Raw genomic sequence first — 126,699 nt, forward strand, 5'->3', positions numbered from 1 at the left:
ATATGGACACATGCCTTTATTTCTCTTGCATAAATAACTTGGAGTGGAATGGCTGGATCAAATAGTAGGTGAATTTTAAATTATTAAGAAACAAACCAGGAAAGTGGATGTGGCTCAACTGATAGAGCATCTGCCTACCATATGGGAGGTCCAGTGTTGGAACTCAGGGCCTCCTGGCCCATGTGGTGAGCTGGCCTATGCGCAGCGTTGCCACGTCCAAGGAGTGCAGTGCCACACAGGGGTATATCCCACATAGGGGACCCATGTGCCAGGAATGCACCCTGCATTGGGCCGCCCCATGTGAAAAAAGCGCAGCCAACCCAGGAGTGGCGCCACACAAAAAGAGAGCAGACGCAGCAAGACACACAGAAAGAGACAGATTCCCAGTGTCTCCAAACATGCAAAGCAGACACAGAAGAACACACAACGAATGGACACAGAGAGCAGACAACGGGGTGGGAGGGAAGGGAAGAGAAATAAATAAATCTTAAAAAAAAAAAAACATGTTCTAAAATAATTGCATCATTTTAGTCCCATATGAGCCTTGTATGAGAGTTCCAGTTGTTCCACATCCTCACCAACACTTGATAAGTTCAGTGCTTTTAATTTTAGACATCCTAGTAGGTGTGGAGTGGTATCTCTTTGGGGTTTGGACATTCACTTCCCCTGTTCATGTCTGACTGAGGTGGGTTAGTATAGGGAAGATGTCCTGTCAACAGGAGCAAACACGTCCGTTAGACAACATGGCCGTGAGACCTAACCAGGAAACCTCCTGAGGGGAAAGCTGGCAGAAAGATCCCGCGAGACCTGGGTTGTGAGGTCTCATTTCGGAACTCTTTCCGGGGTCAAAGAAAAGCCCCAGACCATGCGCAGTGCTGATGCGCGCAAGGAGTGCCGTGCCACGCAAGGGTGTCCCCCGCATGGGGGAGCCCCACGCGCAAGGAGTGCGCCCATGAGGAGAGCCGCCCAGTGTGAAAAGAAAGTGCAGCCTGCCCAGGAATGGCGCCGCCCACACTTCCCGTGCCGCTGACGACAACAGAAGCGGACAAAGAAACAAGACGCAGCAAATAGACACCAAGAACAGACAATCAGGGGAGGGGAGGGAATTAAATAAATAAATAAATCTTAAAAAAAAAAAAAAAAAAAAGAAAAGGCCCAGATAATCCCAAACAGGCCTCCTCATTGGGCCTCTGAGCTCTAACAGGTGGGGATCATAAGGTAACGAATCAAAACAGCAAACAGTTGGGGCCCCTCCCCAACATTATGAAGGGGAGGAGTGAAGGTTTTCTTTTTTTTTTTTCAGAGATCTAAAACGTATCTTTTTAAAGGAGCTGGAACCAGTAATGAAATTTAACATTCACTTTATTGAATGCTGAATTTCAGTCTGATGCATCTACCAGCCTTCTCTGATTCTGTCTCTCTGAGACTTTTCTACAGTAGACATCATCTGGGCCCTGGAGAACGTGTTCCACCGAGGTTGTGGGAAGGGCTACGGCGGAACCACGCTGGACCTGGAGCTGCTTCCTGCCCCTGGGCCTGAGCGCCTGGATGTGGTCAAGATCGCCTGGCCAGGCCCGCTGCGCTTGAGGCCCACGGGCTGCGCCCCCTAGAGGTTTTAAAAAGGCTTAACCTAGGGCCATGTTAGGTTGGCCCCAGCGCATGACTCATCCTATAGCACGCTCACAGTCCATGTCCATGGGGTGTCTTCTGATGAATCGGGACTGCCTACCGATGGTTTAAAAAGGAAAAGGCTAATCTTTTCCTGCCACACCATGTGGCCACAGTACGCCAGGAGTGGACTCTGTATGAGAGTCTAATTCTAGTTAAACCTGTGTAAGATAGAGGACAGACAAATCTGAGGGCAAGAGACCCTGTGGTCATGTCTCCTTAAAGAGATGAGGAAATGTATTACCAAACTGGTGAATTATAAGCTCAGGGAAATTACTGAGGTAGAAGCTAGAAACTCAGCCTTATTTAAAGGAAAGCTGGTAGAGGCCAGTCTGCCTCAGATAAAGACTTTCCCTGGGTCCCCAAACTTCCACTGACTCCCTTTTAGAAACAGCCTTCTCAGTTTTCAACAATCAAGACCACGCTGCCAAGATGGAGAAGATAAGGATCCGCAGGCACAGGGACACCTTTTAACTGCCACCGTTAAAGGCACCATCACCTCAGGGTTACCCAAATCCAAGCTCTATGTCAGCAGAAACCCAGCCCCAAGCTGCTTTACCATCCCAACAGAAAGGGCTTTGCCCCAGGGGAAGACAAGGGGCCTGAAGCCACTCACGAACCATCAACCATGAAGAGCCTTGGGTGACCCTTAACATAGCAGGTAAGATTCTTAATTTCTTATTAATTAACATGGGAGCCAATTACTTAGTCCTAGCCTGTACTCCTTGACCTCTCTAGCCTTGGTTGTGTCAATAATGGGAGTGAATGGGGACTCAAGATTTAGGTCATTTACTAAACCTCTCCCCAGTAGAAGAGGAAACCTCCTCATAAACCATCAATTTAGGATTAAAATGTTCCTGGAAAATGGCTTCTGTCAGGTCTTTCCCTATGCTAAGTGTGTTAAAGTCCCTCTTTTGTTCTAATCTGTTCTCAACTTTGTGTTTCACTTTTTTTAAAAATATTTTTTATTTATTTCTCCCCATTTTCTGCTCTCTGTGTCCATTCACTGTGTGTTCTTCTGCGTCTGCTTATATTCTCATTATGCGGCTCTGGGAACCAATCCTCCAGAGTGGGAGAGAGGCAATTACTCTCTTGTGCCTTCTCAGCAACCCTGTTTTGCTGTATCTTCTTATTTTTTCTCCTGTGTGTCTGTTGTTGCATCATCATGCTGCTCCAGCTCTCCACATCGGCCAGCCCACCTGTGTGGGCCAGCTTGCCATCACCAGAAGGCCCTGGGGATGGAACCCTGGACCACCTATATGGTAGACAGGAGCACAATTGGTTGAGCCACATCCGTTTCCCTGTTTTTCACTTTTTAAATCTGTGTTTACTATGACTTTTTCAGTCTGCTCGTGCTTAGGAATTCATAAATCAGATTTGTGGTTCACCTGTTACAAATTGGATAACAGTGAAAGGTAACCTAAAAATGAGTCTTTAAATGGTAATGAGGGGGAGCGGATTTGGCTCAACTGATAGAGCGTCTGCCTACCACATGGAAGGCCCAGGGTTCAAACCTAGGGCCTCCTGACCCATATGGTGAGCTGGCCTACATGCTCTGCCAATGCACGCAAGGAGTGCCCTGCCACGCAGGGGTGTCCCCTGAGTAGGGGAGCCCCACATGCAAGGAGTGTGCCCCCACAAGGAGAGCCACCCTGCACAATAAAAGCACAGCCTGCCCAGGAGTGGTGCCACACACACAGAGAGCTGACGCAGCAAGATGACACAACAAAAAGAGACACAGATTCTTGGTGCTGCTGACAAGAATGCAAGCGGACACAGAAGAACACACAGCAAACGGACTCAGAGAACAGACAACAGGGGAGGAGGAGGAATTTTAAAAAAGCTAAATCTTTAAAAAATAAAATTAAATAAATGGCAATGAAGGGGCAGTGGATGTGGATCAAGCAACTGGGCTCCTATCTACCATATGGGAGGTCCAATGATTAATTCCCAGGGCCTCCTAGTGAAGGCAAGCTGGCCTGCACGGTGAACTGGCCCAAGCAGAGAGCTGGCAAGCAGGCACAGCAAGATGACACAACAAAAAGAGACACAGAGGAGACATTATAAGAGATTCATCAGACCAGGGAGCTGAGGTGATACAAGAGATTAAGCACCTCTCTCCCACTCTGGAAGGTCCCAGGATCAGTTGGCCATGAGATCCTGCCCAGAAACCTCCTGAGAGGAAGACTGCCAGAAAGATCCCAGGAGACCCCAGCCATGAGAATTTCATTTGGAATGAGAATCTCATTTGGAATAAGAATCCCATTTGGAGTCAAGGAAAAGGCTCAGATACCCTCAAAAGGCCTCACCATTGGCCCCCAAGAACTGGCATCCAATCAGAACAGCAAAGAGCTGAGACCCCTCCCCTAACATCATGATGGGCGAAGGAGACGGACTTTAAAAAGGCCTGATCGGGGCACCACGCATGCCTCTCATTCTGCAGCATGCCTGCATCCATGCCTTAGACCTTGTACTTTTCTTGTTTCTTAAAGATACTCCCTTGCTTACCCTATGGCATGTCCTTAAATTGTTTTATGTGATGTAAGTCAAGAACCTAGAGGCCCAGAACCCAGAGCCATCTGGTAGCATTAATATTATCTTGCTATTGGTTTTGATGTATAATTCACAAGTAGAATTATTTCAACTGCTAGAAAAGTGGGAAAACTTAGCAATATTTAACGTTACTAATAAAATTGTTTTAGTTGCTTAATTAATAAACAAAAGTGCCCAAATTGTTTTTAAGTGGAAATTTGACCCGGACCTGCCCGCGGGCCAGGCCAATACGACAGGACGTCTCCCATCCGACCAAGCTCGGGGATCTAGAAACAAAGCAAACTACACAGAGACGGGGACAAGAGACACGAAGAATGGAGGCAAGACAGGATTCTGATCAAGCCTCGTTTATTGGGGGTAGAACATGGGAATATATACTGAGGGAAGGGAATGTGTCCACAGGTGATAGGCTAGTCTCGTAGGTGACAGGCGTCCAAGGAGGGGATTGGCTGAAAGTTCGCGCTGGGTCTGCAGAGTTTCGCGCCTTGCGCATGCGTGCTGCTGTGTTTACCAGAGTTGTGGCGGGAAGGGGAGAACAAAGGAGAAGAAGAAAATGGCGGGGCAGGGTTGTGAAATCCGCCATGTTGTTGGAGGCTGTAAACAGACCTCACAGCGGGTGGCTCCCCACAGAAATTTACTAGAAACTAGAAACTGTAAGTAAGACCATTATATAGATTATTTTATAACACAGCAAAAGAAAAAGCTGAAATTGCTGTAACTGGATGGATTTAACCTGGACCTACTATTATCATGGTAATATTAGACTATTTACCTTTATTTATAGTACTTCAGGTCTAATCTCACCCCTGTGAGTGCTTGCTGTAGTAATGGTAATTATAAACTGAACTTACCTTTACATATGGTTATTTTGTGACTAGTTTAATAGCTTCACCCTTAAACCTGAGCTACTGTGATAGTAATTCTTTCTTTTTTTTTTTTTTTTAAAGATTTATTTATTTATTTAATTTCCCCCCCTCCCCTGGTTGTCTGTTCTTGGTGTCTATTTGCTGCGTCTTGTTTCTTTGTCCGCTTCTGTTGTCGTCAGCGGCACGGGAAGTGTGGGCGGCGCCATTCCTGGGCAGGCTGCTCTTTCTTTTCACGCTGGGCGGCTTTCCTCATGGGCGCACTCCTTGCGCGTGGGGCTCCCCCACGCGGGGGACACCCTTGCGTGGCACGGCACTCCTTGAGCGCATCAGCACTGCGCATGGCCAGCTCCACACGGGTCAAGGAGGCCCGGGGTTTGAACCGCGGACCTCCCATGTGGTAGACAGACGCCCTAACCACTGGGCCAAAGTCCGTTTCCCTGTGATAGTAATTCTAAACTGAGTTTGCCTCTGTTTATGATTATTTCAGGCTGGCCTCACCTTCATAATGATAACTCTGTTCTTCCCTGTTAGTAGAATGGCAACTTCTGCCCTCTGTGGCTCAAGGGAAGGCAAATTTGAGACACCCCTGTCTCCTACCCTTCCACTGACATTGATAACCCTGCTTTCTCTCATGACAATCTGGTGAGGATTCCAATTTACCTACTCTGAGCAAAAAGCCCAGAGGGACCCCACAACCTTTGAGGAAGTAGCTGTATGGTGGGAATCCACGGCCCTCAGGGTTGAACATCCACTCTTCCAGTCCAGCAGCCACTGGAGTCCTGTTATCTCTGAGGATTGGGGGTTAGGGTAGGGATTGGGGGACCTCCCACCTTGAGCATCAAGAATTCTGAAAGCAGCAGTTCATGATTTCAATGACCTCAATCAGTGTATAATGGAACTGGTATTGCCCACTCAAGGTCTATCAAAGTCAAAATGGGAAATAAGCAAAGCTTTGCAGTAAAGGAAAATGTTATAGATTTTATTTTTTATTTTTATTTTTCTTTAATTTATTTTTCTCCCTTCCCCCCTGCCCCCCACTGTTGTCTGCTCTCTGTGTCCATTCACTCTGTGTTCTTCTATGTCCGCTTGCATTCTTCTCAGGGGGCACTGGGAATCTCTTTTTTGTTGCATCATCTTGCTGCATCAGCTCTCCATGTGTTCGGCACCACTCCTGAGCAGGCTGTGCTTTTGTCGCATGGCGTGGCTCTCCTTGTATGCGGCAGCCCTGCACATGAGCCAGCTCACCACATGGGCCAGGAGGCCCTGCGTATCAAACCCTGGACCTCCTATATGGTAGGCTGATGCTCTATCAGTGGAACCACATTGGCTTTCCTATAGATTGTATTTTAAAGCATTGGAGTGATTTGGTTATAAGTCAATGACTAAAAAGAATGAAATTCTTGTGCAAAACTGAATGGTCACAGTGCAGATTAGAATAATTAGAAATAGTCTTCAAAGAGATCTTTTAAATGTAATTTTACAGTTAAATTTATTTTGTGAGAGAATGAAAATTATAAGTAACTGTTAGAGAAAAACAGCTGTCACTGGGACAGAGACTGATGATTGCAGGCAGAAAGTTTATTGGGAAGCTCTCCCAATGGATGGGATCTGAAGAATAGACTTCAGCACCCCCCTGGTGGCATGGCAGGGGTCTGAAGAGAGACTTCAGCCTGCCCGGGAGGATGGTGGGTATGACTTTATACAGTACATGAATAGGGAAACCAAGTACAGCCTGGGGCCAAATGGCCAGGGGGAAGTGAGCTAGAAGGTCTTGGAATGCAGGCGGGGTTGGTGGTGCTGGACCTGGAGGGGTAAATGCTCTTATCTGCCCCACTTTGTTTATTCTTGGGAGAGGATGGGCTGTCTCCTAGCCTGTAGGCAAGGCTTGGTGGGTTATGACTGAAGGCTGCCTGTCTTCATGTTCTGTCACTGGGATGCTGGTTCACACTCTTATGACCTGTTTTTTTTTTTTTTTTTTAAAGATTTATTTATTTATTTAATTTCCCCCCCTCCCCTGGTTGTCTGTTCTTGGTGTCTATTTGCTGCGTCTTGTTTCTTTGTCCGCTTCTGTTGTCGTCAGCGGCATGGGAAGTGTGGGTGGCGCCATTCCTAGGCAGGCTGCTCTTTCTTTTCACGCTGGGCGGCTTTCCTCACGGGCGCACTCCTTGTGCGTGGGGCTCCCCCACGCGGGGGACACCCTTGCGTGGCACGGCACTCCTTGCGCGCATCAGCACTGCGCATGGCCAGCTCCACCCGGGTCAAGGAGGCCCGGGGCTTGAACCGCGGACCTCCCATGTGGTAGACGGACGCCCTAACCACTGGGCCAAAGTCCGTTTCCCTCTTATGACCTGTTAATCCTTGCAAACCTTGTGAGGGGGAACCTCTAGCATTCCTAACTCTTTGATTATATCTATACATGATGAAGGGCCTGAGTAATGGGAGTACTGGGCAGAACAGGAGGGTGGGGGGATTTGGGATGTCTACTCAGTCTGGCTACTTCCTGCTGTCAGGGGGCAGAGAGGGAGTCCCTTCCTTTCTGCCCAGTGGGTTTTGGCTTCTGGTCCCGCAGAGGTTGGTATTGTTGTTCTTGCAGCAAAAAGACGCCATTCATGTACTCCTGAATTGTTGACTGTACGATCTGATATATGAATTGGACAAGAAGCTGTAAGAGACAAGAACCAAAAAGAAGCAGCAATACTATCAGGAACGGTGTTATAATGGGTAAAAGGATTGATTTTAGGGGTGAGGAGAAGTAAGGAAGAAATGAGGATAGTGTCTGTAAGAGAATGATAAGGGTTTTTTTGAAAGGTTAGTACAAAGAGGAGTGGAGGGGTAAAATATAGGATGTCCATTGTAGAGAGACTTGACTCAGTAAAGGAAAGGAAGAGGGTGGTAAAGGAGAAGAGGATTTCTTCGGGGTAAAAATCAGAAAAATCTTCTTGTAACCACAGGTTCTGAATGACGTTAAGGTATTGCTCAAGCAAAAGGGCGCAAGGGACAACAAAGTTGGCTAAGTGTGAGGAGAGACTACTACAGAAAGTGTTGGCTCTGAATAGTACCATGTGTGCTGATGCTGCCAGGCTTAGGTGTACATTGTAGACAGGGCATGGAAGGAAAGGGTAAAGAATTAAGAGGAACATGAAGTGTTAAAAGGGGCAAGACCCCCTCTGTCTGGTGTGTTGTCACCTCTGTCCTTCGTGAGTTTCAATCGTAGGTATCTCAGAGGTTCACAGGTGTACTTACCTTGAGCCTCATGGTCTCATAGTTTGCTGTCTGCAGAAGGTGATAGAACCAGCTTCCATTGGAGAATAGGCAGCAAGGGGCAGAAGGGTCCAGTGTGGGAAGAGTAGAATCAGTTAGTTGATGCAGGAATGAACAAGTTTGTGTTAGGCCAACTATATTGCTTTTGAAATCTGATGGCTAGGCGCGTATATTGGAAAGTGTAAAAAGGGCGCCCATATGTGATTTCAAAGGCGCTTAGGAAGTGTGGGTTTTGAGGAAGGGTTTGAATTCTCATGAGAGCTAGGGGCAGAAGTTCAGTCCATGGTGTCTGAACCTACACTGTTTGGTTACATGTTGTTTTAGGATCCCATTCATATGCTCAACTTTTCCAGAGGACTGAAGTGTGTAAGGAATACTTAACTTCCAGGTAATTCCTAAGGCACTGCAAACCCCTTTTGTGACCCGTGAGGTGAAGGCTATCCCCTTACCTGACAGCAAAGAAGAGGGAAGACTAAATCTGGAAATTATTTCTGTTAACAGGATGTTAATTACAACATCAGCCCTCTCGGAGGTGACTGGAAATGCTTCAACCCATTCAGAAAAGGTGTTTACAAAGACATTAGGAACTAAAGGAATGATGGGTTGTGTGGTTTTATTAACAGTTTTAAGATCTTGTACAAGGTGATGGCTCCCATTTGGCTTTTGACTGCCAGTGGAGGTGTTAAAAGGTGAATTAGTTGGGCACAAAAGACCAGCAGCACAGAATTTGTCAACAGTGGGTTTAAGGCCTTGTCAAGCCCTGAGAGACAGGGGATACTGAGGAATATTTGTGAAGGAGGAGGGGTTTTTTAAGATTATTCTAACGGGGATGGTGAGTTGCGACCGAAGGAAAATTAGTGTTCCAGAGCTGGGGCTTACTTCTGCCTGCAGTATAGGAGGACTATCAGGGGAATCAAGGCAGGGGTAGGTGGGGTGGACAAGAGGAAAAGGAAGTTGGTTTGAGAAGATGAAAGAGTGGAGTTTGGGCAGTATGTCATGGCCTAAGAGAGGGGAGGGACAGGTAGGGATTACAAGAAATTGATGGGAGAATGTGTGATTTTCTATCAAACATATGATTGGTTTGGTAATTAAAGGAGAAGAAGGGATGCTATCAACCCCCACAATAGAGATTGAGGAAGTGGATAAAGGTCCTGAGTGTTCTAAGAGGACTGAATATGTGGCCTCTGTGCTAATTAAAAGGAGATAGGTTTACCTCCGAACTTGATGATAACCCTTGGTTTGGACTTAGTGATAGAGATGTGGGGCCATCTCGAACCAGGGACCCCTCAGTCGTCCTGCATTAATCTGAGGAGGTCTGGAGAGGAGGATCCTGGCTCCGGGTTTTTAGCGTGTGCTAGAGGATCTTTCCTGAAAACGGGGTGTTCAGGACAGTCTGACTTCCAATGACCCTTGCAAAGACACACGGGACAAGGTCCTGGTGGGGGCCTGGGATCTGGGCAGGAACGTAACCAATGCCTATCCTTTCCACACTTAAAAGAGGGTCCAGGAGGCCTCAGAGCAGAGTGATTAGGTTTTCCAGACTTGAACCTGAGGGCAGCAGCTGGGAGGGAGGCTTTAGCCCATCCCCTTTAAATTTGGCTTCCTCTTCTCTATTGTTAAAGACCTTGAATGCCACCTTAATCAGGTCTTTCTGAGGGGTTTGAGGACCTTGCTCTAACTTTTTTAACTTCTTTCCATTGTCTGGATAAGGTTGTGTGATAAAGTGGGTGTGTAGGTATAATTGACCAGAGTTTGACTAAGGATCTAAATTGGTGTATTAAAGAAGACACTTAGTTAATCTGTTCATGAAAGCATCTGGGTTTTTATCAGGTTTCTGTGAACTTTCTTTAATTTTATCATAATTAACTGCTTTGAGTGCTGGCGGTAAGACTTTTGTTACCAAGTCAGGACAGATGGTTGGATTATGTACACAGCCTAGGGAAGCACTGCAAAATACACCTTTGGCTTTTTCAAATGAAGGTGAATGGAGGCCGGCTCGATTTGCCTAAAGAGATACTAAAGAAAGCCTTAGCAAGTTTTTTTTTTTTAAGATTTATTTTTTATTTATTTCTCTCCCCTTCCCCTACCCCCTCCAGTTGTATGCTGTGTCCATACGCTGCTATGTCCACTTGTATTCTTGTCAGCGGCACCAGAAATCTGCGTCTCTTTTTGTTGTGTTATCTTGCTGCGTCAGCTCTCTGTGTGTGGCGCCACTCCTGGGCAGGCTTCACTTTTTTTGCGCGGGGCAGCTCTCCTTACAGGGTGCAACTCCTTGCGCGTGGGGCTCCCTACGGAGGGGACACCTCTGCATGGCAAGGCACTCCTTGCTCACATCAGCACTGCGCATGGGCCAGCTCACTGCAAGGGTCATGAGGCCCTGGGTTTGAACCTTGGACCTCCCATGTGGTAGGCGGATGCTCTATCCATTGAGCCAAATCCGCTTCCCTTAGCAAGTTTTAAAACTCAATGACAGTGACAGAACTGGATAGTAATTTTATTTTTTTATTAAATTATTGAAGTATATCACTCATACATAAACATACATAAACAATATAATAGTTGTGAACTTAACAAAACAAACATTAACATCATACAGGACTCTCATAACTCACCCTACCACCAACACCTTACATTGTTGTTAAACTTTTTAACTAATGATTAAAGAGCATTGTCAAAATATTACTACTAACCAAAGTATTTTTCCCACAACCAATCCTATTATCATGATCTTTATATCATTTATATATGAACATACATAAACAATTAAGTGTATAGTAAAAGTTGTGAACTTACAAAGCAAACATGCATAACATTATACAGGGGTCCCATACATCAACCCTCCACCAACACTTTGCATTGTCATGAGACATTTGTTACAAATTATGAAAGAATATTGCCAAAATCTTACTACTAATCATAGTCCTTATCTTACATTTGGTGTGTGTGGGAAAAAGAGTTTAGCCTTATTGTAAATGTTGCACCTGTTCTATTGTAGATGTTGCAGTTGTTCCCTATTATTGTAGATGATGCTGCAGTTCTGATAGCAAACAGCTGCTTGGTAGTTTCCAATAAATATGAGGTGGAAACTAGGGTCAAGGCTCTCAGTTCCAGAAGCTGTGAGTCCTCTGGTCCCATCTTTATCTTCTCTCTTGTGTCTCTTTCTCTGTTCTTTATTTTGTAAAGTTCTCGTTGCCTTCCCTTCAAGCCAATCTATTGCTGAGCTGATCTCAGCAACTGGCACCCAATGTGGGGCCCGAAGGAAAGAAGGCTCACAGCAGGTGTGTTTTTCCCCCAATCCACCTATTATTATTTTTTAGATATATTTTTTATGACAGAAGTTATAAACTTATAAAACAATCGTGCACATGTGCAGAATTCCCAAACAACACAGCTACATCAACACACCACACTGTGGTGGAACATTTGCTACAGATAATATCATCTGATTGTTACCATGTCCATAGTGTATATTTGGCCCACATTTTCCATATTGCCTCATTATCAACACAGTACCTTTTCGCATAGATGCAAAAATATTATATTATTACTAATAACCACAGTCCATAGGTCATCTCCAGATGTATGTTTCCCATGTTTCTTCACATTCCCAACACCCTGCAGCAGTGATGTACATTTGCTCTACCTCTCAAAGGATACTCTGGCATCTGTACCATCAACCACAATTCTCATCCACCTCTTGGTTTACCATGCTATTCAGTTCCTATATTATTCTCTAGCATTCAGGCAGTTGACATTTACATACCTAGACTACCATTTTCAGCCACATCCCCATTTATAAACTAGCTGTTACTATCTACTCTACACACTTCCATACTTTTACAGTAAAGCTAATTAAAACTTCTACATACATTAAACATCAGTAGTCCACTCAGTCCTCCTTTTATGTCCTTTAAGAAGCCACCACCACCTATACCAGGTCTTGAAGATATTTTCCTACAATTTCTTCTAGAAGTTTTATGGTTCTTGCTTTTATTTTTTAGGTTTTTGATCATTTTGTGTTAATTTTTGGATAAGGTGTGAGATAGGGGTCCTCTTTCCTTCTTTGGCTGTGAATATCCATTTCTTTCAGCACCATTTGTTGAATGGATTGTTCTGCCCGAGCTGGGTGAGTTTGACAGGCTAGTCAAAAATCACTTGACCATACATGTGAGGGTCTGTTTCTGAACCATAAATTTGGTTCCATTGTTTTATATGTCTGTCTTTAGGCCAGTACCATGCTGTTTTTACCACTATAGCTAGGTAATATGATTTAAAGTCTGGAGATGAGGATTCGCTTTTCCTTTTTATGACGTTTCTGCCTATTCAGGACCCCTTATCCTTCTAAATAAATTTGATGTTGTGTTTTCAGTTTTTTTTTAATGCTGGTGGAATTTTTATCAGGATTGCATTGAATCCATATATCAATTTGAGTAGAATTGACAGCATAATGATATTTAGTGTTCCAATCCATGAACATGGAATGTTCTTCAAGTTATTTAGGCCTTTTTTGATTTTTAAAAAAATTGAGTTACAGTTTTCTGAATACAAGTGCTTTACGTCATTGGTTAAGTTTATTTCTGACTATTTGAGTTTTATCTGTCATATTTTATTTTCACCACTCTTTTGACACTTTGTTACTTTTATTGATATAATCTTCATTTCTAGACTCCATTCCAGGCCTCTCTTTCCTGTCTTTTCTTTTCAGTCTTAGCATACCCTTTAGTATTTCCTGAAAATCTGGTCTCTTTCTTAGAAATTCTCTCAGTTTCTATTTATCTGTGAATATTCTAATCTTGCCCTCATTTTTGAAAGTCATTCTTGCTGAATATAAGATTCTTGGCTGGAAGTTTTTCTCTCGTAGTATCTTAAATTTATCAGACCACTGTCTTCTTGCCTTCATGGTTTCTGGTTAGAAATCAACACATAATCTTATTGGATATCCCTTATATGTTATACATTCTTTTCTCTTGCTCTTCTCAGAATTCTTTCTTTGTCTTTGGCATTTGAAACTCTGATGAGAATATGTCTCCAAGCTGGTCTATTCGGATTTTTTTAGATGGGAATACATTGTGCTTCTTGGACATGGCTATTTATGTCCTTCCATAGGGCTGGGAAATTTTCTACCATTATTTCTTCAAATATTCCTTCTGCCCCTTTTCCTTTCTCTTCTCCTTCTGGGACACCCATGACACATATGTTTGCATGCCTTTTGCTGTCATTTAGTTCCCTGAAACCTTGCTCAATTTTTTCCTTTCTTCATCTCTTCTTTTGTATGTTCACTTTCAGTGGCCATTTCTTCAAGCTCACCAATCCTTTCTTCTCCCTCAAATCTGCTATTATATGATGCCAGTGTTTTTAAAATTTCATTTATTGAACCTTTCATTCCCATAAGATCTGCTATTTTTCTATGTATGCTTTCAAATTCTTCTTTGTGTTCATCCAGTTTCTTCTTAATATCCTTAATATCTTTAGCCATCTCATTGAATTTATTAAGGAGATTTGTTTGAATATCTATGATTAGTTGTCTCAACTCCTTTATGTCATCTGGAGGCTTATCTTGTTCCTTTAACTGGGCCATAGCTTCCTGTTTCTTGGTGTGGATTGTAATTTTTGGTTGGTGTTTTGGAATCTGGCTTACTAGAGTATTTATTCTGGGTGCAGTTTTTCTCTTTAGTTTAGGGCTTCTTGCCCTTTCTCCCTTGCTGGTTATGTAGTAGGAGCCAAGCATTTAGTTGGTGCTATAAACTGTGGAGGTTCAAGTTGCCCTCACAAGCTTCTTCCAACTTTCTCCTTTGCCACAGTTAGGGACAGAGTCACAGCTGTGTGGAATAATCCAAGTGATGCAGGCCTAGGCTGTACTTGCCTAGAGAGACTGATGAAGCTTCATGCCCCTTTCTCCCCTTCCTGGGGCAGGGATGGAGCTGCAGGTGTGGGCAGCAATCTATGCAGTGCGGGTCCAAGATGACTGCAGTTGCCCCAGTAGACTTACAATTTTCAGTCTGTGCCAGTCAAACTCACCTGCCTTTACCTGGATAGACTGGTACAGGGTCCACCAGCCTCCTTCCTGTCAAAGGTAGGGCTGAAGCCTAGGCCAGGGCTGCAGGCCAATATGGGTGAAAGGGTGAAAGAAACCAGTTCCTACCATCACTGTGATTTTCAGTCAGCCCAGCTTCCCTTCAGGCTGGGGGCAAAGTCAAAATGGTGGCAACCAGCTTCTTTCCGACTTGGGTTGATTCACACCCTAGCTGTTCCTAGGGTTATATCTTCGACAGCTGAGTCTACCAATCATTAGCTGAAATCGGCAGCCAACCATCTCCTACTCCCCTGTTTTTGGGAAATGGAGCTTCCAATTCCAGCCACAGAATAGTTCCTAGGGCAGCTGTGCCACCAGAGTAGGATAATCCCCAGCCTCTGCAGCTTGGCCAGTAATTTCCCAGAGAGGGTGGCGCAGGTCCCCGCAGCTTCCTCTCTGCTGGAGGTGGGCTGGGGCCTAGACTGGAGCTGCAGTCTGACCTGGATGGAAAGAAGCTGGTCCCTACCAACACTGTGATTTTCAGTCCACTCCACTTCCCCTCGTGCCAGATGTGGAGTTAAGATGGCGGCTCTTGGTCTCTTTCTGACTTGGACAGGCTCAATCTTTAGCTGTTCTCAGGATTATACTTTAGTCTGCTGAATTTACTCATCAGTAGCTGAAATGGGTGCCCAACTGTCTCTTCCTCCCCTGTTTTTGGGAAGTGGAGCTTTCAATTCCAGTCACGGAAGTCCCGAGGCAGCTTGTGCCTCCAGTGGCGGATGGGCACCAGCCTCCGTGGCGTGGAGTGCTCTACTTACGAGTCTTCTTTGCCATGAACAATCATCTCCTTCCGTTCTTCAAGTATGTTACAGGATGCTCTTCTGGCCTCCTGAAGCCCCAAACAGGTGCTTCAGCTAGCCCCAGATAGCTCTGGGTGTTTGCTAACTGCCCTGTAGTAGGAGCCGACTCTAGGAGCTCCTTACTCCCCCACCATCATGCTGGTTCCCCTGGTGTTAGAAAGAACGCTACACCTGTAAGAAAACAAAAGCTCATCTGAATGTGGAGGAGAAAAGAATTCTATTAATGATCTTGCAAGATCGGTCACAGGACCTGGATCAAATGCCCAGAGCACCAAACAGCAAGAAACACTGATATTTATACCCTAAACCTAATATGCGGTCCCTTCCCTGTTCCCCATTCATTGGGCACTTCATGGGTTACAGCCTATCCAAATCGTGTAACTAAGTTCTGCGTTCCCCTCTCAGCCCCACTCCCGCGGTCCCTACATTCCAGCGGGCTGGACAGGCTCTGGCCACTTTCATTCCTGGGATGCTTTTCAAATTTGGCACTATTTTCACTATTAGCCCCTGACCCCACTTCTCACAATTGGTCCTTCTCGCTTTGACCCCGCCCCCAGTTCTCACCATTGGCCCCCCTCATTTTGGCACCACTTTTTAAGTTCCTCACCTGCCAAAGCTGCTAGAACCCCTTTCCCTCCTTCCTTGAACAGCAGAGCCAGCTCTGGCTTCCTCTTTGTGAAAATTAAACTTAATCCTGTCCTACACTGGATATTAATATTTGCAACAAACTCGCAATATTTGGGTCTGTTGCAGACAGCAGTGGTGTTACTTTAACCCATGATAATCTATTGTTATACATCACCCCTGAAAGCCCTCAATGGACACTCTTTTTCTGCAGCCATAGAGATGCTTCTTTAGTGAAGGTGGAGCAAATCAAATGAACAGGAGCTAAAGCATCTGCCTCTTGATTTCTAGGCAGAGAGGTTGTTTTTGTGACACTTAACCATTTTAAAAAATAATTAAAGTCATGATTAACAACACTATACTTTGTCTAATATTATGCCAAAACATTTTTAGATTTTCAGGAGTATTCATATGAACATTTTTTTAAGTTTTTTAAAATTTCTACCCACCCCCCATTCCCCACATTGTCTGCTCTCTGTGTCCATTCGCTGTGTGTGCTTCTGTGTCTGCTTGTATTATCATTAGATGGCTCCGAGAACTGATCCTGGGACCTTCTGGGGTGAGAGAGAGCCAATTATTCTCTTGCACCTCCTCAGCTCCCTATTACTGCTATGTCCTCTTATTTTCTCTCCTCTGTGTCTCTTATTGCATCATCTTGCTGTGCCAGCTCTCAGCATCAGCCAGCACTCCTAAGCGGGACAGCTTTCCCACGCTGGGTGGCATTCCCACACAGAGGGGCACTGCTGCGCGGGGCAGCATTCCAGCATGGGCTGGCACTCCATGTGGGCCAGCTCACTCTCACCAGGAGGCCCTGGGATTGAACCCTGGACCTCCTATATAGTAGATGGGAGCCTAATTGCTTGAGCTAAATCTGCTTCCCCCCAAGTAAAGGTTTTAAAAAGACCTTATCCAGGGTTCCACATGCATGGCTCATCCTGTAGCATGCTCGTAGTCCATGTCTAGGACTGTGTCCTCTTTTTTTTGTTTCTTAATAAACTCTTTACTCCCTTGCCTACCCTATGGCATGTCCTTAAATTCTTTTACATGACATAAGCCAAGAACCTAGAGGCCCAGAGCTTAGAGCCTTCTGCTAACATAAAAATGTTGAGCATCTTTTCACATTTGCCCATCCATATATCTTCTTCAGGGAAGTGTCTGTTCAAATCTTTTGCCCACTTTTTTATTGGATTGCTTGTTTTCTTATTTGAGTTTTGAGAATTCTTTATATGTTCTGGGTCCAGGTCCTTTAAGATATATGATTTGCAGATATTTTCTCCCAGTCTGTGTGGTTTGTCTTTTCATTCTCTTAACAGTGGTTTTCATTTCTTCATTTTGATAAAGTCCACAAATTCATATCTAAAAAATCTTTGCCTAGTCCAAGATCACAAAGATTTTCTCTCATGTTTTCTTCAAGATGTTTTAGAGTTTTAGGTTTTACCTTTAGATCTATGTTCCATTTTAAAATTTTTATGATGCATTTTGAGTTAGTTTTTGTACATGGTACAAGGCATAGATCCAAGTTCATTTATTTGTATATGAATATCCAATTGTTCTGGCACCATTTATTGAAAAGATTATCCTTTCTCCACTCAGTTGCCTTTGTACATTTGATAAAAAATATATTGATGATGTACATGTGGGTTTATTTTACTGGATTCTGTTATGCTTCAGTAATCTAATTTTCTATCTTTTTGCCCATATAAAATTGTCGTGATTTACTGTCACTTCATTGTAAGTCTTGAAATCAGATAATGTAAATCCATCAATTCTATTTTTTTTTCTCTTTTGGCTTTTCCAGGTCCTTTGCATTTGTGTATGAATTTTAGAATCACCTTCTCAATTTCTAGAAAAAAAATCATGCTGACATTCTGACTGGAACTGTGTTTATAGATCAATTTGTAAATAATTCTCTTTTTTAAAAAAAGATTTATTTATTTATTTTTAAATTTCTCTTCCCTCTCCCCCACTCCCCCAGTTGTCTGCTCTCTGTGTCTATTCACTGTGTGTTCTTCTGTGTCTGCTTGTGTTCTTGTCAGTGGCACTGGGAATCTGTGTTTCTTTTTGTTGTGTCATCTTGCTGCATTCAGCTCTCCATGTAAATAATTATCTTAAATTTTTAAAATAATCTGAACTGTGAACATGATATATCTCTTCATTTAGTTAAGTCTTCTTTAATTTCTCCCAGCAATGTTTTATAATTTTCAGTGTGTAGGTCTTCCATGTAATTTGTCAGATTTATGCCTAAGTATCTCATATTTTTATGCTATCCTAATATGTATTTTTAAATTTCAATGTCCAATTGTTCATTACCAGGATACAGAAATAAAATTGATTTTATTTATTGATCTTGTATTCTGAAAACTTGATAAACTCATGTATTAGTTCTAGAAACTGTATATATTCCATAGAATTTTCTATATAGAGGATTATGTCATCTGCAAATAAAGGTAGTTTTACTTCTTCCTTTCCTATCTGAATGGCTTTTATTTATTATTCTTGCCTTATTAAGTGTCTAGAACCTCTAGTACAATGATGACAGAAGTGTTGAGAGTGAGCATCCTTGCCTTGTTCATGTTTTTAAGGGGAAAGCATTCAATCTTTTACCACTTTGTGCAGATAGCTATAGGTTTTGAGTAAATGCCTTTGTCAGGTTGAAAAAGTTTCCTTCTAATTCTGGCTTGCACAGAGTTTTCAATAGTAATGGATGTTGAATTTTGTCAAATGATTTTTCTGCATCTATTGAGATGATGATATAGTTTACATTTCTCAGCCTAAGATGATGAATTCCATTGACTGATTGAGTCCATCGATTGTATTCCATTCCCAAGATACACTCTTCTTGGTTGTGAGGAATTTTCCTTTTGTATATTGTTGGATTAAATTTACTAAAATTTTCCTAAGAATTTCTGTACCTATATTTATTAGTCTGCAGTTTTATTTTCTCGTCATGTCTTTATTTGGTATCAGAGTAATGCTAGCCTTATAGAATGAGTTGAAAAGTGTTCCCTCACCTTCAATTTTCTGGAAGCATTGTCTGGAATTATTTATTCCTTAAGTGCTTGGTATAATTCACAGGTGAAGCCATTTGGTCCTGGAGTTTTCTCTGTGGGAAGTCTTCAACTAGGGCCAACAACTTATCCTGGTTTGTCCAGGACTTTTCCAAATTAGCACTAACAATACCACATTCTTTTTTTAAAAGATTTATTTATTTATTTATTCCCCACCCCCCACACTTGTCTGCTCTCTGTGTCCATTCACTGTGTGTTCTTTTGTGACCGCTTCTATCCTTATCAGCTGCACCGGGAATCTGTGTTTCTTTTTGTTGCATCATCTTGTTGTCTCAGTTCTCCGTGTGTGTGGCTCTCTTCTTGTGCAGGATGCAATTTCTTTCGCACTGGGCGGCTCTCCTTACGGGGTGCACTCCTTGCATGTGGGGCTCCCCTATGTGGGGGACACCCCTGCGTGGCATGGCACTTCTTGCATGCATCAGCACTGCACGTGGGCCAGCTCCACACAGGTCCAGGAGGCCTGGGGTTTGAACCGCGGATCTCCCATGTGGTAGGCAGACACCCTATCCTTTGGGCCAAGTCCACTTCCCAATACCACATTCTTGAAATCCCCCCAGACCTAGGAAAACTGGGACAGTTAATCACCCTAGTTTTAAGTTGCAAATTCAATTTCTATGATAGATATAGGAGTGTTCAGGTTATCTATTTATTTTTAAAAATATTTATTTTATTTATTAATATTTCTCTCCCCTCATTGTTTTGCACCTGCTATATCCTGGTCTTTTTTTTTAAGGAGGCACCAGGAACCAAATCTGGGATCTCAGATGTGGAAGAGAAGCACCCAGTTGCCTAAGCCATCTCTACTCCCTGCTTTGTTTTGTCTCTCATTGTGTTTTCCTCATGTTTCTTGATGTGTCATCTTGTTGCATCAGCTCGCCATCCTGCTTGTCCTCTTTTAGGAGCAATGGGAATCTCTGCTCCCTGCTTCATTGTGTCTCTCATTATATTTTTCTTTTTGTGCCTCTTGCTGTGTCTGCTTGCCGCACCTGCCTGTCATGCCAGCTCACTGTCTTCCCTAGGAGCCATCAGGAACCAAACCAGGGACCTCCCATGTGGTAGGCAGGAGTCCAATCCCTTGAGCCACACCTGCTTCTCGTCTGCTCCTTTTTTCTCAGGAGGCACCAGGAATGAACTCAGGATCTCCCATGTGGGAAGAAAGGACCCAATCACTTGAGCCACCTCTACTCCCTGCTTGTTGTGCCTCTCATTGTGTTTTCCTTGTTGAGTTGTCCCCTTGTTGCATCAGCTCACAGAGTCAACCCCTTGCTTCAGCTTGTTGTCTTGCTTGTCTTTTTTAGGAGGCACCAGGAACTAAACCTGGGACCTCCCATGTGGTAGTCGGGTACCCAAAGGCTTGAACTATATCTGCTTCCCTCTATTTCTTCTTTTTAAAGATTTTCTTATTTATTTATTTCTCTCCTCTCCTCCGCACCCCCCCCCCCCCCCAGTTGTCTGCTCTCTGTGTCTATTCACTGTGTGTTCTTCTGTGTCCACTAGCATTCTTGTCAGCGGCACCAGGAATCTGTGTCTCTTTTTGTTGCGTCATCTTGCTGCATCAGCTCTGTATGTGTGCAGTGCCACTCCTGGGCAGGTTGCGCTTTTTTTGCTCTGGGCGGCTCTCCTCACAGGGTGCACCCCTTGTGCGTGGGGCTCCCCCACCTGGGGGACACCCCTGTGTGGCATGGCACTCCTTGCATGCATCAGCACTGTGTGTGGGCCAGCTCATCACACGGGTCAGGAATCCCTGGGTTTGAACCCTGGGCCTCACATGTGTTAGGCGATCACTCTATCCGTTGAGCCAAATCCATTTCCCCCCTCTATTTCTTCTTTACTGGACTTTTGTAGTTTGTGGCTTTCAAAGAATTTGGTCCATTTCATCTCTATTGTCAAATTTATTTGGCATAAAGTAGTACGTAACATTCTCTTATCTCTTTAATAATGAAAGAATCTCTAGTAATGTCACTTCTCTTATTCTAGTAATCTATGTCTACTTTCATTTTTTCCTAATCACTCTAATAGAGGTTTATCAATTTTATTGATCTTTTCTAAGTACCAGCCTTTGGTTTCATTGATTAGCTCTGTTGCTTTTTTTTTTTTTTTTTTGCTATGATTTTTTTGTTTCATTTCTTCTGCTTACTTTGTGCTTCATTTTTTATTTATTTTTTAGATAAAAGTGTAAGCTGAGATCATTGTTTGACACTTTTATTCTTTTCTAATATAGGCGTTTAGTACTATAAATTTCCCTCTAACACTGTTTTAGATGACTCCCACAAATTTTGATATGTTGTGTTTTCATTTTCACTCAGCTAAAAATACTTTTACATTTCCATTTTTATTTCTTCTTTAACCTATGGTTTCTTAGAAGTGTGTTATTTAGCTTCCAAATACTTCAGGATTTTTCCAGATATGTTATTCAGTTCTGATTTAATGCCATTATGACCTGAGAACATACTTTATATGATTTTGAATCATTTCAGATTTATTGAGCCAAATTTTTGACCCAGAATATGGTAGATGTTGGTAAATGTTTCTTTTGCACTTGAAAGGAATGTGTATTCTATTGTTGAGTGGTGTGTTCTAATAAATATTAATTAGGTCAAATTGGTAGATAGAGTTGTTCAAGTCTTTTAAATCCTTACTGATTTTTTGAGTACCTATTCTATCAATTATTGAGAGAGGAGTGTTAAAAACACTAACTATAACTATAACTATAATTGTGGATTTGTCTATTTCTCCTTGTAGTTCTTTCCCCTTTTTTTTTTTTCTTTTTTAAAAATTTTATTTATTTATTTCCCCACCCCACCCCACCCCAGTTGTGTGTTCTCTGTGTCCATTTGCTGCGTGTGTTTCTTTGTCCACTTGTTGTCAGAGGCACAGGAATCTGTGTTTCTTTTTGTTGCGTCATCTTGTTGTGTCAGCTCTCCGTGTGTGCGGCGCCATTCCTGGACAGGCTGCACTTTCTTTCGCGCTGGGCGGCTCTCCTAACGGGGCACACTCCTTGCGCATGGGGCTCCCCTACGCAGGGGACATCCCTGAATGGCACGGCACTCCTTGCGCACATCAGCACTGCGCATGGGCCAGCTCCACACCTGTCAAGGAGGCCCAGGGTTTGAACCGCGGACCTCCCATGTGGTAGATGGATGCCCTAACCACTGGGCCAAGTCCGTTTCCCTGTAGTTCTTTCCTTTTATGTTTCATGTATTTTGAAGCTGTTATAAGGTATATAAATATCCTGGATTGTTATGTCTCTTGGCAATGATCCCTTTATGGTTTTGAAATGAAATTCTTTATTTCTGGTAATATTCTTTGCTCTGAAATTCACTTTCTCTGTTATTAATATAGCTACTGCAGCTTTCATTTGATTAGTGTTAGCATGGTATATCAGTCAGGGTCCAATCAGGAGAGAGAAACCACACAGTAATTTGAATGGGAGCAGGTTAATATGAAGATTTGTTAACAATAACAGGAAATTGGACCTTTCATATTTTTTAATGTAACTTATTTGTCATCTATGTATCTTCAAAAAAATACAATAAAACATAAATGCTCAAAAAAAAAAAATAGGGAAGCAGATTTGGCTCAACACATAGAGCATCCACTACCATATGGGATGTCCAGGGTTCAAACCCAGGGCCTCAGTCTCGAAGCCAAACTCAGCATGTAGATGCAGTGCATTCCCCGCAGCATGGGACATGACACCCGGGGATGAGCCTCCCTGGCACCGAGGGATCACTACCAAATACCAGCTGAAGATGGAACTAGAAAATGACCTTGAATTAAAGGTTCAATGCGGATCAGCAGAATATCCCTGTCTACATATAATAACATGACTTTAAAATGCTGTTTGGTTTTTTTCAGGAGGGGGAGGCAAGATGGCGGCTGAGTGAACTTCCCGGTTACTAGCTCCTGGGGGGAATCGGCTGGGAGGCGTCGGAGACTCTTTGGGACCGGCTGTTTCGGGATTTTTCCTGGTCCAGAGGTGTCTGGACATCGATTTGAAGGGAAGGTAACAGAGAGGATCCATCTGTGAAATATACACGGAGATCCCAGCTACGTGTGGAGGACTCCCTCCTTGGGTAGGCGGAGCTGAGGCAGCTAGCACCGTGGCGGGTGGCGGGCGGGAGAGCCGAGCCGCGCTATGCCGCGGCGGGCGGCGGGCGAAGGAGACAAGCCCAGCTGAGCCTAGCCGTGCCGCGGCGGGCGGCGGGCGGGAGAGCCAAGCCGCGCTGCGCCGCGGCGGGCGGGCGGTGGGCGGGGAAGCCGAGTCCGGCCGAGCCCGGCTGAGCCGCAGCGGGCGGGGGGGCCGAGCCCAGCCACGCCGTGCCGGGTGGCGGGCGGGAAAGCCGAGCTCAGCCGAGCCCAGCCAAGCCGCGGCGGGCGGCGGGCGGGGGACCGGAGCCCAGCTGAGCCCAGCCGAGCCTGGCGGCGGGGTTTCTGTTCTTTGGTTTTTTTAAATTTATTATTATTTTTTTTTTATTTTTTATTTTTTGTTGTTGTTGTTGTTGTTGTTCTTTTTTTTTTTTTTTTCAATCCTCTCTTTCTTGTCCCCAATATTCTTCTTATACTATTTTACCTTAACAATACAATAGGTCCTACAGGAAATACCTCACATTTGCTGGGTTTCCTCACCCTCCACTGCCTCATTTCTCTGTGAATAGATTTAGCCTATCTACACTATCCCCTTTCCCCTACAACTTGATATCCTCCACCATCTGCTATCTCTCCTATATTCCATCTCCCTTTCTTTGATCCACAAAGTGTCTAACTCTTAATTTCTAATACCTTTGTTTAGTTTTCCATCTGGTATTCGTCCCTGAAACTATTACCTTTCTTTTCTCTTTCCCTCTCTCACGAAAACAATAGCCTCTTAGTACGTACCACATTCCTCCCATATTCAGTCGTCTACCTCATTATAGGTACTTTCCTACTACTATAACTCTACACAATTTACATGATCTAACCTCCATCCTCCCAGAACTCATATTGTTGCTTTGTAAACATATATCACCAATACTACTTCACACTTTTTCCTTCCTTACACAATTGACTTTCCCCAGCACTAATACTTTCCTTTAAAGTGAGCTTAACTAGCAATAAGAAATTGGAATAAGAAGAACAAAGTGACAAAGAGAAGATATAACACTTACACAAAAACAACAGCTAATTAATCTCCAAGACTAGACAAAGAAGCTAAGGAACTAATTAAACCCGTCAAGAAAAAATGTTGACAAGACAGCAACAAAAATCTACAAACCAAACCAGTAATCAGGAAAACATGGCTGAATCCAATCAACAAACTGAAAATCAGGAAGGGGGGCAGGACTTCGCACAAGCAATGAAAGATCTCAGAACATTTATCACCGACAAATTTGATGAAGTAATGAAAGAGGTTAACAGCGTGAAGACAACACTTGGAGGGGAAATTGCAGACATGCGCAAAAAAATAACAGATATGATGGAAATGAACACCACAATTCAAGAAATCAAAAATACACTTGCAGCAAATATCAGCAGACTAGAAGAGGCAGAGCAGAGAATTAGTGATGTGGAAGACAGTGCATTGGAAATCAAACAGATAGTAGAAGTGGTCAATAAAAAGGTAGAAAAAATCCAGATAGGACTTAGGGACCTGAATGATAACGCAAAACGCTCAAACATACGTATTATAGGCATTCCAGAAGGAGAAGAGAAGGGAAAGGGGTCAGAAGGAGTGTTGCAGGAAATAATGAATGAAAACTTCCCAAATCTACTGAAAGAGACAGATGTACATATCCAAGAAGCACAGCGCACTCCACTGGTCATAAACCCCAACAGGCCCACCCCAAGACATATACTTGTCAAATTATCCAATGCTCAAGACAAAGAAAAAATTCTAAAAGCAGCAAGAGAAAAGAAAACCATCACATACAAGGGAAACTCCATAAGATTAAGTGCTGATTTCTCATCTGAAACGATGGAGGCAAGAAGGCAGTGGTATGATATAGTCAAGGTACTAAAGGAAAAAAATCTCCAACCAAGAATACTCTATCCAGCTAAACTAGCATTCAAAAATGATGGAGAGTTCAAAATATTCACAGATAAACAGAAACTGAAAGAGTATATCAACAAGAAACCTCCCCTTCAAGAAATTCTTAAGGGAATTCTGCAGGAAGAAAGGAAAAAACAGGACAGTCAGAGATGGAGAAGAGTGTAAAAGCAACAAGAAAGACAAAAATAGAAGGGGAAAATAAAATAATACAAACAAAATATAACAAACACAAATCCAACCAAAATATGGCTACCATAAATAACTCTCTAAACGTAATAACACTGAATGTCAACGGATTAAACTCACCTATCAAAAGATTCAGACTGGGACACTGGATAAGGAAATACGACCCATCTATATGCTGCCTACAAGAGACACATCTTAGACCCAGAGACTCATGGAGGTTGAAAGTGAATGGCTGGAAAACAATCATACAAGCAAACAACAACCAAAAAAAGGCAGGAGTAGCTATATTAATATCAGACAAAATAGACTTTAAATGCAAAACAATTGTGAGAGACAAAGAAGGATACTATATTTTAGTGAAAGGGACAATTTGTCAAGAAGATCAAACAATCATAAATATTTATGCTCCTAACAAGGGCGCCTCTAAATATGTGAGGCAAACGCTGGAAAAACTAAGTGAAAGAATAGATGCATCTACAATTATAGTGGGGGATTTTAATACACCACTATCAACTCTGGACAGAACATCTCAAAAGAGAATCACTAAAGAAACAAAACATTTGAACAGTATATTAGAAGAGCTGGATCTAATAGACATATATAGATCATTACACCCAAACACAGCAGGATATACATTTTTCTCAAGCGCACATGGAACATTCTCCAAGATTGACCATATGCTAGGCCACAAAGAAAGGCTTAATGAATTCAGAAAGATCGAAATCATACAAAACAATATCTCTGACCACAGTGGAGTCAAGCTGGAAATTTGCAAGGGACAGAGACCCAGACTTCACACGACAATTTGGAAATTAAACAGCACACTCTTAGAAAAACAGTGGGTCAAAGAGGAAATCTCAAAAGAAATCAATGACTACCTTGAAACAAATGATAATGATAACACAACATACCAAAATTTATGGGATGCAGCAAAAGCGGTACTGAGAGGGAAATTTATAGCCATAAATTCATATATCAAAAAAGAAGAAAGAGCAGAAATTGAAGAATTAACTGCACATTTGAATGAATTAGAAAAACAACAACAAAGTAACCCAACAGGAAGAAGAAGGAAGGAAATAACAAAGATAAGAGCAGAACTAAATGAAATAGAAAATAAGAAAGCACTTGAAAAAATAAACAAGACCAAGAGCTGGTTTTTTGAGAAGATCAACAAAATTGACAAACCTTTAGCGAGACTAACAAAGAAAAAAAGAGAAAAGATGCAAATACACAAAATAAGAAATGAGAAAGGTGATATCACCACTGACCCCACAGAAATAAAGACTATCATAAGAGGATACTTTGAAAAACTATATTCCAACAAAAATGACAATTTAGAGGAAATGGACAAATTCCTAGAAATACATAAGCAGCCCATACTGACGAAAGAAGAAATTGATGATCTTAACAAACCAATCACAAGCAAAGAGATAGAATCAGTCATTAAAAATCTCCCAACTAAGAAGAGCCCAGGGCCAGACGGCTTCGCAGGTGAATTCTACAAAACATTCTGGAAAGAACTAACACCAATCCTGTTGAAACTATTCCAAAAAATCGAAACAGAAGGAACACTGCCTAATTCCTTCTATGATGCCAACATTACCCTAGTACCAAAGCCAAACAAAGACACCACAAGAAAGGAAAATTACAGACCAATTTCTCTAATGAACCTAGACGCAAAAATACTTAACAAAATACTTGCTAATCGTATTCAACAACACATTAAACGAATTCTACACCATGACCAAGTGGGATTTATCCCAGGTATGCAAGGATGGTTCAACATAAGAAAATCAATCAATGTAATACACCATATAAACAGATTGAGAGAAAAAAACCACATGATTATATCTATAGATGCAGAAAAGGCATTTGACAAAATACAGCACCCCTTCCTGATAAAAACACTCCAAAAGATCGGAATACAAGGAAACTTTTTGAACATGATAAAGAGTATATATGAAAAACCTAAAGCCAACATTGTTTACAATGGCGAAGTCCTGAAATCCTTCCCTCTAAAATCAGGAACAAGACAAGGATGCCCATTGTCTCCGCTCCTATTTAACATTGTCTTGGAAGTACTGGCTCGAGCACTGAGACAAGAACCAGATATAAAAGGCATTCAAATTGGAAGGGAAGAAGTCAAAATTTCATTATTTGCAGATGACATGATCGTATATATAGAAAACCCTGAGAGATCTTCAACAAAGCTCCTAGAACTCATAAATGAGTTTAGCAAAGTCGCAGGTTATAAGATCAATGCGCAAAAATCAGTAGCATTTCTATACACCAATAATGAGCAAGATCAGGAGGAAATCAAGAAACAAATACCATTCACAATAGTAAATAAAAAAATCAAATACTTAGGAATAAATTTAACTAAAGAGGTAAAAAACTTATACATCGAGAACTATACAAGATTGTTCAAGGAAATCAAAGAAGACCTAAATAAATGGAAGAATATTCCCTGTTCATGGATAGGAAGACTGAATATTATTAAGATGTCTATCCTACCAAAACTGATCTACACATTCAATGCAATCCCAATAAAAATCAACACAGCCTTCTTTAAGGAACTAGAAAAACTAACTATGAAATTTATTTGGAATAAAAAGAGGCCCCGAATAGCCAAAGACATATTGAAAAAGAAAAACGAAATAGGAGGAATCACACTTCCTGACTTCAAAATATACTACAAAGCTACAGTAGTGAAAACAGCATGGTACTGGCATAAGGAGAGACACACAGACCAATGGAATTGAATTGAAAGTTCAGATATAGAACCTCATGTATATAGCCATATAATATTCGATAAAGCCACCAAACCCTCTCAACTGAGAAAGAATGGCCTATTCAACAAATGGTGCCTGGAGAACTGGATAGCCATATGTAGAAGAATGAAAGAGGATTACCATCTCACACCTTATACAAAGATCAACTCTAGATGGATCAAAGACCTAAATATAAGAGCCAAGACCATAAAGACCTTAGAAAGCAGTGTAGGGAAACATCTACAGGACCTTGTAATAGGAAATGGCTTCATGAATATCACACCAAAAGCACGAGCAGCAAAAGAACAAATAGATAAATGGGACTACCTCAAAATTAAAGCCTTCTGCACCTCAAAGGAGTTTGTCAAGAAAGTAAAAAGGGAACCCACACAATGGGAGAAAATATTTGGCAACCATATATCTGATAAGAGACTTATAACTTGCACATATAAAGAACTCATATATCTCGAAAACAAAAAGATAAACAACCCATTTAAAAAATGGGAAAAAGATTTAAACAGACACTTCTCCAAAGAAGAAATACAAATGGCTAAAAAGCACATGAAAAAATGCTCCAAATCCCTAGCTATCAGGGAAATGCAAATCAAAACTACAATGAGATACCATCTTACTCCCATAAGATTGGCAGCCATGAAAAAAACAGTAGAATACAAATGCTGGAGAGGATGTGAAGAAAGGGGAACACTCATCCATTGCTGGTGGGAATGCAGAAGGATCCAACCATTCTGGAGGACAGTTTGGCAGTTTCTCAAAAAATTATCCATAGATTTGCCATATGACCCAGCAATACCACTGCTGGGTATATACCCATCAGATCTGAAAACAAGGACACAAACCGATATATGTACACCAATGTTCATAGCAGCATTGTTCACCATCGCCAAAAGTTGGAATCAATCCAAAAGTCCATCAACAGATGAGTGGATCAATAAAATGTGGTATATACACACAATGGAATACTACTCAGCTGTAAGAACCAATACACTACAATCGCACGTGATAACATGGATGAACCTTGAGAATCTTATGTTAAGTGAAGCAACCCAGGCATTGAAGGACAAATACTATATGACCTCAATGATATGAAATAAGTTAACTGCCTCAGAGAGCTAGAGTCTGGAAAAGTGGCTTACAGGAAATCGGGGGGTGGAGGAAGGATGTGAGTTAATGTCTGTAGGGGTGGAATCTGTGATGAGCTGGGGGTAAGTATGAGCACAAAGAAGGGACAAAATGGGGGCAAGGGGTTACCTTCAGGTGGGGTTTTCTGGGTTTGAGGGGGGCTGGGGATGGGAAGAGGGGTAATATGGTCCAAGAAATAGGTGGGAGGGAGGGGCAATATACAAACATGGGAGAGTGCCAGAAGTTCGTTGAGAACTAAATGTTGAGTAAAACGTATCAAAGTATAAATAGGAGGGTCACCTGGTTAGGACGCTCAGGGGGTATGGTCTGATGCGGGACGGACTCCGGAGGGAATAGCTGAAGGCTCATTTTGCCAAGGTGGGTTCTACCATTGGGTGGGGTGGACCCATATCCTGGGGAAGACTAATGCCGTCGAATAGAGAGAACTGTATCTCTTGTGAGAAAGGACGGCTCCCAGGGCATTAGATTGGCAGGCGTTGTGGGCCCTAAGGGGAGGGGAAAATGGACGTGCAATGGATGGAACAAAGGTAAATAAGGGGGCAAAAGAGGAGTTATGTGAGAGTACACGAGGATGAATATAAAACAGCTAATATTACACCAAAAACATATAGAGGACGACAGACTAATAATGAAAACCATAAGACAAAACATAGGATAACTAAAAAATTTAGAAAACTGTACAACCTAAAGTATGGACCACATAGTAAGCACAAATGTTACCTTGTTTGAAAACTATAGTTTCGGAATCTGTACATCAGTTTCAGGAAATATGATATGAATAAGTTAAAAGATTATTGCTGTGGAAGGGAAAAGGTTTTATGGTGGATCTGGGGAAATACTGTATATTGTATATATGAATTTTGGTGATCTAAGACTCTTCTGAAGCTGACATTATGTTGGGATTCACTTTACAGGAAGTTTTGGATCACAGAGTGGTTCAACAATGGCAACGGAGGAATACTGATATGGGATGTTATTGACAGGATATATATGGTTGACAGGGAGTTATACAGGGCATATGCCCAGGGTATATGGTAATGTCTATATATACTCATAGTGGAAACAATTAAAAACAACAGCTGGGGGGGTACTGGGCTCCTGGCCGGGGGGTCACTGCTGCGGGCCCTGGGAGAGCAGCGGCAATCCTCCAGGTGCAACGGCAAGAACCAGGAAGGAAGGAGGGCCCAACAGTGGGCTCTTGATACTAATGGCTACACTTTTGAGCCTATGCACCTTCAATAAGAACAAGGCCTAGAGTAGCATTGTGCCTGGGGGTTTCCTCCTGACAGCCTTCATGTTACTCAAATGTGACCACTCTCACAGCCAAACTCAGCGTGTAGATGTGATGCATTCCCCCCAGCGTGGGACACGACACCCGGGGATGAGCCTCCCTGGCACCGAGGGATCACTAGCACATACCAGCTGAAGAAGCAACTAGAAAATGACCTTGAATTAAAGATTCAATACGGAACAGCAGAATATACCTGTCTACATATAATAACATGACTTCGGGAAGTGGTTTGACCTAATGTAAGGGGGAAATGGAAAGGAGAAATGAGATTATAAGGCTGTGAGTCTCTAAAAAAGAGTCTGGAGGTTGTCAGAAGGAATACCCCTATGTACAACTGAACAGAGTCTAAGAGACAGATAAGATAGATACAACCCCAGGTATTGGTTCTTTTGAGGGATAAAGAGACCCACGGGTTCTATGGTCATGGCAGAAGGGGTTCACTGCCATGACAGATGGCCCTTCTTTGGAGCTGGTGTTTCTGCGTGATGGAAATGGACTCAGAGGGGATCTCTTTTCACAAGACTTGCATGCTACTTTATTGGAATTGTAGTTGGTGCTGAGTTTAAGATATATGTAGGGGATTTGAATCTCTGGACTGATAATATGACACCCAGGCCCAGAGCCTCAACAGACTTCAGCTCCTACACTTTGACTTATTGGACTTACTCCACTCAGCTAACATGGAGTTGAAGAAGGTCAACCACCACAACATGGAGCCTAGAGTGTCTACAACTAGAAGCGGGAAGAGTGCATCCAGTACCCATGTGGAATCTAAGCCCTCACTTGACATAGGTGTGCAATGGACACAACCAATCCAATGTCCACAGAGGAAATGTGAAATGGGTGTGGGAATGGTAGCCATGGGGGCTGCTGCGTGTGGGGAATGGGAGGAAGAGATGAGATGTGGAGGCGTTTTCGGGACGTGGAGTTGTCCTGGATAGTGCTTCACGGACAATTACGGGACACTGTAGATCCCCCCAGGGCCCACTGGATGGAACGTGAGAGAGTCTGGGCTATGATGTGGACCATTGACTATGGGGTGCAGTGATGCTCAGAGATGAACTTACCAGGTGCAATGGATGTATCACGATGATGAGAGAGAGTGTTGCTGTGGGGGGAGTGGGGGGCGGGGGCGGTGGGGTTGAATGGGACCTCATATTTTTTTTTTAATGTAATTAAAAAATAATAATAATTAAAAAAAATGCTGTTTGACCTAATGTAAGGGGGAAATGGAAAGCAGAAATGAGTTTATATGGCTACGAGTCTCTAAAAAAGAGTCTGGAGGCTGTCAGAAGGATTGCCCCTGTGCACAGCTGAGCAGAGTCTGGGAGACAGATGGAGTGGATGCAATCCCCAGGTGTTGGTTCCTTTGAGGGCTAAAGAGACCCACGGGTTCTATGGTCATGGCAGACCGGGTTCACTGCCATGTCAGATAGCTCTTCTTTGGAGCTGGTGTTTCTGCGTGATGGAACTGGACTCAGATGGGATCTCTTTTCGTAAGACTTTCATCCTACTTTACTGGAATTGTAGTTGGTGTTGGGGTTCAAGATATATTTAGGGGATTTGAATCTCTGGACTGACAATAGGATAGCCAGGCCCTGAGCGTCAACAGACTCTAGCTCCTACAATCTGATTTATTGGACTCACCTCTCTCAGCTAAGATGGAGTTGAAGAAGGACAACCACCACACCATGGAACCTAGAATGCCTACAACTGAAAGCAGGAGGATTGCATCCAGTATCCATGTGGAATCTGAGCCTCCTGACATAGAGGTGCAACAGACACAACCAATCCAAGGCCCACAGAGAAAAGGTGGCATTGGAATGGGAAAAGTGGACATGGTGGCTCATGGATATGGGGAATGGCAAGAAGAGATGAGATGTGGAGGCGCCTTTGGGACTTGGAGTTGCCCTGGATGGTGCTTCAGGGGCAATCACCGGACATTGTTAATCCTCCCAGGGCCCACTGGATGGAATGTGGGAGAGTATGGGCCATGATGTGGACCATTGACCATGAGGTGCAGAGATGCCCAGAGATGTACTTACCAAATGCAACGGATGTGTCATGATGAAGGGAGTGAGTGTTGCTGGGGGGGGGAGTGGTGGGGTGGGGGTGGTGGGGTTGAATGGGACCTCATATAATTTTTTTTTTTAATGTAATACTTTTACAAAATCAATAAAAAAAAAACAAAAAACCCAGGGCCTCCTGACCCGTGTGGTGAGCTGGCCCATGCGCAGTGCTGGTGTGTGCAAGGAGTGCCATGCCATACAGGGGTGTCCCCAATGTGGGGGAGCCCCATATGTAAGGAGTGTGCCCCGCAAGGAGAGCCACCCCGCATGAAAAAAGTGCAGCCTGCCCAGGAGTGGCACCGCATACACACAGAGCTGACGCAGCAAGATGACACAACAAAAAGAGACACAGTTTCCCCGTGTCCCTGACAAGAATGCAAGTGGACACAGAAGAACACACAGCGAATGGACACAGAGAGCAGACAACTGGGGGGGGGGGAGAGAAATCAATAAAATAAATAAACCTTTAAAAAAACCCAGGAAATTGGAGTTACAAGAGATTGGCTGGTAAGAGAATGAATAGTAGATATAAGGAGCAGCTATTACTCCTAGGCTGAGCTACTACTGCATCTACAGAAAAGAATCTCTGCAAGGCTGAGATCCAGCTTTTGTGGAGAGGACATGGGCATATCTCATTGAATGGCAGAGAAATTTATATAGTACCAGCCTGATGAAACTTTCTGGAAATTCTACCTCTGGAACTTGCCAGGAAAAAATCAGCTGTGGTGCCATGCCACAGAACTTGCTGAAAATCAGCTTTCCAGAACTTGCCAAAAATCAGCCTTCCAAAGTGCCTGGGAAAACTATTCATTGGCAGGTGCGTCACCAGAGGCTTCCTCTAAAATATTGCCTGAGCAGAGTTCTGGCAGCAGCTTTTTACTGCTGGCACCGCAGGAGGCAGGCACTGTAGACCTAGGGTGCACATCAGGACCAGAAAGAAAAATTCACTCCTCCTGCAAGAAAAAAATACTTATTAAAGGGTCTGGATCCACTTTCTCAGAGTACGCAATGCAATTTGGAGCTGAAAGACTATAAATTGGTAAGTGGAGCTGAAAGACTATAAATTGATAAGTGGCACATAAGGTATATCTTTTTCCATCCTTTGACTTTTTTTTTTCAGGGGAAGGATGTTTTTCCTTAAAGTGCTGTAAAGTTTGTTTGTTTTTTACATTTCAGTGATTTTTAATATATTAACAAAATTGTGCAACATCAGCACAATTTTATCAGAGAACAGTTTCTTCACACCCAAAAGAAACTCCAGTCATCAGCTATTACCCTCTGCCCCCCACCAATTTTTCCATTCTCCCCTAGGCAGCCACTGATCCATTTTTATTTAGCATAATGTTTTGGGGTTTTTTGGGTTTGTTTGTGTTTTTTTGCCTGATAGTAACAGCTTGTAGCATTAACATACATTTGTTCAGTTTCAAAGAAAAACATTCTTATATATACAATATTACCCATATTCATATTTTACTTGAGTTTTACTATGCTATACAATCTCATGTTACATTTTATTTTTTAACAAATTATTTTATTGATACATATTAATAAAGCATCAATCCATCCATAGCATACAATCAATGGTATTCAGTATAATCACATAGTTGTACATTCATCACTTAAATCATTTTTAGAGCATTTTCATTATTTCAGTAATAATAATACTAAAAAACAAACACAAAACAAACAAAACGCATCACCTCTCAGTCTCTCTATGCTTCTCTTACTGTACATAGCTGTTATTCTGTTTCCATCTCTCTAGTTTGTTTATATTTATATTTGGTCAAAACAGCCATATATGTAATATCACCCTTATTTGTATTTTACATGAAGTTTCACTATGTTATACAGTCCTGTATTAGTCAGCCAAAGGGGTGCTGATGCAAAACACCAGAAATATGCTGGCTTTTATAAAGGGTATTTATTTGGGGTAGGAGCTTTCAGATACCAGGCCATAGAACATAAATTACTTCCCTCACCAAAGTCTATTTTCACATGTTGGAGCAAGATGGCTGCTGACGTCTGCAAGGGTTCAGGCTTCCTGGGTTCTTCTCTTCCCAGGTCTTGCCTCTCTCTAGGCTCAGGGTTCCTCTTTCCCCAGGCTTTTTTCTTTCTGGGCCCAGCGTTCCTCTCTTCCTTGGGCTTGCTTCTCTTTCTTTTGTTTGCTTACTTCCCAGGGCTTCAGCTTAAGGCTTCAGCATCAATCTCCAACATCGAAACTCCAATATCAAAAATCTGCAGCATCAAAAAAGCCTCCAGTGCTCACTTCGGCAGCACATATACTAAAATTGGAACGATATAGAGAAGATTAGCATGGCCACTGCGCAAGGATGACATGCAAATTCGTGAAATGTTCCATATTTTTTAATATTTTTTTTTCAAAGAAGGAAAAAAAAAAGGCCTCCAACTCTGTCGTTGGCCATGCCTTTTATCGGTGAGTCCCCACCCACCAAGGGGCAGGGACACAACACCCTACTGACATGGCCTAATCAAAGCCCCAATCATAATTTAGTCATGCCCAGGTACAGAACAGTTTACAAACATAATCCAATATCGATTTTTGGAATTCATAACTATATCAAACTGCTACAAGTCCCATGTTACATTTTTTAGCTTTCCTTTTAGTAATTTACATCACCTTAGACTCTCCCTTTCAACTACTGTCATACCCATATAATAGCACTGCTAGTTACAAACATTATGTTGTGCTTTCACCTTTCCTAGTCGTTTCCAAAGATTAAGACACATCCCTTTTAATTCTGCACTAGTTATCCTTCAGCTTTTCATTCTCTAACCTCATTCCGTTTTCTAGTGACCCATATTCAATTTATTAACTCCATCAGATTACACAACATAGTTGGTTCACAATAGGGCAATCATACCACCTTTATCCTTTTGTGTCTGGCTTGCTTCACTCAACATAATGTTGGGAAACGGACTTTGGCCCAGTGGTTAGGGCATCCGTCTACCACATGGGAGGCCTGCGGTTCAAGCCCCGGGCCTCCTTGACCCGTGTGGAGCTGGCCCATGCGCAGTGCTGATGCGCGCAAGGAATGCCGCCCTATGCAGGGTGTCCCCCGCGTAGGGGAGCCCCACGCGCAAGGAGTGCACCCGTAAGGAGAGCCGCCCAGCGCGAAGGAGGGAGCAGCCTGCCGAGGAATGGCGCCGCCCACACTTCCCGTGCCGCTGACGACAACAGAAGCGGACAAAGAAACAAGACGCAGCAAATAGACACAGAGAACAGACAACCAGGGGAGGGGGGGGAATTAAATAAATAAATAAATAAATAAATAAACATAATGTTGATTATGTGTAGAGAGTAAGATAGGGATCCTCTTTCATTATTTTGGTTATGGATACCCAAAATGGATTTGGTAGATTTGTTGAAAACCAGACAGCCATAGAACGAGGGTTTATTTCTGGACTCTCAGCTTCCACTCACAGTCTTTCAGTTGAGATTCTTTTCCTATGCACCTCTCCCTTCTGGGTAATGTCCAGCCTTCCCCTGGTGTCCTAGACCCTAGAACATATTTTTTCAGGACATTTATGTCTGTCCTCTAGCTATTTTTCTGGGAGAGGAGAGAGTCCCATGTCTTTCTAGTTCACCATCTTCCTGGAAGACTTTTTTTTTTAGGAGGTGCTGGGGGTTGAATCTAAGACCTTGTACATGTGAAGCAGGTGTTCAACCATTGAGCTACACCTGCTCCACTCCTTTGACTTCATATTTTTAAAGATATATTTTATTTATTTCTCCCCACCCCCTTATTGTTTGCACTTACTGTGCCTGTTGGTCTTCCTTGTTTTCTTTAGGAGTCACCAGGAACCAAACCTGGTCTCCCCTATGTGGGAGGGAGATGCCTAATTGCTTAAGCCACTACCGTTACCAGCTTTATTGTGTCGTTGTGTCTCTTCTTGTGTCTCTTTTTTTTCCCATTTTTTATTATCTTTTTTTTAAAGATACATAGGGCGGCGGACTTGGCCCAGTGGTTAGGGTGTCCGTCTACCACATGGGATGTCCACAGTTCAAACCCCGGCCTCCCTGACCCGTGTGCAGCTGGCCCATGCGCAGTGCTGATGTGCTCAAGGAGCGCCCTGTCACGCAGGGGTGTCCCCCGCATAGGGGAGCCCCACACGCAAGGAGTGCGCCCCATTAGGAGAGCCGCCCAGTGCGAAAGAAAGTGCAGCCTGCCCAGGAATGGCGCCACACACATGGAGAGCTGACACAACAAGATGACACAATGGAAAGAAACACAGATTCCCGTTCCGCTGACAACAACAGAAGCAGACAAAAAAGAAGACACAGCAAATAGACACAGAGAACAGACAACCGGGATGGGTGGGGAGTGGAGAGAAATAAATAAATCTTTTTTAAAAATAAATAAATAAAAAATAAAGATACATAGATCACATAAAATCTTCTTGTGTCTCTTGTTGAATCATCTTTTTTTCTTTTTAATATTAGTCTACAACATGTTTTTCTTTTTTCTTTTTTTTTAAGATTTATTTTTTATTTCTCTCCCCTACCCTGCCCACCCACCTCCCCCAGTTTTCTGTTCTCTACGTCCATTTGCTGGGTGTTCTCCTGTGTCCACTTGCATTCTTGTCAGGGGCACCAGGAATCTGTGTCTCTTTTTGTTGCGTCATCTTGCTGTGTCACCTCTCCATGTGTGCGAAGCCACTCCTGGGCAGGCTGCGCTTTTCTTGCACTGGGCAGCTCTCCTTAGGGGTGCACTCCTTGCACATGGGGCTTCCCTATGCAGGGGACACCCCTGCATGGCATGGCACTCCTTCCATGCATCAGCACTGTGCATGGGCCAGCTCATCACATGGGTCAGGAGGCCCTGGGTTTGAACCCTGAACCTCCCATGTGGTAGGTGGACGCTCTATCCACTGAGCCAAATCCACTTCCCTGTTGCATCATCTTGTTGTGTCAGTTTGCCACTTCTGCCCATCACACCAGCTCTCTGTCTTCTTTAGGAGGCACTAGGAACCGAACCTGGGTCCTCACGTGTAGTAAGCAGGAGACCAATCACTTGAGTCACATCCACTTCCCTCCTTTTACTTAAATAACCATCTGTGGTCTTTATATTTAAGTTGGGCTTCTTGTAGGCAGCATATTGTTAGACCTTTTTTCCCCTAATTTGACAATTTCTTCCTTTTGTTCAGAGTATTTCTATCTTTTACATCTAATGTGATTACTGTCATGGTTGAGTTTAAGTCTACCTGTTGCCATTTTTTTTCTATGTGTCCTATATATGTTCTCTTTTCCCTTTTCCTTCTTATTTTGCCATCTTTCAGATTGAGTACTTTATTTTTTTTTAAGATTTATTTTTATTTATTTAATTCCCCTCCCCTCCCCCGGTTGTCTGTTTTCTGTGTCTTTTTGCTGCGTCTTGTTTCTTTGTCCGCTTCTGTTGTCGTCAGCAGCACGGGAAGTGCGGGCAGCGCCATTCCTGGGCAGGCTGCACTTTCTTTCGTGCTGGGCGGCTCTCCTTACAGGTGCACTCCTTGCGCGTGGGGCTCCCCTACGCGGGGGACACCCCTGCGTGGCACGGCACTCCTTGTGCACATCAGCACTGCACATGGGCCAGCTCCACATGGGTCGAGGAGGCCCGGGGTTTGAACCGCAGACCTCCCATGTGGTAGACGGATGCCCTAACCACTGGGCCAAAGTCCGTTTCCCGAGTACTTTATTTTTATGATCCCATTTTATCTCCTTCATTGGCATATTAGTTATAACTCTTAGTTATATTATTTTTGTTGTTGCTTTACTGTCGATAGCATACACATTTAACTTGTTGCAGTCTACTTTTAAGTGATATTATACTACTTCATATATAGTATAAAAACCTTCCAATAATATACTTCTATTTCTCTCCTTCTGGTATGGTGACCAACCATCCTGGGTTCCCTGGGAATGAAGGGGTTCCCAGGATGCAGGACTTTTCATTTTAAAACTGGAATAGTTAGAGGTAAACTATCCTGGTGAATGTCCTTATTTACATGCTGTAATAGCATAATGATTTGTTTTGGTCAACCAAACTCCACCAGTAAGAAAACTGAGATTATTGGAGTAATATGTAACTGTACAAAAGAATGATGTAGATCAATACAATCTGACATAAAAAACAGTATAAAAGTATGTCAATATAATTTGTACAGTGTGATCCTACTTCTGTTTTTAAAATCTATCTTATATTATGGGTTTATACATGCACATACATGTGCATTTTAACAGCTTTGAGATAGAATTCATATACCATACAATTTACTCATTTAAAGAGCATAATACATTGGGCTTTAGTATATTCATAGAATATCACTCATCTAATTTTAGATCATTTCATCACCCTGAAAAGAAACCCTGTACCTATTGGCAGTCGCTCCCTATTCAACCCCCTCCAGACCTTGGCAACCACTTATCTACTTTGTGTCTCTAAAGATTTGCCTATCTGGACAGATAAATAAAATAATATAATAAATGGTCTTTTGTGACTGGTTTCTTTCACTTAACCTAATGTTTTCAAGTCTAATCTATGATGTAGCATGTGTCAGTACTTCATTCCTTTTTACTGCCAAATAATATTCCATTGTGTGAATATATCGTTCCAAACTATATTCATTTACCAGTTGGTGGACATTTGAGTTGTCTTCACTTTTTGGCCATTACGAATAATTGTGTTATTAACATTTGAGTGCAGGTTTTTGTATGTATATGTTTCCATTTCTCTTGGGTATATACTTAGGAGTGGAATTGTTATGTTATATGGTAACTCTACATTTAACTTTTTGAGGAACAAGCAATGTAGAGGGTTCCAGTCTTTCCACAATCTCATAAACACTTGTATTGTGTCTTTTTTTTTTAATTATTATATCCATGTTAGTAACTATGAAGTGGTATCTCATGGTTTTGAATTGAAATTTTCTAATGACTAATGATGTTGAGAATCTTTTCATGTGCTTGTTGGCCATTCATAAACTTTCTTTGGAAAAATGTATATTCAGATCCTTTGCTTATTTTTAATTGCATTATCCTTATTATTTGGTTATCTATTATTTTTATATTCTATGTACTAGTTCTTTATCAGATATAAGATTTGCAAATATTTTCTCCCATTCTGTGAGTTGTTGTTTCACTTTCTTGATGGTGTTCTTTGAAGCACAAAGGATTTTAATTTGATGAAATTCAATTTATCTATTTTTAAATTTTGTCCCTTGTGGTTTGGGTGTCGTATCTAAGAAACCATTGCCTAACCCAAGGTCACATAGACCTACTCCTATATTTTCTCCTAAGAATTTTATTTATTTATTTTTGTTTTGTTTTTATTTCTCTCCCCTCCTTCCCCCACCCCCCCGGTTGTCTGCTTTCTATGTCCATTCGCTGTGTGTTCTTCTGTGTCCCCTTGGATTCTTGTCAGTGGCACCCGGAATCTGTGTCTCTTTTAGTTGCGTCATCTTGCTGCATCAGCTCTCCGTGTGTGCGGTGCCATTCCTGGGCAGGTTGCACTTTTTTCGCACTGGGTGGCTCTCCTTACAGGGCACACTCCTTGCGGGTGGGGCTTCCCTATGCAGGGGACACCCCTGTGTGGCACAGCACTCCTTGGCCAGCTCATCACATGGGTCAGGAGGCCCTAGGTTTGAACCTTGGACTTTCCATGTGGTAGTTGGATGCCCTATCCGTTGGGCCAAATCCACTTCCCTCCTAAGAGTTTTATAGGATAGAACTCTTCTATATACATGCTTTGGGGGAAAAAAGGCTCTAAGGGTTCTCTCCAGTCTGTTAAGAGTGGTCTCATCTGCAGAAGGGAATGAGGTTGGGGTTGGGTGAGGATTTGAATGGGGACATTTTTTTTTAAGATTTATTTTTCTTTATTCCCCCCGCCCCCAGCCCCAGATGGTTCTCTTGTTTGTCTGCCCACTGTTTGTTTGCCTTCTCCAGGAGGCTTCAGAACCAAACCTGGGACCTCCCATATGGTAAGCAGGTGCCCAACTGGGAGCCACATCCACTTCCTGGGACTTTCTTTTTTTTCTTCCATTTATGCCTGTATTTTTTTTTAACAATCATGTCTTACTTTGGTAATTTGAAATCATCGATAGAATTTTTAAACAATTAAAATTGTATGAACAAAAAATATGAACATAGTTGGACATGGTAAAAGACTAAAACATGCTATGCAAAACAACAGCAACAATAAAACCTGGTTATTAGAATACGGGAGCAGGTATAGTGTCAAGAAAAAGTTCCTCAGGAAAGTGAATCTAAACTGAGAACAGAAAGTGGAGCAGAAGTGTGTTAGATATAGATGGGGGCAGGAAGAGTATTTGAGCCTATGGGAGAGAAGGGGATCATTAAAAGTACCAAAACTGCTTTAACTGCCCTCTTGGATAATGGAAATAGGAATTGGGGGAAGGGGGACAAGAGGCTGGAGAAGGAGACATGACTGATCTGTTAAAGGTGGTTAAGTGGAAAGAGGTGGTGGTGTGGGCGGAATGACCTGGTCAGATTTGAAATAATCACCCTGGGGCTGTGGTGTGAATAGGAGTGGAAGGAGTTAGGAGTTATGTTACTGGACAGGCAGAAATCCAGATAAGAAATGATGGTGGGCAGAAGTCGGGCACTGTAAGTGGCAAGGAGAAGGGGTTGATTTGAGAAATGCTTGGGACTTGGAGACTGGACGAAGGGCCAAGGGTAATGGAGCGACCCAAGCCGCTGGATTCCTCGTTTTCGGACAGCCCAGGTGCTTGGTGGCCCATTTACTAAGATGGAGATGTAAGAGAGGGTTTGGAGGGATGGGGGTGATGATTGTGTTTTGGACGTCAGAGTGCACCCAAAGGGAGATGTTAAGTAGGTCGCTGGCTGTACCAGGCTGCAGCACAGAGGAAAGTCTGCGCTAACAATGGAATGTAGAGTCAGTCCAGCTCTTAACCACTACCGGGGGTCTGATTAAAGGCAGGGCCAGAGGATGAACTGAACCTCAGTCTGAGGTGAACGGGCCCCTCAGAGACCAGGGAAGACGAGTTCTCTGGGCCGGGATGGAGGACCAACTCCATTCCTCCTCCAACCCTAGAACCAACCGATATTTGAGAAAGGAAAGGTCCGCGGTAACCCGGAACCTTTCGCCACCGCAGCGCGCGTTCGCCTCGGGACCAGTTGGGGGAACCTGATCGCTGTTGCTAGGGGGCGGCCCCGGAAGTGATGCACCCAGGGTTTGTTGACAGCGGAGGCGGCGGCGGCTGCAGGCTCTGAGCCGTAGAAGCCGGATCGGGGGAGGGGCCGGGCCCTGAAGCCAGCACCTGGCGGCCCTCACCTCCGCTGGCAGCCCTAAGGGCAAGGTAACGGCCACGGAGTTCCCCAACGCGACCCACTCCCGCCTGGGACTATTCAGTCCCCAGATCCCAAGCTCCGCCCCACCGACCCCTGTCTCCCCCGGACCCCAGCCCTAGCTTGACGAGATCCCTTGCCTCTCGTGGCGCTCTGGCCCTGGAGTCTCCCCGGCCTCATCCTCCGCTCCTCGCCGACGAAGCATTCCATCTGCTGAGGGCAACCCCATCCCAGGGTAGGTCCTAGACCCCTGGCCAAGGGATATACTCTCCTCCTTCCCTCTTTCCCAGTTGCTACCAGGGCCTCAGTATCGCCGCTGCAGCCACTCGCCTAGATCCATCTCGGCCAATGGTGGGAGGGCTACCTTCTCTACCCGTGTCCCCAAGTCTGAGAAATGTGCCTTTAAAACCGAGCTCCCTTCCTTCAGAAAGAAAATGACGCCCTGATGAACGCCCCTCCAAGATGGGGGATCGATGTAAGGCTGAAAGGGCCAGCCCCTGCCTCAGCTACCTGTTGGATGAGCTTAAGTTCCCCCAGAGCAGTGCTTACAAGCTCAGGGACCACTTGGATTCTGGATCAGCTTCCAAAAGGGATGACAAGATACAGGGAAATCCAACAGAGTGTGGAAGGGATGGGGTGGGGTTGCTACCTGAGGGTCAAAGGTACCTGGAGGGTAAGCTGAAAGTGAAACTGACTGTGCTGGCCACTTCAGCTGTGTGTGTGGAAATTGAGTTGGCTGCTGTTAAGTCTAAAAGAGACCAAGATTTCCAGTCTTTGCCTGTGCCTGTCATCGCATTTGGTTTTTCAGTGGGAGAGGAATGCCTAAGGTCTCAGGAAAATCACCCTATATGATCTTTCCCACAGAATGTTTCTTGTCAGGGTTCAAATGAGCATGGAAAACAATTTTGAAAAAGTTCACAGGGGGCTACACTTAAAGCAGGCAGTAGTTGCCAGGGTTTAGGGATCTCTGCTTTGATTCATTAATTCATACAGCAAATAAGTAACATATATGTCTGTTGGTAATAACTGCTATGGAGAAAAGAAAGCAGGGAAGAGCCATGGGGAGGGCCAGGGAGTGGAGAGGTGCCCTTTTAAAGAGGATGGTCAGGAAAGGTCTCTCTAAAGCAGGAGTTCTTAACCTTTTCTGACCCCTTTGCAAGTCAAGTGAAAACCACTGACCCCTTACTAAGTCCACATTATACTGTGTATTATTTAATAAATATATCACATCTGCACCAACACATCCGCACAAGAATAATGTTTTTTTGAATTTCATTTCATGTTCACAGACCCCTAGTTAAGAATCCCTGCTCTAAGGTGATATTTGAGCAGAGACCTAAAGGAAGTGAGGGAGTGAGCTATGCACCTCTGTAGTGGGGGAAGAGCAAATGCAAAGTTCCTGAAGTAGTAGTATACTTGATGCTTTTAAAAAACAGTGAGAGAATAGTGGGCCTGGAGCAGGTTAAAGGAGGGGAAGGGTATGGGTGAAGAAGTCAGAGAATAGTGGGGACCAGATAATGTTGGGGATGTTAGGAGCTGTTATATGATGCAAGGTCAAAGGGTATCTAATGGAGCACCCTTTCAGAACTGTACGAACTTGTTGAAGTGTCCAATGGTTGGAGAAACACAGGTAGATGACAAATTCCCTTGTGCTTTGAGCTTGTGTGGTAACCTTTTTCTATCTTTGTAATGACCATTGATAGAATAAACGCTGTAAGGATTGCCGTGGAGCACTGTGGTTAAACCAAGTCATACCTCTGCTTCCTGGTTGTGAGAACTTGGGCAAGGGACCTTTCTCCACCTCAGTTTCTACATCTGTAAAATGGGTTAAATGAGATCATGCACTGAAGTGCTTAGTGAGAATTTGGCATGTAGCAAGTACTCACTACATAGCAGTTGTGATGATGACAATGACAGTGATAATGAACGGTTTCTGTGTGGGTCGGCCTTAGAGCTTTCTTTTAAGCATCAGCTGGTGGCATCACCAGCTCTGTTTGCCTCTCTGAGCTTGTAGAATTTAGGGAAATAGTGTGAGGGACAAGGTGGAAATTTACTAACATTTCTCAGTAGTAATAGAAATGTTATATATTACACTAGGAGGATGTTTGGGTCTGGCTTTTTTTGATGCCAGTGGAAGGTGATGGGGCTTTTTTTAAGAGTCCAGCAAGTCCCCGTTCTACCAAATGAAATGGGCAAAATGATGGTGTCGAAATAAATGTGACTGGAAACAGGTTGGAAAAGGCAATGAATATTGGGCCTAGAAGTGTGGTTAGGCTGTATGTGTGTCTAGCTAATCTGCTAGTGGAGGCTCTTGAACTTAGAAGTGCCCAGCAGAGGCTGAGATTTTTTGGCATCCTAAAGGGCCAGAATAGTGATTGCTCTCCTTCCTCACCCCGAAGCCTGACTACATTACTCAGACTGAGCAGGACAACTGGGCCCAGAAGATTTGAAAATGAAAAGTCAGAGCACTTAGAGGCTGAGAGCATGTTAGAGCAGGCTATTGTGGTTAGAACTATTCTAACCATCTCAGCACCTGGGTTCAAACCCTAGGTTTGCTGCTCGCTTGCTATGTGGGTGAGTCCCTTCTCCTCACTGGGCCTTAGTTTTCCTATATATGCTAAGAATAATGGTCTGCTCCCACCCATCCCCACTAACTCTGAAGGCTATTGGGAGGATGAAATGAGACACTGGTTGTGAAAGAATTCCGTGCAATCTAAAGCCCTCTACAAAGGGAAAAAACAGTTCTTGTTTTTATTACCGCCACCAGGATTCTGCAGACACATTTGGAGGGGAGGGGCTACCAAGGAGAGAGTTACTCTTGGCACCAGGGTTCTTTTCTTGGCTTCAGTACCTCAGCTGTTCTTGGCTTCTGAAATGTGAGTTCAGAGACCCCTTTTGGATCATCTACTTTGGGACCAATTTCCTATATATGGTTCAATCACCGAAGCTGATTTTCCAGCTTCAGAAGTGAGCAGAAGGGTCTTCAAGCATTATTCTTAGGAAATCATTCTTTGTAATTATTGGTTACCATTTTCTGCCATATTTCACGGCATTTCCTTGGCAACCTGAAAGGTAGGTGCCATTTGCAACATTTTATTTTTTATTTTTTATTTTTATTATTTATTTCTCTCCCCTTCCCCCCCCCCCCCCACCCCAGTTGTCTACTCTCTCTGTCCATTCGCTGTGACTGCTTCTATCCTTATCAGTGGCACGGGGAATCTGTGTTTCTTTTTTTTGTTGTTGCATCATCTTGTGTCAGCTTTCTGTGTGTCTGGCGCCATTCTTGGGCAGGCTGCACTTTCTTTTGTGCTGGGTGGCTCTCCTCACGGGGTGCACTCCTTGCACGTGGGGCTCCCCTATGCAGGTGACACCCCTGCATGGCAGGGCACTCCTTGCGCGCATCAGCACTGTGCATGGGCCAGCTCCACACGGGTCAAGGAGACCCGGGGTTTGAACCGCAGACCTCCCATGTGGTAGACGGACGCCCTAACCACTGGGCCAGGTCTGCTTCCCTGCAACATTTTAATTAGGACCCTGATGAATGGCTAATAAATATTGGCTGGGGATCTCAAAGAGCTAAGGCTCCTTCACTTCAGCTAACCAGATACACACTCACTGTGTCAGGGAGACCACATGGATCATGTCTGGGTCCTTGCCCTCAGGAAGCTTCCAGTGTTAAGTGTTCATGGAACACTTATAAGCAATATCTGATCAGTGCTCAGTGCCCAAGGACACTCAGAGTTGGAAAGAAGCAGTGGAGGCTCATGCTACAGAAGGAAAAGCGGAGGCTTGGAGGAAAGGTGTCTGCCCTGAGCATAATGGTAAAGAGCCTGAGCTTTAGAGTCAGGCATTACTGAGGAACCTTGGGCAAGTCATTGTACATCTTTGAACCATAGTTTCTTCATCTGGAAAACAAAATAATAATATGTCCATCATAGGTTATTGTGTGACTTCAATGAGAACATGGATGTAGAGCTCAAAAAACAGTGATTGGGACTAATGAACACCTGTAACAGATATGCATCTGTTTATACCTATGTGCATATACATATGTCCATGGCAAGTTACGTAGCCACTCTACACCTCAGGTCTTTCATCTCCTGCCTCATATGATTGTTCAAAAATTAAATGAATTTACACAATAAGTACTTAGCTTTTGTTTTGTTTTGTTTTTGTTTTTGTACTAGGACTGGGGATTGAACCCTAGGACCTCATATGTGGGAAGCCAGTGCTCAATCACTGAGCCACATCAGCTCCCCTGAGTAGTTGTTTTTTTCATTTGTTTGCTTGCTGTTTGTTTTTAGGAGACACCAGGGACCGAACCCAGGACCTCCCATGTGGACAGCAGGACTCAACCCCTTGAGCCACATCTACTCCCCCATAACTCTTTTAAAAAAAATTCTAGTGGTAAAAATTAAAGTTAAAATGGGAAACATAAAAGTTGAAGTAGGAGTGGGAAACATAAAGTTTAAAACTTTTAAACTTTAACTTTAAAATTAAAGTTAAAGTGGGAAACATCAAGTTTCCTATACCTGGAAATCAACCATTTCCAGGTATAGAATTCAGTGATATTAATTACATTCACTGTGTTGTGTTACCTTACCAACATCTATTACCAAAACTTTTCTATCACTCCAAGCAGGAACTCTGTACCCATTAAGAATTAATTCTCTGGGAAGCGGACTTGGCCCAGTGGTTAGGGCATCCGTCTACCACATGGGAGGTCCGCGGTTCAAACCCCGGGCCTCCTTGACCCGTGTGGAGCTGGCCCATGCACAGCGCTGATGCGCGCAAGGAGTGCTGTGCCATGCAGGGGTGTCCCTGCATAGGGGAGACCCATGCGCAAGGAGTATGCCCCATAAGGAGAGCTGCCCAGCGCGAAAGAAAGTTCAGCCTGCCCAGGAATGGTGCCGCACACACAGAGAGCTGACACAACAAGATGACACAAGAAAAAAAACACAGATTCCCGTGCCGCTGACAACAGCAGAAACAGACAAAGAAGAACATGCAGCGAATAGACACAGAGAACAGACAACTGGGGCGGAGCGGGGGAGGGGAGATAAATAAATAAATAAATCTTTTAAAAAAAAAAAGAATAAACTCTCCATTTCCTACCCCTTGCCCTATTCCTTATAGCCTGTAATCTACTTTCTCTATGAAATTGCATATTCTAGTTATTTCATATAAGTGAAATCATTTAATATTTGTCCTTTTGCATGTGACTGGTTCACATAATATGATGTCTTCAAGGTTCATCCATATTGTAGCACCTATCAGCACTTCCTTCCTTTTTATGGCTGAATAATATTCCATAGTATGTATATACCATATTTTATTTATCCATTCATTGGTTGATGGACACTTGGGTTGCTTCCACCTTTCGGCTATTGTGAGTAAAAAGTACGCTATGCTTTGCATAGTTCTTGCTACATACTTAGTGTTCGGTATGGGTATGACTGCACGAATAGAACCCAGGCAGTTGGATTCCTAGGCTAACCCAGCATCTCAAGGTCCCTCTACCTCCCAGTAGCACCAGCACCTGCCCAGTGATGAGGTGCCCTCTTCCCTCTTTGTTTCTATATCTTCCTAACATAACTTGCTTTGTGGATTTGTCTCTTCAGATACTTTGGACTGGGTGACATCCAGCATTTCCTCTGACCCTTAACTTGCAACCCTGCCCCTGGCAGACTCCTGGAGCGTGCCCTGACTCCCCTCCCACCCCAGTCTCTGGCCCATGGTCTGCTCCCTCCTGGAGCATTTCCAGCCTCTGTAAATAGGGCATTTATTTGCGTTTATCCCCAGCTCCAGGATTAATATTTCACAAGGTGGGCACTGCTCCAAGGCTCAGAACTTCTGGATGCACCCAGGGTCCACTGATATCTCTTTTGGACCTCAGTTTCTCTTTCCCACTCCATTGGTTGAGGGAAGACTGAAAGGTTTGGTGAGAAGCACGGGTTTGGTTTAGGTTTGTGTCCCACGCTTGTTAGTTGTGTAACCTCAGGCAAAATGCTTATAAATGTGAGAGCCTCAATGTCCTCATCAGAAACTGGGATAACAACCTCTCCCTTGTAGGGCTCTTGTGACTTCATTCAGGGAAAAGCAAACCTTTATTCTGGTAAGTGCCAGGCATGGGCAAGCACTGAGGTTTCAAGAGTGTCTGAACAGATGTGGTTCCTGTTCTCTCAGAGCTCATGAGCTGGAGGAAAGTGGGGGCGGGGTGTGATCCAGACATCTTATCCAAATGATTAACCACTTACAAGTACAGGGTACCAGTAGACTTTTATTTTTTATTATTTTTTATTATTTATTTCTCGCCCCTTCCCCCGCCCCCGCCCCAGTTGTCTGCTCTCTGTGTCCATTTGCTGTGTGTTCTTTTGTGACCGCTTCTGTCCTTATCAGTGGCACTGGGAATCTGTGTTTCTTTTTGTTGCGTCATCTTGTTGTGTCAGCTCTGTGTGTGTGTGGCGCCATTCCTGGGCAGGCTGCACTTTCTTTCGCGCTGGGTGGCTCTCCTTACGGGATGCACTCCTTGCGCGTGGGGCTCCCCTACACAGGGACACCCCTGCGTGGCACAGCACTCCTTGCACACATCAGCCCTGTGCATGGGCCGGCTTCACACGGGTCCAGGAGGCCCGGAGTTTGAACCCCAGACCTCCCCTGTGGTAGGCGGATGTCCTATCCATTGGGCCAAGTCCGCTTCCCTGGGAGACTTTTTTGTTGTTGTTTAAATAAAGCGTTAAAGAGCATAGTATCCAACTGGAAGCACACATGGAGGTGGCATGGCGGCTGCTGCTGCTGCTGTTCTTGTTCTTTTCCTCTTCTCCCCCCTGCTTCTCCCTCCCAGATATCATAAGCTCACAATGGAGCCAGTTTTTAGAGAACCTGCAAGAAAAGGGATGGAGAAAGACTCATGGTTCTTCCTGTGTAACATTATGTCATAATCAGAGTTCTCTCTCTGCCCAGTTGCCAAATTCTAGATCATCAGTGCCTGCCACGAGAATGAGGGTCACCAGGGGATGGGATGGGCAGAGATGCCTTTGGTGGGTGCCAGGTGCTGCAGCTGGGTGTGGCACAAAAGGTACATGTGGCGCAAGGGTGTTCTAGATCCCAGGCCTCTCAGCCTAGGTGCCAGATGAGGACATCTTTCTCCTCCAGCTCCTTCTAGCCCTATGCAGCCAGGGTTGGCGTGGTCAAAGGGAGGTTAGCAGATGGTGCCATCTGCCCAGTTTATCTTTGTGGGATTTTGGTGACCTTGATGGCTGGCATGGTGGTATTTCTTCCACCTGGGGTGCAGAGTTAGGCCAGAGCAGCTACCTGGGTAATGGTGCAGACTTGCAGAAAAAGCCCTGGGGGCTCTCATTCAGAGTTGTGGGGCTTCATCTGTGACCCCTGGGGTCCACCAGTGTCCTGCACACAGTGGGCAGGGACGATACAAAAGCATGCATGGTGCAAACTGCAAGGCCCGAGTCTCCCCTTCCACAGGCCACTGTTGAACCCCTCTTATGGGTCAGGCTTCACACGATTGCTTAATCCTTCCATTGTTCGTTCAGAAAATAGTAATTATGGAATTGGGGTTCTTAGTACCAACATCCCACACACCCTCTCTCCTTTCAGCCTTTGCACATCTTTTCCTTCTTCCCGGAATGCCTTTCCTTTCTCTCCCCATCGCCAGACTTAGCTGTGACTCATCCTTTCAGTCTCAGCTTCCATTTCCAAGGAAGCCTGTCCTGACTCCCAGTCCCAGGCAGTTCCCCTGGTACAGGCCGCTGGAGCCCCAGGTACCTCCCCCTCCTTCAGAACACTGGTCCATTATGACTTGACATGCCTTTCTGCGTGATTCTTAGGTACATGTCTGCCTCCCTCTGGAGCCAGTGTGCCCCATGAGGGTAAGGGCTTTGTCTGCTTTGGTTCACCATTATACCCCAAGTGCTCAATAGGTAGTTATTGAATGAATAAATAAATGACGTGGGCCAGGCCCAGGGTACAGTGCCAAGCAAAACCAGCCTGATCCCTGCCCCTCATGGAGCTGACAGGCTGGCAAGTGAAAAGGATAACTAAACAAGCATCGGGAAAAAGTATTAGTTGATGTGATAGGGCCTGTGGGGACGCAAGCAGTAGTTCTCTGGCAGGTCACAGAAGTACCTCCTATTTGGGGACCAGAGCAGGTGAAGCAGAAGATGACGATTACAATAACAACTGCCTTTTACTGAGCAATTACTACCTGCCAGACTAAGCTCTTTCTATATTATTCCGTGTAATATTCCCATAGTGCTATTGCCCCTAGTTCAAAGTCAAAGAAAATAATGTACAGAGAGGTGAAGACCCTTGCCAAGTTCACCCATTCTAAAGTGGTAGGGCTGAGACTTGAAGCTAGGGCTGCCTGACTTCAGAGCTCTTAGAGCAGGGTCATCAGTAAGTGGTGGGATCAGAACTTGAATTCAAAACTGGCTGACTCCAAAGCTTACACACTCTGTAGTGTCCCACTAGATTTCCTGGATAGACAGGGAGCCTCTAAGAAGCCAGGTGCAATTCTGGGCATTATACTCCTTTGGAACCCTTTAAGAGACAGTGGTGGAGTCAGAGAGGCCAGGTTCAAATCCTGGTTTGGACCAAGGCTCTCTCTGAATCTGAGTTTCTCCATCTGTGAGATGGGATTCTAACCACAATTTGTTGTGAACTTAGTCTGTGTCAGGTCCAGGAGTAAGCATTTTCCCAATGCTCTCATTTACTTCAGTAGCCCTGGGAGGTGGAGATTCTTATTCCCATTTTCCAGATGAGGAAACTGAGATCCAGAGAGATTAAGTAGTTTACCAGTCAGGGAATTGAGGAACCAGGTTGAAGCATAGATCTGTGACCACAGAGCCTGTACTTCTCCTTTCTTTAAACATATTTTGAAGTATAACCCACAAAAGGTACACAGAACATGAGTGCACTTTGATGAATTTTCAAAAGTGAACACACCTATCCCAGCACTCCCAGAAGCCCCCTCTGCCACTTTCTTATTACTACCTCCCTGCAAAGTATCCCCTGCCCTGGCTTCTAACACTGTAGACTAGTGGCGCCTGTTTTTTCCCTCTCTCTGATATAGACTCTGGTGAAAAATTGTTTGTTTGGGTTCATTCCTGGATGTCTTTGATTCTATAAATGGCTGATCGTTTTCTACCTTATTCACTCCGTTTGAATGTAAAGGTTCAATTTTCTTTCTCTTTCAGCCATTGATCTTAACTTGGGGTATACTGTCAATTGGATCATCACTTGACTAAATGCCAAATTTCTTCTAAATGTGGACCTCTTCGGTGACTAGGCCATTTTAACTTAATATTGAATTATAGTATACATTTTTAAAAGTGCATACATTGTGAGTGTACAGCTCAACAAATTTTCACAAAGTGAACACACCTGTGTGTCTAGCCCTCCGCTAAAGGCCTAGAAGCTTATCAGCACCCAGAGAGCCTCTCATGTGCCCCTACCAGTCTCCACCACCACCGCCAAAGTAACTACAGTCCTACTACCACCACAGATTAGTTTTTTCCTGGTTTTGAATTTACTGGCGTAATATAGAAATGGATTGATACAGTATATTATTTTTTAAAGATTTTATTTTTTAATTTATTTCTCTCCCTTCCCCCCCTCCCCCCCCCGCCCCAGTTGTCTGTTCTCTGTGTCCATTTGCTGTGCGTTCTTTTTTTTTCCCCCGCTTCTATCCTTATCAGCAGCACGGGAATCTGTGTCTCTTTGTTGTTGCATCATCTTGTTGTGTCAGCTCTCCGTGTGTGCGGCGCCATTCCTGGGCAGGCTGAACTTCTTTCATGCTGGGCAGCTCTCCTTACGGGGTGCACTCCTTGCGCGTGGGGCTCCCCTACGCGGGGGACACCCCTGCGTGGCACAGCACTCCTTGTGCGCATCAGCACTGCGCATGGGCCAGCTCCACATGGGTCAAGGAGGCCTGGGGTTTGAACCGCGGACCTCCCATGTGGTAGACGGACACCCTAACCACTGGGCCAAGTCCGCTTCCACAGTATATATTCTTGTGTCTGGTTCCTTTCGCTGAACATTATGAGGTCACCCAAACTGTTGACAGTAGTTTTTGCATTCTCTCATTGTGATCGGTAAGTAAAAATTATCCATTTGAAAGTCCATGGGCATTCAGGTTCTTTTCTGTTTGGGGGGTCTTACGGATAGTGCTGCTATGGACATTAAGTCTTTTTTTTTTTTTTAAGATTTTTTTTTTAAATTTCTCTCCCCTTCCCCCCCGTCTCGCCCCAGTTGTCTGCTCTTTGTGTCTATTCACTGCGTGTTCTTCCGTGTCCGCTTCCATTGCTGTATTGTTGTCAGCAGCACCAGGAATCTGTCTATTCTTGTTGCGTCATCTTGCTGCGTCAGCTCCGTGTGTGTGTGACACCGTTCCTGGGCAGGCTAAACTTTCTTTCGCACTGGGTGGTTCTCCTTACAGGGTGCACTCCTTGCACGTGGGAGCTCCCCTACTCAGGGGACACCCCTACGTGGCACGGCACTCCTTATGCAACATCAGCACTGTGCATGGGCCAGCTCTAAACGGGTCAGGGCGGCCCTGGGTTTGAACCTCGGACCTCCCATGTGGTAGGCAGACGCCCTATCTGTTGGGCCAAGTCTGCTTCCTGACATTGTCTTTTGACATATGTCTAATGTCTTTTGGTGAATACTTATTTATGTACTCTATTGGGTACATACTTCAGAGTGGAATTGCCGAACATTGAACAGCTTTATTCCTTGCCCCTTGTTGTTTTTTTGTGCTTGCTGTCTGCTCTCTGTGTCCATTTACTGTGTGTTCTTCCATGTCTGCTTGTCTTTTCTTCTCATCTTTCCCTGTAGGAGGCACTGGGATCCAATCCCGGTACCTCTGGTGTGGGAGAGAGCCATTCAATTGCCTGAGCCACTTCATCTCCCTAGTCTGCTGCGTCTCCTCTGCGTCTCCCTTTTTTGTTGTGTCATCTTGCATCAGCTCTCCACAGCGTGGGCTGCCAGCTCTTCATGGAGCGGGGCTGCTGGCCTTTACCAGGAGACCCCGGGAATCAAACCTGGGGCCTCCCTTATTGTAGACAGGAGCCCAGTCTCTTGAGCCACATCCACTTCCCCATTGACCAGCTTTAGTATAATAGTGTCAGTTTCCCAATTATACTCCCAATTTACACCATTTCACACTCCCAGTAGCAGGATGTGTGACTTCCTCTTGTTCCATATCTTCACCTATACTTGGTATTGTCTGTATTGTGGTGGTTGTTTGCAGTTGAGTCATTCCTGTGTATGAAATGGTATGTCATTGTGGTTTTACAATGCATTTCCCTGATAGTAATGAAGCTGAACATTTTTTTCATGTGTTTATTGACCATTTGACTTTTGCCTTTATGAAATGCTTATTCAGGTCTTTTGCCCATTCTTTATTTGGATGCCATGTAGGTTGTTTGTTTGTTTTTTTAACTGATTTATAAAAGTTATTTATATATTCTGAATGAGTCCTTTGTTGGATATGTTATTGCAAATATCTTCTCCTGGTCAGTGACTTGCTTTCTTTTTTTTAATTTTAATTTTTTTTCTGATAAAATATATACAACCCTAGGGAAGTGGATTTGGCTCAACTGATAGAGCTTCTGTCTACCACATAGGAGGCCCAGAGTTCAAACCCAGGGCCTCCTGACCTGTGTGATGAGCTAGCCCATGTGCAATGCTGATGCATGCAAGGAATGCCATGCCACACAGGGGTGACCCCCACATAGGAGAGCCCCACACCCAGTGAATGTGCCCTGTAAGGAGAGCCGCCCCATGCGAAAAATCACAGCCTGCCCAGGAGTGGTACTGCACACACACAGAGCTGACGCAGCAAGATGATGCAACAAAAAGAGACACAGATTCCCGGTGCCACTGACAAGAATGCAAGCAGACACAGAGAGTGGACAACAAGGGGGGAGAAGAGGAGAGAAATAAATAAAAAATAAATCTTAAAAAAAAATACACACACAACCCTAAAATCCCCCATTTTATCAGTTTTCAATTACACAATTCAAAGGTGCTAATTACTTTCACAGTGTCATGCCACCATCACCACCAAAACCTTTTGTTACCCCAGACAGAAGCTCTGTACCAATTAGGCATGAATTTCCCATTCCCCACATCCTTCTGGTCCCCGGTAACCTGTATTCTAGTTTCTGTCTTTATGAATCTGTATATTCTGATTATTTTATATCAGTGAGATCATACAATGTTTGTCTTTTGATTTTTCTCTCTTTTTTTTTTTTTTAAGATTTATTCATTCGTCCCATTGTTGTTTGTGGTCGCTGTCTGCTCATCTTCTCTTTAGGAGGCACTGGGAACCAAACCTGGGACCTTTCATGTAGAAGAGAGCACTCAATCACCTGAGCCATCTCAGCTCCCTGGTTTGTTGTATCTCTCATTGTCTTTCCTCTTCGTGTCTCTTCTGTTGCATCATCTTGTTGCATCAGCTCACTGCGCCTGCCTGCCTGCCTTCTCCAGGAGGCACCAGGAACGGAACCCAGGACCTCCCATGTGGTAGGCAAAAGTCCAATGGCTTGAGTCACATCCATTTCCCTGTTTTTTCTCTTTATTAATTGTATTTTTTCTTAAGATTTATTTATTTTACTTCATTTTTTATCCCTCCCCCCCTTTGTTGGTTTGTGCTAGCCGTCTGCTGTCAGCTCTCTGCGGCGGTGTGGGCCATCAGCTCTCCACGGTGGTGTGGGCCAGCATGCCTTTAACAGGAAGCCCTGGGAATCGAACCCAGGTAGACAGGAGCCCAATCACCTGAGCCATATCCGCCCCCAATGGTATTTTCTGATAAACAGTTTTTTATTTTTATCAAGCCCAGTTTAACAATTTCTTTTTCTTTATTGTTTGTGGGGATTTTTTTGTGACCTATTTAAGAAATCATTGCCTTCATCAAAGTCATAAAAGATATATGTGCCTGTTTTCTAGGAGCTTTATTGTGTTACCTTTAACATATCTAAGGTCCTGCTCAAATTAAATTTTTTTTTTAAAGATTTTATTTATTTATTTAATTCCCCCCCTTCCCCGGTTGTCAGGTCTCTGTGTCTATTTGCTGCGTCTTGTTTCTTTATCCACTTCTGTTGTCGTCAGCAGCAAGGGAAGTGTGGGCGGCGCCATTCCTGGGCAGGCTGCACTTTCTTTCGCGCTGGGCGGCTCTCCTTACAGGTTCACTCCTTGCGCGTGGGGCTCCCCTACGCGGGGACACCCCTGCGTGGCACAGCGCACCTTGCGCGCATCAGCACTGAGCATGGGCCAGCTCCACACGGGTCAAGGAGGCCCGGGATTTGAACCGCGGACCTCCCATGTGGTAGACGGATACCCTAACCACTGGGCCAAGTCCGTTTCCCTCAAATTAATTTTAATGTATGTGTGAAATTTTCTTCATTTCAATTCATTTTCCCCTTATGATGAGTACTTTTTAAATCCAATTTAAGAAATCTTTACCTACCTTAAGGTCATGGAGATAGTAGGAGATTTCACCTTTTTTTTTTTTAAACAAATCATTTTTTTTTAAGATTTTATTTTATTTATTTCTCTCCCCTTCCCCCCTCCTCCTTTGTCTGCTCCCTTGTGTCCATTCTCTGTGTGTTCTTCTGTATCTGCTTGCATTCTCTGCAGCACTGGAAATCTGTCTCTTTTTGTTGCGTCATCTTGCTGCGTCAGCTCTCTGTGTATGCGGTGCCACTCCTAGGTGGGCTGTGATTATTTTGCGCAGGGCGGCTGTCCTTGCAGGGTGCACTCCTTGCTTGTGAGGCTCCCCTACATAGCACCTGTATGTCATGGCTCTCCTTGCATGTGGCAGCACTGTACATGGGCCAGCTCACCACACAGGTCAGAAGGCCCTGGGTATAGAACCCTGGACCTCCTATCTGGTAGGTGGATGCTCTATCAACTGAGCCACATCCGCTTCCCAACAAATCATTCTTATTGATACATATTAATAAAGCCTATAGTTCATCCAAAGTATACAGTCAGTGGTATTTGGTATAATCATATTGTGCATTCATCACTTCAATCATTATTAGAGCATTTTCATTATTTCAGTAATAATAATGAACAAAACCAGACAAACAAGAAAATTCTTCACAGTCTCTCTATGCTTCCCCTGCTGTAAATAGCTGCTATTTCTAGCTATTACACAATTATTTATTTAATAAGCAGTTTTATTGTTATACATTCACATACTATATGATCTATCCAAACTGTACAGTCAGTGGCTTTTAGTGTAAGTGCAATGTTGTGCATTCATAGTCAGAAAAATTTTAGAGTTATTTCATTACTCCAAAAAGAACAACTCCACACCCCTTAGCATGCCTTACCCAGCCCTACGTAACCACTAATCCAATTTCATCTTTATAAATTAATTTATATTTACATTTTAGATAAATCATACAATATTTTACACAATATATTTAGTTCATCGTAATGCAGTCATATAGTATTTGTCCTTTTTTGTCTGGCTTGCTTCACTCACCATAATGTCCTCCAGGTTCATCCATGTTGTCATATGCTTTATGACTTCATTTCTTCTTACAACTGCGTAAAATTCCATTGTGTATTTATACCACAGTGTGTTTATCCATTCTTCTGTTGGTGGACACTTGGGTTGTTTCCAACTTTAGGCAGTCATGAGTAATGCCTCTATGAACGTAAGTGTGCAGATGTCTATTCATGTCACTGCTCTCAGTTCTTCTGTATATTTACCCAATAGTGGTATTGCAGAGTCACATGGAAAATCTATATTCAGCTTCTTTAGGAACTGCCAAATAGTCCTCCACAATGATGGTACCATTCTGCATTCCCACCAACAGTGAATAAGTGTACCTATCTCTACACATCCTCTCCAATACTTGTAGTTCTCTGTTCTTTTAATAGTAGCCATCTGGGGAAGCGGACGTGGCTCAGCTGATAGAGCATCCGCCTACCATATGGGAGGGTCCAGGGTTTGATCCCCAGGCCCTCCTGACCTGTGTGATGAGCTGGTCCATGTGCAGAGCTGCCGCGCACCAGGAGTGCCGTGCCACGCAGGGGCGCCCCCCACGTGGGGATGCCCCATACACAAGGAGTGTGCTCTACAAGGAGAACCGCCCCATGTGAAAAAAGTGCAGCCCGCCCAGGAGTGGTGCCACACACACAGAGAGCTGACACAGCAAGATGACGTAACAAAAAAGAGACGCAGTTTCCTGGTGCCACCGAGGGTGTAAGCAGGCACAGAAGAACATACAGCGAGTTGACACAGAGAGCAGACAATGGCGGGGGAAAGGGGGAAGAAATAAATAAAATAAATCTTTAAAAAAAAATAGTAGCCATCTAATTGTTTGAAATGATATCTCACTGTAGTTTTTTTTTTAAGGTTTATTTCATTTATTTATCTTTTCCCATCCCCTCATTGTTTGCACTTGCTGTGTCTGTTCCTCTTCTTTGTTTCTTTTCGAGTCACCAGGAACCAAATCTGGGACTGCCAATGTAGGAGAGAGGCACCCAATTGCTTAAGCCACCTCCCGGCTTTGTTGTGTATCTCATTATGTTTTTCCTCTTGTGTCTCTTATTACATCATCTTTTGTGTCAGCTAGCCGTGCCTGCCCATTGCACACTGTCTTCTGTAAGAGGCACCAGGAATCGAACCACAAACCTCCCATGTGGTAGGTAGGAGCCCGATCACTTGAGCCACATCCATTTCCTCTTACTATAGTTTTGATTCGCATTTCCCTAATCATTAGTGATGTTGAACACTTTTTCATGTGGTTTTTTTTTTGCCTTTTATATTTCTTCTTTGGACAAATGTCTATTCTTTTGCCATTTTTTTTAACAAATCAATTTTGTTGATACATATTAATAGAACATACAATTCGATTCAAAGTGTACAATCAGTGGTATTGGTATAATCACATAGTTGTACATCCATCACTTCAATCATTATTAGAGCATTTTCATTATTTCAATAATAATAATAATAAACAGACAAACAGGTGGCAGGTTTGGTCCAGTGGTTAGGGCGTCCACCTACCACATGGGAGGTCCGCGGTTCAAACCCCTGGCCTCCCGGACCCGTGTGGAGCTGGCCCATGCGCAGTGCTGATGCGTGCAAGGAGTGCCGTGCCACACAGGGGTGTCCCTGTGTAGGGGAGCCCCACGCACAAGGAGTGTGCCCCGGAAGGAGAGCCGCCCAGTGCAAAAGAAAGTGCAGCCTGCCCAGGAATGGTTCCACACACACGGAGAGCTGACACAACAAGATGACGCAACAAAAAGAAACACAGATTCCCTTGCCGCTGACAACAACAGAAGCAGACAAAGAAGAAAGATGCAGCAAATAGACACAGAGAACAGACAACTGGGGTGGGGGGAAGGGGAGAGAAATAAAATAAAAATCTAAAAAAAAAAAACAGACAAGAAAATTCTTCATCTCTCAGTCTATTTTCCCCTGCTGTCATAGCTGCTTTTTTGGCTATTCTTGCACATTTATTTATTTATTAGAAGTTTTATTGGGATATATTCACATATCTTTGACATCTGCCATTCTGAGTAGTATGTATCTTGGAGTAGGTCTATTCAAATTTATTCTGACTGGGGTACAAAGCACTTCTTGGACATGTAAGTTCATTTCTTTTGTGAGAGTTGGGAAATTTTTAGCTATTATTTCCTCAGATACGCTTTCTACCCCTTTTCCCATCTCTTCTCCTTCTGGAACTTCCATGGCACATATGTGTTGCATTTCATGTTGTAATCCAATGTTTTCTATTCTTTTCTATGTTCTTTTTTCTCTTCAATTTCAGCTCTTCTGTCTTTGGTATTACTTATTCTTTTTTTTTTTTTTTAAGATTTATTTTTTATTTATTTCTCTCCCCTTACCCCCGTCCCCAGTTGTCTGCTCTCTCTGTCCATTCGCTGCATGTTCTTCTGTGACCGCTTCTATCCTCATCAGCGGCACCAGGAATCTGTGTTTCTTTTTGTTGTGTCATCTTGCTGTGTCAGCTTTCCATGTGTGCAGTGCCATTCCTGGGCAGGCTGCACTTTCTTTCGTGCTGGGCAGCTCTCCTTACAGGGTGCACTCCTTGCGCTCGGGGTTCCCCTACGCGGGGGACACCCCTGCATGGCTCGGCACTCTTTGCGTGCATCAGCAGTGCGTAGGCCAGCTCCACATGGGTCAAGGAGGTCCGGGGTGTGAACCGTGGACCTCCCATGTGGTAGACGGACGCCCTAACCACTGGGCCAAGTCCGCTTTCCCCTCATTGTCTTCTTGATGTCGTATGTCTCTTTAGCCATATTGTCTTTTAACTCATTAATTTGAGTTTGGAAATTTGTGTGCATCTTGTTAATTAATTATCTCAAATCCTGCATCTCTTCTAGGGCTTTGATATAGTCCTTTTCTTGGGCCATGTCTTCCATTTTCTTAGTATGGCTTATAATTTTTTGCCGATGTGTAGGCGTCTGATTAGAATGGTAGTTTACTCATCTGCCCAATTTCTTTCTATTTCGTAGGGGTTTAGTGGTGGGAGGCTGTGTGTTCTGCTCTTTGATTCTTGGTTCGATCTGAATCTTTAGGATTGTCCCTGTTAGTTGCTCAAAACTGGGCTCTGGACCCAGTAATGGGTTGCAGACCTGCTTCCTAGGGCCTTGGGGAGGGAGGCTATAAAGGCTGTTAAAAGCCTCCCCTAATTATTTAATTTTCTCATGTGCCCTTCCTTGGTCAGCCAGCAGATGGCACTCCTTAGAAGCCCTCTCAGTTCAATGCCGGGTCAGCGTTTGTCTGCTGCCACACACTCTGGATCAATGGGATGGAGGTTCTTGCCTGGAGGCTAAGAGCCTTGTAATTAGACTTTCTCAGAGTCAGTTCTCCTTCTCTGGTAGCCCCTTCCCTTTTCTCTGGTAGGAAATAATTCCACTCCCCTCTCCATCCTCAAAAATCAGTTCTGGTTAGTCGAAAGGGAGATTGAATGTGTCTGATCTCTTTGGTCCTGGATCTCTTTAGTCCCCTGCTAGCAAACAATGGGATAGCTTCACCTGGCCTGGAAGGGCTGGTGGGATACAGCAGACCAAATTTGTGGGTCAGAAGCTGACTCAGCCTTAGGCTGTGTCCCTCTCTCTCCCCTATCCTGGGATGGTGGATCCCTGGAGCCCCCTTTGTCTGTGGCCGGCTCAGAGGCCTGAGAATTCTAAAGTGACTTTAATGTAGGGGAGGGAACCAGCAATAGCTAGCCACTGGTTCCAACTCAGTTTTGCCATTGTGAGTCCCCTCCTTTGTCCCTCTCTTTTCTTGTGTCCACCCTTCACCTGGTGTCCTAAACTCTAACAGATCTTTTTCCAGGCTTGTTTCAGCCTGTCCTCTAGCTATTTTCCTGGAAGAGGAGAGTCCCTTGTCTTTCTAGTCTGCTGTCTTCCCAGAAGTCCTTACCTTTTTTTTTTTTTAACCTAATTTTCTCTGGTTTGCTTGTCTGTCCACTCATTGTTTGTTTGCTCGCCTTCTCCAGCAGGCACCTGGAGCCAAACCCAGGACCTCCCACATGAGAGGTGAGTGCCCAACAGGCTGAGCCATAGCCGCCACCCGAAGGCTGCTGCGAATGCTGGCTGCTTGTTGCAGCGGGGGTGGCATTAGCTGTGTTGTGGCGGGAGGCGGCATCTGCCCATCTTCTTTTAGGAGACACTGGGACCTGAACCCAGGACCTCCCATGTGGTAGGCAGGCACTGAATTGGTTGATCCACATCCTCTTCCCCTTACCTTTTTTTAATAGCAGTTTTATTGAGATATAATTTGCATACCATATAGTTCATCTATTTGAAGCATACACTTCAATGGTTTTTTGTTTTTTTTATTACTCTCCCCTTTCCTTCTCCCTCCCCCCCACCCCCCCAGTTGTCTGCTCTCTATGTTCATTTGCTATGTGTTCTTCTGTGACCCCTTCTATCCTTATCAGCAGCACCGGGAATCTGTGTTTCTTTTTGTTGTGTCATCTTGTGTCAGCTCTTCGTGTGTGCGGCACCATTCTTGGGCAGGCTGCACTTTCTTTCACTCTGGGCAGTTCTCCTTACGAGGTGCACTCCTTGCACATGGTGCTCCCCTACGCAGGAGACACCCCTGCATGGCAGTGCACTCCTTGCACACATTAACGCTGCTCATGGGCCAGTTCCACACAGGTCAAGGAGGCCTGGGGTTTGAACCGCGGACCTCCCATGTGGTAGGCGGATGCCCTATCCATTGGTCCAAGTCTGCTTCCATCAATGGTTTTTAGTATATTCTCAGTTATGCAACCATCACAATCAATTTGAGAATATTTTCATCACCTTGAAAAGAAACCCATTAGCTGTCACTCCCTATTTTCCCCTAACCTTCCAGCCTCAGGCAACCACTCATCTACTTCTGTCTCTGTGGATTTGATTATTATGGACATTTCATATAATTAGAATCATACAATATTTGCCCTTTGTGTCTGGCTTCTTTGTCTTACCATGTTTCAAGATTCATCCATGTTGTAGCATGTATGAGCATTTCGTTCCTTTTATGGCTGAATAATGCTCCATTGTATGAACAGTCCACATTTATTCATTTATGAATTGATAGACATTTGGATTGCTCCCACTTTCTGGCTATTATGAATAAAGCTGCTATGAACATTCATGTAAAAAAATTTTATGTGGGTATATGTTTTCATTTATCTTGGGAGAAGCCACCATTTTTAATTCAGGGATATCGTATCTCCAAAGCCCTGGGACATATGAAGTGTTCAATCAGAGATAGTTGTATTAAAGTTGGAAAATACCCCACAGCCGAAACACCTCAAAGTAGCTGCTAAGATTTGTGAGGAGCAGGTGGTGTAACCCCCATTAAACATTCTGCCCCAACATTTTTTTTAAGTTGCATAAAACTAACCATAGGATTTTCAAGTAACCACTTTCTAACTCCCCTTTTCTTTTTTCTTTTTTTTCTTCTTTATTTTCTTTTAAATATTACACCCAACACATATTTTTGCCCACAGGCATTGTAAAGGCATAAAAATGCTTGAACAAAGACCCGTGCTTTTTTTCCCTTTTTTTTTAAGGTTAATTTTATTTACTTATTCCCTCCTGCCTCATTTGAGCTTGCTGTTAGCTCTCTGTGCTGTGTCCGTTTGCTCTGTGCTATCTGTGTCTGTTCTTCTCTTTCAGAGGCACCAGGAACCAAACCTGGAACCTCTCATGTGGAGGAGAGGCACTCAATTGCTTGAGCCACCTCCACTCCCTGTTTTATTGTTTCTGTCATTGTGGTTCCTCTTGGTGTCTCTTGTTGTGCCATCTTGTTGCATCAGCTCACCACGCCAGCCCATTGTGCCAACTTACTTGTCTTCTCCAGGAGGCACTGGGAACAAAACCTGGGACCTCCCATGTGGTAGGAAGGGGCTCAATCACTTGAGCTACATCCACTTCCCAGCCCCGTGCTCTTTGTAGGCCAAAGCATGCTTAGGTGGTGGCACAGCAGAGAGGGACTAGGGAAGGAGTCAGGAATCTTGGAGCCTCGCCTTGCTGAGCTGCTAATTCATATATGATCTCCAGGGCCTCGGCTTCCCTGCTCAAGAGTAGATATAGCTCAGCTGATGGTTCTGGCCCTTTTGTGCAGCTCACTTAGCTTCTTCCCCATTCCCCAGGCTGTGGCTCCACCAATGATTCTGTGAGTGCTGAGGACTCACTCCTGCCCCTGGGGGCCTCTGTGCTGGAGTGGCCCACCTGCCTGCCCCCGGCATGGCGTCTGACACTCCTGAGTCCTTGATGGCCCTCTGCACCGACTTCTGCCTACGCAACCTGGATGGCACCCTGGGCTATCTGCTGGACAAGGAGACCCTGCGGCTACATCCAGACATCTTCCTGCCCAGCGAGATCTGTGACCGGCTCGTCAATGAGTGAGCAGGGCCTGGGGTTGGGGCGGGGTCCGTGTCTTAGCATGAGTGTGTGTGGAAAGAGAAGGACTGGGTATGTGCACCATGTGGGGTGTGGATATGGATATATTTGTGTGGGAGGGAATGCAGGTACATGTTGTCCATGGCTGTAAGAGAATACTGGTGTGTCGATAACCATAAAGGTGTATGTGTTCATGTTGGTACATGGGTGGATGTGTACACTTGAAAGATTGGGTGTGTGCATGCCTGTGGGCTTCTGCAACACAAAGGTATGTTTGAATGTGAAAGTACATATGTTACCACACTAATGAAAGAAGTTGTTGATGTGGGAGGAGTGGGGGGTGTAGGAAGTGGGGTATATGGGAAAGTTATATTTTTTAAGGTAACATTTTGTGTGATTTTTGTATCTTTTTAAAAAATAATAAAAAAAGAGTGCACATGTGCATTTAGGTGAGAGAGAAAAAAGACTAATGTGCTTATAAACTAAATGGGCATGGACATGCAGGTTTATATGCTGGTGCTGGGATGATGGGTCTATGACCAGGGATTAAACCATTCTTAAAATCTTTATACAGCCCCTCTGAGAGACTCCCTCCTGATCGGGGCTCTGAGAAGCATGATATGCTTTCACTGATTCCAGGAGCTCAGCCTGGATGCCTAGAAAGGAGATTGTTAGACCAGGCAGTTGCATATGAAAGTGGGAACCTGTGTGTTACCTCATGACAGAGCCATACATGTAATAATGTTCTCATTTCTGAGCATTTAATGTGGGGAAGGCATTAAGTTGGACTCTTCGCAGGCCAGCATTAGGTCGATTTTACAGATGAAGAAACAGGTCGAGAGACCTTCATTTACCTGCATGAAGTTTCCTGGTAGTAAGCAATAGCTGAGCCAGATTTAGACTCCAGAATGTTGGACTCCAAAGTCTTTCCACCAGACCAGAATCCTTGCATGAACTAGAACCACAAAAGGGTTTTATTGCTGGGAACTCCAACCACTTGGATTAATTTTCTTGTCTGAAAGGGCCCTGGGAGGGAATGATAAAGAAACTAGAAGCTAGCTTAAAGAAGGCGATGAGCACGGACACCGTGATGGAGCTGCTGCTCCACCTGTGGAGGCGTGTGGACTGGGTGGGCATTTGGATAGGAGGTGTATGTGTTTGTTATGGGAGTGTCTAGAATCTGGGGGGAAAGAGACTTGGGGTTTACTATTGATAAGAAGCCCCTATCATTATCACCCAGAGAGCTGCCTCTGGGCTCCTGCTTCCTGGGCCACCCTTAATCCCAGAGTCTCACCTGTAGTGTAGTCAGGAGCAAGTAGATACGATTAGGAGGATGAGAAAAGGCTCCAGGAAGGGGAAGGCCTTCTGCTAGGCCTTGGAGAGAGGGCCAAGTTCCTTGGGCCATTTCCCGGAACCTTTCTTCTCTCCCAGGTATGTGGAGCTGGTCAATGCTGCCTGCAACTTTGAGCCACACGAGAGCTTCTTCAGCCTCTTCTCGGACCCCCGCAGCACACGCCTCACCCGTATCCATCTCCGCGAGGACCTGGTACAGGACCAGGACCTGGAAGCCATTCGCAAGCAGGTGAGCCTGCATCTCCAGGGCACCAGGGATGGCCATGAGGAGGCCAGCCCCAAAAGGGTCAAACAGTGAGTCAGAGCTGGGACCGTTGACCTCCCACCCAGGGATCCCAAAGCCACTGTTCCCTCTCTCTGCAACCCCACCATGCCCACCTGTAGCCCTGCGCAAGGCCTAGGGCAGGGGTGGGCAGGGGTGATGACAGAGCTGTGCCTGCTACCAGGACCTGGTGGAGCTGTACCTGACCAACTGCGAGAAGCTGTCCGCCAAGAGCCTGCAGACACTGAGGAGCTTTAGCCACACTTTGGTGTCACTCAGCCTCTTTGGCTGCGCAAACATTTTCTACGAGGAGGAGAACCCAGGAGGCTGTGAAGATGAGTGCCTCGTCAACCCCACCTGCCAGGTGTTGGTCAAGGACTTCACCTTCGAAGGCTTTAGCCGCTTACGTTTCCTCAACCTGGGCCGCATGATTGACGGGGTCCCTGTGGAGTCCCTACTGCGGCCACTCAACTCGCTGGCCGCCTTGGACCTCTCAGGCATTCAGACAAGCGATGCAGCCTTCCTAACCCAGTGGAAAGACAGTCTGGTATCCCTTGTGCTCTACAACATGGACCTGTCTGATGACCACATTCGTGTCATCGTCCAGCTGCATAAGCTGCGGTGAGCTGCCCAGCCCAGAACTCACCAGGGATGGGAATTGGGGAGGGGCAAGGAGGAAGGGAGGTGGGTGTTGTCGGTCCCAGAGGGTTTATGAGCCCTTGGCCATGCGGATCGTTGGGATGGAAGAGGCAGTCCTCGTCCTTAAACCCAATGCTTCTGCTGGATTGGGGCTGTTCAAGGCACCTAGGTCCCAGCCGGTTTTTTTCCCAAGTGCTCTGGAGCAGCTGTGACAGAGATGGGCCCTCCCCTGTTATGGACTGAGGGAACAAGGGTGTATGGGATAGCCCCCACCTGTGCCAGATCCTGACCGGTGACCCCCACCTCACTCTCCAGACACCTGGACATCTCCCGAGACCGCCTCTCCAGCTACTACAAGTTCAAGCTGACCAGGAAGGTGCTGAGCCTCTTTGTGCAGAAGCTGGGGAACCTGATATCTCTGGACATCTCTGGCCACATGATCCTGGAGAACTGCAGCATCTCCAAGATGGACGAGGAAGCGGGACAGACCAGGTGGGGCTGCAGGCAGGGGAGCTCCTGGGAACACACCCTGTGTGGTTGTAAGCAGTAAGTAATTCAACAGCATTTACCAAGTGCCCTCACTGGCAAGTATGCTGTGCTGGGTGCTGGAGTTAAAGAAAGGCATCATGCCCTGCCCTCTCAGAGTCCATATAGGAGAGTGGGGGCAGAGCAGGAGGGAGGTCATGACGAGGGCTGTGGTTGGGGAATTGTCCTGAGGATCTAGAAGGAGGAAGGCAGAGGAATGGCATCCAGGTTATCCTGAAGGCTCCTTATGAGTTTGCCAGAAGAAACTCTAGCAGAGAGAACAGCATGTGCAAAGGCTAGAGCACAGTGTGGGGTGTTGTTAAGACATGAGGCTCAAGGGCCTAGAAGAGGGCATCGAGTAAATGCCAAGCCACCCCCAGGGAGAGGCTCTCTTGACAGTGAGCCTGGGGCAGCCCCAGGTCCCACACCGCTGACCTCAGGACCCTCTTTCCCTAGCACCGAGCCTTCTAAGAGCAGCATCATGCCTTTCCGGGCTCTGAAGAGGCCACTGCAGTTCCTCGGGCTCTTCGAGACATCCCTGTGCCGCCTCACACACATTCCGGCCTACAAAGTGAGAGGGTTGAGGAGGAGGAACCCGGAGCCTGGGAGAAGGGAGGAGGCTGGGCTAGAGGCACCAAGGTGTCTGCCCTGGGGCTAGAGCACCGAGCTGGGATGGGGGATCCCACCACCCAGCCTCTTACAGGCTGTTCTGAGCATGCCCTGTACATTCCAGGTAAGCGGTGACAAAAATGAGGAGCAGGTTCTCAACGCCATTGAGGCCTACACGGAGCACCGGCCCGAGATCACCTCGCGGGCCATCAACCTGCTTTTTGACATAGCGCGCATTGAGCGCTGCAACCAGCTTCTGCGGGCCCTGAAGGTCAGCCTCAATCCTGGTGGCCCCTCGGGCTTCTGTCCATCCCCACCTGGATGAAGTTGGACTTTGTCTGAGCCGTGTTCCCAGAACCCCAGCCCTGCCGCAGGGCCCCTGTCCCTCCTCTGTACTGCCTCCCATCCCCAGGGCACCAGCATGCCTACCTCCCAAACCCCACCTCTGCCCACACCGTGCCTGACTTGTTGCAGCATTGGCCTTGTTCACACCCTGCCCAAGGCTCTCGCCCTCGGGCCCTGCTCCACAAAGGGCCCTGGAGCGAAAGGGTGGGGCCTCCAGAACCTTGGCCCCATCCTAGTTTTTGCTTCCTAATCCTAGTTTCTGTTCTCATAGAGCCTTAGGCCTGTCATAGCACAACTTTAACAGGATTTGCCAACCTGAGCCCCTGTTCTGTCTCCTTATAGCTGGTCATCACAGCCCTCAAGTGCCACAAGTATGACAAGAACATCCAAGTGACAGGCAGCGCCGCCCTCTTCTATCTGACCAATTCAGAGTACCGCTCAGAGCAGAGCGTCAAGCTGCGTCGGCAGGTCATCCAGGTGGTGCTGAATGGCATGGAATCCTACCAGGAGGTGACGGTGAGCCCCTGACCCACCAAGGCCCTGCATGCTCCAGCCCTAGCCACCTCTTTTCCTGCTCACCCTGTGCCCCAGCCATGCTGAGTGGCTTGCATGTCCCACAGAGTGCCATGCTTGCTTCTCTCCTCCTTCCCCCTGGGATCCGTACTGCCTCCATCCCCAACTCCCCCTTCCCACTGCAACACTCCCAGACTCCTTGGACCCTGCCTTCAGATCCCCCATTACCCAGCCCCACCTGGACAGTTCATTCCGTTTCATCACCTACTGCTGCTCTCCACCCATTGAGACTCTGCTCCACACAGAGGTGCTGGGCTCCTGTCCTGCCTCTGGGCCCCAGCCTGGCAGCACTATGCTGGGGACCTATTTTTCTCAATAGCTGCTTTTATTATAAAAGTAATTTGAACACTTTTATCACAGAAAAGTTATACAGATATACAAAATTAAAGAAAATAAAAACCACCTGCTGTCCCACCACCATTAACGCTGGATGTCTATTGCTCAGCATTTTGGTCTATGCATATGTATTTAGTAAAAGGGATTATGCTGTGTGTAGTGTTTGTGTCACATGGATTTTTAATTCACCAGTGTCTTGTGAATGTCAACACCTGCCATATCAACAAATACATTTCTACAATGACATTTTTAACATCATGCTTCTTTCCCAATTACAAAAGTAAGGTGTTTAATGCTTAACAAAGGAAAAACTTCAAGGAATATGAAAATATATTGGCTGGAAAGTAAAAGTTGTTCCCAATTCCCCCTCTCCTGCCGCAGGCAGCCAGTTTTAACAGCGTGGTTTTTTATTGTTGGCGTCAGCACGTGTTCAGCCACTGTGGAGCGGCCACTCGGTTGCAGACTGTGTGCTGGAGCTGGAGGCTACGGTCAAGCTCACGGACTCACAGGACAGGCCCCGCCAAATGCCTGGGCTGCAGTCATTGACGCAGACCCCTGTTATTGAACTTTTCGGTTGCTTTTCTATTTTCTGCTATTTCAAACAGTGCTTTGCTGATTATATTAAACTGATTAGCCTCATAATACATTTCTAGAAGTAGAATTGCTGGGCCAAAGCATTTGTATTTTTAAAGCATTTGGTATATATTATTGAATTTCCTCCAGAAAGCCTGTGGTATGCTGTCCTCCCTCTGTAGGGATGAGAATGCCCACCAGTGATTTTTTTTTATTTTTCCTACATTGAGTTGATTTTATAATCAAATAAAAGGGATGTCTTTTTTTCTTTCAATGAAAAAAAATGCTAGTTTAAGGCTTCCAAAACAAACTATAAATCCTATTAACGAAATGGAAATTAAAATAAGACACCACATTTCATTTCAAGAGATTGATAATACCCAGCATTGACAAGGGTGGGGGAAAGAGCACTCAGACACTTTCTATTGGTAGGATGTGAATTGTACAATCTTTTTGGGGGGCAGTTGTCAGAACCTACCAAAAATTTAAAAGTATGCATCTTTTGACCTAACCATTCCACAGTGACAAAATGTTCTTAGAGGGAAAATCTACACATATATCCACCCTTGTCTGATTAGGTAGAAGTCAGAAGGAACCAAAATGCCTTAGCAATGGAGATTATGGTAGATCTATACAGGTAGATCTATATGGAAAGATGGCTACTGCCTATTGTTGAGTGAAGAGAAGCAAGTTTGGACCAATACCTTTTTTGGCTCCACCTCTCCCAAAAATATATGTTTGAATTTGTATGATAGAAAACTCTGGAAGAATATACCCTGGACTTTTAACAGTGATTACTTCTGGGGAACGAAATGGGGTGAGGGAGTTTAACTTTTTGTTCCAATGGTATTATCTGAACTTTTTACAGTGAGTTAGCATTGTTTTTATAGTTTAAAATATATTTTTTTCTCAAATTAAAAAAAAAACTATGTATATTGGAGAGGAGAAAATACAAAAGGTTAACCAAGGGTAATATACTCTATATGATTAATAAAGTGTGACAAACCTGCAACATCTGCAAAGGAAGGAAGGAAATTAAATTACAAGGAAAGGAAAGTACTGAGAACACTGTAAAAAAAAAAGAAAGAAAGAAAGAAAAGCCTGTAGACAATGCAAAGAGAAGGATGTGGCATAACTAGAACTCTCATACACTGCTGGTAGGAGTATAAGCTGGTACACCTACTTTGGAAAACAGACTGGTGTTACCTAGTAAAGTTGAAGACACACATACCTTGTGCCCCAGCAGGTCCACTGCTCAGTGTGCAAGTCCTAGAGAAATCGAGGCACTTGGATACCAGGATGCATATAGCAAACATTGTCCACAATAACCAGAAATTGCAAGCAGCCCAATGTCCGTTAGCAGCAGTAGAACAGATGAATAAATTGGGGTGTCATCATAATGGAATACTCTATTGTAGTTAAAAATAAATGGATTCTGGCTATCCACAACAATGTGATTGATGCTACAAATCTGTGATTGAAAAAAAGTAAGATGCTAAATAGTCACTCATGCAGCAAAACAAGGAGGATGGTTTATGATCAGGAAGGGACATATGGAAATTTCAGGGAATTGCTCATGTTCTATTTCTTTGACCCAGGTGGTGCTTTCATGGGTTTTCACTTTATAATTTTTGTGAAACAGTTTTGTAAAACTGTGCATGTGTATGAATATTACATTTCACATTTGTTTTTAAAATATTTTTAAAAAAGAAGAAGGCAGCTTGCAGTCTCCCCTTCCAGGAAACTTTCCTGGACCACTGCAGCTGTGGATGTGTCTCATGCCCCCTAGAGAGTCAGTCCCTTAACTCATGCTGCCAAGCCTGACCCTGAACGTGCTCTCCACTTGTCTCCTCTACTGGCCCAGGTCCAGCGGAACTGTTGCTTGACCCTCTGCAACTTCAGCATCCCTGAGGAGCTAGAATTCCAGTACCGCCGGGTCAATGAGCTCCTACTCAGCATCCTCAACCCCACAAGGCAAGACGAGTCAATCCAGCGCATTGCCGTGCACCTGTGCAACGCCCTGGTATGCCAGGTGGACAACGACCACAAGGAGGCCGTGGGCAAGATGGGCTTTGTTGTGGTACGTCTGGAGTGAGCTGCCTCTCCCTCCTTTCTTCCTCCAGAGCCGCACTTCCTGGGCTTTCTTCCATTAACTACGGAGTCCTCCCCCACCACACTCCACAGCCTCTCCATTTTGGTTGAGAGTCTCAGAGGAGGGCCTGGAGTATGTGTGTTGGGGGCGAGGGCAGTGCTTATGTTGAAGTGTGAAAGATTTAGGCTAGACCAAAGGAAGAATTTCCTAACAATGATTATTGCTACAACCCCTGTAGATTTTCTCCATCGAGAACACTCTGTCATCCTCTCCCAGTCCCCTTCACTCATCCATTAGGTCCCACTTAGGGAATCACTCCCTGCTGCCTCAAACCAGGTTGGATGCCCCTGTTATGCTGTCTCAGTTGTGATTATGTTTTTAAGGGCCTGTTTAATGTTGGCCTTCCCCACTCAATTGTTAGCTCCATAGGGAAAGACGCCACACTTGTTCCTTTCATCGTTATGAAAGGAACTTTCTAGCGTAGGGTCTGATGCGCAGTGAGGAGATGATAAATATTTGCTGAGGAAAGGAAAGAAAGGTAGAGGAAGGGACTCAAGAGTATCCAGACTCCTCCTCTCAATTTTTTTTACTAGGGAAGCTGAAACCCAAAGAGGGGAAGGGCCAAGCCCAAAGTCACAGAGGTTGGTTGAGCCAGGGCTAGCACCCAGGCCTCCTGATGTCAAACACTAAGGGTCTGTGGGTTGGATTTCTTCAAATGGCCTCCCAAACAGATAAGAGAGATTTGGTCTTATCAGAATGTTTTAACCAGGCATTGAATCACTGACTCTCAAGATCTCTCCATCCTGGGTTCCTGGGAGATATAGTGATTCTTGGGCCCTGGCCCCTCAGCAAACCCTTTCTGCCCACAGACCATGCTGAAGCTGATTCAGAAGAAGCTGCTGGACAAGATAGTAAGTCAGAGCTACTCTGCCCCTTCTCTACCCTGGGAGGGGACTGGTTTGCCCCGGGGGAATATCCATGTCTTGTCACCAGTGCCAGGAGCCTACAGGGCCCGTCTAGGTGAGCCTTTGCTGAGCCCTCCCCTGCTGCTCACAGTGCGACCAAGTGATGGAGTTCTCGTGGAGCGCCCTCTGGAACATCACAGATGAGACGCCCGACAACTGCGAGATGTTCCTCAACTTCAATGGCATGAAGCTCTTCCTAGACTGCTTGAAGGTAGCACTGACCTCCAGTGGCAGCAGTCTCCTTGATGTCCACACAGTCACTTTTCTGTTCCTAGGCTCCCTATCAACCAAATCCATCAGCACCCCACCACCACCACCACATGATTCCCACCAAAGGCAGTAGGGCCAACTTAAAGGTCCACCAGCCCAGGCTTCAATGCCAACAGAAGCTCCACAGACCTCCCTTGACACAGACGGCCTGGCTGGGTCCTCTCTTGGAGCCCTCCAAGGGAAAACCTGACCGCTTCCTTCTCAGCAGTGATTTCTTAGGCTTCCTAGAGCTGGCTGGTGTCCATTGGGATATCAGCTGGACAGAGGACAGAATTCTGTCTGGTAGGATTGTCTATTCATCCTCAGACTCTTCCTCTATTTTCCTTTCTCCAGCCTCAGTTAAGGGAGTCCCCTTAAACTAATATTTTGAACTTTGGTAAGTAGAACCACATTTGCCCCATTCACGACTGTATAGGTCATATCTCCACTCTCTGCCTTTGTCTTGGTTGCAAGAAGCCTTCACCTTTTTAAAGCCCTTTGGTGTGTACCTAGGTTCAATGGAAGGTATGTGGGCAGCATATTGCACCCCATCTTGATCTAGCTGGAATAGCCAAACAGATGTCCATAAAGCCTTTAGGTAACAATTCCAGGATTAAGTGATTAAATTCTAATTGAGGTGGCCCCACTGGCCCTCATTTTGCCAGGAATTCCCAGAGAAGCAGGAACTGCATCGAAATATGCTGGGACTTTTAGGGAACGTGGCAGAGGTGAAGGAGCTTCGGCCCCAGCTCATGACCTCCCAATTCATCAGCGTCTTCAGGTTGGTACTTCCCTCTTCCCCTTTTGCATTGGCTGCAAGGATGCTCAGCACTCTTTCTAGTCTTTGCTCGGGTGCAGCAACTCCTCTTAACCTATATATCTGTATGAAATGTCATTTTTTCCTTTATAATGTGGTTTCTTTTTCCCTCTTGTAGCTGCATCTTAAGTGATTTCAATTCCATTTTAGATGTATGCTGCGTGTGAATAATAAGTGATAAAGAAGTAAATAGTATTCTGGCCTCAGGTTGTAAATTAGGGTCCATCAGCTGGTAGCTGAAGAGAGACTGGGGAATGGGACTCTACTTCTCTCTCTTCTCCCTGTCAGCAACCTGCTGGAGAGCAAAGCAGATGGGATTGAAGTTTCCTACAATGCCTGCGGCGTCCTCTCCCACATCATGTTTGACGGGCCTGAGGCCTGGGGCATCTGTGAGCCCCAGCGGGTAGAGGTGGAGGAGCGCATGTGGGCAGCCATCCAAAGCTGGGACATCAACTCACGGAGAAACATCAATTACAGGTGCAGAGTGGGAAAGGGGTGGGTGTGGACCTGGGGTGAGCACCCGGCCAAGATCTGGTCACAGCTTATTGCCTTCTAGACCTCTGCTGCGGTTTTGATTCTTAAGTATTGAGGTACAGTTAATGTATGGGAAAGAGCTTAATGTGTGCCAGTTCTCTTGTAGTTTTCATGCATGTCAATGCCTGTATGTACCCTAAACCTGTTCTTTATGAATACTTGTGAGTAATTACTTCACTATACATGTGATACATGTTTGTTTGGGGAGGGGGAGAAAATACGGCAGCAAAACAGAAATCACTCCTAGTCATAGCCCCTGTGAGAGAAGCCCTGTTAACATTTCAGGGTCTACCCTCCAGCATTAATTGCTACAGATTTAATTGCTGCAATTCGAGTTGGCATCAATTCTTACGATATTATTAACTGACTTTACAGGCACAAGTATGAGTCTCCTTGCTGTTTTGTAACAACTGGGTCACTTTCCACGTGTGGATGGGCTTAGGCCATCCTGTACTACTTGACAATTCAACTGAACACCCACATTGGAAGAAACGGGCTTAAGCCTATAGCAGGCGCTCAACCACTAAGCTACATCTGCTCCCCCATGCCCATTCTTTTAATTTCTCACAAGGGAGCTCCCTTTGCAGAGCTTAGACCTGAGGAGACAAGGAACCTAAAAGTGGGATGAAGGCCCTGCTGCCCTTTCTTCCTGTATCCTATAGGGCTGCTTAGGCTTTGTCCTAAGAACCCTCCAGGGAAGACGAACCCTGGACAAGAGAAGTGGCCCCTCCCCTTTCACCTCCAAGTATTAGAAATGACCTGGATTTCTCTTTTCACAGGTCCTTTGAGCCAATCCTCCGCCTCCTTCCCCAGGGCATCTCCCCTGTAAGCCAGCACTGGGCAACCTGGGCCCTATATAACCTGGTATCTGTCTACCGTGAGTACCCCCTTGCCCTTTGTTCAGACACAGGGCCACTCTCCCAGCTGAAAGCCCACTTGCCCTCAGGGAGCTTCTAATCCAGTTGAGGAGCACTAATAAAGCTGGTTTAAGCATTTGTGCCTAGAGCAAAGCCCTCCACTTCTCAGCATTTGTGGGACGCCCTGTCTAATGGCTGGCTCCCCACCTCTCCACCCAGAAGTAGGCCTAGATGAGAAGGTCCACCCAGAGTTCCCAGACAGCTTGCTTAATGCTTCCTGCCTCAATGAGTGAATAGTCAAAAACCTCCATGCCTTCTGCTTGACAGGATCAAACCATATGACCAACCCAAGCAAAGGGTAAAATTAACCCTTGAGGAAGACAGGGAGAACAGGAGAGAACTTTAAAAAATCTCTTGTATCCTCAAGAAGATTCCCACACGTACAAAGAAGAGCCTGAACTCTTCTCTGCTTGGTAGCTTTTGAGGGAGAAGAAAAAGAAGATACAGTGCTAAGAGATTTTGATGGCAGTCCTTTCCCCAACTAGTAATGTAACCACTCTGTACCTTGATTTCCTCATCTGTAAAATGGGGATAACAATGGACCTGCCTCCTAAGACCAACATGAAAAAGGAACCAGTGTACACTGCCTAGCCCTGTGCCTGCCTGCACCATCAGCACTGCTCAGTTATGTTAACTGGCAGACTGGATGAGAATGTAGGCTCTGGAATCAGACTGCCTGGATTTCAAACTTGGTTGCACCACTTGCTGTGTTTCTTTCTCTTTTTTTTTAACTAAGATTTATTTTTTATTTATTGAGTACCCCCTTCATTGTTCGCACTTGCTGTCTGCTCTGTGTCCATTTGCTGTGTGCTCTCTTTGTCTGCTCATCTTCTTTTCAGGAGGCACTGGGAACCAAACCTGGGACTTTCCCATGTGGTAGGCAGGAGAGCAATCACTTGAGCCACATCTGCTTCCCTTACTGTTTCTTTTTTTTTTTTTTTTTCTTACTGTGTTTCTTAACGTCTCATCTTTGTAATGGGACTTAACCTCATAGGCTAGTTGTAAAATAAGACACATAAAGTACTTAGAACAGTGGTTGGCACATATCACAGGTTCAATAAAAGTTAGCCTTTTTCATTATTACTCTGAGGTTAGTCTTATTAAATAGCACCTGATCTCAAAGAGGCAGCACAGCAATAGAGGAAAGAGTCTTGAGCTGGGACTCCCTCAAGTAAGCCTTTAGGGTGACTTGGAATAAATAGCTTCAACTGTCTGAACCTCAGATCCTTTATCTATAAAATGGAAATGATAAAAATAGTTCCTACTCAATATATTTTCAGTATAATTAACATCAACTGATTGTACTTGAAAGTGGTTAAAATGAGAAATTTTGTGTTGTGCATATACTACAATAATTTTTTTTAAAGCTCCTACTGCATAGAGCTGCTGGAAGCTGCAAGTAAGATACCTGGGTTCTCTGTGTAGTGGAAAGCTCTGGATACTGAGCACTGGAACATTCTTTAATGGAGTACAAAACCACCCAAACCACCCAGTAGGAAGTCATAATAGTTCTACCTAGTTGACATCTCTTAGTCATTGATCTCCAACCTGGCTGGTTACCAGAATCACCTGATGGGGTTTTGCTAAAAACACATATAAATACAGGTCCCTGGATCTACTGAATCAGAATACCTAGGATCAGGTATTTTTGTATTTTTACAAAAAATTTTTTAGAGGGTCATCATGTTTAGGAGCCACTGGTTTGGGTGATATTTTCTGTAGGGTGCACTCTGGAAATCAAGTGCAGCAACTTCAAACCAAAGTAGGGAAGAGCCCTTTCCAAGGACTCGCCACCTGCTGTTCCCCCGGTGGACACAGGAACGCTGGCCCAGGCTGTTGGTAAACACGCTACACCCCCTGGTTCCGGCAGGGCCCGTCCACCCAGGCCTGCGTCTTCATCGGCCCCTCTGGGAGGGCAGTCCTGCAGCAAGGGTGGATTTCTAGGTCACAGGCTGACAGAGGACCTGATAATCTGCTTGCTGCCATCACCCCACAGCGGACAAGTACTGCCCTCTGCTGATCAAAGAAGGTGGGATGCCCCTGCTGAGGGACATGATCAAGATGGCGACTGCCCGGCAGGAGACCAAGGAAATGGCGCGGTAAGAGGCAGGCGATGCGTTTCTCTTGGAGCCTTGATTTAGGGGAGTTGAGGGACACAGCAGGGGCTCTCTGGTGATGAGGAATGGCTGAAATTCCCAGAGGTGACGTGGGGTTGAGTTGTGGAGGTAGACAGTGTACCGATGTCCATCTGGGGACCCAAGTATCATCTAGATGATCAAGCTTTGAATGGAGCATTCTTGCCCTTTTTCATAAGTTTAGTTTTTTTATTCCCAACAAATTCCATCCTCTCATCACTGGGCATTAGCAGACCAGATCAGAATTTTTCATTACTTATTGTCAAAGACATTTCAACTAAAGAGAGTACACAGTGTGGTAAAATACATAATGGAGATCAAAGCAGAACAGAGTGCCACTAAGTTTCTGAATGTGAAAGTCACTGACATTGCTACGTGGTTGTGGTTTTAATGACAGTGTCTAACATCAGCTCTGATTCTTCGCCATCAGTGCCCCAGAGAGACAGACTCTCAAATGCAACATGTCAGAATTAGCAGTAACTAACTTGCTTTTTCCAGGATCCACTCTAGAAGGGATAGTAGTTTAAGTTTTACCCCAATAAATTTTTGGCGTAGTTCTAAACACAGCCTAGAATAAAAAGTAACATGGAGGAGGGGCCTGTGGCTTGGAGGCTCCTCAGACAATAACTCACTAAACTGGGAGACATCTACTGGCTCTGCCATTATTTTTGGCAAAAGCTACTGCTTAGACATAGGTTTGTCTGCATTGAGAATGATCAAATGAGCAGTTCTCAAATTTAATCTCCCTAAAGAATCACCTGGAAAGAATGTGAAAACGTACAGGCCTCAACCCTTAGATTTTCTTTTCCAGTAGGCCTGGACATTTCATTTTTAAAATGTATTCCAGGATATTTGAGAAGCATTGGCTAAGACTGGCTGGTAACCCACTCCAGTCGCTTTCAGTATTTCTCTAAGACCTAAAATGTGTATCTCAACTGACAGGTCTATTTGACGGTTTGTTTTGCGTGGCATTTGAGTCATAGGTAGCCACTTGGGGTGATGCTAAGAAGACACATTCCACTGGTCCATTATTCCGTGCCCCACTCTGGCATCGTTTTCTTCCTAAAAGGCAGGAGGGCACCTCTTCAGTGCCTTGAGGCTGCAGTGAGCAACCACCACCACCACCACCACCTGGAGGCATAGTACTGACCAAGAGGGCGGGGCCGTCCTGGGTGACACTTGACAGCAATGGGGCAGTAGTGCCAAGGGTCAGCCAGAGACTTGAGATGTGAACATGAGTGGTGGTTCCCAGACGTCGCGCCGGGGCCTGGGGCCTGGGGCCTGGAGCTGCAGGGATTCTGGTGCCCTTGAGCAAGCACAGCTTCCCTAGTCCTAGCCCTGCTCAATCAGGATCTCTGGGTGAATCTGATGAGTAGCCAGTTTGGGGTCCACTAGTGGATGTTTGGAAAGAAAAAGATCTGGGGATGTGGGGGGAAATAAAGAAGGAAGACATTGCTAAAGAAAGGAGCAAAGGGTTTTGGAGGTCAGGCCTGAGCTGACTCAGAGGATCTCCTAACCACAGATGCTCTGTAATTGAGGGGTAGGGGAAGAGCATGGGGAGGAAGGAAGGGAGGACAGGGCGGTGACAATATTCATGGCCACAGGTGCCATTTCCTGGGTGTTTCGCACATGCCAACCACTCTGCCAGTCTCTATGTACATCTTCTCAGTGACCATCACATTACCATTACCATTTGCTATCCAGCTACCTGATACCTAGGAGGGGCCAGGCTCCCCTAGGCCCAAGCCCACCTTCAATCTTCTCTTCCCCCATTGTCTCCAGCAAGGTGATTGAGCACTGCAGTAACTTTAAAGAGGAGAACATGGACACATCCAGATAGAAGCCTCTGCCCCCGTGGCCACCGTCGCTCTGGACCACGAGGCCAGGAGGAAGCACTCTCAAGCAGCCCAGCTGGCAAACCCCCTGCCAGGGAGCCTCCCACGAGATGAAGAGGCACGGGGGGACTTTTGCACAACCGACGCTTTTCCTTAACATTAGTGAGATATATATATATTATATATATATATATATAATTTTTTTTTTTTTTGGTTAGGAAGTGTGAAGTTTTGTGCGTATGATTTCTGTACAAAAACAAAAATATTCCGAGTCCTTGTAGCTTCCTTGACATTCTCAAACCCCAACTCAAAGCCTTCCTCGCTACCACACTCACTTCCATCTAAACCAGGCTAAATGCCTCTAACATTGTGAGTGTCTGTTCCTTTCCCAATAAAATCCAACCCTGCCCTCACTTCCTGTGATGACGGGCAACATGCCTGTATCAGCCCACTCCAGCACCCCAACCTACCTGCCAAAGCCTAAGGTCCCCATGTGGACTCCAGGGCTTGGCCAGTGGGGGTTGGGGATTAAAACAAACCCCTCTGGGTCCCCCAGATGCCTTGGAGCACCCAGCTGTGGGCGATCTGGGGCAAGAAATTGAGCTGCTTAGGCCTAGGTCTGGGCAGCCCCAGAGGCCCGTCAAGGAGCAGGGCTCACAGTGGCCTGCTACTCTCTGGCCAGGCCTGCCTGAGGCCACGCTGCTACGGAGGCTGTCTCCTAGTCTCCCACCAGGTCCCAGGTTGCTGAAGGTCCCCACACCAGGGATGTTAGAATTCAGGGGCAGATCCCGCTGTTCCTTCTGCCAAACATATCTAGACCTGCCCTCAGCCCTAGAAGCCAGCACCTTCTGGCGCCAGGGGCTTGCTCCTTCATTCTATAGCCCCTCATCTGCCCACAAGCGCCCAAGGTGCCCAGGCACTGCCACCAGCAGAACTGAGCCTGCCACACTCCCCCTGCCTGTCCCGCTGTCCAGGAAGACCCCACACTTCTCTCAGAGGCAGGTGGTCCCTGCCTCCCATGCCAGCCTTTCACTGTGGCGACAGGCAGACACGCCTTCAGACCAGCACGTGGAACACCTTTCAGTGGCACCATTGGCCCTTCCCTCCCCCTTTCAGCCCTGCCCTGAGGCTTAACCTTGGAAACCTCTGTACTGTGTCAGAGAAGTGTGAGACACAGGTGTAGCTCTAAATTTCTTGTGGTCCTCCCTTGATATGACTCTGAATTGCTTCTCACAGGGACAGATGGGTGAGAGGGCCCATCTAGAACAAATGGGCCTGGAAGGCAGAGCTGACCCTTGGAAAATGTCTTTTCTTCCCTCCTTCCCTGCACCTCTTTTGGATTCTCCCAGCATTTCTGCCTCCATGCAGAACAAGCTGGGTTAGCAGCCTCAGGAGAGAGGCAACTAGCCCTTCTCTCTTGAAGCCTTCCCCTCCCAGCCTTGGGAAGGTAGCAGCTGCTCTGTCCATGTTCCACCAGCTTGGTTGGGTGGGCTGCATCTGCCTCTCTTCCATGCTCGCCTGCCTGAGCCAGACCCAGGCAGAGCTCAATCGCATTGCTTTACCACCTGGGGCCTGGGTAAATGTCTGTAATTTGGGATGTCACAGAAATACATTTTTGTGCAAAGTGAAGAAGAGCAGAGCGTCTTTTTTGCAGAAGGGATGGACGTTGCTAGCTACCTAGAGTTAGTCAAACAGTGAGGTTAAGGACACAGTCCTCCAGACTACCAAATCTGCCTGAGACTTCTGACTCCAACTGCAAGGAGTTAAGGCCCAACTACAGAGTTAGCAGGAAGAGTCCACACACGATCACCCTCACTCCCACGCCAGCTGTAAGTTCAAGCATTTCCCAAAACTATCCTCAGATTTAGTAACTCACTAGAGGAAGCGGACTTGGCCCAGCGGTTAGGGCGTCTGCCTACCACATGGGAGGTCCAAGGTTCAAACCCTGGGCCTCCTTGACCCGTGTGGAGCTGGCCCATGTGCAGTGCTGATGCGCGCAAGGAGTGCCGTGCCACACAGGGGTGTCCCCCGCGTAGGGGAGCCCCACGCACAAGGAGTGTGCCCCTTAAGGAGAGCCGCCCAGCTTGAAAGAAAGTGCAGCCTGCCCAGGAATGGCTCCGCACACAGGAGAGCTGACACAAGGTGACGCAACAAAAAGAAACAGATTCCCGGTAACACTAAGGATAGAAGCAGTCACAGAAGAACATGCAGTGAATGGACACAGAGAGCAGACAACTGGGTGGGGGGGAGGGGGGTAAGGGGAGAAAAATAAGTCTTAAAAAAAAAAAAGACATAGTGAGACCTAGTACACTCATGGTTATGGTTTATTACACAGAAAAGATACAAAGAATCAGCCAAAGGAAGAGATGCATAGTGTAGAATCTGGGAAGGTTCCAAACACGAAGGGAGGGAGGGGCCAAACTTCTCTTGTCCTCAGGACTCCTTACCCTCCCGGTATCTTATGTGTAACAATACACACCGGATATTGCCAACCTGGGAAGTGTATATGAGCTTCAGTGTCCAGAGATTTTATGTAAACATGCTTCTTCAAGACAAGCATGACTTCACGTAGACATGCTTGAATTACTGACTGACCACGTGGTTGAACTCACACCAGCACCGCCCATCTCCAGAGGTTGGGCTGATACCATGTGAGCCGAGGGGTCCACCATGAGTCATCTTGTTGGCACACACTACCTTATGTTCTGAGGGACCTACTATGAATAGCAAAGACATGCCTAGCCCTGGGGAAATTTCAGTTTAGAGGGCAGCTCCCAGGAATCCAGCGCAAAGGCCAGACCTCTCAGACAAGCCTGCATTCTTTTTTTTAAAATCAATTTTATTGAAATGTATTCATAAACCGTACAATCCATCTAAAGTGAACAATCAATGGCATTTGGTATAATTATAGAGTTGTGCATTTATCACAACTGTGATGAATATCTGATCAATATTAATTCATTTTCACTATTCAAAACCCAAAAATAACAGTAAACAACTAAGGCCACATTTACTATACACTAGGCTGCCTTCTAGGGTCAGAAGAGGCTTGGACCTATTTGAGTAGTGGGCTTGAGTGTGGGTAAATTCTGTGGCTGGGAGGGGGTGTGTTTGTTCAGTTTGAGAGTCCACCCACAGGGCCAGCTGACTGCAGGGCCGGGACAGGTGGCCAAGTTCCCAAAGTGCCTCTTCCCTCTATATTCTTTTTACACCCATGTGCCCAGGCACTGAGGACCTGGCTGGTAGCCAGATGACTGCCCTGGATGACTCAGTCTGGAAGTGAAAATGGATGTCAGTGATGAGATATGAGACACTGCAGGCCGTTGGGGAGGGGGGGCAGGTAAGACGAGTTAGCGGGACAGCTAACAGTGCTCAGGGAGAAAGAGGAGCACATGTCAAGGTGAGAGATGGCATGGTATTCCAGGGGAGGCTTCTCACAAGAGGAAACATTCGAGCTGAATCCAATGAAGACATAGGCTGCCAGGCCTGACCCTTGGAAAGAAAAAATCCAAGGCAGAGGGCCCAGCCAGAAGGGCCTTGCAGGGAGCCCCCTGTGGTGGCAGCACAGTGAAAAAATGAGGGAGGGAGCAGGAGTCAGACGCCAGAGAAGTAGCCATGGCCAAATCGTGGGGTGACCAGATATCCAGCTTTGGCCAGGACAGTTCTAATGTACACCTGTTGTCCCAATGTAACTATTAACAGTGCCCTCCTTTACTCTCAAAGGCATCTCGTTGGAATTATAAATTATCTGGTCTCGTCCTCAGACAATGCCGAGGGTGGGGATTTTATTATCTCTGTGAGGGAAGGCTAGTGGAGGGTTTTAAGCCAGGGAGTGTCAACACCCGATTCAACACATTCCTGCAACCAGAGCGTCTGGCTTCCCTCCCACCCTCCTCTGTGGGGCCATCCCCCCTCTTTGCCTCTGAGCATGGCTCTGGGCCCGGCCTCTCTCTCCTCTGGCTGTGATCCCCACCCCCAGCCTCCTACCTCTGGTCACCTGAGAGAGCTGGGAACAAGGCTTTGCCTTTGATCCTGGTGGGTAGTCCGTGCCTGGGGTGGGCGGGACAAGGGTGGTGTTGGATAGGGGCCTGTCCATGGCAGTTGACATTGTTGCTGAACTCTTCATTTGTAAGCCTGGCCCTGTGCTGTGCTCTATAGACATTCTACTTCTTGCTAAAATCCTCACAGCAACCCATCTTACAGGTAAGAACACTGAGGCTCAGAGAGACTAAATGAATTGCCTCAAAGTTCCCACTGTAAAGGAGGGGAAAACGAGAATTCCCCAGATGAGCTGCAATCTCCTCTCTTAGTGTGCCAACCATTTCCTGGGTCTGGGACACTATCTCCCTCTGCTTTGCCTGGCTAGTTCCTCCTCACACCTTCACAGCACTTACCCACGAGGCTAAAATAGCCTTGTCTTCCTCCTTCATTGGACTGTGAGCAATGTCAAGGCCCCACTCTGGCCCATCACACAGCACAGGGCTTTTCATGTTGAGGTCATTTAAAACTTGTTGGATGAATAGAAGGGAGGGAGGGAGGGTAAGCTGGTCTTTGGAGCATTTGTTACATACAGTCCAGGGTCCAATCCTGTTTCACAGGTAAAGAAATTTTATTTTTCAGGGACCTCAGAGGTGACCCCACCCAAAGGGGGAGAGAAAGTCTAGGTGCTGGTATAGATCAAGGAGGAATGGATGCCAGGCAGATGTGTATCCAGTGCCAGAATAGTGCCTGACTTGTGGAAACTTCAAAATGATTTGTTGAGCAGACAATGTGCACTCAGCACAATCATCAATTGCAATAATCAAGGGAGTAGATGTGGCGCAAGCTGTTGTGCACCTGCTTCCCACATGGGAGGCCCTGGGTTCAGTCCCTGGTGCCTCCTTAAAAAATAATAAGTAAATAAACAAGCAAATACATAAAAATGCCAACTCAGGGAAGCTGATGTGGCTCAGTGGTTGAGCTCCGGCTAACCACATAAGAGGTCCCGGGTTCAAAATCCAGCCCTGATACCTCAAAAAAAAAAAGAAAAAAATTAAGACAGTTGCATGTGATAGCCAGCCGACTCAAACCCCCAAGCTTTATACATCACTGACTAAACGACTGGGAAACCTAGGAGTAGGATCAGCTTCAAGCATAGCTGGTTCCAAGGGATTCAAACAATGTCACTGAGACTGTCTCTCATGCCCTTTCAGTGGTGCCTCTCTCCATATCTCTTTACAGGTTGGCCTCATTTTCTCCTGCCACAGGCTCTCTCCACATTGTCTAAAGAGAGCTACCAATTGCCCTTATAGCCTATCCCCTATGTTTGATCCAAAGCAAGGAATGCCCCTTTCTCAGCATCTATTTAGTAAACCTCATGGAATGATTTTAGTTGGCCCTGCTGAGACACAAGCCCACCACCTAGGACCATGATTGGCCTTGCTGTGTTACTTGCCATACCCTGCCTCCTATTTCCCTATGGAGTGAGGGACTGTCCCACCAGAATCACAGGGGACAGGGAAGGCAGTTCCCTATGAACAACAAATGTCAGAAGGATAGGCTACAGGAGCTGAGTGGGGACCCAGCTGATGGAGGAAGGTGGACACTGGTATCAGTGGGAGATGTGGGTGGAGAGGGAGAGGCAGGAAAGACCCTGGGCACTAGATGATGGGGTTTGGGCAGTGCAACAGGAAGTTTCATCTTAGAAAAGCCTGAAGCCTCAGTTTGGGAAAGTCAGCCTGGCAGGGTATACACGGCGGCTAAGAGCATGGGAAACGCCATTATTCAATTCCTTCCAACCACCTTAGGAGGGGGAACTAGTATCATCTCCCTTATACAGATAGAAAACGGAGCTCAGGAGTCCAGCAACTTGCCCAAGATCACACCGGTAGGAAGAGGCAGTTCTGGGATTTCTGACTGAGCCGTTGAACCCCCACAGCCAGAATCAGTGCACCACAAACCTCCACTTTGTCTTTTCTAATTCCGTTTGCCAATATCTGAGCATGAATATCAGATATAGGGGTTTCACCATGGAGCAGACTCAGCTGCAGTTGAGGCCGCAGTTAACCACATCTTTGAAATGGGCACAACGGCGCGTTCTGGCGTCAGAACAAGCGTCTGGATCATTGCAGCGCCCGGGGAGCTGAACGCATGCGCAAGACTGACCGAGCCGAGACGCACCTACTCCTCGGCTTTCAAAAGTTACCTGGCCGCGGGGCGCCGGGGTTCGCGTAGTAACCGGCTGCGCGCGCGCAGGCCGCGCCCTCAGCCTCTCCAGGCACCTGTTGGCTCGAGGGCCCACTTGCGCGCAGCTGCCACCCAATAGGCAGCCTCCCTGACTCGGCCCAGCCCCGCCCACCGCCCGGATCCGCCAATCCCCGGGTGGCCGCGCCCCCTCCCTCGGAGGGCCCGTCCCCTTGGGCGCGTCTTCCGGGTGGGGCCCCGGGCAGAGGCGATGGCGCCCTGGGCGCTCCTCAGCCCTGGGGTCCTGGTGCGGTCCGGGCACACCGTGCTGACCTGGGGGATCACGCTGGTACTCTTCTTGCACGAGACCGGTGAGCCGGACCCCGCGCGAACCCGGACCCACCCGATCCCGCCTGGCACTTCCGACGTTTGGGACTCCCGGGGTCTCCAGAGATCCCAGGGTCCACGCGGATTCCATCAGCCCCTGAATCCCCCTCCACATTTGTCTCCTTTAGAGCCTGACACCCAGATTATCCCTGATTAGTCCCTGCCAGATGCCCTAGCCCAAGACCCACCCGGTGCCCACCTGATCCGAGGACCAGCTCGAGCCCCAACTTTCCCTGATCCCGGGACCCATCTGCTCCTAATCATAAATTGACTCTCAACCTTCCCTGTCCGTAAAATCCTGACGATCAACTAGATTCAAGATCTGGCTTCCCGCCCACCTCCGTGGCCACTAGCTGCCCAAATTCAAGCTCCCGGCCGCAGACGAGAACATCAGTGAGCTGCCCGTCCCCTCATGCGCCCCTCCACCCTCCTTGCACTCTTAGCACCCACTAGCCCCTACCCCTCCAGGCCTTCACCCCCTGAAGTAGTCTCTACCAAGAGCTTAACCGGCCATATTTGGCCTCCAGGAAAGTTCTCAGGCTTCCCCACTCCCAGCCACCGTGGTCCAGTCCCCACCCCGTCCTCCGTCTGCCAGCCTTTCCTCCCAAGACTTTCGGAAGTCTCCTCAGAGCCTTTGCCCTTCAGCCTAAAGCCTGCTCAGGTCTCCCCAGCAGAAAATGATCCCCTCCCTCCCCAACCTTTCTTCCTTCTCTGCACCCTCTTAGAACCAGGGAACACCACAACTGTCACACTCTGCTAACTGTCCTATGGCCCCTTACTACCTCAGCCCCCCAAGCTCCCCAAACCCTGTCCCCTCCATGGGCGTGAAACCGCTGTACCCTTCCCTGACCTGGGCTCCCCTCCTGTTCCTCTGCAGCTTCTGGGCCTGCCAGCCCCGCCCTCCTCCGTTTTTGTCCCTTGGGCATCTCAGGGATCCGGGAGTCGACCTGGATCCCTCCCTCTCCCTCCACAGCCAGTCAAGTCTGGCTCCTTCGACCTCCGTGTCACCCTCTGTCCATCTTCTCTTCTTCACCCTCCTTGTCAGTGCTCATGTCCAGCCACCCTACTTCCCCCCTGGGCAGGATTCTCTGCCTCCAGAGGGAGGGCTTTCAGAAACATGAGTCTGGCCCTATAGCCCTCCACGGTTCCCACCACCCTGTGGTGAAAGTGCCCTTGGCTTTCTTAGCTGGACCCCAACTTCTCCCTCCTCTATCCTCCGCTGCAGCTGCACCTGACACTCCTTGAACCCCATCTCCAGGCTCAGTCAGAAACACCCTTCCTCACCTCCAACCGCACCCCACCTCTGCGCCCTCCCCTTCCGCCTGCGCCCTGGCCTCACCCTCCTTCTCCTCCTCCGGCTTCTCCAGAGCTGCGGCAATGGGAAGAGCAAGGCGAGCTGCTCCTGCCCCTCACCTTCCTTCTCCTCGTGCTGGGTTCCCTGCTGCTCTACCTGGCCGTGTCGCTCATGGACCCAGGCTACGTGAACGCTCAGCCCCAGCCCCAGGTAACCAGGGGGCCTCTGGGGCCCAAATCCCTTCTACCCAAGGCCCCAGTTAGAGTCTGCATGCCAGCCTCTGGGCTGAGGGCGTTCATGGGACAAAGGAACAGCCAAAACCCCATCCTACCAACGAGGAAATGGCCAAGGCTCAGGGAAGTGACCTGCAAAGGTCACGCAGCGCCCCACAGTCCAGGGCATTGTGCCCCACCTGCTCCCTGCATTCTGCGTGGGATGGGACCCCGACTGTCCAAGCCCTAAACTAAGCTACCCATCAGTGCCTCCCAGGGGAACCCCATCTTCTGTTCCGTCCCTCCACTTTCAGGTGGAGCCCAAGGAAGAGCAGACGGCCATGGTTCCTCAGGCCATCCCCCTTCGGCGCTGCAGATACTGCCTGGTCCTGGTGGGTGATGCAGGGACCCCTGCGGGGAGGACCAGGGGTCAGACTGAGACTCCCTGACCTCTCCTGCCCCAGTGCCCCGGTCCCTGGAGCCGAGCCTGGCTTCACCCCTCCTCCAGGAAGGCCTTCCAGATTCAGACCCCAGCCCCTGGCCTTCACCCCTCCCCTTGCTGATGGGCCCACAGGGGAGCTGACGTTGAGTCTGCGTCCCCTCCACGCCTACAGCAGCCCCTGCGGGCCCGGCACTGCCGCGAGTGCCGCCGCTGCGTCCGCCGCTATGACCACCACTGCCCCTGGATGGAGAACTGCGTGGGGGAGCGCAACCACCCGCTCTTTGTGGCCTACTTGGCGCTGCAGCTGGTGGTGCTTCTGTGGGGCCTGCACCTCGCATGGTAGGCACCGCCGTGTCCCCGGGGCCCGGGCAAGGGGGGCCGCCATGCTCCCAGAGGGGACAGAGTGCCGGGTGTCCCTTGGCTGAGGGAGGCTCCCTCTCGAGGGCCTTACACCCTCTCCCAAATGACCTGCTCACCCCAAGCTCCCCGGGGACCAGGGGAGCAAGAGGCGCCCCTGCCTCCTGCCAGCTCTGGGTGCCCCGCTGCTGCCCGCAGGTCCGGCCTCCGGTTCTTCCAGCCCTGGGGGCTGTGGCTGCGGTCCACCGGGCTCCTGTTTGCCACCTTCCTGCTGCTGTCCCTCTTCTCCCTGGTGACCAGCCTGCTCCTGGCCTCGCACCTCTACCTGGTGGCCAGCAACACCACCACCTGGGAATTCATCTCCTCACACCGCGTCGCCTACCTCCGCCAGCGTCCCGGCAACCCCTTCGACCGCGGCCTGATCCGCAACTTGGCCCACTTCTTCTGCGGGTGGCCCTCGGGGTCCTGGGAGACCCTCTGGGCCGAGGAGGAGGAGGAGGACAGCAGCCAGGCTGCTTAGGCTCGCTGGGAGGCAGGGCCGCCAGCCTGTGCCAGGACACCAGAGCGGCCACACTCGGCAGGGGTCTGCCCTCGAGAGCTGGGGCTCCACACTCCTGCCCACTCCTCCCAGGTCTCAGAGAGAGCTTCAAGTCCGAATCCCTCCAAAGGATGGAGGGAAGGCGGAGGACCAGCGAGCGGCTGGGACTCCTGGTTCCGAGCCCCCCCACCCCCACCCCTGAGCCGAGCTGCCTCCCAGGCACAGTTTTACACAGTTTTACACATTTAATAATCCATCAAGTGAGTCAAATATTAAAAAAACAAAAAACTGTGCCCCCCCCCGTGGCAGCCTTTCTGGTCCAAGTCTCGCTGGGAAGCAGAGGCGGGATGGCGGGAGGGGGAGAGGCAAGCACTTGGCCCAGGAACACTGAGCAGCCCCGTGGCCACCACCCAGAGCCCCAAGTGCAGCCGGGCCTCCCGAACCTGGCACCCAGGTGGCAGACGGGCGGACAAGCAGCAGCTCTAAGAGTGTGGGCGAGGGGTAGCTGGAGATGCGGCAAGAGGCCCTCATAGCTCCAGGAACCGCTCGGACACGAAATCAAAGTCCCAGAAGGCAGCCTGCTGGCGGGCGGTGAGCGGGCTGCGCGGGTCGGGCGGGGTCAGGGCGGGCGGCAACACCGTGAACTCGCGCTCGAAGTAGCGCAGGTCCGCGGGGCCACAGAAGGTGGGCACGAAGGGCGGCCGCACGGTGCGGGCAAGCAGGGCCTGCCAGTCCGTGGTCTAAGAGCAAGGGGAGAGGCACCTGAGGCAGAACAGCAGCCCGGGGGGCGGCCCTCACCTCCCGCGCTGGCAGGGTGCTGGGTGCCATCGCCCCTGGCCACTCACCCTGAAGAAAGGCTGGGTCTTGATCTCCTCGGCATCCTGCTCGCCCGCCCCCAGGCGCCTCTCCGGGGACTTCTGGAGGAGCTGGGGAAGAGGACAGAGCTCCTCTAGAGCATTTGGCCCAGGCACCGCCCACCTTCCCAGGTGCCCCACGCGAGCTGGGCCCCAGCTCCGAGGATGGGGGCAGAGGGCACGCGAGCTGCCTGCCCCAGCCCTGGACCCTGGCCTGCTTACCTTCTGAAGGAGCTCGAGCCCTTGCACTGACAGAAAATGGGGGTACGAGGCATCCCCGTTGACGATGCAGTCGAACACCTCCTCCTCGGTGTCCCCTGGGAACGGGCACTGCGGAGATGGGCACTCAGCAGGGTCCGTGGACCGCCCCCACCCCACCCCAACCCAGGCCGCAGCAGCCTAGGCCCAGTGCTCACCTCTCCCACCAGCATCTCGTAGAGCAGCACACCCAGCCCCCACCAGTCCACTGCACGTGTGTAGGCCTCCTGGGTCAGCACCTCCGGAGCCAGGAACTCCGGGGTGCCACAGAAGGTGCTTGTCCGGTCCCCAAAGCCAATCCCTGTGAAAACGACGTCCAGACCAGCTGCCCGTAGTGTGTGCCCCATTCGCAATAACCTCTGGTTCCAAGAATCAACGGCCAGCCCTGCGCCCCCACGTACTGGACCCCACACCAATCTCGTGACGATGAGGAAGCGCCATCTCAGAAAGCCAAGCTCACACGCAGAAAGCAGAACCCAATTCCTTCTCCAGCCGGGCCCACAGGCTTCCCCTCTCTGGCCACGGCAAGCTGGGGCTCGCCTCAGGCTGGGAAGGAAATGCCGAGCTACTGCCCAGCTACTGCCTAGAACGAGGGCCAGGGCGGGGGAGCTAGGGCATCAGTGGGTGGAAAGGAGATTGTCTGGGAGATGCCACTTGCCCACTGACCTGGGCTGGATAGGCAAGCCGGGACATGGGATCCTGGATAGGCAGCACCCACCTTCCTTGCAGAGCCCAAAGTCTGCGATCTTCAGGAAACCGTGGGCATCCAACAGGAGGTTATCCAGCTTCAGGTCCCTGAAGGCAAGGAGAGCACTCAAGGGGCTGAGAAGGAACAGTAACCCCCCACCCCCAAGCAGTACCTCCACTCCCGCCTCCCCTCCCCGCCCTCAGCATCTCTGGGGCAAAAGGTACCTGTAAATGATCTTCTTCTCATGTAGGAACTGCAGCCCCAGGACCACACAGGCCAGGTAGAACCTGGGGAGTGGAGTGAGGAGAGTTCTGGCCAGGACTGCGAGGGGCTGTATGGGAAGGCACCAGGCCCTGGATGTTCCAGCCAGGATCTGGTGTGGGTGAGACTGGACGAGCCTCAGGCCCAGGCTGGGGGGTCCCCTCCAGGTGACTCTCCCAAGGCTGCTGTGGCTACCCTTCCTGGGCTCCTAAGTTGTAGCACAGGCTGTGATAGGTGCTCTACACACCTTATTCTCCCAGCAGCCTCTCTGGGTGACACTCATCATGCCTGATTTTCAGGTGAGGATCTGAGGCTCCAGGTAAGTGACCTGCCCAGGGTCACATAGCTAGTGGCAGAGCTCACCTGCAACCCCAGTTCTTTCCCACTCCAGAGCCTGTACTGCTCTGTACTGTGTACTTACTGCTCACCAGTCCCTGTGCTGGACAATTTATAAATGCTACTCTCGTCTATGTAACCATTCTATAAAACAGATACCATTAGCCCAATTCACAGCTATGTAAACTGAGGACCAGTGGGGTACCAAACCCTATGCAAACTGGAGCCAGGGTTTGAACCAAGGCCTCTTTGACCCCATGCTTTTCTTGACGAAGGGGGCCTGGCATAGCGAACCAGGGCACCTGCTGGCTGAGGCAGGCTGGAGGGCTGGGAACCCACCGGGCCTGGGGCTCAGGGAAGACGTCCTCATGGATTTGCATCATGAGGTCACCGCCGGGCGCAAACTCAGTCACGAAGCAGGCGTGGCTGGGGGTCTGGAAGCAGGCAAGGAGGGAGAGCAGAAAGGGGTGCCCCGCGCGGCCCACAGCCTCCAGGATCCGCTTCTCGCAGTACAGGCTGCAGGGGAGGGTGCGGGTCTTAGAGGGAGGAAAAAACTCTGCTGGCCGCGCTCTGCCACCCACACGACACCCCTCGCCCATGACTCTCCAAAGTGCCAGGCAGGTAGTGGTAGCTTCTATGTAAATGAGGGCTCCAGCGGGTCACCGAACCCACGAAACCACCACTGTCCCCGCGTTACAAATGTGGAGACTGAAGTGCAGAGCAAAGAGGCCACCTGCCTAAGGACACACAGTTACTAATCATAGGTCTAAAAAGAGAAAGCAAGCCTGGCTGGCCCCAGGGCCTGCAGCCTCAGGCCTCACTGGGACACCTCTCCAGCGCCCCACAGCCTTCACTGACTCTGGGATGCCGGCAGTCCGGGCCCAGGTGCCTGGGGAAGGCCCGGCAGCCCCCACTGGCCCGGCCACACACCTCTCTACCTCGTCCCGGCTGAGCACCTCCTGCTTCTTCAGCGCTTTGATGGCGTAGTACTTCCCTGTCCCCTTGAACTGGACCAGGAGGACCTGGGGGCCAGAGAGAGGCTCGACCCCAGCTGGGCAGTGCAGTGCAGGCCCCGGAGCCTCCAGCCCCTACCCGCTTGCCCCACAGAATCCCAGTGTCCTCCTGGCTGACGTGCTGGGGCCTGCCCACCCCCGTCCATGGCATGCCCCTCAGCCCACTACCTTCCCAAAGTGTCCCCGGCCCAGCACAGCCAAACAGCGGAAGTCCCGAAGCTGGGGGGGGTTCCTGTAAGAGAAAGGGGGCAGGGGGAAGCCCCTAGGACAAGTGCTGGCTCCAGGTCCTCCACGCCGGGTCCCAAGCTGTCCCCACCTTTGGGGCGCGCAGAGGAGGGGATGAAGGGCCCACAGTGGGGGCTCCTAGACAACAGCCTCCCGGCGTCTGGGATACAGCTGGAGCTCAACAAGGTGAGCTCAGCAAGTTAAAGCACGTGAGCGTGAGCCAGTGAGGACACCGGGAGCTGCAGACTGGTGACCGGAGGGATATAGAAACACTCAAGCAAGTGGCTGAACTGCTTGAGCACACACCCGGGGCTGACCGAGCTACCTGGTGGGCGAGGCTGCTGGAGATGGCGCGAGTCTGGCCCAGGGCTCCACGTGGGGGCGTTTGGTGCGCTGTGAGGGCAGAGGGCGCTCAGGGCCAAGTGGCTTCCTTCCCTCTCCTAGTCCCGCGCCACCCCGGCAGCCCTCGAAGGCTACCAGCTCTGCCCTTCCCCCTGCCCCTCACCGGAATCTCCTCAGGGGTGGGCTGCTGGGGTAGATAGAGGCGTGGGGGCTTGGGAGGGGGCTTCATCTCTTCGCCCACGGGGACCTTCCTGGGCGGGACATTACTGTGGGGAAGAAACAGACGCATGACTGGGCACAGGCAGATGGAAGGGCTGGTGGGGACAGACACACAGCCATGCAGAGAGACAGACAGAGAGGGTTGATGGAGAGCAATGGGGACAAAAGGACAGCACAGGCTTAGAGAGAGGTGGGCCCACAGAAAAGCAAGCAGTCTGGGGTGAGGGGCTCCTCACCTGGGGGAGGTGGGGCTAGTGGACCCCCGGGGTGTGGCTGGGGTCTGGGGGCAGCCTCTAGGGGGGCTGATGGTGCTTGGGGAGCTGCAGGGGGGCAGCAGGCTCATGACCAAGCGCCCCCAGGCCGCCATGCTGAGGTTCATCTGGGATGCCCTCAGGAAGTCCTGGCCTGAGGGAAAAAGTGGAGGGCTCAGACCCTGAGAACTGACCGCCCCAGCCCCGCTCCCTCCTCACACAGCCCTCACCCCCTCCACACCTCTGCGTTTAGAGAAAATTCGTTTCTGCCTCTGTAGGCGTGGCCTCCTCTCAATGACAGGGTCACAGAAGGTCACCTGTGGGGTCAGAGGTCAGAGCTGAGGACCAGCCCCCCCATCCCGTTTGCCACCTCACCTCGGCCTCCAGTGTCCCAGCCTGAGCAACCAATGCCAAGGAATGCAAGAGCTAGAAGGGCCCAGAGAGATGGACCTGAGGCCCTCCTTGGCACCAGTGGAGAAACTGAGGCTCAGAGAAGAGGTGTATGTCCAGGGTCACACATGAGGCAGGGGCAGAGGCAGGACAAGGACACAGACCTCCAGACTCCCATGAAGTGCTCTTCCCACTGCCCCTCCAAGAGGGGCTGGGAATCCTCAGACACTCCCGGAGACCCCGTCCCTCTGGGCCTCAGTTTCCACACCTCTGAGTGGGTGAATCACAGTCCCGAAGGCTCTTCTAGCTCTGACGGACGCAGGGCCTGAGAGGTCACAGGCCAGGGGATAGTGAGCACCTGGGCAAAGAGCAGCCCCTGTGGCACCAGGCTGAGCGAGAGCTGGTGACAGGCATTGTCCAGGAAGTCCTCGAGCCTCAGAAAGGCCACACCACACAGCTGCCGCCAGTCCCGCCAACGTACCCCGATCTCCAGCTCACGGGCCTACAGTGGGGGAGGGCCGGGGTTGGAGGGTGCCGCAGCACCAGCCCCGAACTGCTCAGCCTCACCCCGCGGCCAAGGTCACCCCTGACCACACAAGGCCAGCCTTACCCGCTCCAGGGGGATGACAAACGTCTGGTCCCAGGAATGCCCGGCCACTGGCCCCCAGCCTGTCTGGCCCACAGTGCGGTTGTCCACCTTCAGCACAGCCAACACCTCACCTGCAGGGCCAGAGTTGGGGCTCAAGGCAGGCCGTATGCAGGGGATCCCTTGCCGCTCCCCACAGCTCCCTTCAGCCCCCTACTCACTGGCCAGCTCGCCCCCGCCACGCGGCTTGGCCCGGGCCCGAAGCCAGCCCTCGGAGAGGCCGCCAGCCAGGGCGGCCGCCGGAGAACGTCCAGGCACAGTGGTCAGCAGCTGCTCACAGCCCACTAGCTGGACCTGCAGCGTCCCTGTGGGGAGGCACAGGAGTAGGCCATTGTCAGGTGCCACCCCCCACCACCACCACCAGCAGGCCCTGAAACCCCAGGAAAGCCATCCTCTCCTGGAGGTGGCTGAATCCAGACCCCAACCTGATTAGGCCTTGGCAGCCACCTGTCATCCTCGGGGCAGCCCAGCTGGCACCCCTCCTGAGCACCCCATATACTGGGGGAGAGGGGCCATTGGTGGAGCTGGAGGCCCAGGCCTCAGCCCAGGCCACACACAGCCGCAGTACATGATGAGATGCCCAGGGATTGGGCCTAGAAATCGCCATGGCAAGGACAAGAGCTTGGATCAGAGAGCAAGAGGCCTGGTTTCCTGTCCCACTTCCTCCCTAGACCTCAGTTTCCCCATCTGTACTGTAGAGACAAGTCCCAGCTCTGCCCCACCTCCCACAAGAGGTGCAGAATGTGCTTTGCCAACCAAGCAGGTCCATTCTTAGGGCCACTGGAGTTTTGTCTCTCAAAGGGTAGAAGAAGCAGTAGGAAGCAAGCAGTTCTTGAGGACATGAACTGGGCTCATGTGCACAATTTAGGGTGTCCAGGCCTGGGGGTTACACTCAGAGAGACCTTGTAAACCAAGGCAGGTGCCCAGGATGGGAAGATGATCTTAGGAAAAATGGCTGGAGGACTTGGGGTGTTTAGCCGGGGGACAGGCTATAAGGTGGCCCCAAACAGTTGACCTGAAGGCCTTTTAATATGCTGTCCCCTCTGCCTTCCCCACCTAGTCTACAACTCCTGCCTGTACTTCAAGACCAAGCTCAGATGCCACCTCCTCCAGGAAGCACTCCCAATTCCCCCAGGCCAGGGGAGAGTTCCCATCCAGCCCCGTGCTTTCCCTTCTCGGCCCCCTGCACACTCCCCTCCCTCAGGGCTGGGCTCTCCTGTTCCAGCTGTATCCCAGTGGGGACTCTCAGGGCCCAGTACAAAGTCAGTGCTCTCAGATTATTTGCTCATTGCAATTCCACTGCTGCTTCAAGGAGACAGATCTCAGTTCTAGAAGAAAGAACTTCCTAATAGTCCAAGTTGCCCGGGACTGGGACAGGCACGCAAGGCCCCCAGGGCTATAAGCTCCCAACACCAGCGCTTTAACCAGCATCCTGTCACCAATGAAAAGAACAGCAACATTGACCAAGTGCTGACCGTGCCACGTGCTATATCCTAGGGTGTCACATCCAGCAGTTCACGGCTCTGCACAGCAGCCCTACCCGCTGAGGTCCAGAGAGGTATCAGTTACCAGGATTGGAACCCAGGGACACTGGACTCCAAAGTTCTTCCCCACCATGCTTCCGGGTCCTCCCCCCTAGCAGCGGAACGCTCGGAAGGGAGAGGGAACGCTGGGGCTACCTGTCACAGCAGTGGGCTTCACAAGTACCCCTGAAGGCTGCGGGTTCCCGGGCACGGCAGCCCGCAGCTCCCGGGCCACCCTGCCACGCAGCGGGTGGGCAGGAGGCAGTCCCTCCAGCAGCTGCTCCAAGGCCAGCCGCAGGAGGTCTAGCTTCTGGGAGGACTCCTGGAGCTGGGCCTGAGCCTGCAGGAGGGGAGACGGGCAGGCACAAGCCCGTGGGGCATCTGGGAGGGGAGCAGGGTAGCCCAGGCCACCTTGAGTGCCCTCCCTGCTTCCTCGCTCCCACTCCCAGCCAGCCCACCAGGGGGGTCTCCCACCTCTGCAGAGGGTGCTACGGGAGGAAGCAGACCCTCCGAGGGGAGCAGGAAGGGGAGGGGGTCACGGTCTGACCTCGGCCAGCGCCTTGCGGTCCTGCGTCCGCTGGCTGCCGAGCAGCTTCACCACGTTCTTGGCACCCTCGGCCACGGCAGCCTCGATCCGCAGTCGATGCCGCAGCTCCTCGGCTTGCAGCTCAGGACCTGGGGAGGAAGGAGGGGTCGGGCAGGATCCCTCCGGGTCCCCGAGGCCCACACTGTTCTCTGTCCCACCCTCCCCCACTTCTCAAGTCCTCACCTGGCTCAGGGGACCCACTGGCCTCCAGGCTGCTGATTTTCATCCGCAGCAAGGCCACCTTCAGCTGGCTGTCCCGCAGCATCTGCTGGGCAGCTGCCAGGAGCTTCCTCTCCTACGGGGCCACAGCATAAGCCCCATTGAGTCCAGGGCTGGGCCAGAGCCTCCTCCCTCAAACCAGACCAGGGCTGGGGGTGTCAAGCCTGCCCATCAGATCAGGGCCAGAGTCAGACTTTCCCCGTCAGCTGGTGCTAAGCCTCCCCGTAGCCCGCGGTCTGGGGCCCAGCTCCCTCCATCACGCTGGGAGTTGGGCCTTTGCATCAAGGCTGGGCCTTCCCTACCTGGACTGGGACTTGCCCTTAGGGTGCGCTGTGTAAGACTAGGGGTAGGAGCCATGCCTGCCCCACCCACCTGGAATCTGGGGCTCCACCTCCCCCATCAGAACAAGGGTTGAGACTGTCTCCCCTATGGGGTCAAAGGCTAGGCTGCATTTCCCTATCAGAACAGGGGCAATAGCGGCACCTCCCCTAATAATTGAGAGCCATGCCTCTCCCACTGGATTGGAGGCTGGGGCTTTGCCTCCCCATCCGACTTCAGGGGCCTTACCTTGGGGGTGCCACTGGCATACGTGTGGGTCATATTCTCGGCCCCCTGCTTTACCTTCAGCTCCACCTGCAGCTGCCTCTGTAGAGCCTCCAGGTGCCGAGCCCTTGGCTGTTCTGCCCGTGGGCAGGGTCCTGAGGCAGCAGATTCTGTTGGCAGGGAATGCAGGGCACATGAGCCCCTTACCAGAGCCAGAGTCCACCCTGTCCCCACATCTCCCCCCCCCCGGGAGCCCAGTGTTCTTCTCTCCCCTCCAATGGGGCATCGGCAGGGGATATCCTGAGGAAGCTCCCAAAGGTGGGGCGGCCTGTGTGGGGCCACGCAGTGGTCAGCCCGTGCTGCCTCTCCTGAGGGGGGCTGCTCAGATCCCTCACTCACCAGCCGGGCCAGGCCCGGGGCCGGGCAACTGGATGCGGGCATGCAGCTCCCGCAGCTCCCCATGCAGCTGCTCCAGGCGGCGGTTGGAGGAGCGCAGCAGCTGCTGCACGTGGCCCAGGTGGCGGCGGTCTGTGGCCACACGACGCAGGTTTTCCACGCCTTCCTTGATCTTCAGCTCCTTCTGGATGGCCCGGCGGATCAGCTCTTTCTCGTCCTCTGGGGGCCGCTGGCCCACCCCAGGCTGCAGAAGGACAGAAAGGAGTCCTGCCAGGCAGCCCCTGCCGTGGCCTCTTGTTCACCACAAGTGGGCACAGAGAGGGAGTGGACGGCGGCCGGGCCTGACACGGGGTTTGGGGAGCTTCTCTGACCTTAGAGCTCAGTAGCCCTGTGCCACTTATTCAGCCCCTGCTCCTGTCCTCTGCCCTTCAGAAGAGAAGGCGGAGGAAGGAACAACTTGCTGATGCTTATGTGTTTACTGGGTGCCAGGTTCTTTTCTAAGTTTTACATAAATTAACTCACTTAGTCTTTAAAGCAACCCCAAGGTAGGTGCAGTTATAATCCCCATTTTACAGATGAGGAAATAGATGCAGAAAGGTCAAGTAACTTCCCTGAGGTTGGTCACAACCCACAGAAAGAGATGCCACCATCTCCTGGGTCCCAGTCTCTCCCTGTCAAGCAGCTTAATCAGGCTGTTTTCTAAATCTGGGTACCAGAGTTAGATGGGAAAAGAGGCTCAGCGCTGAGAAGGGAGTCTCCGAAGATCACACAGAGAGGGCAGCTGGAGGCCTGAGTAGAAGCCTAGGCTTGCTCTCCTGATGTCCCCATGCTACAGGTGCCAAAGCAGGGGCACAGAGAGGAGCTGAGGACTCCAGGGGCCCACTCCCAGCTCAGCTCCTGGGAGGAAGTAGGAGTCTCTCTCACTACTTTACCCCAGGCTGGAACAAGGAAAAGGAAAACTTTCTTCCCAGGGGCCATTTCAAACTAATCAGTGCCAAAGCTGTCCTCAGCCCAGAGTAGTCTGTGATGCCTTCCCGTGGACTTTTACGGGGCCCCAGGCCCCTCGCCTTACCTCTCTGCTCTCCATCTCCTGAGCCCAGTGGGAGGGGTGGCCACCCCAGCCTCAGGGACTCTCACCCCAGGCTTTGCTGGGCCAGCTGGGCTGGCTGTCAGAGGGCAGGGGCGAGGCTCAGGAAATCCTTTGACCGCCCTAGGCGAGAGGGCCAGAGCCAAAAGCCTGAGCAAACAAAGATCCCATGGAACTGGGGGCCCGGCCACCGGGGTCCTGAGTCACCCAGACGCCACTGGGCGGAGGTTGGCAGGAAATCGGAAAATGTGTACAAGTCACTGCTGGAACAGGCAGCCAGACCTCCGGAGGAAGGGGGGAGGAGGAGGTGACTGCAGGCCTGAGGGCTCCCTAAGCGATCCAAGGCTCGACTATATCGCAAAGGGAACACAAACCCCACAGCCCTGTCTGCTCTGGGCTGGATTGGCCCCAAGTATACACACACCCCCTTTCTGCTCTGAGCTGGGATCGCATCTTGTACACCCTTGTGCCCTCTTATTTCTTCTGGGCCAGGACACCTCCCCCCCCCCCCGCCCTTACAGACACACACAGCCTTGGCCCCTCTGCCCACGTGCACGCATTGCACGGAACCCGCTCCCTCCGCGCTCGAAACTGGAACGCTCTGTGTACCACGCGGTTCCCGCCCCGCGCGGCCGAGGCCCCGCCCCCTCGCGTACGCACACCCCGCCTGCCTCGTGTGCTCTGCGCAGGAGCCCCCAGAAGCGCGGATAGCCCCCCACCCTGAGCACACAGCCTTCTCCCACCGGGACCCTCCCCATGTGCACACACGGGCCTCCCTTTGCTGTCCCAGGCCAGCGCCCCCCGGCCTTAGCTTCCGCCTGAAGAAGAGGTTTTGGGAAGATCTGGCGCCCACCCTGGCGCCCCTCGCCGCGGATTCAGACGAGCTCGTCAGCCGGCCTGAGGAGGGGTTCTGAGTCAGCCTGAAGCTCATTTGGGGACGTTTCCCAGAGGCCTGACCCCAGCCCTCAGGTCTTCCCTGCGAAGGTGCGGCAGGGATCCGGGGCGCGCGGCGGGGTTGGGGTGGCGGGTTTGGGGGGCAGGGCGTGGGGAAGCGGCCGAGCCTGGAGCGCGCGGTGCGAGCGAGGCTTTCGCGGCCCCCCCGGCCCCCGGCCGCAGCCGGCGCTCTCCCCGCGCCCTTCACCTGCGGCGGCGCCCCCACCTCCATGGCGCCGCTCGGGCCCTTCTGGCCTCCGGGCCCCTCCTCTCGACCACTCCGGTTCCGGAAGCCCCTCCGCCAGGACTTTCAAACTTGAAACTTCCCGGGGAGCGGCGCCCGAGACGCGGGATCGGGCGCCCCCTCCCGAGATCCGCGGGCGCGCCCTGGGCCTCGGGACCAGCGCCGCCTCTCGGCCGCGCCGCTCGGCGCCCGGATTCCTCTCCTGAACTCCGAGGCCCCGGGGCCTCGCCCGCATCCGAAATTCCGCTGGATCCGGGACCCAGCACCCTCTCTTGCCGCCCACAGTTCCCGCTCTGACCCTGACCCCGCCAAAAGCCAGGTGGAGGCAGAAGTCTGTGGCGTGGAGGGCAGCCCTGGTGGGGACTACCCGCTGCCGCCCGGTCGCCACGTCGGGGTCGCAGCCTGCATCGGGTTCACAGCTCTTCCTCCGTGCTCTGCCAGGACCCCGCTTCCGCCCCTAACGCGCTGGGTCCCCTGGGTCAAGTCCCTCAGTCTCTCTGGGTCTCCGCTGTCGTGTAAAATGGGTTAATCCCAACCCCGCCGACATCACGGAATGGTTGTCCCTTTCTAGGAGATATTAATCACTCTAAGAACGAATGTCGAAAAAAGTTAAACCTTACCCAAAGAAAATACAGAGGAAAGAACCAGTCTCTTGGCTCCCACCATTTAACCTGACAGCTTTGAGGTGCAGCCAGAGCCACTGTTCCACTTGTGCACTAGAGTCCATCTAAACAACAGAAGAAAAGCCTTTACATCTTATGAAAGACATCCTCAGGAAGTGCTTGCTTACTGGTCTGCATGATTTGCACTGGTATTGGCTTGCCTGTCTGGTTCTTTATTGCCTAGTCTAAGGCCTTTTCCCCACTGCTGGGCATACTGTGCTTATGAACACTTCATGCCAGGTCTTCACCAGGAGATTCATCCAAGGAACTGAAAAGAAAAGCTACTTTTAAAAACTTTTAACAAGTTAGGAAGGATCGAAGATATCAAGAGCAGCTTATTTGCTGATGTGAAACAGGTGCCCTCCAGTGCTTTCACTGAAGGAAACCTTGTCAGTTCCACTTTGCTCTGACCACCTCCCTCACAATGGACTGGAAAGAACTTGGCAAGCCATGGATAGTCCCGGGTTATTCTGCAATTGAAAATCAAAATGTCATCAACAGGGAGTGGAGGTGGCTCAAAGAATTAGGCACCTCCCTCCCACATGGGAGGCCCCAGGTTCGGTTCCCAGTACTTCCTAAAAAGAAGACAAGCAGATAGCAAATGCAAACGAGGGGGGAATCAATAAAATCTTAAAAAAAAAAGTCCTCAATATATGCAGAAGCAACGGGACATGCCCGTCCAGATTTTGTAGAGGCAAACTATTTACACATACCAATTACTGAGCATTAGACATTAGGACAAACACCCGGCACGTTGAGCACATAGACTCTTTAAAATGGAGGTGACTATCAAGGGGCCCAGAGCAGAATGTTAACTACCCATAATTTAGAAGTAAAAAGACTCTCAGCTTCTGACTCCAATTCAAAGGTTTGAGAAAAACCCATGTTTCTAATTAGCAAACTCCCCCTTTCAAGGAATTCCAATAGTACAGCAAACAGCCCAACCAAAAATACTAATTACCATTTTTTAAAATGTATTTGAATTGATGGGTGAATGTCACTTTGGAAAGCCAAATGAGTACCTGAATCAAGTAACTCCATAGATGGATATTTGTTTCTCATCTCCAGGATCATTTATTTACCCTGAGCCAGAAAGCTGAATTATGTGAAGTCAAGATAGTTTGCTGTGATGTGTTTCACTGCCTCACGTATCACACTTGACGGAAAGTAGATGAGAAGTAACCGTGTCCACTCACCTCTCCTTCCTAACGCACACAGGATGGGCAAAAACAAAGCTTCCATGGCCTCCAGGGTGAAAACTACAGGAAAGCTAAGTTCTGGGCTGAAGAAAGTCTGAGCAGATAACTACTTTACCTGTTTGATGGTGATGGTTAATTTATGGTATTGAAATTCTTAGGAAAATTGAAGTTCATGTTCAACATCCAGTCCAGTAGATAGTGAATAGTGCAAACTCTCTACCTAATTGGGTGTTAAAAGGCTGTATAAACATTTGACCTGAAAGGAACCTAAAACTTTCTGGCAGGTTATATAATGAAACCCCTTTCCATACACAGTTGTAGGGTTTTTGTTTTTTCTTTCTCAGTTTTGGAAGCATCAGTCCATTTAGATTTGCCTCCCTTGGGTAGTCTGAGTACACCTCACCAATCAAGTTGACACACCTCCACTCCACTTTCGAAGAAACAAGATTTGAAGATGGTTGCTTATGGGGATGTGTTATGTCCTCACCTGACTCTGGGCCCCACCCCAGAAGCTCCCAAGGTCAAAGCTGAGTATAAGTGCATTGTAAGGTTATCTGGTTGCTTCTGATTACGAGATGCCATGCAGAGCTCTACATAGTGACTTGATCTTTGAGAATGCATTCAAAGTTTAACAGTCAAATATTTAGAAAACAGAAGTTTTTCACCTCAGAAGCTTCAAATTCTTATAGAAAATCACCCTTCAGTAAGATACCAGAAATATTTCTTCCAGATTCTCATTTTTTAATCATCTAAGTGATGTTTCTAAATCATAGTGAAACTGAAATTAGTTTATGCTCTTAGCATATATGAAAGCTTATTTACGAAGAAAACTGATTGTATTCATTGACATACTGTTTTTTAACATGGGAACACTTCCCATTTTTTCCCCATACAGTTTAACCCCCCAGCTACACTAGGACTGTTAAAAACAGACTGGACTCCATCATGCATTGGCCACAACCAGTGAACGCAAAGGGAGCTGGCGCCTGGATGGAGTGCACACCTTCACTTTTGGAGCCCACCTGCCCCAAGCATACCCTTCAGAAACTCCCATATGATGTAAAGCACAACACTGTTCCTTTATATTTCCCTAGTCTCTAAAACAATTTGAAGTAGAGTTTTGTTACCTGAGTAATTCTTCTAAGCATACTAGAGAATGTAAAACCTTTAGGGTTTCGATTTTAAACAATTGGTACAGTACTGTTTGCTTCATCTCATGCACTGTATTTCGAGCTATATTAAACTGAAAAAAAAATTTTGTTCAGCCCCCTTTAAATACAAAGGGCCCCCCAAACTCTATTCAAAGAGTTAAACTCTTGCAAATTTTTGGCCAAACAAGATGTCCAGATACCCGGTAGGTCATTTGAATTCTAAATTGCAGAGCCAGAATGGAATTTAACACCACAAGGTTAGCCTGCTATGGAGGTAGGAGATCCAGTTAATATAAGTCTTCATTTGAAATGAGGAACAAGTAACCTCAACTTCAAGGATGGTGTGCAACAGAACATTCCTTAAGGTTCTAAAACTAAATACAAGGACACTTTTAAATACAAGCTACTGTTTCAAACCATAAAGTTATTAAATTCCCCTCATAAGCATAGTGTGGCATAGCTTCAGAAGAGTATATGCTCTTCCTATAAGCTAATATAAAAGTCACTTATTTGCTTTGCTATTTTTAAATGTCCTTGTAGCAAGCAAAGCTGCTTTAGCCATTCATCCAACTCTTCCCAATATACACATGCCTAAAGAATAAGAATTATCCTAGCAATTGGGCAGAAATCACACTAGTTGTTCCGTAGCAATCTCTCAGTTTAAGGTTGCTACTTTGCTGTCTCACAGCCTAGCACACTCTAAGATGTAAGAATTGAGTCTTGAGTGATCTCAATATTGTGTGTGTGTGTGGGGGTAGAATACTAGTACCTTAAGGAGTTCCACATCCCAAATATAAACTTTATAAAACTTGCTTAAATGTGATTTAAACCTGGAAGCCATACAATTACAGTCCTAATGTATCAAATTACAGTAAACTGTCATTGTAGTACAGTATCAGTCTTACTGGGTATTTATTCAGTTTTAACCAGTCTTTTAAATCGAAATCAATATTAACTACACCCAAACAAGATTTCTTAGTTACTTGCCCATGACATACACGGACCACCTCAAGCTTTTTCATATAGATCTATGCTACACTCACCCTATCTAAATGCTACACTCACCCTATCTAAAGAACAGTACCCCCAGTATTTCCACAGAGCAATATCCCAACATCCCAGTCACTAAAATTGCAAAAACAAAACCAAAACAAAAAAACAAAACAAAACCCACCACACTAAATTAAATACCTTACCATCTAACCCCAAAAGCAAGTAACATTTCTCTACAAAACAAGGAGAATGACCCCAGTCCAAAAAAAAATCTTTATGTTCCTTTATTGGAGCAAGATTCCTGACCGATATACAGTGATGTATTTACTAAACATAGAGACCTGTGCAGAAAAATTACATACTATCCATCTAAACAGGTTACACTTTGCCTCTTGATGGAATAGTTCCATTTATAAAGTTTTATACATCAAAAGCTTTGAACTTAACCAGGCTGGCCATTTATTCATCTCTTAAAACGTTTAAGTGGCATTGAAATTTAGCTACTATATTTTACACCATTAAAAGCTTATGCATTAGGTAGCTTCTCAAAATGTTATATGCACAGTGGCATTTAGCAGACCGAGCAGTCATCATCTCACCCAGATTCACAGAGTCTCATTTGAGATAGCTTTGATAGCTGGTACTTGAGACAAAAAGTAATCCTAACCTGAGTTTCTCACCAACACGGACTTCCTACTGTGAGAGCCTGTCTTTCTTGGCCACATTTTAGTGCCAGTGAAGACATGCCAGCAACTGCCCCACATGTAACTTGGCATTAAAGCACCAGGTCTGGCTGTTGGTAGTGGCAGGCACTATTTTCATTATTATATCCAGATAAATAAGGACCCTTTTTAAAAAAATGCCAATTACATTTTAAAAACCCTTAAAAAACCGAGTTTTAAGCAATCTGTTATTCCCAATGATGTATTTTTTTTTTTTAGAAACTGATGGCAAACTGTTTTTACCCACAATTATTTCCTGCTATGGACACATTAATACATTGACTTAAATCCCTTTACTCAATCCACATAGCCCTGAGGTCCTCCTGCAAAGTGCATATCCAAAAATTCGAAGATAGGGTGACAAAAGTTTGACAATGAGTTACACAAGTCAAACTTGAAGTCTTATAGTTTATCTATTCTGAGAGAAAAGCATCAAATACTTTGTGTACACATTTAGTTTTATTGTAACAAAGCAACTTGTACACTTTTAACGTTTAAAACTGAGCATCATCTTTCCTTTCCAGTGAAACAAAAAAAATTTAAAAATAAACAGGAACAAAATTACAATAGAGAATGTCAATTCCAAATAAGATCCTACAGGTTCTGCTGATTCTCCCATCGAGTGGCAGGGCTCAAGTCATCATTAGGAGAGAATTTATTTTAAAAGTGTCATCTTAAACTGCAAGGATGTCCGTTAAACATCACAATTAAACATGCCAAAGGAGAAGCCATGTTGTCAAAATGCCCACTTAACCCACCCAAACATCTCAAACCCACCCTTTGCTGACCTTCTATAACCCCATTTTTTTAAGTTTTTTTTTTCTTTTTTTAAACAAGAGAAAGTAGACAGATACATGTTGGTAAATGCTAACTGTCCATATTCACATAGAGACACAGTGTAATCTCTGAGCCCAATATACAGAGAAAGGAGGAAAAAAGCTAGAATTCTATGCACTACTACACAGGGGCCTAGCACCCTCCAGCTTCCAGCAGAGCGAAGGGAGCAGAAGGTTTTTCTTTTTTCCCACAGAGCACGGTGGTGTGTTGATTCCATAAAGTTTTTTTTGTTGAGACAGGCAGGGAAAAAAAAGAATTTTGGAACAGAAAAGGGTAGAGATTCTTTTCCCACTGCATTCTGCGCAAGGTATTTCCCCCAAAATAAGTTGAGAACCATGGTTTAAAGGAGAGAAAAGAGACCTCAAAAACAGGGCGACTGAGCACAAGAGGAAAAAAAAAAAAAGACTGCAACTTGCTCCCAGGGACTGGAGAAAATTAAAAAGGGAAGGTTGGAATCCATCAGTGTTCATTAGTCATCTTCTCCTTCATCCTCCTGTAAGAAAAAAGTGGGCGGTTAAATCTTCAGGGTTAATCCTAAGGTTTCTCACTAGTTTTCATATGCTCTATTGACCATGACAGATCACATAGAACAGAAGGAAAACATACTATGGGGCAGCTGATTTTTGAACCTGTCATCAATCTTCATCGAAATCTACCCTAAAAAGGCTCAGTGACACTGCTTCAGAAAAATCAGTAACTTTTCAGCACTAACCAAATAAATCACTGGACATACTTTGTTCCAAACAATTCAAGACTCCTGTAGTTTGTAGGTTTTTGTTATTTGGGACATTTCTTGGAATTTAACCACCTGCACTGTTGATCACTTTCATTAAGTACTGGTTAGAGAAAAACAGGCTTGAGAAACCATAAAACCCCCAAAAGGAGAACTAGTCAAATTGTGAATACAATGAGATTATCAAAATTTTATTGACTCTTAAGACAGCAAATGGCTCATCAGCCAATACACAAACAGTTTTGGGTCAGTTCCATTATACAATAAAGTAACATGGCAAATTCTTTAAGAATCAGTTCGGCTCTTAATGGGCATAAAGATTCTAGTCTTTTAAGATTTAGCCAATTTTCCTTTTACCTCGCCTTCCTCTCCCTCATCATCATCTTCATCTTCTTCCCCTTCATCCTCATCCCCTTCTTCATCAATATCTTCCAATCCTTCTTCTTCTTCATCATCATCATCATCTTCTTCTCCTTCCCCTTCTTCATCATCCATATCGGGAACCTTAAAAAAAAGTTACCTTAAGCATTTATTTTTAACCAAATGAAACAAGTACAACATTAAATGCAAGCACATTTGCCACTCACCAAATAGTACTGTAATGGATTTGGCCAAATATCATCTTTGATGACCTCTCCTAACTCATCTGCACCTGCATCAGAATGGTCAGTAAACCAGGTAAAGAAGCTTTCTGGTTCTTCATGCTGCCTCTTCCTGCTGGCTTTATTCTGTGTTTGACTTGAACGTTTCGTCAAGTCCTAAATGAAGATTGAAAGAACTTTTGATATAGGCTCTCAGCAATATTAAATTCCCTGTTATTTAAAAAAATAAATTTTCCCTAAAAGCAGAGGACAAAATTAGTTTATTTTCTATCCTATTATTTACAGGGGCAAGTTCTAAAATCTTAACTCCACAGATTGTGTTCTCTAAATTTTATGACAAGCTTTTCCCAAAGAGGTCACAACTAAATCTTTCATAAAGTAATTCCACTTTAAATAATACAGTATGATAATTATAAATATACCTTAATTTAAATATAGGCATAAATGGATTTTGGGGAAAAGCAAAACCATTTGAAGAATTCAATTATAATTTTAATGAGCCCTAAGCTACTGAATTCTGTTTTCTCACACTGGTGGCTTTTTGTATTTCCAGCTTTTGTTTAGTATATTACCAGAGCACCAAGAACTGGTAAGTTCAACTAAGCCAAAATATACAAAATATTCTTGCCCAATAATTCTTCAAAGCATACCTTTCCAGATTTCCATTTGATTTCAGTTGACTTTGAGGACGGATCACCACTCTCATTCAGATGAAATTCTTTGGAGAGAACTTTATTTTCGAAGTAAGGATTTTCATCAAAATACTAGAATAAATTATTAGAGGGTCAGAAACCAATAAACAGCTCTTCTAGCCAAAGCTCAAGGTAATTTTCCATATTAGCAAACAATAAAAATATGAATTACTGATACTTACAAAATCTATTCTGTAACCTGATTTAATATCTTCAAATTCTGTCACTTCAACTCTGGTCAAATAATGCAGCGCCTCTTCATCTTCCTCCCCAAGCAGTGCAGACACTAGCCCAATAAATTACAGGTCAATTGAAGTTTAAATAAGCAAACATTAATAAAAACCAGATTTGGTGAGCATCTTTGTTTCATATATCCATTATTAACTAAAGAAAATCAAATGGCTCTTTAGTTCAGTGTATCAAAACTATCACCACCTTTTATCAAGTAATTTAAACAGCTCCAAGTTAGAATACAATCTCTTCTAAAAGGAAAGAAGGCATTTCCTTCAAGTCTTTTCCTCTCTTTTCAGGGTTTCATTCTCTATCTACAACCCAACATGAGGTCTCTTCATCATTAACATGCTAACATTTTCCTTTAATAATGCCCTGCCACCCGCTAGGGGAGTTGGGGACACACATACATACCTTGTGGATGGTTGACAAATGTTGTTACCCAAAAATTTGGGATTTTGGCGATCAATTCTGACCTCTTCTGAAAGAATGGTTGGCGGAGTTTATTATATTTCTGTTCTACTTTCAAAATCTCCTCACTGGCTTGTTCATTAAGTCTGGAACAAATGAAAAGGCATGCTGACAATAGGATTTGACACCTACAAAAATTGTTGAGACTAAAGAGTGAACATTTATTCATTATTAGCTCTATAACAGTATTTTTTAATAAGAACCAAATCATGTAGTTTTTTGTAGACCGCAGACTCAAAACACCAAAATTAGGACAGCAATAAGCAGCTCTTTCTGCTTTATCATAAGCCCTCAGAACAAACTGAGCATATTGGCAACATTGTATGTTTGTTTCATCTACTCTATTACTAGGCCAACTTCAATTGTTTCCCTCAGTCAGAATTTCTTTTAAAAGCTGCTAATCAAGTAACAAAGTTATAAAAGAATGGAGCAACAGTGATGCCATAATCCTGAACTATCAGAAAAGCCCACGCATTGCAATTCAGACAATTTGTAGCCTCTGGAGAAAAAAACCACAATCTTTGCAAAGTCAATGTACTTTTACCAAATATTTTTTGGTGACTACACAAATATCTGACAGAAAAATAACAAATCTTCATAGTATTCCTAAACAAGTTATAATGGTCTCCCTGCTTAGGGGATACAGATTTAGTTGATCATATTTTTAGTAATTACCCGGTCATTAAACACATCATAGAAAACATCCTTCAAAGGAAATTATGAAAAACTTTACCTGTCTATTTCATTTTGTACTTCATCAATATGTTCAATTGCTTCCTGCTGTTCTTTTTCTGCAAGAAAGAGCTGCATAAGACTCAATACTAATTAGAATGAGTTTTTCTTTTTAAAAAATTACAAAGATTTAACTAGTTTTCCCACTGTTAAGAAAACATTATGGTATGCGAATTACATCTCCATAAAGCTGTTCCAAAAAAGGGAAGAAATTGTCTATTACAAGGCGTGCTTTCCACGTGTTCATTAAGTTGACAAATTACCTTTTCATTAAAGGGCCATTAGCAAATCAAAGGGTATTTAGAAAATGTTTTTGACTATAGCACTTTTTAAGAATCCCATTGGGGCGGTGGGGGGGGGGACGGGGACGGGACAACGGGGACGGGACAAGAGAACGAATATTAAAGTTCTACTATTAAAGATGAGGGAAACCCTCATTCAGAAATTTTTGATGTTTATTATTTACCAAATCATATACTTAAGAATACCAGTTGCTGACTAGAACGCGGAAACTAACCCCTCCATAAGTATATCAGCACACCAACAATGGTAGAACCACTTTTTCTAGAAAGTTGAAGATTCTGATGCATACCTATTGCCATTAAAATATCAGACACACCTACAAAGACAGGGAAGCCACGCGGAACTTCTCCACCGCCTAAACACTTCACTTTACATTCTTGGAACATGGTGAACTCCGAGATTTGAACGTGACCTTTCTCACCTTCCCCCCAACCCCATTTCGGTGAGACTGCCGGCCTCAGATGCCGCACCACACGGTTTCCGAGCACACAGAGAGCAGCTACAAAGTCAGAAAACTATGAGGCACAAAAGGGAAAGGAGGAAAAGGGGGTGTGCTATGGAAAAGGTGTCCTTTTTGTGCTGGAAGGAGTGCAAATTCTACAAAGCTAAGTGGGCGTGAAGGGCCTTGATCCGGCAGTTTATTTCCGGTAGTACGAGGGGATTTGCAGCCCCCTGCCGAGAAAGCCTTCTCGGAAAAGGTTAGGATGTCTTCCAGCAGTCATTTTAAAGACCGTCCGATACTCTGGCCGCTCGCGCCCGGTTTCACCGATCGCTGCCGCGAAGGGGTGGCCTCCCCACGTGGGGAGCGTGCCCGCGGCCGGCCGAAGCATCCTCCCAGCCGGACCAGGCCCAGCGCACGGCGGCCGCGTGGTTCCCCGCACCCGCACCCCGCCCAACCTCGCGGCAGAAGGCCGCGCCGGAGCCAGCCTCCGGGTGGGGGCTCTGGGGGCGCCGCCCGCGGAGCGGGCGGAAAGGGGGAGCCGCGCGGGAGGCCTGGGCGCGGGGCCGCGTCCGGCCGCACCATGTGGTGGCGGCGGCGGCTGATGGGAGCGAGGCATCATGGCGGAGCACAATAAAGAGAGGCTTCTCGGGAGGGAGGGAGGGGGAGGAGAGCGAGGGAGGGGGGAGAGGAAGGGGGGTCTCCTCCGCCCGCGCCGAGCAGGCCGCAGCGCCCCCGCCTCGCATCGCAGTCCGCCGCGGCGGCGCCACCCAGGCCCCCGGCCCCGCCGCGCACAAAAAAGGGCGCCGAGGCCCGCGCCGGCCCCGCGCCCGCCCGCCCGCCGCCCCCCTCCGCCCAGCGCCCCCCGCGCGCGCCCCGGGCTCCGCCGGCGGCCTCCGGGCCGGGGCAGGCGGCGAAGATGGCGGCGCGGGCCGGCCCCTGGCCTCGCCTCTTCCTCACCTGAGGTCTCGTCGGCCCCGTCGTGGTTGGAGTTGAGCTCCTTTTTACTGACTTTGGCCGCCGGCGCCGACATGGTGCTGCTCCGCGGTCGGGGGGGGGAACGGGGAGGGGGGAGAGAAGGGAAGGCGAAGGGGGCGGGCAGGCAGCTTCCCCTCAAGCCACACGCGCTGGCGCTCACTCGGTCCGGCCGCCTCCTCCCGGCGCTTGTTCTCCCTCCCCCTCGCTCTCGCTGCCCGCGCGGCCTGACGACGAGGGAGGGGCTGGAGCAGGGTGCCGGGCCCCGGCTGGGGCTCCTGCTTACGGAGGGGAGGCGGTGACGGCGGCAGCGGCTGGCGGGCAGGCGGCTGGGCTCCCTCACTCTCGCTCCGCGCTCTAGCTCACAGCTCTCTGCTCGCTCTCCCCGAGCCGCCTCCTCCTCCACCTCCTCCTCACGGCGAGGGGCGGGCGGCAGAGCGCAGGCGCGCCAGGGCCCGCGCACACGCCCCGCCCCCAGCCGGAGAGGCTCGCGCCGCCTCGCCATTGGCTAGAGCTCCGGGACGAGGGGGCGGAGCCAAGGCGAGAAGACACAGGGCCTGGCGAAGAGGCGGGAGGAAGGAACGCAGAGACGTAGGGGCCGGCCCGCTGCGCTGCGCTCCCCTCCCCCTCTTTCCCCTTCTCTAGCCCGACCCGGGACACATTGCGCGCGACGGGCGCACGGCTGCCCAAGGGGCGGGGCCTCGCCTGGCTGTGCGCGGGCCCCCCGCGCGGGCCTGTCACGTGGTGGCGGAGCGGCTTCCCTTCTCCGCTGGGTAGCGCGGGGTGTCCGGAGTAGGGGCCCCCGGAAAATGCAGTCCTCGTAGTAGCCAGTCTTCACATCCAGGCCCGAAGGACGCCAGAAATCCACCAGCCCCGTGCACTGCACCCTAGGATACTGCTGGGATGTCTCGGAGCCTCCCTTTTCGAGGGGGAAGGAAGATGGCATCTCCATCCTATTTTCCAGATGGAGAAGCCATCATACAGACTCAACATCAGGCTTAGATGCAAAACCCAAAGCTATCCAGTCCATTCACAGGGCCATTTCCTGGTTTTTTAGTCCAAGCGCTGCCCAGCAGGCTATGTGTCCTTGGACAAGTCACTTTTTCTTTCTGGACCCGTTTCTGCTATGAAATAATAAAATTCGAAAAAGGCTAACAAATAAGAATGTTGTATCAGTGGTGGCACTTAACGCAGAGCCACAATAAAGTAGAAGCCCTGTAAAAGCAGAAAGGTGCCTCATTGGTCCAGGGGTCCTTTGGCCTCATTATCTGAATGGTTGAAAGGGAACCATACATACTGAATGGCAAGTGCCAGGTCCAAGCAGTACATGGCTCGCATTGTCTCCCTGAGGCCCCACAACCGCCCATTGGTGAAGGCAGTATTAAGTTCATTTCACCACTCAGGTGAATTGAAGGAACAAGGTCCGCTCCGAGGCCAAGCCTTGAACACTAAATAAGACCAAGACATGTGTTTAGAAAGTGCTTTCCAGGTAATGCAGATGCACCTAGCTCTACTACCTCCTCCAAGGCACCAAGACACGGACCACAAAACCCTGAAATTTCTTCATGGGTGTTTGTAACCAGAACTTCGGGTTGGCTTAGATGCCTTCAGGCACTCACATTTTCCTATCAGCTCTTAAAGTGCAGGAAATGTCTTTATTGTTCAAGACAGTCTGCAGTGGTGACTGATAAATGTTAAATAAATAGGATACAGTCCATGGGTAGAGAATACCAATGTCTTCTTGGGACTTTTCCCAAAACCGAGAAGTTCATGTAATTCTTTGCTCTAAATTTCCCAATTGAGTCCAGCTCAGTTTATACCGACCCCAATAGTATGGGCTTTTTGAAGGAAGAATAATTAGCCCTGGTGATAAGCTGGTAAATTAACCAGCTCTCCAGGGGAGGAAATAAGCTGACTTCTAGCATTCGCTGATTTCAGTGGTGACTTCAGGTATTTATACCTGACCCTGGTCAATTTCAAGTTACCACTGTGATGTCACTGAACAGGGTTGGAAAGAAATAACCACAATCAGCTCTTGTGAGCAGGCTCTTCACCACTGAAAAATGTACAATGGGGGAAGCAGATGTGACTCAAGCAGTTGAGCGCCTGCTCGTTTCCCACATGGGAAGTCTGGGGTTCAGTTACCCATGCCGCCAAAAACAAAACAAAACAAGCAAACAAATGATAAAACCAATTCAGGGGAGCCTATGTGGTTCAGGAGTTGAGTACCGGCTTTCCATATACAAGGTACCAGTTGCAATCCCTGGCACCAGTACCTAATAAAAAAAAAAACAGTACTCCGGCCTGTGATGAGTACTCTACATGCATTTTCTCATGTGATCCTCATGAAAATGGTTTCATTTCGCAGATTAAGAAATTGATCTCTGTTGCATTTGGCAGAACCAAGATTCTAAACCAGTCTGGCACATGACAAAGCCCTTGCCCCAAGACATTGTTTTCTCAATTTTTTGACAGGATGTACATTTTACATCATGACCCACTACCTACCTACACACAAAACCATACTTGCCCTTACTAAAGGTAATGTGACTCTAATTTTCTATTCTATTTGTTTAAGTGCTGGTTGCACACCACTAAATTGATTTCATGACCCGCTAATGGGATGACACTGAAAAGCACTGCACGGAGAGCGGCTTTCATCGGCAAACCTGCTCAGAGGCTGGTGCTGATGACCCACAGCATCTCCTACCCCGTGACCCACCTGCCTTCCGAGCATCTGCAGCAGCCCCAGGGAACCTCATAATGCCTTCAGACTAGACAATTGGCTTCGAGGTTTCCCTCCAACCATCCCTAGCCTTGAGAACCCTCCTTGCTCCTCTTCCCAACCTTTCCCACAAGTACCTTTCAAGATGAATGTAAGGAGCATGCTAGGACACTGAGGGGGAAGAGAAAGCAAAAGGGCCAGAGTTTCAGTAAACAAGGGAGTGCCATGGGCACACCAAGGAGATAATTCACCCACTCAAAGTCCTGTGGTTTCTCACCCTCCCCCAAGGCCATGAGTTCTGCATTCTCTCCTTGACCTCTCACCTCACTCTTGGAATTCCTCCCCTCCTCCCCTTCCCAGCTTCCTCTGAGGCGAGAGAACCCTACAGCTGAATTGCAGGACCAGAGAGAGGAGATGCTGGCACTTCCCACAGTATGGTTCAGTGTCCCAAGCGCTAACCAGCCCTGAGCACCATTTCTCCCCACCTCTTTACATCTCCTTTACCCGATCTTTCATGTGTGAGCGTGGTTTTTTATTTTGTTTTGTGTTTATCTTTACCTGATCTTTTAAGAGGGGGATAAGCTGTCACTGCACGGTGCTGAGGACTGATGGAGAGAAGTGCTCAGCACCGACCCTGGCAGAGCATGGGTGCTCAGTGAGTGGCATGTGCAGTTACTTGGGTTTCGATAATGAGATTGGGAGGGGCTGTGGTTACACCTTCAGATTCCTTCTGGAGGAATCTGTTAGTTCTCGCAGGAGTGAAACAGAAGGAGACCGAAGGGAACTCACCTGTTCTTTGCTCATGGGTGGAAAGGAACTTACTGCGCCTCACGAGAGCAGAGATTTTGTGCCAGTCACTGTCTTAAGTGCTTATATAAAGACTTACAGCACACCGGTACTGTTGAACCCATTTTACAAGAGGAAATAGGCACAGGTCAATGTACTTGCCTAATAAGGTCATTTTAGACCTTGGTAGTGGAGCTTTACCATACCTGGGATGGAATTCATTGCATCCCCACTTGGAAGGTCAGGGAACTGAAGCTCAGAGAAGTGAAAAAACTTGCCAAGGTCACTCAGCAGGTTTCCAGGAGTTCTAAGACAAGGACTCCTCATCCAGTGCTCCTTCTATAGGCATGACTGGACCTCAGCTATGTCTGCTCTATGCCCCCTCTGCCCTCCTAGCTAGACTGCTGTCACATTTTCCTAGGGCATGTCTTGCAGCCTACTTTCCTGCCTTGTACCTGTCCAAACCCAACCCTTGCCAAGGCGCCACCACATCCCAACTCTATCAGGCTTAATCACCAGAACAATCACGTCGTACCCAACTCGGATGGCCTGGAGGGGGTGGGGAGGAGTCAGACGTGAAACTGACAATTACAATTTCATTGCAGAAGGACTGGGATGGGGAGACTCCGGGTGTCCAAAGAGCAGAAGGGGGATCCTAGCAGAAGAGGTGCTGGGGTTCAAAGGAGAGGGACTGTGAGGGACTTTTCAGAGAGCCGAGAATGAGGAGGAAGTGAGAAAGAGGGGAGAGGAGAGTGATCCAGGCAGAAGGAAAGTGGGCGTCGGCCAGTGGAGGTGAGGAAATAGAGCCCCAGGAGGTGAGGAGAGGTTCGGGGAGCTGAGGGAGGCCTACAGGAGGGGAGTGTCAGGAGCACGAACCAGGGGAGGTGGGGGTCCGGGGGGCGGTGGACGACAAAAAAAGGGGGTGAGGATCCCGGAAGCCTCGAGGTCTTTATCTTGAGGGTAATGGAAAGGCAAGGAAGTTTTAAGCCAGGGGGTCACGTGACCAGCTTTGCTCAGTCTTGCTGGGAGGAGGAGGAAGCTGGAAAGCAAGAGGAGGAAGAGAAAGTAGTTGGGGCCAGAGTTTCGGCAGGCGGCAGCAGGAGGAAGGAGGCGTTCCCAGGAGAGGTCCTGAGAGGTAGAACCACCAGGACTTGGGACCGTGACCTGATGTGGAGGAGTGAAGGTGCGGCCGGGGCCACGTGTCGCTGCAGACTCAGGCTAGCTCGTGTGGTGCCACTGACCAACCCAGCTCGACACAGGGTGAGGGCCGTGGGTGTTTTGTGTTCCACTTGCTCCCGGTCTCCCAGGTTTTTTTTTGTTGTTGTTGTCTCTGAGGAACTGGGGCCGGTCCTGGGACCTCATATGTGGGAAGCCAGCGCTCAACCACTGGGCCCCATCGGCTTTCTCCCACCCCCCGGACCCCGGAGCTCCCGTGTGGGAAGCAGGCGCTCAACTGCCTGAGCCACATCCGTTCCCCTGGTCTCCCAGTTTTGCCTCTTATTTTGGTTTCACACACATCTAATCCACTCACCTCCTGCTGAAAGTCTCTCGCGGAGTTTGGAATCACCTCTTAAGAAAGAGCAGGCAAAAAAAAATCACAAATAGTCAACCCTTGCGGATCCCTTAAATTGCAAATAAAACGTAATGGTGAGCCGTACCTCCTTTTGGCAAGTCCAGAGCGGCCCGGTGTCTCCTCTGGCCTGGGATGGGAAGCAGTTTTGCTCTCTTCGAGTGAGGCAGGAGTGAAGACTGGCGTTTGGGGACCATGCTGTTAGGAAAGGCCAGCAGACAGAGCCAAAAATGTGAGGCTCACCAGCAGGAAGCTCGGAGAACTGAGACTGCCCCACCTGAAGGGGGCTTAAATCTGCCCAGGAGACGCTGTGCCTGGAGGGAACATTTACATGACATTGGGAGGCACCCCCGCCCCCTTCCTCACCCTCATACTTCCCACTTCCCTCTAACTAGGGTAAACGCCGTTTAGCTGCTATCTCTGCATTTCTCTGCCGGGCTATTTTTGGCCTGGGGGGGGAGGGTCTTCCTTGGGAGCATTTCTGTACTCAGTAGGGTTCTCCCAGCCTTGGATTTGAGACTACACCAGCGACCCGTTCCCCAGTCCCTTCCCAAATCCCCTAGGTAGGGAGTCCTGCCTCTGCTGAGAACTTCTCCTCCTCTTTCCAGAAGACTTAAACACATGCTGTTGCCTCACCTCAGCCGAGACATTCTTCGCCCTCCCCCATGTCTGGCTAAACTTCTTCCCAGTTTCCAGGTCTCAGCGTGGAACACGCAAATGAATGTTGAAATTAGAGATTCCTGATCAAGAATTACAAAGACAAAGGAAGGCTCTCTCTGCCTAGAGGAGCCTGCACCAAATCTCGGTGCGTATTTCCATCCTTTGCTCCCATTTCTCAGTGAGCTCTGTTCTTTTCTCCCATTTCCCAATAAATTCTTTTTACTGGCTTAACCAAAAAAGAGAGAGAAAGGAAGAAAACAGGTACCCTTGAGAACACTTGAAACATCCATTCATTCCCCATTTAGAGTTAACAACTACATAAGGAATTTAGAAAGCGTCTTGTTTGGGAGTCACAAACCCCAATGCCTTTTGGGAACTTGTCAAATAATAACAATGAATAAGGCAAGCAACGGGAACTTAATATAGTTAGTGAAAATGTTAAATTGATGCAACTGCTCTGGAAAACTGTGCCCGGGTCTACCAAAGCTGAATGCATGCTCTTTTATCTGTCAGTTCTATTCCTTGCTATGTACCCAAGAAAAATACATGTGTATGTGCATCAATATGCGTGATAAACATGTACAAGAATGTTCATAGCATGAAGATTCATAATAGCGCAAATCAAGAAGCAATACAAATGTCCATCAACAGTAGAATGAATACATTGTGGGATATTCATACAAAGGAACATTATAAAACAATGAAAATAACCGAACTATAGCTACACTGCAATGCTATGAATGAAGCCTGCAGACATAATGTTGAGTGAAAGACACATGGCACAAAAGAGTGTACACTGTTTGATTTCATTTGTATCAAGTGCAAAAACAGGCAAAACTAACCTGTTCTGTTATAAATCGAGAGCGTGGTTACCCGTGTTGGACAGAAGTTGGGGAGCTTCGCTGCACTCCGGGATCCTGGTGATGCTCAGTTTCTGGATCTGGGGCTGATGCAGGGGGTCACCCCCAAGTCCAAACATTGCCAGAAAGTATAATGAACCCTCTGTTGCCAGATCTTTGATTTTTTTTTTATTTTAAGAAGCCAGGGATGCAAATTTTCATGTGAGGTCTCTGTATTTGTAAATGTTGGCAACTAATTGAATATTTTTTCAAGTGCTGTGACAGCCAAACATAAGGCCACTTCCAGCTAATGGACCCCAAATGTGCAATTTCTGATATAGTCCAAGAATTTTTTTCCCCATTTTTTTCTCTCTGCTTTTTTTTCCCCCAATTAACCTCTCTTTTAACAAAATAAAGTACAAAGTATGATGTCAATACTGATTAAAAGCTGAGCTCTCTGGTGGAAGCAGAGGTGGGAGACTGCTGACTATTACCACCTCTTGCTCTTCTCTATCCCCTTCATTCTTCAGCAGCTTCTGAGGGAATTTTGGCTCCAGTTTGAAAATCACAAGTTGAGCCTAGTGTCTTGATTTTACAGATGGGCAAATTTCCCTGAGAGAAATTATTGGTCTAAATAATTCTTGAGAATAACTGAGTTATAGCTAGAGCTCAGATTCTGGAATCACCTTACCACAGGAACATGCTTTCTCACCAGCCTGTCTTAGCGTTCACATCTGCAAAATGCATGATACTAATACTTGCCTCTTTGTTTTATTGTTATATTACCTGGAAGACTTACAATTTGAAGACAAAGGGTCATCTTTTTCCTGTTTCCCTCCAGAAATTATCCTAAAGCAGAATGGGAAACAAAAATGAAAATTCCATTTTTGATGAAACTGGCAGAAGGCTAAAATAAACCCCAAACCACTAAGTAGGCAGTGGGACCGCCAGAAGCAGGGACGAAGTAACCGGAATGTGTGCAGGAGAAGCCGTCAGAGGACAGACGCAGCTACAGATTTCTAAGAAGGCGCTACTGGAAGGTGTGGGAAACAACCGAAACTTTTGCTTGTAGTAGCCAGAATAGGGTGTTCCTACAGCAACAGGAACTTCCTTGGACTGGTCGGTTCCTAGAGACAAAAGAAAAGCGATTTTTAAGACAAATGCAAACTAGAATTACCCTGAGATTCCATTTATTCCCCACCAACTTCTCCCTGAGATCCAGAAGTTTGGTAACACCCTTATTGGCAGAGGGTGCGAGGAGAATCAGAGTCACTCTCCCTGCTAGTGGAAATGTAAATGATATAGCCCATTTGGACGGCAATTTAGTAATCAGTCCTTCCAAAGTGCAAAAGCACATGCCCTGGACCCAGAAATTCCACATCTAGGAATTTATTCTACAAATTCACTGCATAGCTATGGGATGGCACCTGCACAGGGCAATTCCTTGCAATATTGTAAGAGCAAAAGCTTGGAAACAAAGTAACTGAACCTCAGCAGGGGTCTGAGGAGCAAAGGGTGGTAGGGACGCAAGTGCTTATGGGAAAAGTCAGGAAACACGGAGTTAGTAGGTTACCCCTTGTGTTCTCTTATTTGCCATTATGCCTATAACACATGACCTGAAGGAACCCCAAGAAGCTGATAACGTGGCTGTCCCTGAGGAGGGGCCTGGGTGGTGAAACGTGAGAGGCCAGGTATAAAAGGGAGATGTTTCACTCTCTGGCCCGCTTAGCCTTTTGAATTTCAAACCCTGTAGGATATTATGTTATGTTATATTTCATATTACATTAAAAAAAAAAAAAAAGATTCCCTGGGCCCCAGTACTTGGTACTAAGTGATTTAGATCACTTAGTACAGTTCCCACCCACTACATACCAGCTTACATTCAAACATGCAAGGCCCTGCCTTTCCTTTCCTCTACAGCTTCCAAAATTTTAACTTTCTGGATTTGCAGGGATGTTACTACCCAACAGTGGCAATTACACTATTCCAGAAAAGGCTATGGGGGAGGGGGCGGGGATGTTCTTTCTCCACTCTACCCAAAGCTGACAGGGTTCTTGAGGGGTCCTCTGGGAACCAGCAGTTTCAAAAACATCATATTGTTTAGTTGTCTGTTTGGGTATTCATTGTCTGGTTGACTGTATGTGAGGCATGTGCCAAAAATTGTCTTGTTGAACCCTCCCAGCAACCTTTCCAGGATAGTATTATGTCCTCATTTTACACATGTGAGAATCAAGGTTGATGCCAAATCAAAAGAAGATTAAGGCTCAAAGAGGTGACTTGCCCAAAAATCAAAGGGTAGAAGAGTCAGGATTCAAACCTGTGTCTTTTGATTGTAATATAATGCAAACAGGTTGATTCTCAGAGCCTGATGACCAAATGAGCTCAAGTACACCGAGGATGTGACTGTACAATGGATTGTCTATAATAGCAGTTTTATTAAAGGAAAAAAAAAAGTATATATAGGTGTCCCAACTCCCAGAGATAGCAATTATTAACATCACCTACACAACATGACCTAGGGAAGCGAACTTGGCCCAATGGATGGGGCGTCCGCCTACCACATGGGAGGTTCGCCGTTCAAACCCCGGGCCTCCTTGACCCGTGTGGAGCTGGCCCATGCGCAGTGCTGATGCGCACAAGGAGTGCCTGCCACGCAGGGGTGCCTCACGCGCAAGGAGTGCACCCATAGGGAGAGCCGCCCAGCGCAAAAGAAAGTGCAGCCTGCCCAGGAGTGGCACCACACACAGAGAACTGACACAGCAAGATGATGCAACAAAAAGAAACACAGATTCCTGTGCCACTGACAACAACAGAAGCAGACAAAGAAGAAGAACACACAGCGAATGGACACAGAGAGCAGACAACTGGGGTGGGGGGGAGAAGGGGAGATAAATTTTAAAAAAATTCTATTTAAAAAAAAATAACATGACCCATGTGATGGTTACTTTCATGTGTCACCTGGGTTAGGTTTGGTCAAGCAGTGGCCTGCTTGTTACTGTGAGGATATTTTGTAGATGGAATTTGCATCTATAATCACTTGATTGCAGCTACAGTTCACAAAGACCATTGTTCTCAGCAAACGTTGGGAATCTCCTCATCCAATTATTTGGAATTCTTAAAAGCCAGAGCTGAGGGTCTCAGAGGTCAGAAGAATTTCTGCCTCAGTTTCAGCATTGGCTCTTGCTAGAAATTCCAGGCAGACAGCGTCCCCTAGAGAATTCAGACTAAGGACTCCAGTAAAGCCTTTACTGGAGCTTCCAGCTTCCATCCTTCCCTACGAGGTTGAGATTTGCCACTGTCCCATGGTTGCATGAGCCAGTTCCTTTTTGATTCTGTTTCTCTGGAGAACTCTGACCGATACACCTGTATGTCATATAACGTGTATTCATGTGCTTTAAAAAACAATGGGGGGAAGCATATGTGGTTCAAATGATTGAGTTCCCACCTGCCACATGGGAGGGCCCGGGTTCCATTCCCCGTGCCTCCTAGAGAAGACCAGCAAGATAACAAACTGATGCGATGGCACAAGATGACACAACGCAGGGAGAAAAGTATAATGAGAGACACAATAAAGCAGGGTGTGGAGGTGTCTCTAGGAATTAGGTGCCTCCCTCCGACGTGGGATACCCCCAGCTTTGGTTCCTGGTGCCTCCTGAAAGGAAGACCAACGTGCAGGAAGTGCAAACAATGAGGGGGTGGGGAGAAATAAATAAATAAAATAAATCTTTAAAAAAAAACTACCATGGGGATTATAGTATAAAAGTGCTTTTTATTTTAATTTTCCTTTAACAATTTTCTTTAACATCTTTTCATGCCATTATATATTCTTCTGTGACAACATTTTTCATTGCTGCATTGTTTTATGTTGGGTAGCTGTGTTATAATTTAGTTAACCAGACACCCACAATGGAAATTTTAAAAATATTTTTTATTATCTTTTTTTAAAAGATACATAGATCACACAAAATGTTACATTAAAAAATATAAGAAGTTCTCATATACTCCACTCCCCACATCCCCCACTCCTCCCACATCAACAACTTCTTTCATTGCATTTGATGAGTACATTTTGGAGCACTGCTACACAGCATGGATTATAGTTTACATTGTAGTTTACACTCTCTCAGTCCACTTAGTGGATTATGGCAGGATATATAATGTCCTGCATCTGTCCCTGCAATATCATTCAGGACAACTCCAAGTCCCAAAAATGCCCCCATATCATACCTCTTCTTCCCTCTCCCTGCCCTCAGCAACTCCCGTGGCAACTGTCTCCACATCAATGATACAATTTCTTCTATCTGCAATAGAAATTTAAGACGTTCCTACTGTTTGATCACTAGAAGTAATGCTGTGACGAAAGTCCTGGTAGCTAAATCTTGGCACACATACATGATTATTTCCTTAGGATACATTCTTAGAACTATATTAGTTGAATGAAAATGTATGTAAAATGATATGGTTTGGGAAGCAGACTTGGCCCAGTGGTTAGGGCGTCTGTCTACCACATGGGAGGTCCGCGGTTCAAACCCTGGGCCTCCTTGACCCGTGTGGAGCTGGCCCATGCGCAGTGCTGATGCGCCCAAGGAGTGTCGTGCCACGCAGGGGTGCCCCCCGCGTAGGGGAGCCCCACGTGCAAGGAGTGCGCCCGATAAGGAGAGCCGCCCAGCATGAAAAAAAGTGCAGCCTGCCCAGGAATGGTGCTACACACACGGAGAGCTGACACAACAAGGTGACAACAAAAAGAAACACAGATTTCCGAGCCGCTGACAACAACAGAAGTGGACAAAGAAGACCATGCAGCCAATAGACACAGAGAACAGACAACTGGGGTTGGGGGGAAGGGGAGAGAAATAAATAAATAAATCTTTTTTAAAAAAATAAGGTTTTTTAACGTGTTGACCAATAGTCCACTTCTTCTTCCGCAGGGCTATGGGTATATTTTTGTGCCTGTAGAGCCTCTTCCCTCAACGTTCACTCAACATTATACTTGGTAGGTGGAAAATTTTTATCTTGGAGCTAGTATTACCAGTGAGATTGAACAGTTTTCCATATACCTTTTTTAAAAAATTGAGATGAAATTCACATAACAGTGTTGTACAACCATCACATCATTATCCAGTTCCAGAAATTTTTCACCCCAAAAGAAAACCCATACCTTTTAAGCAATTGCTCTTTTTTTTAAAAAAAAAAGATTTATTTTATTTATTTCTCTCCCCTTCCCGCCACCATGTTCTGTGTTCCTTTGTGTCCACTTGTATTCTCAGCAGCACCAGGAATCTGTGTCTCTTTTTGGTTGTGCCATCTTGCTGTGTCACCTCTGTGTGTGCAGCACCACTCCTGGGTAGGCTGCAGTTTTCTTGTGCTGGGCAGCTCAATGCAGGTGCACTCCTTGCACATGGGGCCCTCCTACATGGGGGACACCCTATGTGGCACAGCACTCCTTGCACGCAATAATGCCACACATGGGCAGGCTCACCACACAGGCCAGGAGGCCCTGGGTTTGAACCCTGGACCTCCCATATGGCAGGCAGACGCTCTGTCAGCTGAGCCACGTCCACTTCCCTAAGCAGTTGCTCTTCATTCCTTCCTCCCCCTAGCCCTTGGCAACCACTAATCTGGACTCTGTCTCTACAGATTTAGCTATTCTGAATATTTCATATAAATGGAATCATGCAATATGTGACATTTTGTGTCAGACTTCTTTCACATAGTGTAATGTTTTTAGATTGTCTGAGTTGTAGCATGTAACACTACTTCGTTCCTTTTTATGTTCAAATAATATTCCATTGTATGTATATACCACAATTTGTTTAATAATTATTTCCTTAATGAACATTTGGGTTGTTTCCATCTTTTTCAGCTATTGTGAATAGTCCTGCTACAAACACATATGTAGACATATTTGTTTGATTCCTTGGTTTTGTTCTCTTCGTTATATAGCTAGGAGTAGAATTGCTGGGTCACAGGCTAATTCTATGTTTAACTTTTTGAGGAATGACCAAACTATTTTCCACAGCAGCTGCATCATTTGACGTTACCAACAATGCAAGAGGTTCAAATTTCTCTACATCCTTGCCAATGCTTTCTATTTTCTCTCTTTTTTAATAATAACCTTCCCAGTGGGTGTGAAGTGGGGTCTCATTGTAGCTTTGATTTGCATTTCTCTAATGACATATGATATTAGCATCATTTCTTTCATATACTTATTTGTACATCTTCTTTGGAGAAATGTCTATTCAAGTCCTTTGCCAATTTTTTAATTGGTTTGTCTTTTTTATTGTTGAGTTGTGAGAGTTCTTTACATGTTCTAGATACTAGACCTTTGACAGATATATCATTTGCAAATATTTTCACCCATTCTGTGGGTTGTCTTTTCATTTTTTTTTATGGTGTCCTTTAAAGCATAAAAGTTTTGTTTTTTTTTTAATTTTGAAGTCCAGTTGATCTGTTTTTTTCTTTTGTTGATCACACATTTTGTGTCACATATAAGAATTCATTGCTAAATCAAATCCAAGATCATGAAGATTTACCCCTATTTTTTTTTCTAAGTGTTCTATGGTTTTACCTCTTATTACAGGATACCAATCCTTTTGAATTCTTGAGTTAATTTATTATATGAGGGAAGCGGCCTTGGCCCAATGGATAGGGCATCCCCCTACCACATGGGAGGTCCAAGGTTCAAACCCCAGGCCTCCTTGACCCGTGTGGAGCTGGCCCATGTGCAGTGCTGATGCGCGCAAGGAGTGCCATCCCCCGCATAGGAGAGCCCCACGCACAAGGAGTACTCTCCAAGAATAGCGCCGCAGCCGCTGATAAGGATAGAAGAGATCACAGAAGAACACACAGTAAATGGACACAGAGAGCAGACAACGGGGCGAGGGGGGGGGCGGTGAGGGGAATAAATAAAAAATAAATCTTTAAAAAAAAAGAATTTTTATATGGTGTGGGGTAGATGTTTATATGCTTTTTTTTTTTTTTCCTAAAGAAAATTTTTAGTTTTTATTATTGGGCTCAAACTACACAAACATCACAAATAGATGAATGGCTTTAAAAAATTTCCTGCAAGCAACCTAGTCTGAAGATAAAGCAAAAATGCAAATTATGTAAGCACAAATGAACAATAAGAAAATTTCAGAACTGATTTTCCTCCAAATCCTAATATAAACTTTCAGCTTATTTATAAGGCAAACACAGTAACAGTCTAATCAGAAGAAGGCTGTAAAATTTCCTATGTATAAAGAAAATATGAGATATGGACAGAAATCTACTCTTAAAAGTAAAAAACAAATTAGCCGGGATTAGTTGCTGATGAGATAAAGACTTAACAATTTTGAAAACATTGAAAATATATATTTTTTGTGATGTATGTATCTTCAAAAAATACAATTTACAAAAATCATGGGGGAGGGGAGTGGGGAGTGGGTTATATGGGAACCTCTTATGTTTTTCAATGTAACAATAAATAAATAAATAAATAAATAAATAAATAAATGAAATGTAAGGGTTCCCAGCAAAATAAATAAATAAATAATAAATAAAGTAGATACAAACATTAAAAAAAATAAAATATATAGCTTATTCCAACTCAGTCTAACATACTATTAAAATTTTTATTTTCTCTCATGTATTCCATAATTATACATTTACATGATTTATAAATAAGTTGGTGTGCATGATCATAATTCTTTTTTTTTATGAGGGAGCACATCAAAAAAACTCAGAGTTCACAACTTTTAAGTGGCACCAAATATGTTATTGGATAATAGAAATGTCTGCCAGTACTCAGGCAATGCAGTTAGGCAGAACTCTGCTTTCCATTGCCATAGTTTACAACATCCAAGGAATGCCATGTAACTGTTGGTATTCTTTTTTTAAAATTTTTAAAAATTTAGCTGCAACTTTTTTTCCCCACAGTTGAATAAAAACATACATTCCTCAATTAAATGTACTGGATACATACAAATTTTTTAAAAATCAAACAATATGTTACACTATTTTTTTGGTTCATGTAATGCAATCATACAAATACCATATGTCTTTTTATGTCTGGCTTGCTTCTTTCAACATAATGTCCTCCAGGTTCATCCATGTTGTCATATGCTTTATGACTTCATTTCTTCTTACAGCTACCTAATAGTTCATTGCGTGAATGCATCAGGTTGTTTATCCATTCATCTATTGATGGGCACCTGGGTTGTTTCCAACTTTGGCAATCATGAATAATGCCACTGTGAACATCGGTGTGCAGATGTCTGTCCATGTCACTGCTCTCAGTTCTTCTGGGTATAAACCTAGTAGTGGTATTTCAGGATCACGTGACAAATCTATGTTTAACCTCTTTAGGAACTGCCAAACAGTCTTCCATGGTTGCTGTACCATTCTGCATTCTCACCAACAGTGAGTAAGTCTTCCTATCTCTCCACATCCTCTCCAACACTTGGAGTTCCATCTTTTTAATAGTGGCCATTCTGATAGGTCTGAAATGATTATTCATTGTAGTTTTGATTTGCATTTCCCTAGTCATTAGTGATGTGGAGCATTTCTTCATGTGCTTTTTTGCCATTTGTATTTCTTCTTTGGACAAATGTCTATTCAAGTCTTTTGCCCATTTTTTAATTGGGTTGCTTTTTTATTGTTGAGTTGTAACATCTATTTACATATCCTGGATACTACACCCTTATCAGGGGAAGCAGATGTGGCTCAAACAATTGGGCTCTTATCTACTGTATGGAGGGTTCTGGGTTCCATTCCCAGGGCCTCCTGGTGAAAAGCAAGCTGCGGTGTGGAGAACTGGCTGGCCTGCGCAGTACGGAGAGCTGGTGCAATAAGATGACGGAACAAAAAGAGACACAGAGGAGAGACAGTGAGAGACACAACAAATCAGGGAGCTGAGGTGACTCGGGAGATTGAGTGCCTCTCTCCCACTTCAGAAGGTCCTGGGATCATTCCCAGTGCCTCCTAAAGAGAGGAAGAGAAGAGAAAACAAGGAGACACAGAAGAGTGTGCAGCAAATGGACACTGGGAGCAGACAGAGAGTGCAAGTGGGGAGGGAAAGGGGGGAAGGGGGAGTGGGGAGGAGGAATAAATCAATAAATCTTTAAAAAAATCCTTATCAGATATGTGATTTCCAAATATTTTCTTCCATTGAGTTGGCTGCCTTTCACCCTTTGACAAAGTCCTGTGAGGTGCTAAAGTGTTTAATTTGGGGAGGTCCCATTTATCTATTTTGTTGTTGTTGTTGTACGTGCTTTGGGTGTAAGGTCCAAGAAACCACCACCTACTACAAGGTCTTGAAGATGCTTCCCTACATTTTCTTCTAGGAGTTTTATGATCCTGGCTTTTATACTTATGTCTTTGATCCATTTTGAGTTGATTCTTTTCAGGCAGTGTTATATAGGGGTCCTCTTTCATTCTTTTGGTTACAGATACTCAATTCTTCCAGCACCATTTGTTGAAGAGACTGTTTTATTCCATTAATATTGACTTGGTAGGTTTGTTAAAAACCAGTTGACTATATAAGGGAGGGTATATTTTTGAACTCTCAATTCTATTTCACTGATTTATGTATCTATCTTTATGCCAGTACCATACTATTTTGACCACCGTAGCTTTGTAATATGTTTCAAGGTCAGCAGTGAAATTCCTCCCATGTTGCTCTTGTTTTTTAGAATGCTTTTAGCTATTCAGGTGCACTTTCCCTTCCAAATGAATTTGGTAATTGCCTTTTTTAATTCTGTAAGGTAAGCTGTTGAGATTTTGATTGGTGTTGCATTGAATCTATAAATCAATTTGGGTAAGATTGACATCTTCATGATATTTATTCTTCCAGTTCATGAACACAGAATGTCTTTCCATTGCTTAGGTCTTTTGAAATTTCTTTTATTATTGTTTTGTAGTTTTCTGCATATAGATTCTGTCCTTCGGTTAAATTAATTCCTCGGTATTTGAGTCTTTTTCTTGCTATTGAATATATGCTTCCTAACTGATGGTATTTCTTCTTTTGAAAATTGCCCATCCATGTCAATTTATCCAAATTTCTATTGATGTGTTTCTCTTTTCATTATTTATAAGTGTATTTTATTTTATTTTATTTAGATTTATTTCTCTCATTATTTTTGTGCTTGCTGTCTGCTCTCTGTGTTATAAGTGTATTTTGTATACAGTAAATATTCTTTCTTTCTTTTTTTTATTTATTTCTTTCCCCTTCCCTGCCTCCCTCCCCAGTTGTCTGCTCTCTGTGTCCGTTTGCTGCGGGTTTTTCTGTGTTTGCCTGTATTCTTATCAGGGGCACCTGGAATCCATGTCTCCTTTTGTTGCATCATCTTGCTGTGTCAGCTCTCCTGGGCAGGCTGCACTTTTTTTCACACTGGGTGGCTCTCCTTACAGGGTGCTCTCCTTGTGCGTGGGGCTCACGCAGGGGACGCCCCTGGGTGGCACGGCACTCCTTGTGTGCATCAGCACTGTGCATGGGCCAGCTCATCACATGGGTCAGTAGGCCCTGGGTTTGAACCTTGGACCTCCCATGTGGTAGGCAGACACCCTTTCCGTTGGGCCAAATCTGCTTCCCAATATTCTTTCTTATATATTGAAAAATATATTTCTCTAGATTATTTGTTTTTCATTGTATTTTTAGTGATTTTTAAATTTTTGGACTAACAAAAGTGTTTTGTGTGGTCAAAGTTCTCAATCTTTTTCTCCTTTTCCTTTCTTTTCTTTCTTTTATTTTTTCTCTTCTTTTCTTTTCTTCTCTCTTTTCTTTTCTTTTCTTCCTTGGGTGATCTTACAGAGATCTCCTACATCCCAAGATAATGTAAATAATCACCTGGCTTTTCTTCCTGTGTTGGCATATCTTCCTTTTTTACGTCATGTCTATACCCCACCTGATTTCATTTTGGAGTATGATGTGAGACAGGGATATACTCTGACTTTTTCCCAGAATGGTGGATCAATTGAACTGACACATTTTTCCCCATTCATTTCATATTTCTAAAATACTTCATATGTGAAAATTTTAGTTAGAATGATGGCAAATGTAAGAATGACTTGAACATGGGCCATCTCTCACTTTTAGATGACTTTTAGGTTCATAAGGTTTAATTTTACCCAAATAACTTAATTTTTTTCCCCATTGGAATTGGTGCTGCAAATCATGATTGACAGAAGAAATAATGGAATGGATATATCTATGAGAAAATGTGCTTGCACAGAACCATATCATTCATCCAATCAATAAATATTTATCTAGTGTGTAATATCAAGCAGAAATGAACAAATCTGACAAGAATATGTTGCCAGAAGGGAGTGGGTGGGGAAGCAGACTTGGCCCAGTGGTTAGGGCGTCCGCCTACCACATGGGAGGTCCACAGTTCAAACCCTGGGCCTCCTTGACCCGTGTGGAGCTGGCCCCTGCGCAGTGCTGATGTGCGCAAGGAGTGCTGCACCATGCAGGGGTGTCCCCCACGTAGGGGAGCCCCACGCGCAAGGAGTGCGCCCCGTAAGGAAAGCCACCCAGCGCAAAAGAAAGTGCAGTCTGCCCTGGAATGGCACCGCATGCAGGAAGAACT

General features: G+C 46.8%; 4 protein-coding genes and 1 non-coding gene across 14 annotated transcripts; 3 read left to right on the top strand and 2 right to left on the bottom strand.

The window, feature by feature from the left end:
* The first annotated feature begins 34,677 nt into the window (after positions 1-34,677).
* On the top strand, positions 34,678-34,784 carry LOC111759991 (U6 spliceosomal RNA). The gene has a single exon (XR_002793808.1). It is a non-coding gene; the product is annotated as a U6 spliceosomal RNA (small nuclear RNA).
* A 6,830-nt stretch (positions 34,785-41,614) lies between these two features.
* On the top strand, positions 41,615-77,541 carry ZER1 (zyg-11 related cell cycle regulator). 5 transcript variants are annotated; one of them, XM_058302292.2, is made up of 17 exons: positions 41,618-41,976; positions 60,248-60,287; positions 62,396-62,647; positions 64,077-64,227; positions 64,445-64,881; positions 65,215-65,391; positions 65,881-65,995; positions 66,158-66,304; positions 66,721-66,894; positions 69,725-69,940; positions 70,822-70,863; positions 71,009-71,128; positions 71,832-71,947; positions 72,272-72,460; positions 73,297-73,394; positions 75,431-75,533; positions 77,352-77,541. In XM_058302292.2, the coding sequence occupies exons 3-17, from the start codon at positions 62,490-62,492 to the stop codon at positions 77,407-77,409; spliced, it is 2,301 nt and encodes a 766-aa protein (XP_058158275.1). In that variant the 5' UTR covers positions 41,618-41,976; positions 60,248-60,287; positions 62,396-62,489; the 3' UTR covers positions 77,410-77,541. The 5 variants fall into 5 exon arrangements, with proteins under 5 accessions (XP_004476515.1, XP_058158275.1, XP_071073034.1 ...); XM_012518788.3 differs by having other exon boundaries at positions 41,623-41,752; XM_004476458.4 differs by lacking the exon at positions 60,248-60,287 and having other exon boundaries at positions 41,615-41,976.
* Positions 77,542-83,784: 6,243 nt separating this feature from the next.
* ZDHHC12 (zinc finger DHHC-type palmitoyltransferase 12) lies at positions 83,785-86,924 on the top strand. The gene is made up of 5 exons (XM_004476452.4): positions 83,785-83,937; positions 85,321-85,457; positions 85,774-85,851; positions 86,074-86,240; positions 86,457-86,924. Exons 1-5 carry the CDS (start codon positions 83,838-83,840, stop codon positions 86,776-86,778), a joined length of 804 nt encoding a protein of 267 aa, XP_004476509.1. The 5' UTR covers positions 83,785-83,837; the 3' UTR covers positions 86,779-86,924.
* A 97-nt stretch (positions 86,925-87,021) lies between these two features.
* Positions 87,022-97,916, bottom strand: PKN3 (protein kinase N3). 4 transcript variants are annotated; one of them, XM_058302293.2, is made up of 23 exons: positions 97,793-97,916; positions 96,619-96,783; positions 95,550-95,790; positions 95,175-95,320; positions 94,572-94,683; positions 94,350-94,477; positions 93,959-94,142; positions 92,441-92,584; positions 92,244-92,353; positions 91,992-92,135; positions 91,485-91,560; positions 91,229-91,397; positions 90,937-91,039; positions 90,757-90,824; positions 90,375-90,438; positions 90,124-90,215; positions 89,533-89,709; positions 88,821-88,883; positions 88,627-88,703; positions 88,067-88,209; positions 87,873-87,980; positions 87,642-87,722; positions 87,022-87,536 (listed from the first exon to the last, which is right to left on the bottom strand). In XM_058302293.2, the coding sequence occupies exons 2-23, from the start codon at positions 96,631-96,633 to the stop codon at positions 87,324-87,326; spliced, it is 2,658 nt and encodes an 885-aa protein (XP_058158276.1). In that variant the 5' UTR covers positions 96,634-96,783; positions 97,793-97,916; the 3' UTR covers positions 87,022-87,323. The 4 variants fall into 4 exon arrangements, with proteins under 4 accessions (XP_058158276.1, XP_004476512.2, XP_004476510.2 ...); XM_004476455.5 differs by lacking the exon at positions 96,619-96,783; XM_004476453.5 differs by lacking the exon at positions 96,619-96,783 and having other exon boundaries at positions 97,775-97,916.
* Positions 97,917-102,074: 4,158 nt separating this feature from the next.
* On the bottom strand, positions 102,075-113,898 carry SET (SET nuclear proto-oncogene). Of its 3 annotated transcripts, none has more exons than XM_004476449.5 (8): positions 113,722-113,887; positions 106,837-106,894; positions 106,047-106,189; positions 105,584-105,687; positions 105,360-105,473; positions 104,695-104,865; positions 104,465-104,611; positions 102,075-103,867 (listed from the first exon to the last, which is right to left on the bottom strand). In XM_004476449.5, the coding sequence occupies exons 1-8, from the start codon at positions 113,828-113,830 to the stop codon at positions 103,844-103,846; spliced, it is 870 nt and encodes a 289-aa protein (XP_004476506.1). In that variant the 5' UTR covers positions 113,831-113,887; the 3' UTR covers positions 102,075-103,843. The 3 variants fall into 3 exon arrangements, with proteins under 3 accessions (XP_004476506.1, XP_058158277.1, XP_004476505.1); XM_058302294.2 differs by lacking the exon at positions 113,722-113,887 and adding an exon at positions 108,538-108,995; XM_004476448.5 differs by lacking the exon at positions 102,075-103,867 and having other exon boundaries at positions 104,278-104,611; positions 113,722-113,898.
* Positions 113,899-126,699: the final 12,801 nt, after the last annotated feature.

This window comes from Dasypus novemcinctus, chromosome 8 (assembly GCF_030445035.2).
Source record: "Dasypus novemcinctus isolate mDasNov1 chromosome 8, mDasNov1.1.hap2, whole genome shotgun sequence".
Taxonomy (NCBI): domain Eukaryota; kingdom Metazoa; phylum Chordata; class Mammalia; order Cingulata; family Dasypodidae; genus Dasypus; species Dasypus novemcinctus.

What these genes read in the sequence shown, in the direction of transcription:
- SET (XM_004476448.5), bottom strand. Translation starts at nt 113,830, where the DNA reads ATGGTCCCCAAACGCCAGTCTTCACTCCTGCCTCACTCGAAGAGAGCA. An exon ending in TCTGGACTTGCCAAAAGGAG is followed by an intron (nt 106,895 to 113,721) that starts GTACGGCTCACC and finishes TCTTTCTTGCAG; the next exon opens with AAAAAGAACAGCAGGAAGCA. An exon ending in TCAAATGGAAATCTGGAAAG is followed by an intron (nt 104,866 to 105,359) that starts GTATGCTTTGAA and finishes ATCTTCATTTAG; the next exon opens with GACTTGACGAAACGTTCAAG.
- ZDHHC12 (XM_004476452.4), top strand. Translation starts at nt 83,838, where the DNA reads ATGGCGCCCTGGGCGCTCCTCAGCCCTGGGGTCCTGGTGCGGTCCGGG. An exon ending in ACTCTTCTTGCACGAGACCG is followed by an intron (nt 83,938 to 85,320) that starts GTGAGCCGGACC and finishes CGGCTTCTCCAG; the next exon opens with AGCTGCGGCAATGGGAAGAG. An exon ending in ACGCTCAGCCCCAGCCCCAG is followed by an intron (nt 85,458 to 85,773) that starts GTAACCAGGGGG and finishes CTCCACTTTCAG; the next exon opens with GTGGAGCCCAAGGAAGAGCA.
- PKN3 (XM_004476453.5), bottom strand. Translation starts at nt 97,798, where the DNA reads ATGGAGGTGGGGGCGCCGCCGCAG. An exon ending in AGGTGGGGGCGCCGCCGCAG is followed by an intron (nt 95,791 to 97,774) that starts GTGAAGGGCGCG and finishes GTCCTTCTGCAG; the next exon opens with CCTGGGGTGGGCCAGCGGCC. An exon ending in TGGCGGGGGCGAGCTGGCCA is followed by an intron (nt 92,354 to 92,440) that starts GTGAGTAGGGGG and finishes CTGGCCCTGCAG; the next exon opens with GTGAGGTGTTGGCTGTGCTG.
- ZER1 (XM_004476458.4), top strand. Translation starts at nt 62,490, where the DNA reads ATGGCGTCTGACACTCCTGAGTCCTTGATGGCCCTCTGCACCGACTTC. An exon ending in TGTGACCGGCTCGTCAATGA is followed by an intron (nt 62,648 to 64,076) that starts GTGAGCAGGGCC and finishes CTTCTCTCCCAG; the next exon opens with GTATGTGGAGCTGGTCAATG. An exon ending in GCAAGATGGGCTTTGTTGTG is followed by an intron (nt 69,941 to 70,821) that starts GTACGTCTGGAG and finishes TTCTGCCCACAG; the next exon opens with ACCATGCTGAAGCTGATTCA.